This window comes from Narcine bancroftii, chromosome 3 (assembly GCF_036971445.1).
Source record: "Narcine bancroftii isolate sNarBan1 chromosome 3, sNarBan1.hap1, whole genome shotgun sequence".
Classification (NCBI taxonomy): Eukaryota; Metazoa; Chordata; class Chondrichthyes; order Torpediniformes; family Narcinidae; genus Narcine; species Narcine bancroftii.
The window spans coordinates 134,485,477-134,629,655 of record NC_091471.1 but is presented as its reverse complement, the minus strand read 5'-3'; the positions used below and the strand labels follow the sequence as shown (position 1 = coordinate 134,629,655).

Sequence of the window (144,179 nt, the reverse complement as noted above, 5' to 3'; positions counted from 1 at the left end):
GGCCATTGTCGGGGAGACCTTGTACAGCAATGTCCAATGTCCTCCAGTTCCAGGTCTATCACCACGGTCATTTGCCTTCTGGAAGCTCCAGGATCCTTCTTCGAGGTGGCCTCTCTTCTTTATCAGCTTGTTTTTCCTGTTCAAGTTCTTGAAATTTAACAGTCAGTTTATCTTTCTTAAGAGGCATTGAAGGTCTTCTGATAGGTTCCTCTTCTATATTCTTGCAGTCAGTTCAGGCTTCTTAACTCTTTTTAAAAACTTTTTTGGAGAGCAAAGAATTCGAGTCTAGCCCCACATCATCATGTGGCATGCAGCCCCCCCCCCAAGAGAATTATCTTGTCGTAGTTGGGAACAGAGGAAAAAACATCATCAAGTTGGGCATAGAAGTTCATCTTGACTTCATCTTTAGTGTTCAGATTCGGACCATAGGTGCTGATGATGGTGGCATGTTGGTTCTTGATGAACTGGATTTGCAGTCATAAGATGTGCATTAATTCCAGTGGTTGCTCTGTCAACTTCTGAAGTAGGGTATTTCGGATGGCAAAAGCTACTCCATGGATCTTCGGTTGTTCAGGATCAAGACCCTTCCAGATAAAGGTATATTGGCCTTTCTCTTCCTTTAGTTGCCTTCTTCAGCTCTGAGTATCACTCAGAGCAACAAAGTCAAAGTTGAATTTTTGGTGTTCCCGGCCAACAAAGGCAGTTCTCCTCCCTGTTCAGCCTGCGTTTGGATTATCCATCAGAGTTTATATATTCCAGGTTTCAAATTTCATAGTTTCACTTCTCACGTTTTTCGACCACAAGATGGTGATCCCTCTGGACATGGCTTTCCAGACTAGATGGGGTGAAGCAGATGATTTTTAGGGCACCTTTTCCAGCCCCCTCCCAGTTCAGGGTGAGCAGAGTGGATCTTAAATAGGACTGCTTAGATGTGAATACTATTGCTGAACATTTTTCCTGTTTCTGTCCAAAACTTGAGTGACTGAATCAATTATTCACTTCTTACATGCTGATTCTTGGCTAGGAGCTTTCAGCCATCACATTCCTGCTCCCATCACCCTCCCCCAGTCGCTGAAATACTTGAGGAAATGGCCCACAGAGTAAAGGCACCTGTAAGTGTATTTATTTAACGTGTACTTGATGTTGCACTCCAAGAAGCACATGATACTTCACAAATCAACCAATTAGTTCCAATGGCATGGAAACCATGATGATTGGAACTAATGGATTTGTTGCAGCCTTCAACCGCTTTCACAGCCATTGATTTTAGAGTAACTTCGTCTGCTGGTTCCACCATTGAGGTCTTGGTTGGGGACCTCACCCTAGACCTTACCACCATGGGGGACCCTATCAGGACCATAGCTCCAGAAAGCATTACTCTTGGGTTCTCAGGACCACACAAGCTTCTCTGCCATTACAAGGTGTCAATACACGGAGAAGGGAATACAAGGTACCTTTCCTCCAATTTATATGAGACCTTAATATGGCACAACATTAGGCTAATAACAGGCATATCAGTGTGGGAATGGGAAGTGGAATTGAAATGACTCACCACTGGAAGATTCTTGCTGTTGAAGTATGATAAAATGCTCAATAAAGTGATTCCACCAGTCTGCATACCCGATGTAGAAGTAGGCCCAAAAGGAGCACTGGATGCAGTAAGTGGCCCCAACAGATTCACAGGTGAGGTGTGCCTCACTTCGAGAGCTTGTTTGGGGCTCTGAAGATTGGTGAGGAGAGAGTTGTAGATGCAGGTGTAGTATTTGTAAGAATCATAAGTGGACAAGAGTATCGTGGAGAGACCTGTTCTAGTTAGACTTTTAAGCTACTGAGAATGGTAGATAATTCTTGCGCACAAATGATTACTCGAAGCAGAATAATGGCCCACCCGAGGTTCATAATGAAAAGGTACTATTTTTTTCAAGACTTTAGCCCAACCTTGATTAAACAAAGAAAAGAATTTGAAGAATGTAAATGGAATTAATGGAACAGTGAAGAGAAAATGGATCTTGGCCTACATAAAAAAAAAGAAAGGCAGATATAGTTGCAGACATGGAGTAATGGGTGGGTAGAGGAAACAAAAAGAAGGTAATCTAAAAGAGACTAAGAAAGGCTGATGGACATAGTTGTGGTAGAGAAGGAGTAGGAGAGGATACAAATCTAAGGATGTTCATCATGTTGACAGACCAGCGATGTGCTCTGTGGCTGAAAGACGTAGACAAGTGAGTTGTTGGTGGCTTGTGGGTGAGGAACCCACACAGGCTGCAGGCTGCTGGTGACTTTAGGTCAGAGTATTCACTGCGGGCTGCTGGATACTGGCTCATGAGAGTCAAGTCAACTCAACTTTATTTATCATTCATACCATGCTCACACAGTAGGACAAGATAGCATTTCTCCAGAACCATAGAGCATATTTACATAGTTATAAATTAGGAAAGCAGTTAACACATTAAAATATTAAGGTATTAAGACGTATACACTGAAAGTTCACAGCGGACTATGCACATCTGTGCTGGGAGTTCAGGAGCCTGACGGCTTGGAGGAAAAAGCTGTTTCCCCACTCTGGACGTAAAGGCCCAAGTGCTTTGGTACCTCCTGCCAGATGGCAGAAGGGAGAACATTTTACATGTGGGAAGTGTGGAGTCTTTCACAATGTTTATTGGTTTCCGCCTGCATTGAGTGTAGTAGATGTCCTTCACGCTAGGAAGAGGTTCCTCAATGGTCTTTTCTGCTGACTTCACTATCCTCTGCAGGGTCTTGTGGTCCAAGGTGGTACAGGTTCCAAACCAGGCAGTGATACAGTTGCAAAGGATGCTCTCTACATCCTCCGTAGAATGTAGTGAGGATGGAGGATGGGAGATGAACTTTCCTCAGCCTTCGCAGGAAGTAGAAGTGCTGCTGAGCTTTCTTGGCTATGGAGCTGATGTTAAGGGACTAGGTGAGGTTCTCTGCCAGGTGCACTCCAAGGAACTTGATAGTCTTTATGACCTCAATGGTAGAGCCATCAATGATCAGGGGAGCAGGAATTGGAACTGGGATTCAAGAGGATTCTGAGGGCAAGAATCCAAAGGGCCCTAACCACTGAAGGATTTTACATAGTGTTGGAGGTTTGCATGGCTCAGGTTGCCAATGGTGTGAACTGAACTAGACTACAGAGGCTGCGGGAGCACTGGAGGCAAATCCACAGACATTCAGTGACTCTGAGGGGACTTGGTGCTGGCCAATGCTAAAGGCAAACCTTTGTCTGTCTTATGGCAGACTAAAGGCAATTGAGTGAAATGCTACATTTAAGTTTTTTTTCATGACAATAAATAGAATCTGATCTGATCTGCCTGGAGGAAATGAGATGAGTTAAACAATATTAAAACTATGAGAAACCAAACATTGTAGGTAATGTGACAGCATATTTTGAGGTGGCTTGGGAGGAATTGTTAGAGTAGCTTGCCCACACACATTTCAAAACACAGAGTTTTTGCAAGGTGCTTTTTGCAGAAAGGCCACAAAGGTGCAGAATACAGCTGGCCCGGGAGAGCATGTGATCTTTGCAGGCAGACTCAGAACAGTTTTGCTCTCAGAGGGGGGGGGGGGGGTGTAAACAAAGAGAGAAGGAGTCATAGAAATCAGTTCCAGAGGGATAAGCTGGCAAATTTTGGAAGGCTGTCTGGTCGAAAGAGAAGACTGGTGGTTTGAAAGGTGACCTGAAAAAAAGAGGATCATCTGGAGAACCCTAAAGGGGGGAAGTCTCGTCAGCAAGACTGATTGAGAAGGAATCAGTTGTGGATGTCCTGGAAAAGGAATCTTTCTCTGAAAACCAGCAAGAACCCTCCTGAGTGGAAACCATTTGCCTGTTAAGCACCAAAAACTGGTGAACTTTGTTAATGCTAACTTCTGTGCACAGTACAAGAATTGCCTGCAACCAGTGAGATTGGACTGTGATCCAAAGATCTTTTCTAATCTTAAATATACATTACATACACCTGTGCTTAGAATTAGAGGGGGATTAAGTAGTTAGGTAGGTTAAGTAAGTAGGTTAAGTAATAAGTTAAAGTTTAATTCTGTTTTCTTGTTCAAATATAATTAAAAACTACTTTTGTTTAAATAACCCTGTGTTGTGGTGCATATCTATTGCTGCTGGTTTTTGGGGTCCTCTGGACTCCGTAACAGTAATAAAACAACAAAATTAACATTATATGTTAGTGACCTTTCATCAGAAATGTCAAGAAGATGCTCAGCAAGATGATGAGATATACTGAACTCATGTTGGACCCCCTTGGACAGAGTAATAATTCAATATCAGAGATATGAGTCAAATGGCAATTCAAAGTGACAGGCAACTGGATGTACACAGTCATCCTTTCAGTCTAAAGGAGGTGTTCTACAAAGCAGTCTGCTTTGATTTATTTATTGAAGGGGAGACATTATCATTAGCACTGAAATCAATTTCCAAAATTGAAAGAATTATGAGTAAACTTTTTCTCACTGAGAAATTGTTTCAGTGTCAGGATAATGGGAAAGGAAGAGGTAAAAGTGCATGTGACGTATTTTCTGAAATTACATGAGAAAGTTCAATGTGAAGAAGACTAGAAGACTAGACTAGAAGACTAGCTGGTGGAAATGGAAGACTAGAAGACTAGCTGGTGGAAATGGAAGACTAGACGAGAAGACTAGCTGGTGGAAATGGAAGACTAGAAGACTAGCTGGTGGAAATGGAAGACTAGATGAGAAGACTAGCTGGTGGAAATGGAAGACTAGAAGACTAAAAGACTAGCTGTTGGAAATGGAAGACTAGACGAGAAGGCTAGCTGGTGGAAATGGAAGACTAGAAGACTAGCTGGTGGAAATGGAAGACTAGACAAGAAGACTAGCTGGTGGAAATTGAAGACTAGAAAACTAGACTAAAAGACTAGCTGGTGGAAATGGAAGACTAGACGAGAAGACTAGCTGGTGGCAATGGAAGACTAGAAGACTAAAAGACTAGCTGGTGGAAATGGAAGACTAGAAGACTAGCTGGTGGAAATGGAAGACTAGAAGACTAGACTAGAAGACTAGCTGGTGGAAATGGAAGACTAGACAAGAAGACTAGCTAGTGGAAATGGAAGACTAGAAGACTAGCTGGTGGAAATGGAAGATTAGAAGACTAGCTGGTGGAAATGGAAGACTAGAAGACTAGCTGGTGGAAATGGAAGACTAGAAGACTAGTTGTTGGAAATGGAAGACTAGACGAGAAGACTAGCTGGTGGAAATGGAAGACTAGAAGACTAGCTGGTGGAAATGGAAGACTAGAAGACTAGAAGACTAGCTGGTGGAAATGGAAGACTAGAAGACTAGCTGGTGGAAATGGAAGACTAGAAGACTAGCTGGTGGAAATGGAAGAGTAGAAGACTAAAAGACTAGCTGGTGGAAATGGAAGACTAGACGAGAAGACTAGCTGGTGGAAATGGAAGATTAGAAGTCTAGCTGGTGGAAATGGTAGAAGACTAAAAGACTAGCTGGTGGAAATGGAAGAGTAGAAGACTAGCTGGTGGAAATGGAAGACTATAAGACTAGCTGGTGGAAATGGAAGACTAGAAGACTAGCTGTTGGAAATGGAAGACTAGACGAGAAGACTAGCTGGTGGAAATGGAAGACTAGAAGACTAGCTGGTGGAAATGGAAGACTAGACAAGAAGACTAGCTGGTGGAAATTGAAGACTAGAAAACTAGACTAAAAGACTAGCTGGTGGAAATGGAAGACTAGACGAGAAGACTAGCTGGTGGCAATGGAAGACTAGAAGACTAAAAGACTAGCTGGTGGAAATGGAAGACTAGAAGACTAGCTGGTGGAAATGGAAGACTAGAAGACTAGACTAGAAGACTAGCTGGTGGAAATGGAAGACTAGACAAGAAGACTAGCTAGTGGAAATGGAAGACTAGAAGACTAGCTGGTGGAAATGGAAGATTAGAAGACTAGCTGGTGGAAATGGAAGACTAGAAGACTAGCTGGTGGAAATGGAAGACTAGAAGACTAGTTGTTGGAAATGGAAGACTAGACGAGAAGACTAGCTGGTGGAAATGGAAGACTAGAAGACTAGCTGGTGGAAATGGAAGACTAGAAGACTAGCTGGTGGAAATGGAAGACTAGAAGACTAGCTGGTGGAAATGGAAGACTAGAAGACTAGCTGGTGGAAATGGAAGACTAGAAGACTAGCTGGTGGAAATGGAAGACTAGAAGACTAAAAGACTAGCTGGTGGAAATGGAAGAGTAGAAGACTAAAAGACTAGCTGGTGGAAATGGAAGACTAGACGAGAAGACTAGCTGGTGGAAATGGAAGACTAGAAGACTAAAAGACTAGCTGGTGGAAATGGAAGAGTAGAAGACTAAAAGACTAGCTGGTGGAAATGGAAGACTAGACGAGAAGACTAGCTGGTGGAAATTGAAGACTAGAAGACTTAGCTGGTGGAAATGGAAGATTAGACGAGAAGACTAGCTGGTGGAAATTGAAGACTAGAAGACTTAGCTGGTGAAAATTGAAGATTGGAAGACTAGATGGTGGAAATGGAAGACTAGAAGACTAGCTGGTGGAAATGGAAGACTAGAAGACTAGCCTGTGGAAATGGAAGATTAGAAGACTAGCTGGTGGAAATGGAAGACTAGAAGACTAAAAGACTAGCTGGTGGAAATGGAAGACTAGACAAGAAGACTAGCTGGTGGAAATAGAAGACTAGAAGACTAGACTAGAAGACTAGCTGGTAGAAATGGAAGACTAGAAGACTAGCTGGTGGAAATGGAAGACTAGCTGGTGGAAATGGAAGACTAGAAGACTAGCTGGTGGAAATGGAAGACTAGAAGACTAGCTAGTGGAAATGGAAGACTAGAAGACTAGAAGACTAGCTGGTGGAAATGGAAGACTAGAAGACTAGCTGGTGGAAATGGAAGACTAGAAGACTAGCTGTTGGAAATGGAAGACTAGACGAGAAGACTAGCTGGTGGAAATGGAAGACTAGAAGACTAGCTGGTGGAAATGGAAGACTAGAAGACTAGAAGACTAGCTGGTGGAAATGGAAGACTAGAAGACTAGCTGGTGGAAATGGAAGACTAGAAGACTAGCTGGTGGAAATGGAATATTAGAAGACTAGCTGATGGAAATGGAAGACTAAAAGACTAGCTGGTGAAAATGGAAGAGTGAAGCACAGACTCATGAAGTGAAAAACCCTTTCAGTATAATGAAACAGGAGAAGAGAGGATGATAGGGCTACTTCTCTCATGGCCTGTTTAATGTAAACCCTGCAACTCTAGTGGCATTCAAAACAATTAAATAAAAACAAATATTATTTTAAAGTTTTAACCAAATGGTTTGACCACATATACAATTAAATTTATAGTTAACTGGTTACTTTTTTACCTAAAATGACTAATTTTGAGACTTTTCTTATGAAGGTACCAGAGAAGGGTTATGTTTCATCTATGTATGAAATATTACCGGAATGTATGGATAAAAAGGGTTGGGATAGATCTAAAATTAAATGGGAAGCAGATACTGGTTTTATTTTTTTCTGTAGAGGATTGGTTAGATATCTGTTATGATAGTGTAACTAGATTGATAAATGCATGTTATGCAATGATTAATTACAATTTTTTACATCAATTATATTTGACACCTGAAAAATTAAAAAAATATGGTTTAATGAATCAGGTTTGTGTTTTAGATGTGGTGATACGGTTGGAACTTTTTTTCATGCTGTTTGGTTATGTATACATATACAATCTTTTTGGAAGAAAATTCAATCATTTTTAGAATACCTGTATAGGATTAAAATAGTTTTAGATCCAACAGTATTTTTATTGGGTAGTTTGCAACCTCTGAAAGGTTTGGGATTAGATAAATTCCAGCTTGCTTTTGTATATTTAGCTTTATCCGTAGCGAAAAAATGTATTGCTTGTACATGGAAAGATACAAATATGATTGATATTAATAGATCACAGACAACTCCATTAGTGATCACAGACAAAGGAACAGAACCAGGCCACTAGGCCCATCGAGTCTGTTCCATAAATCTACACTAAGCTACTCTACACTAGTTCCAATTTTTGGCCTTTTCCCCATAATCCCTTGATGCCCTCACTAATGAGATATTTGTATTTCTTTTTTAAAGTACTCCCAGTGATCTGGCTTCCACTGCAGTATGCCGCAGTGAGTTCCACAGATCCATGACCCTCTGGCTAAAGAAGTTCTTCCTGATCTCTTTTATATGGATAACCTCTAATTTTCAGTCTATGAATAGTATTTTGCCTGTTTAATATTTCCACTGGTAGACTAGGCTTGTATTATGATATAATGAGATGAAATATTGTTTAATAATGGAAAAATTATATATGTTTCACATGATAATTATAATTTTTTATTAATAAGTGGCTGTTATACTCAGAATATTTACATTTCAATTTATATTGATTAGATTTTAATATGTATATTTAACTTTTTCTTTAATATTCTTTCATTTTTCTTTTTTTATGGCTCTCCTTAGGAGAGTTGGCTGAAGGGGGGGGGGGGTTCTTTTCTTTTCTTTCTTTTCTATATATATAAAAAAGTTCATGTTCATGTTTAATTGCTGTATATGTCATATATTATTTGTTTTTTGAACGAATAAATAAAGTTTTTTAAAAAACTGATTACTTTTAATAGGTTACATGGGTAAACCATTTGATGAGTTGCCTCAAATAAATTGACAACAACTATTCTATGACTTCAATATCAACCTCTCCACTCTACATTTTACACCCTCCCCTTCAACATCCCCTTAATAAACAGGCGCTGGGGTTGAGGAGATGACAAATTGATGAAAGGAATGCAAGCTTAACATGCCAATAGCGTACCTGCTATCTTTGGCAAATGCTACAAATGATTTCCTGGAGTCAAGAATCTCAGCAGAGAAGACAAAGTAGATTTCAGCCTTTTACAGCCCCCAGCTCATGCCTCTCCCCATCCTGATTGAGGGGTTTTCTTTGCATCTCCAGAGCCAGACACCTCCAGTCTCATAAGCACTGAGTTGCATATCCAGAGATCTGTGGCTATGGGATCCAGATCCCTGAAATTCACATTTCAGTGTTACGAGCCCAGAGCAATAGATATTCACCAAGACAAATGGTTACTTAAACAAAATTTGCTTTAAATTATCTTTAAACATGAAAACAGGATTAAACTTTAACTTATCACCATTAACTTAACTAACCTAACTTAACCTCCTTCTAATTCTAAGCGCCCATGTATGTAATTGTGTGTAAGAGTAGAAAAGTTCTTTGATTCACAGTCCAATTTCACTTCTCATTCCTCCAAGTTTACTAGTTGCAGGCAATTCTTATACTGCTCAGGAAGGTTCTTGTCGGTTTTCAGAGAGAGATTTGTTGTTCCTGGACACAAATTGATCCCTTTTAATCAGCCACTTCAGTGTCTTGCTGAAGAAACCTGCCCCATCAGATGATAACCTCTTTCTTTCAGGTCCCCACAGAGTTCCAATTAATGGCTGGTAATTGGGCAGATGCAGAGATCAGACTGCTTCTTAATATCTTGTTTGAGAAAGGCCAGGAAAGGAGTTCACAGGGATAGCGAGGGATGGCCCTACCCTACAACGACTGGCCAGTGCACTTTCAGCACGTGGTCACAACTGTAGTAAAGAGCAGATAGTCACAAAGCTTAAGAGCCTCAGGAAGAGGTTCCACTCTGTGCTGGATCATAACAGGAGGAGTGGCAGCAGACATTTGGACTGGCCGTATTTTGACCAATGTTACAACATCTGGGAGACTAGCTGCTCTGTAACACCACTGAATGTGGTTAGGACATTGGAGAGCCCTGATACCCCAGTGCTCATCTCCGAGTCATCTCAGGTGGCAGGTGGCAACCAGCTGTGCTGATGGTGGAGATCCACCAGGAGCGGAGGGGCTGATCACTTGTGATGTATCTACAGGTGTTGATTTGGACGTCTCCGAATGCAATGACATGATGGCTGAAATCAATGGCTCTGGAAGGGCTGAGGCAGGAATGGCACCTGATGAGACAGGTATATAATCATCAACGTTTCATGTGTGGAGAAGCATGTAATTTCACTATTGATCCCCTTTTCCTGATATGACCAACAGAACCCCATCCAAGACGCAAGCGTCAGAGGTTGATGAAGGCGTAGGTTCTCTCAAAGGAGTTGGAGGCAATGATGATGTCGCAGGACAAGGAGAATAGAGAGGGTGTTCACCTGCATGTTGAGATGCAGCTAGAGGGGAGGTTCCAGCACACCTTGTAGGTGACACAATATACCCCCTCAGAATGTGGCTGATGAAGGGGTTCATACAGCACCATGCACTGGATCTAGGACAGTGAAAATTTAACAAAGCCTTGAGTTCCACAAGGATAGTGGTGGAACATGCCTTTGGCTCTCTGAAAGGCTGATGGCAGTGCCTCTCCCAGCACCTTGATAGTTGTACCGCTTTTGTTCCGGATGTTGTGTTTGCTTTCTGTGTGCTCCACAATATATGTGAGCTCCGATCTTAGGGAGGAGGAGGATACAGCACGCCGGACTGAAGTTGATAGGCAGGTGCAGGTAGTGAATGGCTTGTCATCTGCTCTGCGGGAACTCAGTGCTGCAATGGAAAGGCAGTCCACCATGTTCCACAACATGGTAGCTCAATTTGAGAATGGCTTCTCTCAAAGCTTCCCGCAGCTGTATGGTCCCCCGCATGCCATGTACAAACCCCCTGCCGTCAATGTACCATTTTCTTCCACACAGTACGTTATGGTCATGGCCACATGGAGTCTAGTGAGATGGCTGAATCATTTACAGAATCCCCCCCCTTTCACCTCCTTCCTCCCCTTGCTGGATTGATGTGTAGGTCTGAAATGACTACAGAAGGGTGTTATGTTTATGGTGCTCAGGCATTTGGCACTTTGTATTTAATGTACATATCTTTATGAATTAAACACTGTTGTGTGCAATGCATTGTGCTGTGCACTTTTCAATCGAATAACGCACTCTTGAGTGCGATAACATGCTGGTGGGTCGCGGTGATAGATTTTTGCACTATATATGTTTGTCACTTTGATGGTTTTAAGCTATGACCCTGTCATTGGTCACGATACACATGTGAAATGCACAGGTGATTGAAGAAAGCATTCATGTGTTCCCTTGTCCTGTTATTCATCTAATTTGAATATTTATAACACCATACATGTGCATGGAAAACAATTTTGATTAAACTTCAAAAAGGTCGTAACGTCTCTTGTGTTTCATTTCTTTCACACTGTTTGCTTCAGGAGTTTACAAGAACCGATAGCACACCATGCAGCAGGCTCATGTCACCGCTTTTGGGGATGGTGTGTTTGGTGGGTGGCAGGGACATTTCCTGTTGATACTGATAACTCCCAAGACCCCACTCCCCTTTATATGATGGACACAATTGCCGAACGGATGGCCTGGTGTCCATGTGCCTGCTGATCATTACAATCCTGACTGTTTGGTGCTGGGAGATCTGTCACAACTGACGTCCACTCTGGCTGAAAATTATCCTTGTTGAGCTTACATATATTGTGCAGCACACAGCAAGCAAACACAACATCCGGAACAAAAGCGGTAGAAATATCAAGGTGCACCACTATCATCCTTTTAAATGGCCAAAAGCATGTTCCACCACTGTCCTTGTGGATCTCAGGGATTTGTTAAATATTCTCTGTCCCAGATCCAGTGCGCAGTGCTGCATGAACCCCTTCATCACCCATGTTCTGAGGGGCTATGCTGTGTTGCCCACAAGGTGTGGTGGGAACTCCACTCCATTCACATCTTGGGATATCTGTGGTCACAACAATACAGATATGATGTCAATTCACCTATCAAGGACCACCCTGCTCTCCACGCTGCAGGCTTGTGCATCATGGGATCTGCCAGTGTTACTTCACACCGCATCAGCAGCTGTGCACTGAAAACGCAACAGCCACCTTGGCGAGAGAACTGGAATCTTGAATAATGGGTAGCGCATATGGGTTTGAAGGGAGCACACTCGTGTCACATGGGAAGAGGCATTCACTCTGGTCCTCTGCCTTTCTCTACAGGGAAGAGTTGGCAAGCACTTGTGCATTGTGCATGCGGCCAGGCTACCCCATAAACACAACTGTGAAGCTGTGAAATGGAAATCAGAGTGTAATTATCTACATGGAGACATGTGAAGTGGGAAACAACAAAGGTGTAAACTCACCAGAACTTGTCAACAACCGCTTCCAAAAAAACCGAGTGCCACCCTTTGTGATTGTAGTAGGCCGCAGCGTCCATGACAGGGGAAATAATGGAAATGTGTGACCCATCAATGGCATCAGCACACATAGGTAGCCCCTTTCTACAAAGCCATCAATTGTCTCCTGGAGACAGATTCCACTTGGCAGGAAGATGAAACATTTACCGAGGACCTTCTTCCAATCACCTGCACACAGTGCTGATACCTACGCCAAAAATGGTACTGATGGATTGATACTCACAAGGGCTGGCATACCACCACAGGGCAACAGCTAATCAAAGTCCAGGTTTGAATGGTGGCTGCCAGTTTGTTGTCTGAAGCCTTAGGTGAAGCTCTATGAGTTCCAGAACAAAGTGAAAGTTACTACGCGACATACGAAAAGTGTCTCCTCCATTCTTCATCACCAAATTTGATGGGGACATTATTCCAAAACTCAGCCCCCTGGGATCTGTCTAACCTCCGCAGAGTCCAATTTGTTATCAGAGCTATTTGGCTAACAAGCAGCATTCACCTTTGTCTGTGGCGCCTACTGTCTGCTCTCCTTTCCAGCTCAAATTTCCTCCTGCTTCTTGATAATCTCCGAAGGAATCATTTCCTAATCTCAATGACATGATTCTCAGTCCTCACAGACATCAGAGTTTTAATGGCATTAATAGCCTTACCGAGGATATGTTGGATCTCAATCTGAACACCAAACCCAGGCTGAGAACATTATAAGCATTTGTCTGGCCTGCTTCAGGGCTGCCATGATCCAGTATATAGGGCTCTTCTTCTTTGATGCACTTCAATGAGGTCACATCAGCGGGTGGAGCAATGGCGGCAGTCGGCCCACCTCCATGGGGCTCCAGAAGGCGCTACGAGGTGCCTTTCCTTTGAATGGGAGGCTGAGGTAGCCTTTTAAGGCTGCAGACTGAATGGTAAGTTTCCATTTTTCTATCTGCTCCATAGCCGGCCTCCAGGCGGAGGCCTGATCTGAAATGGCCTTGAGTTGAGGATAATCCTCTTATTTTTCTGATGCTTCTTCCTCTAGCCTAGATTCCTTGTGCACTTCCAGAGCCTGCCCCTAATCTTAACAACATTCATCCCTTTGAGATTCCATCTGGACTGTTGAGTGTGAATAAAATGGTGAATGTCATTTCTGCTGCCTGACCTTGGCAATGAAAATGCCACCATTTAGTCGGTTTCTTTTCTTCGCCTCTCCTTTCACTGACTGGAGTGAATTTTAGAGGACACACGACAGAAAATAAATTTATACAAATTAATTTGTAGTCTTTCCCATCTGTTCCATACAAACTGTGCCTTCACACGATGCCTTTCCTTGGTGTCTCAGCTGAATGTGCTGCCTCCTCAGGTCATTATTGCTGCTCCTTGATCTGTAACTCACTTCCTGGATGGAAAAAGAATGTTTTCTACAATTGGACAGAAACTGGGTTATTTGACAACTCTTCGCATCTCCTAATGTTCTTCATTTGGAGTTCTTGTAATAAAACTAATTCTTCAAGCAACATGCATTTTAGGTGCCACAGAACCTCGAAAAAATACACAAGGTGGAAAAACACAAATTAGCTCGTATCAATGTTGGTGAAAAAAGTGCTGCCCAGCCTAATTTCATTTCCAGCCCTTGATCTGTCGACCTCTGGTCCCAGCTCTTCAAGTGCACATTCAGGCACTCTTTAAATGTGGCAGTGGATTCAAGTTCAAGGTTATTAGCATTTGACAACCAGACAAAACAGCAGTTTTCCAGACTATGGTGAGTACACATACACCCATAATACACATCACATAATATTGACAGTATACATAAAAATGTAATATAAAATCAAGATATATACATATTTGGGAATAATTTACTCATTTCATTTAAAAGGTTGGAGGATATGGATACCATTCAACAATCTCACAGCTTACTCATAGAAGCTATTTCCCAGCTGGACAGTCCTGATTTTGATGCTCATACCTCTTTCCTGATGCTATTAGGTCAAAAATTCAGTGTCTGCCCCTAAAATCCATTCAGAAGTAAATTTACTGTCATACCCATCCTTTCTTCTTACTAACAGATTTTAATTTAAATGCATTTTAATTTTTTTTTGGTTATATCTTATTGTTTTACTAACTGCCAATATTTCAGAAAGTTTTTTAAGCAGATGCATAAATATGGACAACAATGCTGCAAACTAATTTTTCTTTTATGCCTTCAGACTGATTTTTTTTCTTTGTAAGAGGGGTTTGAAACCCAAACTGAATTCTGGAAAACATTCAAATCATCTTGAATTTATTTCCTCAGGTTATTCCAATTTTTCATTTCTTTTCAAATGCAACATTTCACAGTTAGTGTTTGGGTTTTTGGCAGCATCCCAATAAACAGGCTTCCATTTTGTAAACTCTCCCCATGTGCTAAATTTGATTCCATCAAAACCAGACGTGAGGATTCTGATGCACATAGCACTTCGTCTGCATTTCCAACAACAGGTACGAAATTATAGTGCACTACTATTGACAAGTTATATGGTCATCACATGGAGCATCAATTGTGAAGGCATAATTGAAGGGTTGGAACCAATGATTTGGGATTTGAAAGTCAGATTATATATAAAAGGCTGGGTTTTTTTGAGAGGCAGTACAACGTTTTGTTTTTCTTTTACTTATAGTTAAATAGTATAGCTAAGCTGTTATATAGTTACATAATTTTAGTTTTTTATATTCATGGCTACCCGACACTACTGCTTACAGTATTTAAAGTTATTTAGAAATGTATCTACTCACCTCTGGGATGATCTGCGGGACAAGCTACATGACCACAGGCTGCTGCGGAGACTAGGCCTAAAAGCCTCGGGATCACACAGGAGAATGAAGCAATGTACAAGGGGGAGGAAGCACAATAAGCAAGCAGGGGCTCATGTATGCCGGAAGCAAACCCCTGCCACCCGGCTCTCCTGTCAATGCCGATCGCCCACGTCTGTACCCTGATGAACAAAAAGTCCGACTCCAGAGGTCTGCACAATGTGAGGAGGGATTTTGCTGTGCTTTAGTCTTCACTAAACACAGCTAGAACCGTTACATCAAGTTCACTAATGATACAACCATGATGGGCTTTATTAGTAAGAATGAGGAATTAGGAAGAATGAGGAATGTTGGAAACTTGCAGTCAGACGAAGTGAGAGGAAATTTCCAGGCAAACCTCAAAGCAAAGCTCGAGGATGCAATCCGCCTCACGGACTTGTCCCCTGAAACCCTCTGGGATCAACTGAAGACTGCCATACTGCAATCCACTGAAGAGGTACTGGGCTTCTCCTCCAGGAAAAACAAGGAATAGTTCGACGAAAACAACCAAGAAATCCAGGAACTGCTGACAAAGAAGCGAGCTGCCCACCAGGCTCACCTTGCAAAGCCGTCCTGGCCAGAGAAGAAACGAGCCTTCCGTCGCGCATGCAGCCATCTTCAGCGCAAACTCCAGGAGATCCAAAATGAGTGGTGGACTAGCCTCGCCAAACAAACCCAGCTCAGCACGGACATTGGCGACTTCAGGGGTTTTTACGAGGCTCTAAAGGCTGTGTACGGCCCCTCACCCCAAGTCCAAAGCCCGCTGCGCAGCTCAGATGTCAAAGTCCTCCTCAGCGACAAGATCTCCATCCTCAACCAATGGTCAGAACACTTCCAATCTCTTTTCAGTGCCAACTGCTCAGTCCAAGAATCCGCCCTGCTCCAGCTCCCTCAACAGCCCTTAAGGCTAGAGCTGGATGAGGTCCTCACCCAGGAAGAGACATATAAGGCAATTGAACAACTGAAAAGTGGCAAAGCAGCAGGTATGGATGGAATTCCCCCCCAGAGTTCTGGAAGACTGGCGGCAAAACTCTGCATGCCAAACTGCATGAGTTTTTCAAGCTCTGCTGGGACCAAGGAAAGCTGCCTCAGGACCTTCGTGATGCCATCATCATCACCCTGTACAAAAACAATTCAGGCAAGTTTGGAGGAATGAGGCTGTAAAAGTATAAGATACATTCCACATTAAATGAGACCAGAGATTTAAAAGCAAAGGCAGTAAGACAATATTGAAAGATGGGAATTAAATGATTCCTTGAGGTGTGCATTTACTGCTGAAGATGTCAAAGGCAGTAATTAAGTAATGAACTGGTGTAAAAGAGTAAAATGCTCATCTGCCAATCATCCCTGCAAACTCTTGTGGCTTCTTCCATTACCTACCAGCCAATGTCCCTTCCTCCATTAATTCTGCTATCTACTTCCCTCTTCCATTAATTCTGCTATCCACTTCCCTCTTCCTTCTCAATCCTGATATAGGTCTCAACCCAAAAAATAAACGTATATTTTGCCTCCCTGAACCAACTTAACCTAGTGAGATCTTCTAGCAATTTGCTTTTGATTCTGGATTCTAGCATTTTTTCTTGAAGATTAATCTTTAAACAGAGGCTAAATCTCTTTTCAGTGCCAACCGCTCAGTCCAAGATTCCGCCCTGCTCCAGCTCCCTCAACAGCCCCTAAGGCTAGAGCTGGATGAGGTCCTCACCCGGGATGAGACATAAAAGGTAATTGAACAACTGAAAAGTGGCAAAGCAGCAGGTATGGATGGAATCCCCCCAGAAGTCTGGAAGTCTGGCGGCAAAACTCTGCATGTCAAACTGCATGAGTTTTTCAAGCTTTCTTGGGACCAAAGAAAACTGCCTCAGGACCTTCGTGATGCCATCATCATCACCTTGTACAAAAACAAAGGCGAGAAATCAGACTGCTCAAACTACAGGGGAATCACGCTGCTCTCCATTGCAGGCAAAATTTTCGCTAGGATTCTCCTAAATAGAATAATACCTAGTGTCGCCGAAAATGTTCTCCCAGAATCACAGTGCGGCTTTCGCGCAAACAGAGGAACTACTGACATGGTCTTTGCCCTCAGACAGCTCCAAGAAAAGTGCAGAGAACAAAACAAAGGACTCTACATCACCTTTGTTGACCTCACCAAAGCCTTCGACACCGTGAGTAGGAAAGGGCTTTGGCAATTACTAGAGTGCCTCGGATGCCCCCCAAAGTTCCTCAACATGGTTATCCAACCGCGCGAAAACCAAAAAGGTCGGGTCAGATACAGCAATGAGCTCTCTGAATCCTTTTCCATTAACAATGGCGTGAAGCAAGGCTGTGTTCTCGCACCAACCCTCTTTTCAATCTTCTTCAGCATGATGCTGAAACAAGCCATGAAGGACCTCAACAATGAAGACGCTGTTTACATCCGGTACCGCACGGATGGCAGTCTCTTCAATCTGAGGCGCCTGCAAGCTCACATCAAGACACAAGAGAAACTTGTCCGTGAACTACTTTTTGCAGACGATGCCGCTTTAGTTGCCCATTCAGAGCCAGCTCTTCAGCGCTTGATGTCCTGTTTTGCGGAAACTGCCAAAATGTTTGGCCTGGAAGTCAGCCTGAAGAAAACTGAGGTCCTCCATCAGCCAGCTCCCCACCATAACTACCAGCCCCCCCACATCTCCATCGGGCACACAAAACTCAAAACGGTCAACCAGTTTACCTATCTCGGCTGCACCATTTCATCGGATGCAAGGATCGACAACGAGATAGACAAAAGACTCGCCAAGGCAAATAGTGCCTTTGGAAGACTACACAAAAGAGTCTGGAAAAACAACCAACTGAAAAACCTCACAAAGATTAGCATATACAGAGCCGTTGTCATACCCACATTCCTGTTCAGCTCCGAATCATGGGTCCTCTACCGGCATCACCTACGGCTCCTAGAACGCTTCCACCAGCGTTGTATCTGCTCCATCCTCAACATTCATTGGAGTGAGGAGTCACGTGATGGAGTAGTGGCCGGACGGTGAACTCCAGCCCTCTCCAGAAAAGTCGGGAAAAACAAAAGAAAATACAAAGGCACAGAAATAAAAGTTAAAGAAAAGTGAGTATAAAGGTGGAAAGAAGATGGCGACAAAAAAAAAAATCAAAATCAACGGTAAGAAGAGAGGAAGAGAGGACAACGGAGGAAGAAGGAGAAGGCCTTACTTGTTCGAAGAGGCCCGCTGTGGAGAGAGAAGCCCGCTTCCTCAGGTTGGTAGAAATAGGACTACAAAAATGGCTCGCAGAGCCGAGTAAAAGTGCGCAACCGCGCATGAAAAAAAACACACCGACGGGAGGGGGGACCAGCTGGGGAGTCGATCTCCACAGCCGGCAACGACAGCTGCAGAACACCTGCAGCAAGAAGAGACCACAGAAGTCAATAGAAACAAGAAAGAAGAGGAGGAAAGGGCACCAAAGAAACAACAGATGGCCAACCCAGAGGAAGAAGAAGAGGAAGAATACAGTGAAATAGATAAAGGGAAAGGCAAGGTAAAGGATATACTTGCTCTTGTTAGAGGATACATAGAGTCATTTAAAGAATGGCAAACACAGGAATTCAATGATTTAAGAAGAAGAATAAACAACACAGAAGAGAAAATGAATAAAATAGATATGACCTTAACAGAAATTGGAAAGAAAATGGACAAGATGGAAGAGCGGGCAGTAGCAGCAGAAATGGAGGTAGAAGACTTAAAAAAGAAATTGGAGGAATCTAATAAAAAAACTAAAGAGACACAAGAACTACTAGCTCAAAAAATAGATATAATGGAAAATTATAACAGAAGAAATAACATAAAGATAGTGGGCCTTAAGGAAGATGAAGAAGGCAAGAATATGAGGGAGTTTATAAAAGATTGGATCCCTAAGACCCTAGGATGTCCAGAACTACAGCAAGAAATGGAAATAGAAAGGGCACATAGAGCATTGGCCTCTAAACCACAACCACAACAAAAACCAAGATCTATTTTAGTAAAATTCCTAAGATATACTACAAGAGAAAAAGTACTGGAGAAGACAATGGAAAAAGTAAGAGAGGGCAACAAACCACTGGAGTATAAAGGGCAAAAAATCTTCATTTATCCAGATATAAGTTTTGAACTCCTAAAGAAGAGAAAAGAGTTCAATACAGCAAAGGCGATTTTATGGAAGAAAGGGTATAAATTTATACTAAAGCATCCAGCGGTATTGAAAATATTTATTCCAGGACAACAAAACAGACTATTCTCGGATCCAGAAGAAGCACGAAAATTTGCAGAACATTTACAAAAATAGACTGAGGGATGAAGACGGGTAATGAGAGTAAAAATGATCACGATTGATATGTATGCGGGTAAAGAGGTATAAGAGTGAATAGAGACAATGTGCATACGTGAATGTATCTGTACTTAGAGGAAAATATAGATAGTATAGACAAGAATTAATAAGGGAAGGTAATGGAATAGAGAGAATAAGGAGGGAATTAAAAGAGTGACCTTTGTGACATATGAAAAGTGAAACCTTTTCTGGGGGGGGCTGGGTGGGGGGAAATAGCGGTCACTGCAAAATCAGTTGACGCTTGCGAGTGGATTCGCAAACCCAAATGGAGAGGGGAGATGTGGTTGTCCGACAAGGGATAAAGGACAACTCAGGAGGGGAAGGGGAGATTGGGGATAAAGAAGATAGAAATAGGAGAATAAGGAAAATGTTGGATGTTGTAGGAATTTTGTCTTATAAAGAGTTGAAAATAAGAAAACAGAAATGGAAAAGGAGGAAAGGTAATGATGGAAAAACGGAAAGAGAAGATAAACAAAATATAAAATGGCTACGCTGAACTATATGACTTTAAATATTAATGGAATACATAACCAAATTAAAAGGAAGAAACTACTAAATTTACTGAAAAAGGAAAAAATTGATATAGCATTTGTCCAAGAAACACACTTAACTGAATTGGAGCACAAGAAATTAAAGAGAGATTGGGTAGGACATGTAACAGCAGCATCGTATAATTCAAAAGCAAGAGGAGTGGCTATATTAATTAGTAAAAATGTGCCATTTAAAATAGAAGAGGAAATAATAGATCCAGCAGGGAGATATGTTATGATAAAATGTCAGATATATTCGGAGTTTTGGAATCTACTTAATGTATATTCACCTAACGAAGAAGATCAAAAGTTTATGCAAGATATCTTTTTGAAGGTTGCTAATACGCAAGGGAACATACTAATAGGAGGGGATTTCAACCTGAATTTGGATCCAAATATGGATAAAACGGGGAAAAAAATTAACAGGAAGAACAAAGTAACCAAATTTATAATTAAATCAATGCAAGAAATGAAACTTTTAGATATATGGAGGAAACAAAACCCAAAAGAAAAGGAGTACTCATACTACTCGGCTAGACATAAAACATACTCAAGAATAGACCTATTTTTGTTATCAGCTAGTATGCAGGATAGAGCAAGAAAAACAGAATATAAAGTGAGAATGCTATCGGACCATTCACCCTTAATACTGACAGTAAAGCTAGAGGACATCCCTCCAAGAATGTATAGATGGAGATTAAACCCCATGCTACTTAAAAGACAGGATTTTAGAGAATTTATTGAAAAACAATTAACAATGTATTTTGAAGTAAATACGGAATCAGTGGAAGATAAGTTTATACTATGGGACGCAATGAAAGCATTCATTAGAGGGCAAATAATAAGTTATGTAACCAAGATGAAGAAGGACTATAATCAGGAAACAGAGCAGTTGGAAAGGGAAATAGTAAACATAGAAAAAAAATTAGCAATGAAGGAAGATACAACTAAAAGAAGAGAATTGGCGGATAAAAAAATAAATATGAAACATTACAAACATATAAGGTAGAGAAGAATATAATGAAGACAAAACAGAAATATTATGAACTAGGTGAAAAAACGCACAAAATCCTAGCATGGCAGCTTAAGACAGAGCAAGCTAAGAAAATGGTATTGGCATCAAGGAAAAAAGACAAACAAATTACATATAATCCAAAAGAAATTAAGGAAAACTTTAGAGAATGCTATGAACAATTATACCGAACTGAAAACGAAGGGAAAGAAGGGAAAATAGATGAATTTTTGACTAAAATTGAACTACCAAAACTACAAATAGAGGAACAAAATAAATTAACAGAACCATTTGGAACAGTAGAAATACAAGAGATAATAAAAAAATTACCAAATAATAAGACACCAGGAGAAGATGGATTTCCAATAGAATTCTACAAAACATTTAAAGACTTATTAATACCGCCCCTCCTGGATGTAATCTACCAGATTGATGAGACACAAAACTTACCAGATTCATGTAAAACAGCAATAATTACAGTAATACTAAAACAAGGGAAAGATCCACTCTCACCAGCGTCATATAGACCAATATCTTTGCTAAAAACAGATTATAAGATAATAGCTAAACTATTAGCAAACAGATTAGCAGAACAGGTACCGAAAATGGTAAATTTAGACCAAACTGGATTTATCAAAAAAAGACGCACAACAGACAATATTTGTAAATTTATTAACTTAATTCATGCAGTAGGAGGAAATAAAGCACCTACAGTAGCAGTTGCTTTAGACGCAGAGAAGGCCTTCGACAGAGTAGAATTGAATTATTTGTTCAAAGTATTGCAAAAATTCAGTTTACCGGAGAAGTATATTAATTGGATTAAAGCATTATATAAGGGACCATTAGCAAAAGTGACAGTAAATGGACATGTATCAAAGCAATTTAACTTAAGCAGGTCAGCGCGGCAGGGATGCCCACTATCACCTTCATTGTTTGCGCTAGCTATAGAACCACTAGCAGAATTGATAAGAATAGATAATAATATAAAAGGAATAAAAATAAAAGACAGGGAATATAAAATCAGTCTATTTGCGGATGATGTTATAGTGTACTTAACAGAACCAGAACTATCAATAAAAGAATTATATAAGAAATTGAAGGAATATGGAGAAGTGTCGCGTTACAAGATCAACGTAAATAAAAGTGAAGCAATGCCTATGAATAATGCGGATTTCTCAAAATTTAAGAAGGAATCTCCATTCAGATGGCAAATGCAGGCAATAAGATACCTAGGTGTACAAATAAACAAAAATCTAGGCCAATTATATAAACTCAATTACAATCCACTAATGAAAAAATTACAGGACTATTTAGAGCATTGGAAAGATCTACCACTAACACTGATAGGAAGGATAAACTGTATTAAAATGAACATTTTTCCAAGGATATTATACTTATTTCAGGCATTGCCAATACAACTGACAGAAAAATTCTTCAAAGAGTTAAAGAAAATAATAAGGAAATTTTTATGGAGAGGGGGGAAACCGAGGATAGCACTAGATAAATTAACAGAATGGTATAAACAAGGAGGCTTACAATTGCCAAACTTCAAAAATTATTATAGAGCCGCACAATTAAGATACCTATCAGATTTTTATCAAACAAGGGAAAAACCAGACTGGATGAGATTAGAATTAGATAAAATAGGGGAAAAGATACCTGAACACATATTATATAAATGGGACGAAAAATTGGTACAACATAGAACTTCTCCAGTATTACATCATCTCCTCAATATTTGGAAGAAGATTCATGTAGAAAGAAATAAAACAAATTATCAATTACCAAAACTAATATTGACGCAAAATAAGCTACTCTCTTTTACAATAGATAACCTTTCCTTTAGAGAATGGGAAAAAAAAGGGATTAAAAGAATAGAAAATTGTTTTTCAGGAAGTAGATTCTTATCCTTTGAACAAATGAGAGATAAGTACAATATAACTGGAGATACAGCGCTGGCATATTACCAACTGAGATCCTACTTGAAAGATAAATTAGGAAGCAAATTGAGTTTACCAGAGGGAAGTAACCTTGAATATGTGATTACAGATACAATGTTAATCAAAAGATTTATAACAAATATGTATATTAAACTGCAAGAAAAGGAGAATGAGGAAACAAATGGTAAAACTAAACAAAAATGGGAACAAGATTTAAATATAAAGATAAAAAAGGAAACATGGGAGAAATTATGTTCTGGAACGATGAGAAATACAATAAATACGAGGCTACGTATGATACAATATAATTGGTTACACAGACTATACATTACACCGCAAAAGTTAAATAAATGGGACCCAACAGTATCTGATAGATGTTTTCGTTGTAAAAAAGAAATGGGAACAACAATTCATGCAATCTGGACATGTGAGAGAGTAGAAAAATTTTGGGATGATCTCAATCAGATATTAAATAAAATAACAGAAAACAATATACCAAAGAATCCAGAGATCTTTCTCCTAAGTAACATAAAAAACAAAGAATTTGGAATTGATTTGGAGGATGCACAAAAAAGATTTGTTAAGATAGCCCTAGCCGTAGCAAAAAAATGTATTATGTCAACCTGGAAATTGGAAGATATTTTGAAAATACAACAATGGTATATAGAAATGAATAAATGTATTCCATTAGAAAAAATAACATATAGTTTAAGAAATAATATTGAAATATTCCAACAAGTATGGGAGCCTTACGTTAAATACAATAGCGAAAACATACCGGGGACAAACATTATCTAAGTTGGTGGAAGGAGAAGGAAAGAAAAGAATGGACTCAGTAGAATTTCTGGTGTATTTTTGTTGAATGACAACATTGTCTGACTGGTTTAATGCAACCTTTAACCTAAAATGGATGAGGGGGGGGGGGGTGGGGGGGTGGCTTGGGAGGAGGGAGGGGGGGAGAAAAAGTCACTGTATATGTGTGAAAAAGAAAAAGTGTATATCATGGCTAATGTGATTTATGGTGTGAAAAATAAAAAATTTAAAAAAAACAAAAAAAAACATTCATTGGAGTGACTTCATCACCAACATCGAAGTACTCGAGATGGCAGAGGCCGACAGCATCGAATCCACACTGCTGAAGATCCAACTGCGCTGGGTAGGCCACGTCTCCAGAATGGAGGACCATTGCCTTCCCAAGATTGTGTTATATGGCGAGCTCTCCACTGGCCACCGAGACAGAGGTGCACCAAAGAAGAGGTACAAGGACTGCCTAAAAAAATCTCTTGGTGCCTGCCACATTGACCACCACCAGTGGGCTGATATCGCCTCAAACCGTGCATCTTGGGGCCTCACAGTTCAGCGGGCAGCAACCTCCTTTGAAGAAGACTGCAGAGCCCACCTCTCTGACAAAAGACAAAGGAGGAAAAACCCAACACCCAACCCCAGCCAACCAATTTTCCCTTGCAACCGCTGCAACCATGTCTGCCTGTCCCGCATCGGACTTGTCAGCCACAAACGAGCCTGCAGCTGATGTGGACATTACCCCTCCATAAATCTTCGTCCGCGAAGCCAAGCCAAAGAAAAAGAAATGGTACAGAGCCAACAACTTGTGAGTGAACGTTAATAAAACAAGAGATGGTTGTCAACTTCAGGAGGGCCCAGGGAAACCACACTCCTGACCATTGACAGCTCAACCGTTGAGGTCGTCAAGAGTATCAAGTTTCATGGAGTGCACCTGGCAGAAAATCTCATCAGCTCCACAGTCAAGAAAGCCTCTACATCCTGAGAAGACTGTAAAAGGTTCATCTCCATACTCTCCATTCTCACTATATTCTACAAGGGAGGTATTGAAAGCATCCTGTACAACTGCATCACCGCCTGGTTTGGAAGCTGTACCATCTTGTACTGCAAGACCCTGCAGAGGTTAGTGAAGTCAGCCGAAAAGAGGAGAGGTTCTCTTCCTCCCATGAAGGGCATCTACAACACTTGATGCAGATGAAAGGCAATAAACGTTGTGAAGGACTCCACATAGCCCTCATGTAAATTGCTCTCACTTCTGCCATCTGGTAGGAGGTGCTGTAGTACCCAGGTCCTTATGTCCAGATTGGGCAACATTTTTTTTACCCAAGCCATCAGGCCTCTGAGTTCCAAGAACATATATGGATAGTGTACCATGGACTTTTACTGTGTACATTTTAATATTTTTAAAATGTGTTTAACTTCTATTCTAACATATTTATGTAAATATGCTCCGTGGTCCTGGAGAAACACGATCTTGTCTTTACCGTGTGAACATGGTATAAATGATAAGTAAAGGTGACTTGACCTTACGACATGTCATGGAGGTTAGGAGCTATGAATGATAGAAATTTGAACCTTATATTAGTTGGATTTCAATCCAGAATTATGTTATGAAATCACTCAATCTCAGAAGAATCAGGTCTAATTTATCTTGCAGTGCTCTAGAACATGTGTGCACAAGGAGTGATGTCACTTAATGCAAGTCAGATGTAGAAATTTTACAGGATGCACAAGTGCATTTCATGCCTGGAAATGTCCTGGTGAATTTTTGATACTTTGTGAAAATGGTCACTATCACTTTTACTCTCTCTTTCAAGTGAGCAGTACATTTGAATTTCTAGGCCACCATTATGGTGTTGTCTGTTGACGACCATAAGTGTTGGGTACAGCCAATACTAACTGCTTTGCTCAGTCTGAGCATATCAGCAGCATGTTGAAAATTGTCATTAAGAATTTGTGCTTAACTTGTGCTTCTTACTGGGGATTGCACTGTGCCTGAGGCAAGAGCAGACTATTACATTCAGATAATGACACTGGGCTGGAGGCATTGGCTGAGCAGGTAGAAAGGAAGAAAGGTATTTTTTGTCTGCAGGCAGTTACAAAGGCTTTAGTAATTCCCTGCAGATACATAACAAAAAGGCAGCAGGAGCAGATAGATGTGGAAGCTAATCATAACTTTTGTAAGAGGTGAGCGAGACCAATGAATATTCAAAGAAAAATATATTTAATACATTATAGTTATGGGTATTTGTATGGGCCTCCCTCTGATATGCCTGCCTTTTTGTTGAATACTGTATGTGGAGCAATCTATGCTGCAACCAACACTCCTCAATTCTTTCTCCACTGTACCAACTATATTGGTGCTGCCTCCTGCATCCATGAATTTTATCAACTTTGCTGCCAACTTCCATCATGCCCTCAAATTTACTCAGTCCATCTCTGGTAATTCTCGTCCCTTTTTGGATCTCTCTGTCTCCCTTTCAAGAGACAAATTAACTGCAGACAGCTTTTATAAATTGACTGACTTCCATGGTTACCTGACTATATCTCTTTCCTCCCTGTCTGCTGTAACTCTATGAGTTCCTCATCTCTGTCCCTTCTGTCCCAGGATGAGGCATTCTATTCCAACACATCAGAAAATGTGGCTTTCCTTCTGTCATTAATTCAACCTTCACATGCAACCCCGCTATTTCCTGCATATCTCTCCTAGCCTCTTCCCCTACAGATGCAACAGGACAGGTTTTCCTTGTCCTCACCTATCACCCCACCAGACTCTGCATCCAACACATCATTCTTTGCAATTTCCACTAACTACAAAACAATCCCTTCACCAAACACATCTTGCCATGCCCTCCCCTCCACTCTTTCCATAGGGATCACTTTCTCTGTGACTACTTTGTCCACTCACCTTTCACACAAATTGCCTCTGGTATTTACCCCAGTGCACTTACACTCACACCTCCTCCCTCACCACCATTTGGGCCCCAAACAGTCTTTCTGAGAGAAGCAACACCTGTGAATCTGTAGGGGTTTTCTAATTGCATCCAATGTTCCTGATGTGGCCTCTTCTACATTGGGAAGATTGAATGCATGTTGGTGTTTGTTTCATTGAGCATCTTCGCTTTGTCTACTGCAACAGCAAGGACCACCCAGTGTTCAGTCATTTTAATTCCACACTCCATTGCCACGTTGACAAGTCTGCCCATGGCCACAACTGAAATTTCGTCTCAGCAGTCTTAACCAGGAATCAGTACTGACTTCTCATGTTTCTGATAACTCCCTCTCCCAGTTCCCTTGCTTTCCCATATCCCTCTGACTCCTTTTTCCCTACCTATCACCTACACCTTCCTTTCTCCAGCTCTCCTCCATGCTCCTTCCTAATCAGAGCACCTTTCTCAGCCTTACGCCCTGTCTTGGGTAAACTTATACCTCTCATTTTGTTCATTTTAGATTGGTCACAGTGTTTGAGCTACCGAAAGAAAATAGACACACACACCGAGAGCAGTTCAGTTTATACAAAAGTTTATTACTAATTTAAAAGCTGATTTCACACTACAATATGCAAGCCCTTCCCAACTATACTTATCAATGCTTGGACTGGTCCCAACTTCCGAAGCGAGGCAACGACTGCACACTTGTAGTAGGTTGTCAGGGCGCTGGTAGCAGCTTCTCCACCTCCCCCGACCGGGACGTTGCTTGGACTCTGGCTGTTCTTCCTTCTTGACAAGGGGTGTTCCCACCCCTCGGAGAATCTAAACTTCAGCAGCAGGACCACAGGCTTATATACCCCAAAAACAATTAATCATGCGCCTACTCCTTCTAATATTTGTCAGTCAAAATCAAAACTGAACATTACATTCTACAATTTAGAAGATTAATTATTCTGGAACCAGGATGTTATAACTTCCTGGTTTATCTCGTAGATACAAAGACTTATTAAAACTTCTCGAGCAAGACAGGTTGTGACCAATTCGTCAATTTCAGAGTGTTGCATTTGACAACTGCTTTCCCTGGGCCTCACAGTGGAATTCCATTTCAAAGTGTATCTTCAGATAAGTCCCCATGGCTGAGTTTAATTACATCTGCTAGTTCTGAAAGTAAGGTGACCTGCGTGTGGACCCAGTGTCGTCAGTTCCACATAAGCAAAAAGCATCTGGGTACATGGTTTTAATCCTCCATTACACGCCCTCTCCTGCTATCGCTGCTAAGATTCTTTCTCTTCCCCCTCCCACCTTTATCTATCTACCTATTATCTGCTGGGCTGTGTTCCACCCTCTTTCCTTCCCCCACCTTCTTATTCAGGTGCACTGGTCTAAATGTTCGGATGTCTGAAGAAGGGCTCATTGACTACTTATTGTTTTCTCTGTGGTCCGCTGAGCTCCTCCAGCACTTTTCTGTGTAATGTTTAAAATGTAATTTCCGACAGGAGCCACTGGCTTCAGGGATAGAGAACCATAGAATATTACAGCACAGAAACAGGCCCTTCAGTCATTGTAGTCTGTGCCAAACTATTATTCTCCCTAGTTCCACTGAATTCCACCAAAATCATAGCCCTCCATACCATGCCCATCCATGGACCTGTCCAAATTCTTCTTAAATGTTAAAATTGAGCCCGCATTCACCACTTCAGCTGGCATCTCATTCCATACCCCCACCTCTCTCTGTGTGAAGTTCCTCTAATGTTCCCCCTAAACTTTTCCCTTCTCTCGCTTCACCCATATCTTCTGGTTTGTATCTCATCTACTCTCAGTGGAAAAAGCCTACATACATTTTCTTTGTCCATGCCCTAAATAATTTTAAAAGCCTCTATCGAATCTCCCCTCAGTCTTCTACATTCCAGGGAATAAAGTCTGAACATAATAAACTTTTAACCTTTTTCGGAAACTCCGTTCCTGGAGTCTGGGCAATATCCTAGTAAATCTTCTCTGCAGTATTTCAATAGATACTCTAATACTCCAAATTTGGCCTCACCAATGTTTCATACAACCTCACCATAACATCCCAACTCTTACACTCAATACCTTGATTTATGAAGGCCAATATGCCAAAAGCTCTCTTTACGACCTTATCCACCTGTGACACGATTTTCAGGGAACTATGTATCTGTATTCCCAGATCCCTCTGTTCTACCACACTCCTCAGTGCCTTTCCATTTATGGTGTATTGTAGCGTGCTGGTTGCGAGCGAGTGAACAGACTGGAGACACAGACTGTGAGCTCTGATGTTGCAGCACGAATGTTTATTTAAACTTCACGCACTTGCTTTTCAGCAGAGTGGTCGGACTGCACGTACACTCTGCTGTTTGCATCACGCTTAGACAAGCACACATGCCAACCTGTCATGGAGTGGAAGAGATGGAAGAGCGTTGCCATCTTTGCTGTGACTGCCCCGCTGACTGCGCGGAACAAGCGGGGCTGGTTCATCGCAGCAGATTTGTGCGTCACCACAGTATATCCTTTCTAGGTTTGTCTTTCTAAAATGCCACACCTCTCATTTTTCTGCATTAAATTTTATCTGCCATTTTACAGCCCATCTTTCCAGATCCCTCTGCAAGTTTTGAACCCATTTCTTGCTGTCCACATCGACTTCATTCTTTGCATCATCTGAAAACTTGCTGATCCAATTTACCATCCAGATCATTGATTTAGATGACAAACAACAATGGTTCCAGCACTGATCCCTGAGACACACAATTAGTCACAGGCCTCAAATCTGAGAAGCAATCATCCAACACCACTCTATGGCTTCTCCTGTATACCCAATGTTGAATCCAGTTCACTAATTCACCATCAACACACAGTGTCCGAACCTTACTGTGCTGAATGTCTGCCAAGCTGCCTGTCTCCCCTCTGACGAGCCTTGATGTACTAACATTGGCTGTGCATTATCTCTACTGTTAAGGACACTCCCCTTGGATATAACTGTATATGCACTTATTGTCATTCATTATTGTACCATGAGTTTCTGCTAATAAAAACCATGATTATTGTGTGACCACATTGACTTTGTCTATTTCGTCAACTGGCACTTCAATTTTATTAGCAGAAATGGATGGAGCACTCAAGCCAGAGCGACTGACAATCGGCCAGTCTGCCCCGAGGGCCAGAGAAATTTTCAACCACTGGATTGCTTGTTTCGATTACTAAATGGCTTGAAACAATGTGGTCGATGAGGCGATACAGTGGGGACACCTGAATTCTTTGCTGGTAGAGGTCCCTTTTGCCATAACGCAAGGAGCTACCACTCTGGCTATAGCCCGGGAACGTCTGACTGCTTACTATGCGGCTGTGATAGTACAGATCTATCACCAATGTACATAGTGTATATAGTTACAGATTCTAGACTGTGCTTACAGCGATTGGCTGAGAGCTAAGCCACGCCTACTGTCTGGGCCTTAAAGGGTTGTGTCCCTAGCCAGGTCGGATCATTCCGGACTGGTCGGCCACCTGTGAAGAGCTCCTGTCTTTTGCTAATAAAAGCCTTGGTTTGGATCAACAAGTCTTTGATTCTTTCAACGAGCTCTACAATTTTATTAGCAAAAAGAAAAAAGAATTTTTTTTGAAAGGGATGGAGCGTTTGAATCGGCCAGAAAAACTTGATATCGACCCACAGTCAGCTACAGCCTTCAAAGCCTTTAAGTTCTGGCTGCTAACTTTGAAAACTTCCTGAGATTCATTTGGGTGGAGGAGGATAACCAGCGTCTAACAGCATTGCTGTCTATGGTATCCTTGAGAGTCTCCGAGAACATCCAGGATGAGACCACTTACACCGCAGCCATAAAGGTACTGAAATAACTGTATAATCAACCTGTGAACAGAGTTCATGCCCGGCTCGTGCTTGCGTCGAGGAAGCAACAGCCCGGTGAGTCCAGCAGGGCATATTTACAAGTAGTAAAGGCGTTGGGCAAGGACTGTAACTGTGTGGACAAAACTGCTGCTGAGATCACAAACAATCTCGTCTGGGATACCTATGTGGCCGGGCTCCGATCAAACAAAGTGAGGCTGCGCTTGCTCGAGCAAGGGGTATAAAAACTAGAGGACGTGGCCCAGATTGCGATCACAATGGAGGATGCAGCCTTAAAGTCCAACGAGTTCTCTAGGGACTGGACCCCTCGTTCTGATGTGAGTAGAGTGCCCTTCTACCCTACCACCCCCCGAGATACTGACGGCCTGTCGGCTGCTGCTACACTGCCCCCTGCGAACCCAAAATGTTATTTCTGCCGGAGGGACAAGCACAGCAGGTCCCAGTGCCCAGCAAGAAAAGCCAGGTGCCAGAAGTGCCTTAAAAACGGCCACTTTGCTGCAGTCTGTAGGTCTAAAATGGCCACCGGCAAACACAGTGCCTCGTGTGAAGCCCAACCGCCACTATCCCATTCAAACTCTTCTTCCCCAGAGCTCTCGTCCAATGAGAGCGAGGGCTCCCCTGCACCTGACATCACGGAGATGCCGAACCCAGAAGGGGCAGCCCACCCTCGCAACCATGGTGTTGGCCTGCCTCTCGCCCCCGTGCAGAACACTCGACCAGGCCTCGGTCCAGATTGTGGCAACCGCTGCTGCTGCCGCCGCCACAGCCACCCCCGGGGCCGACGCTACCGCTGCCACTGCCTACGTCGCCGGCGGTGCGGCCACCATGACCGACTGGGGACCCGCCGCGGCCAACCAGATACTCACTCTAGCATCCATCGGTGACGACCGCCAGGGCCCAACCGCCGCGACCGACTACCTACCCACTGCCAACCGCGAGCAACTACAAACCCAACTACTTACCTTTCATCCGCCGACGTCGCCACAACAGCACTTCCAGGAGGTCCCCCAACCTGCTCCTCCAGTGCTGACTACGTCTATGACATCATCCCGTTACGTGACGTCATCCCCTCACTAAAGCAATGGAACTGATTAAAGTGCATGGACACTACACCAATTGCTTATTTGACTCTGGGTCAACTGACAGATTTATCTGGCCAGATCTGGCCCTCCGTTGGGGACTTGACATTATCCCCACTACCCAGAGGATCTCATTAGCGACGAGGTCGCATTCGACCGGGATAAAGGGGTATTGTATCGCCATGCTGGAAGTACAGGGCGTAACGGTCACCCACTTCAAATTGTTCGTCCTTCCCCAATTGTGCGCCCCAGTGTTGCTGGGATTAGACTTTCAGTGTCAGTTCCGAACATTGTCCCTACACTTTAGGGGACCCCATGTCCCCCTCTCGGTCTGCTATCGCTCCACCCCCGAAGCACCCGAGCAACCCGCCCCCGTGCCCCGGGGCCAATCCTGCGGCCTTTTCACACTCTGGATTGCCCCGCCAGCACTCTTCGCAAACCTCACCCCTGGTTGGAAGCCTGTGGCCACCAAAAGTCAGCAATATAGTTACGAAAGCAGGCAATTCATTAGGAGTGAGGTGCGTAGATTGCTGGATGAGAGCATCATCGAACCCAGTTCAAGTCCCTGGAGAGCCCAGGTGGTGGTTGTCAAGAATGGGGAAAAGCTACGGATGGGGGTCAACTATAGCCAGACCATTAACCACTTCACGCTCCTGGATGCGTACCCCCTGCCATGCATCACGGATGTGGTGAACCAGATCGCCCAATACCGCATATTCTCCACCATTGACCTACGTTCGGCTTACCACCAGCTCTGAAGCAACCTCGTCCTTCGAAGCGAATGGGCGGCTGTATCAATTTCTCAGGGTATCATTCGGGGTCACGAATGGTGTTGCGGTCTTCCAGCGGGAAATGGACCGGATGGTGGACCAGAACGGGCTAACCGCTACCTTCCCGAATCTGGACAATATCACCATCTGCGGCCACGACACGCAGGACCACGACGCTAACTTAGACAAATTTCTTCAAACTGCCCATCGGCTGAACCTGACTTACAATTTGGACAAGTGTGTCTTCCGGACCCCACGACTCGCAATTCTAGGTTGCGTGGTGGAGAACCGGATAGTCATGCCAGATCCTGACCGCATGCGTCCCCTAATGGACTTACCCACCCCCCCCCCCACCCAGAAAGCGCTCAAACGCTGCCTGGGCCTTTTCTCATATTATACCCAATGGATTCCACACTACGCCGACAAGGCGCGTCCTCTTATCAAGACCACATCCTTTCCCCTCTCGACCAAAGCCAGAGCGGCTTTCGATCAAATCAAATCCGACATCGCCGCTGCAACGCTGCACGTGATCGATGAGTCTGTCCCGTTTCAAGTCGAGAGCGATGCATCCAACTTCGCCCTGGCAGCCACCTTGAACCAGGCTGGTCGGCCTGTAGCCTTCTTCTCCAGAACCCTCCAGGGTCCAGAGAGTAGACACTCCTCGATCGAGAAGGAGGCCCAGGCCATAGTTGAAGCAGTGCGTCGTTGGAGACATTACCTCGCTGGGAGGCACTTTACACTGTTGACTGATCAACGCACGCTCTCCTTCATGTTCTGCAACACCCAGTGTGGTAAGATAAAAAAAAAACGACAAAATCACTAGATGGAGAATCGAACTCTTCACCTTTAACTATGACACCCTGTACCGGCCTGGTAAGCACAACGACCCGCCTGACGCGCTCTCCAGGGGGACGTGCGCCAGCATACAGATGGACAGACTACAGAAACTCCATGAGGTGCTCTGTCATCAGGGGTCACTAGGTTTGCCCACTTTGTGAAGGTGCGCAACCTACCCTACACAGTCGAGGAGATCTGCTCCATGACCCAAGCCTGTTTGGTGTGCGCTGAATGCAAGCCCCACTTCTTCCGTCCGGATAACTCCCACGTTATCAAAGCCACCCGCCCCTTCGAGCGTCTTAGCGTAGACTTTAAGGGGCCCCTACCGTCGACCAACCATAATAACTACATCCTTACGGCCATCGACGAGTACTCCCGCTTCCCGTTCGCTGTGCCCTGCCCAGACACCACTGCCACCTCAGTGATACAGGCCCTTCACAGTATTTTCGCCATTTTCGGGTACCCCAATTCCATCCACAGTGATAGGGGGTCCTCATTCATGAGTGCAGAGCTACAACAGTACCTTCTGGAGTGTGGTATCGCTTCAAGCAGTACCACCAGCTATAACTCACGCGGTAATGGCCAGGTCGAGAGGGAGAATGCCACCATATGGAGAGCGGTTACACTGGCTCTCCGGTCTAAAGGTCTCCCCACCTCTCACTAGCAGTAGGTTCTCACTAGTGCCTTACACTCCATCTGCTCCCTCCTATGTACCACAACAAATGCCACCCACCACGAAAGGATGTTCTTTTTCCCGAGGAAATACGAATCAGGAACCACTGTACCGGCATGGCTCACCGTCCCTGGCCCCATCCTTTTGCGACACCACGTCCGGCACTCAAAGAAAGACCCCTTGGTCGACCGAGTGACTCTACTCCACGCAAACCCGCATTACGCCTACATTGAGTTCCCAGACGGGCGGGAGGACACTGTTTCGGTGCGGGACCTAGCTCAGGACAAGGTAGACTCAGCAAACCCCCCAACCCAACCTTCCCCAACTCTTTATTCCCCATGCCCCATGCCGCAACAGAAGGACCAACAGCACCCCAACGACCCGGGCCACCCTGCTGACAACACGACTGGGGAATTGAGCGAAGGAGCAGTCACACCCGATGAGCTCGCTGGCGACACCACTCCAGCGACCCCAATCCCAGCACCACGGTGGTCACGCCAGATGGTCAGACCCTCTGACTGCTACAGTCCTTAACCTACCCCTTCCTTTCATTCTCTCCCTCGTTTTTTTTTCCAGGGTCAGTTCTCCAAGAAGGAGTGAATGTGATAGTACAGATCTATCACCAATGTATATAGTGTATAGTGTATACAGTATCTAGACTGTGCTTACAGCAATTGGCTGAGAGCTTAGCCACGCCTACTGTCTGGGCTTTAAAGTGTTGTGTCCCTAGCCAGGTCGGATCATTCCAGACTGGTCGGCCACCTGTGAAGAGCTCCTGTCTTTTGCTAATAAAAGCCTTGGTTTGGATTAACAAGTCTTTGATTCTTTCGACGAGCTCTACAGCGGCACCACAGAACGTGGTGCTTGCTTGATACCAGTTGTTGACTAGACGCCAGAAACCCGGGGAAAGTGATGCTGCCTATGCACTGGCCCTCGACTCACTGGCAAACAAATGTGAAATCAGGGCAGTTAATGTGCAACAACACTGCAACGCCTTAAAGCTGAATGCTTTTGTCAATGGGATTGACTCCAGTTACATCTGACAGAGGCTGCTGGAGACGGAGCCCTTAACCTATGACCAGGAACACTCTAGTCAAAACACTGAGAAGTGCCATGCGTTCCAGTGAAATACTAGAAACTGAAAAGGAAACATCCAGGAGTGCTGGAACCCTGAAGGAAAGAAAATGGTGAACTCCTGAAAAATGCTACTTCTGTAATAAGAGCTGGCACCCCAGACAGAAGTGCCCAACTCAATTTGCTACCTGCAGCTATTGTCGGAAACGCGGACACTTCGCTAAAGCGTGTAAGGCAAAAAGTACTCCCACTGATAAGAAGAAGAAGAGAAGCACCAAGAAAATGTATCCTGGAGCTGCAGGAACGGAAGACAACTGTGAAAAGGGGGAATCTTCAGACGAGCAGGCTGAATCGACTTCAAGTGACGGCGATAGGAGATCCCCTGTGATAGCTCAATTGACTGTAAAGCTTGGGGGATGTTACAGACTGGAACGGTCGACTATGAAGGGGGAGGTTAATGGTTAGACTCTTGACTGTCTAATAGACTCAGGGAGTACTGACAGCTACATCCATGAGAAAGTTGCCAGAGCCTTAAATTTGCGGAGATATCCAGTGAACCGAAAGATATTGATGGCTTGTAGTGAACTTACAAAAACTGTACGGGACAAGTGTAAAGTTACTTTAAATTTGCAGGGACATTGCCTTGGTGATGTGTGGCTCTTTATTATGCCGGAGCTCTGCACCCCCCTGTGTTATTGGGGTTAGATATTCAATCTCAGACGAACAGTGTAATGTTAAATCTCGGTGGGCCACTACCCATACTTACCATCCCCCGCGCTAGTTACTGCGGTCTGTCCGCATTAAAGATCAAAGCTCCTTCACTTTTCAGTGATTTATCCCAAGTATCAGCCGATTGCCACTAAGAGCCGTTCTTACAGCAAAGAGGATCGTGAGTTTAAAAAAGCGGAGACCCAGAGACTGCTTAAAGAGGGAGTAATTGAACCGAGTAAGAGTCTGTGGTGCGCCCAAGTGGTAGTCGTGAAAAATCACACTAAGAGTCGACTGGCTATTGACTACAACCAGACAATCAACCGTTAAAGTAACCTGGATGACTACCCCCTGCCATGCATCAATGAAATGATTAATCAGAGTGCGCAATACAAAGTGTACTCCACTATCGATCTCAAAGCAGCTTATCACCAAATCCTCATTAAGAAAAGGGAATGGCCCTATACGGTTTTTGAGGCTGATTGTGGGTTATACCAGTTTAAAAGGGGTCACTAATGGTGTGTCTGTGTTTCAGAGGGAAATGGATAAGATTGTTAGGATGTATGAGTTACAGGGTACGTTTCCCTCTCTGGATAATGTCACTATCTGTGGGAAAACACAGGCTGAGCACATCAACAACTTAAAGAAATTTTTAGCAACAGCTAAAGAACTCAACTTTACATTTAACGAGGGCAAATGTGTGTTCGACATGACAGAGCTCCCCATTCTGGGCTACGTTGTCCGCAAGGACGAAATCCGCCCCGACCTGGAAAGAATGCTCCCCCTTAAGAAGTTACCACCCCCACCTCTCAGCAAAAGCCCTTAAAAGGTGGATGGGATTCTTTTCCTACTACTGCAAATGGGTTCGGGATTACGTACGAAGGCACGCCCTCTGTTTAACACTTAATCTTTTCCCCTCTCTCCAATGGCCTTGAAGGCTTTCGAGAGAATTAAAGCTGATATTGCCAAAGCTGCACTCTCATCCATTGATGAGGATGTCCCATTCCAAGTGGAAACTAATGCCTCAGATTGTGGCTTGGCAGGAACCCTGAATCAAAAGGGCAGACCTTTGGCATTCTTCTCCCGTACGATATGCGGACCTGAACTTAAACATCTTGCCATTGAAAAAGAAGCCCAGGCTATTATTGAAGCTGTTCGCTACTGGAGACACTTTCTAGCCGGCAGAAAATTTACTCTTGTCACTGATCAGAAATCTGTAGCTTACATGTTCAGTACTAAACACAAAAGTAAAATCAAGAATGATAAGATGGCACGCTGGCGAATAGAACACTCAAATTATAATTATGAGATCCAGTACAGACCGGGCAGGGTCTGTGTCAAAGGCCTTTCTAAAGTCCATGTACAGGCTTTCTTTTGTCAACTCTCCTGGTAACCTCCTCAAAAACTCTATAAGATTGGTTAAACATGATCTATCGTGCACAAAGCCATGTTGACTATCCCTAACTGAACTCTGGCTATCCAAATACTCATGTGGCCAATTCTCTTAGAACACCTTCCAATAATTTACCTGCTACTGACATCAGGCTCTCCAGCCTATAATTTGCAAGGTAACTTTTGGAACCTTTTTTAAACAACAAAACATATGAGCCACCCTCCAATCCTCCGGCACCACACCCGTGCATAAGGACATTTTAATTATTTCTGCTAGAATCCCTGCAATTTCTACACCAGCTTCACTCAATGTCTGAGAGGATATCTTCTCAGGCCCTGGGTATTTATATACCCTTATTTGTTTTGAGACCGCAAACGTCGTCCTCTTTATTATGACCTCACTGCTTATTTTTCTACCTCCTCTTGACTATCTGTCAGTTTACTGAGCAAATACTGAGGCAAAACAAAAACATTTAATATCTCCCCCATCTCTTCTGGCTCTATACATAGCCAAACACTTTGATCTTCAAGGGGATCAATTTTGTCCCTTACTATCCTTTTGCTCTTAAAATACCTGTTGAAACCCTTAGGATTTTCCTTCACATTGTTTGCCAAAGCAACCTCATGTCTTCTGTTCACTTTCCTAATTTTGTTCTTGAGGTTTTTCTTGCATTTTCTACACTCCTCAAGTACCTCATTTGCTCCATGTTGCCTATATCTGCTATATACCTTCCGAACTAGATCCCCAATATCCCTCAAAATCCTAGGTTACCTATGCCTGTTAACTTAGCCTTTAATCCTGACAGGAACATACACACTGGACTCTCAGAATGTCGCCTTTGAAGGTCTTCCACTTACCTCCTCATCCTTGCTAGAAAAAAACTTATTCCAATCCACACATTTTAGATCTTTTCTCATTTCTTCAAAATTGGCCTTTCTCCAATTTAGAATCTCAACCTGAGTCCTAGACCTATCCTTTTCCATAATTAATGAATCTAATGGCAATATATAATCTCTGGACCCAAAATGTTCCCCCACACATACCTCTGCCACCTGTCCTGTCTCATTCCCTAATAGGAGATCCAGTTTTGCACTCTCTCTAGTTAGCACCTCTTTCTATTGATTGAGAAAATTTTCTTGAACACATTTGACAAACTCCAAGCCACCCAGCCATTTTACAGTATGGGAGTCCTAATCAATAGGTAGAAAGTTAAAATCCTGCAGCTGTCTGATATCTCTCTACAGATTTGCTTCTCCAATTCTTGCTGACTATTGGATGGTCTATTATACAACCCTATAAGTGTCATCGTACCTTTCACATTCCTCAGTTCCACCCATATAGTCTCAGTAGACAAGCCCTATGGTCTGTCCTGCCTGAGCATAGCTGTGATATTTTCCCTAACGAGCAATGCCACTCCTGCCCCTTTCACTCCCCCTATTCCATCATGTCTGAAGTTACAGAAGTGCAGAACATTGAGCTGCCAGTCCTGCCACTCTAGCAATGAAGTTTCACTAATGGCCACAATGTCATAATTCCACGTGCCAATCCATGATCTAAGCTCGTCTTCCTTCCCTACAATACTCCTTGCATTGAAATAGATGCACGTGAGAAAATTTCACCATGTACAAAATGACAAGGGACCATCAACACTTGCTTTTACATTGGGAGTCACTAGTTTAACTGTAACTGTTAGTGGAAAGATTAGATACCATATCCAGACATCTTACCGAATACCAGAACTAAGAAGGCTACAGCCACAATCACCTATTCTTTCCAGTATGAAAGTGGTGGACAATTCCATCGGTACAACATCCAATTCTTGATGTTAACTCAGGTTATTGGCATTCAAAATCACTGCTTTCATGGCCACTCAATTAACTGATATGTGAGATCACATTTCTATTTAACATGGCTGCAGCTACATGTGCAAAGAGGTTTTAGGATGTCATAGGATCTCACAGGTTGCCTTCAGAATGCAAGGACCTGACTCCATGTTTTCATGAAGGGCCTTTTTGGAGTGTCACCTCAAATTATTCCTTCAAAGCTACGACTGTGAACAATACCTCCTTGCCCCCAATGTCCAAGGTCATTGCCTGAGCACTGCAGGACTTTGTGGGGCCTTCATAGAGGTGCTGCAGGGGCATAGTGTGTGGACCTCGCCGGACGAAAACAAAATCAGCCGAGGCCAGCTCCTTGGGGACGCAGGACGGGCGTCTGCCATGGTGGGACAGTGGTGGGGGCACTAGTGAGGCAAGCTTACCCCATAAGTCTGCCAGTAAGTTCTGACTCTCGGCCGTGGTACCAGTGTTCGGGCCGACAAACTCCCCGGGTAGTGTTAGCGGCATGCCGTAAACAAACTCCATGAATGATACCTGTAGGTCTTCTTTCGGAGCTGCTCCGATGCCAAGCAGGACCCAGGGCATCTTGTCCGTCCAGCTGGGACCAGTGGAAAAACTCCACTAGGCCGTTGGCTTGGGGATGGTATGCAGTGATGTGGTGGAGCTTGATTCCTCAAGAGGTTCGCCAGCTATCACCAGAGGGCGGATGTGAACTGGGCACCCTTGTTGCTCATCATGTGTGCCAAGACCTCAAACCTGGTGATCCAGTGGGCGAGTAGGTTCCTGGCACAGGTCTCGGTGGATGTATCCCTCAGTGGGATGGCTTCCGGCCACCTCGTCACGCGGTCGACCACTGTCAACAGATAGTGGGTGTCCCTGGACACAAGCAGGGGGCCCACAATGTCGACGTGTATGTGCTCGAACTTCTTGGCCGTGGAGTCAAACTGCTGAACCGGGGCCTTTACTTGGTGCTGGACCTTGGAAGTCTGACACTGCATGCAGTTTCTTGCCATCTGAGCTACCTGCTTCTTGAGGCTGTGCCAGACGAACCGTTCTGCCATGATGCAATCCGAGGTCTTGACCGAGGGGTGGGCCAAATCATGGACCACGCTGAAGGCCTGCGTCCTCCATTGCGGTGGAACTAATGGGTGCGGCAAGCCAGTGGAGACGTTGCAGAGCAGCGTGTCAGGGCTGTCAAGCAGCTTGAGGTCCTGGAGCTGTGATGATGGTGCGGAAAGCTTGTGTGTCTGTATCCTTCTTCTGCTCCTGCGCTAGTTGGGCATAGTCCAGGCCGGGGGCGAGGCTGTGGATGGTGGGCCTTGAGAGCGTGTCTGCCACGATATTGTCCTTACCCGCTTGGTGTTGGATGTCGGTGGTGAACTCCGATACATAGGACAGATGTCACTCCTGGCACGCCGACCAGGCATCCTTTCACATAGCGAGGGCCTGAGTGAGCGGTTTGTGGTTGGTGAACATGGTGAATGGCCTGGCCTCCAGGAAGTACTGGAAGTGTTTGATGGCCAGGTACAGGGCCAGGAGTTCCATGTCAAAGGCGCTGTACTTCAGTTCTTTTGGGGCGGAAGCGCCTGCTGTAGAAGGCAAGCAGGCGCCACTTGCCATTGACTGATTGCTCCAGGACGGCCCCAACGGCCGTGGCCGATGCATCCACTGAGAGCGCAGTGTGGGCATCTGGCTGTGGATGGGCTAGTAGGGTGGCACTTGCCAGGGCATCTTTCATCTCAACAAAAGCATTCTCGGCGTCTTCTGTCCATTCCAAAGTTTTGTGCTTCGTGGTGATCAGTGCGAACAATGCCCGTGTGATGCAAGCCGCCCCTGAAATGAACCAGTGATAAAAGTTGACAAATTCCTTTAGGCCCTTGAGGGTGTCGGGGTTCACGAACAGGCGTACGGCTGTGACCTTCTCAGGTGCCATGTTGGGGCATGGCGGAAGTAAACTGCGGCTGCAGGATGGAGGGGAGCTCATCGAGCATGTGTGAATAGTTGTCCTTGGGGGCGCTGATGGAAGTTATCCCCGGGCCGCATGCATATGTGGCGTTGAGGCAGACAGATTGGAAGGTGCAGGCGTATACCAACTGCTTGACTTTGATGTCCACCAACAGGCTGTGCGCCCACAGGAAGTCTGCCCCCAACAACCCTGTGCCCAACGAGGCCAGTACGAAATTCCAGCGGAACTTGTCCTTGCTGATCTGGATCTGTGAGCTGCACATGCCAAAGGTCTTGATGGAGGATCCGTTGGCTGCCCGTACGGTTAGGCCCCGTGTGCGGGTCTCGAGGGTGGTTGGGAGGAGCACGCTAAGTTCGATTCCGGTGTCTATCAGGAAGCGTTGGTCACATGCAGGAGGCTGTTCATGCGGCCAGCGATCGCAGCCATTAACGGCAGCTGACTAGATCGTTTTCATGGAACATACAGGGCTGCCTGCACTTGTGGGCTTGGGCCCCCCAGCATTGATGGTAGAAACACCAGGTGGGGTGGTGTTCTTGGGAGGTGCTTGTGGCTGAATGAGCCCGGGGCAGGCGACCTGACTGAGGGCGGCCTCATTTTCTCGCTTGGTCCGCCAGGGCACATCTGCCTGGGCTGCAGCTCAACGTGGATCTGAGAAATCCTCATCTGTCAGCAGGAGTTGTATGTCCTCAGGCATTTGTTCAAGGAAAATTTGTTCGAAAAGGAAGCAGGGTCTGTGGCCCTCTGCTAGCGCCAACATTTTGTCCATGATGGCAGATGGGGTTTTGTCTCCCAAACCATCCAGGTGTAGGAGCCTGGAGGTGTGCTGCTGAGGGGAGAGGCCAAAGGTGCTGAGGAGGAGGTTTTTGAGAGTGAGGTATTTACCTTCCTCCAGTGGGTTGTGGATGAGGTCATCCACCCTGACCATGGTTTTTTCATTGAGCAGGCTCACGACGTGGTAGAACATCTGATGTGATGTGTCGGAGGTGAAACTGCACTTCTGCCTGCCTGAACCAAGTGCATGGGTGATGCATCCAGAAGGGGGAAGTTCCACCACGACCATATTGATTGCTGCAGAATCCATCTCTGGAGGCCAGAAAACCATCTGGGCTCGCTGGGGTCACCAGTGTAGCAGCTGCTATACAGATTGAAACTCACCACGACCATGTTGGAGGTTTCAATGAACTGATTTATTCAAACTTCGCACGTGTCCCTTTAAGGGCAGCGTGAGCTCCCCCCCCCTCGCATCGGCGGTGATGTCACCACGCTCGCCCGAGGCGCGCACTTTGCCAAAACCCACGCAGCATGGAAGTCCCCCGACGGCGCCATCTTCTTGCGGTTGCCCCGCCGGTGTGGTGGTACAAGCGCAGCCACTTTGCCATGAGGATGTGTGCCACCACAACTCATTGATTAATTGATGCAGGCATAAGAGAGTGAGGCTTGCTTCTCAGCTTTTGATCTACTTTGGATCTGTAGTTGCCATTTTTCTACACAAGGTCCAGAGTTGTGCCAATGAAAAAAGCCATTATGAGGCTGAAAAACAAGAATAAAGCAGTAAGAGAGATCACACAAATCTTAGGATTACCAAAATCAACTGTTTGGAACATCATTAGGAAGAAAGAGCATACTGGTAAAGGAACTGGTAGGCCAAGGAAGACCTCCATGCTGATGAAAGAAGAAAAATCCCCAAACGCCTGTCCGACAGATCAGAAACACTCTTCAGGAGGTAGGTGTGGATGTGCCAAAATGACTACTATCCAAAGAAGACTTCATGAAGAGAACTACAGAAGTTACATTGCAAGATAGAAAACACTAGTTAGCCACAGAAACAGGATGGCCAGATTAGTTTGCCAATAAGTATTTAAAGAATTCTGTAAAAAGGTCTTGTGGACAGATGAGATCAAGATTAACCTGTATCTGAGTGATGGCAAGAGCAAAGTGTGGAAGCGTAAAGGAACTCCCCAAGATCCAAAGCATACTACCTCATCTGTGAAACATGATGGTGAGGGTGTTACGGCCTGGGCATGTATGGCTGTCACAGGCATTAACACACATCTCCATTGATGATGTAATGCTGATGGCAGTAGCAAAATGAATTCTGAGGTGTATAAAAACATCTTATTTGCTCAAGTTCAAGATAAAAGTCTATTTTCCTCCTTGATCTCACTATTCTCAACATAGATTTCTCTGCTATTTTTCTTATTTGTCAAGGTTAGGCATGATTCTCGAGAAAGTCAAATGTGGCATATGGGGTTAACCACAGCCCTAAATGCCAAGCCTTGAAATTTTAAAAATGAAGAACAATGTCAGTATCAAAAATAACTTTAAAATTAGCAATTGAAGATATGGTTGGACTTAACTAAATGTCTCAGAATGGAGTTTGGTGAAAGAGCTATTCAATTAATCCAACTTCTCTTTACTTTTAAAAATAAATTCCATATATGTGGAAATTAGAGTCAGTATAAAGCAAGGCCCTACTGTGATTCAATTCTTGACATCAGCCTTTATTAGTTCCTGTGTTCCAAATACACTTCACATTTTAAAGAACTTTAGACTTGGTACACTGATCTACTAAAAATATTATAAAACTTCTAAGTTTAACAAGTATGTCACGATTATTTGTATGTATTATCTTGCAATGGGAGGGTTCCCAGTAGAAAGCTTGCGTCTATCCTCATGCTTAATAATTAACACAAAGGTTCACATCCACCTGAGGGGCATTTTGTCAAATTCTTGTAATCTCAATGGTGAGATTTTTAATTATATACAGTATATAAAATACAAAGAATCTCCTCAACATTACTGGGCAAGCCTTGTTGGGAAATTTAGGTCTAAGAGCCAAAGTAAATTAATATGTTGAAAGAGGAAGGAAAATCTCCAAGGGCAGAAGATTCAAACATTATATTTATAGTTATAGTTATATTTGGAACAGCCTTCAGAGGATCAAATTCAAAGGTAAACTTTCCTTCTATGACGAAACTGGCACTGAACCCTTGTTTCAACTGAAAAATTTACCTGTCTCCCTATGGCTTTTCCACAATTGCCACATTATCTCTAGGCACACTGGAGACCATAGATGCTGGTAACTGAAGCTAAACATAATCTGCTGGAGGAAGTTGGCTAGCCAAGCAGGATTAGTGGGAGAAAAAGAATGGTTAACATTTCAAGCTGAAACCCTTTATTAAGACTTGGCTATGGAGAAGTTAACGTAAAGAGGACAGGGTACCCCATGAGGGATTGGTGAACCATGTAGACTGAGGCAAGAAAAATAAAGGTGTCAGGTGGATGTCTCATCTTCCGCCACCTGACCACAGTTTACTTGCCTCTCTCTCCCTTTGGTATTTGTTAATCTACTGCCTCTTTCCATCACACTTCACCTCTACCTGGTTCACCAATTCTTGTCCCACCCAACCTCCAGTAAAAACACAATGCTTGGAGAAATGCAGCTGGTGAAACAGTGTACTTCTATGTTGCAAAGATTGATACATATCCAACATTTCAGGCTTGAGCCCTTCAAGGTACAAAAAATGTTGGCAGGCACTCAAACAAAATTGTTGGGGAGAGGGGCAGATGGAAGAGCATAGTCCCAAAGGCAGGAGGTAATATGGATAAGGGAAGGGAGAACACATCAGCAAACAGGAGGAGGAGGAATGGCTCTATGAATGCAGAGGGAAGGGGTGGAGAGCTGGAGGAGTGAAGACAAAGGGAAAGGGAAGGAAGAGAGAAAGGAGAGTAGGTTAACAGAAACTGGAAAAGTTAATATTAATGCCATCTGGTTGGAGAATGCCCAGACGGAAAATCAAGTGTTGTTCCTCCAATTTATGGGTAGTCTTGGTGGGATAGTACATGAGGTCAAGGACAGACATATGAACATGGGAGTGGGGCACAGACTTAAGTTATTGTCCACTGGGAGATTCCTGTTACTGAAGCGGACAGAGTGAAGAGGCTTAGCAAATTGATATCCCAGTCTGTGCCCAGTCTCTATGATGTAGAGAAGGCCACAAAGGGAGCACTGGATGCAGTAGATAACTCCCACAGATAAACAAGTGAAGTGATGCTTCACTTGAAAGGGCTTCATTAGGGCTATAGATGACACTTTCCATGTTCTATTATTTTCCAATTTCAAGACGTGTCATCTTTAAAGAAACGAAAAGATGATATTCCAAATTACATCTTATCACTCCAATTAACCAAATTTTGTAGATACATTTTTACGTAGATTTAATTTGTTGATATAAACAGATAAACATTTTGCATAACTTCACATCAAGATTTTCATAACAATGAATAAACAAAGCATTCGGCTATATTAAAAAACATAACTAAATAAAACAATAACAAGAGATGATAAGAGATGATTAAGCTGAATTCAAAGAAAATATTCCAATGCTTATGTCCCTTTCATGGTTCTCTGAAGAATGATAAAACAAACTCCGAGTCTTCATGTATATTATGACATATGACATCATGGTAACACCACAAACAATACTTATCCTTAAAGGGATAGTCACAAAATTCTGAAGAGGTAAAAACACAAGGTTTTAAACTTTACATTCTGGCCCCTAATTATTATTATAGACATTAATGACTAATACATAATAATTACTATTACAGATACAAAAGTAAATATGGTAAGTATAAGATTAGATATCAAAACTTTCTGCTTCTTGTAAAAGACAGATTTTAGTAATAGGTTGATTTAAATAGCCAGTCTTGGTTTTAATCTGCATTTGCCGAATGAAACCTTTCTTGTCTGAAATTGTATCCACAATTCACCCCAGCAACTAAGAATGTTCTTGGTGCAGAATTGTCCATGATAATTTGCATTTAGCTTTAAACCAATTTTGTCTTTCTTGTAATAATGAAGGATATTCTTTAATTCATCTTTTCCAAAATAAATCCACAATAAATTGCACTTGTCTCCATCTGCATCTTGCATAAATATCTTCTTTCTGAAATGGACACGGAGGCATTAAAGGTTTAGATTTAAGAAGTAAGAGATGATTCGGTTTAACTGCCTCAAAGTCCTTTGAATAGAAAGAAATTTTTGTTATTGGACAACTATTTAAAATATCTTTGATTTCACCCAATATTGTTTGAGGATTGTCATCATTCGGTATTTGACTATTCAAAATGGAATTAAGAATTTTCTTGATTGATCTAATCATTCTTTCCCACACACCACCATGATGTGATCCTGTGGGTGGGTTAAATATCCAACTAATTTCTTTTTGAAGCAATGAATCATGATTTTGATGTTGATTCCAATTTTGAATTGCTTTTTGTAACTCTAATTGAGTTCTGTAAAATTAGATCTATTATCAGAATGCATCTGGTGTTAAAACATCAAAGAACATGGATAAAAGAGTTGGTATCAAGTGATGATGCTACTTCAATATGAATTGCTCTCACAGTCAAACAAGTAAAAATAGCTCTGTATCATTTTTTAACACTCTTCTGTGTTTTACTTACAAAGGACCAAAATAATCATCTCCTATGTGTGTAAATGAAGGTTCACCAGGCGAAACTCTGTCTTGTGACAAATCTGCCATTTGTTGTTGTCTAGGTTTAGCATTTGCATGTTGACAATTAACACATTTTGATATAATTCTTTTTATCAATGTTGAAACACCAAGTATCCAATATTTCTAGGACAATTCTGATAATATGTGAATTACAACCACCATGATCTGTTTTCTCATGTATATATTGAAAAATCAATATTAGTCCATGCTGCTGAAGATCCAGCTGCGCTGGGTGGGTCACGTCTCCAGAATGGAGGACCATCGCCTTCCCAAGATCGTGTTATATGGCGAGCTCTCCACTGGCCACCATGACAGAGGTGCACCAAAGAAAAGGTACAAGGACTGCCTAAAGAAATCTCTTGGTGCCTGCCATATTGACCACCGCCAGTGGGCTGATATCGCCTCAAACCGTGCATCTTGGCGCCTCACAGTTCGGTGGGCAGCAACCTCCTTTGAAGACCGCAGAGCCCACCTCACTGACAAAAGGCAAAGGAGGAAAAACCCAACACCCAACCCCAACCAACTAATTTTCCCCTGCAACCGCTGCATCCGTGTCTGCCTGTCCCGCATCGGACTTGTCAGCCACAAACGAGCCTGCAGCTGACGTGGACATTTACCCCCTCCATAAATCTTCGTCCGCGAAGCCAAGCCAAAGAAAATTAAGTTCCTTAGTTAATATAATTGGATGTTTCACTTCTTCTGCATTATTGCTTTTTCTAATCGTCCTCCTACTCTCAATTCATCATTTACCAGAATAGGATTTATCTTGTAAACACGACTTTCTTTTGTAACATTCGGATTCTTCTTCAATTTTGATATCTCATTATCAAATGCTTTTTTTTTCCCCTGACAAAATGAACGATAATCAATTCAGCATTCACCATTCATCAACTGTTAGGTAACAGCTCTTTTGAGACTTCAGATTTTCTTTTTTGATATGATATAAAAACATAGTTTTTAATCTAAGAATCCATGCTACTGCCTTTTTCAAATTAAACCATGAAGAATAATCAGATCTTTCTCAGTAGATATTTAAATAGTATTCACATTAGTGCTTTGGATTTCTAGATCCTCCTTTAACTCTTCTGGATTTTGAAGCTATTCTTCTTAAGATTGAGAAAGAAATTGAGGACCAAACATCCAAGTGTTAGCTCTTTTCAGAAATGATTGAACTTTTGATCCTCATAAAGCCATGCCAGCTGGATTATCCACTGTTTTAACATATCTCCATTGATTAACATGCAAAACCTTTTCTATTTCATTAATTATATTAGTCACAAAGGTACAAAACCTCATGGTTTTGTTATTAATGTATTTAACCACTGATGTACTAACAGTCCAAAACATAGAAACTGCTAACTCCATTTGTAATTCTTTTCTTAACACAGTGTCCAATAATCATGACAGTCAATTCCATTTGAGGTATGGTGACTGGCTTCAATGGAGCCACTCTGGCTTTTCCCATTACAAATCCACAATGTATTTGCTCTTGGTTAATTCGCAGTATTAAACAACTGACAGTACCAAAACCACCTTCGCTTGAGTCAGCAAATATGGTAATTCCAAAGTCTGTTGGTTTAAAATATCTGTTGACTTCAAAACTTTCTAACATTTTAAGACTCTCAATCCAATTCATCCAATCTTGTGCAATGGAATCTGGTATAGTTTCATCCCATCCAAATTTTCTTCTGCATAATTCTTGTAGAATTTTCTTGGGTATTATACTACTGGTGCCAATATTCCCAAAGGATCATATATTGAACTTATGATTGAAAGAATACCTCTTCTTGTTAAATGGCTGTTCTTTCAAAAATATTTTGAATTTGAAAACACCATTGCACTCCCAGAATTCTTTCAACGGGTAGAATGTCACAATCCAAGTGAAGATGTTTTATCTCCTTTGCTCTTTCTGCCTCAGGAATAATGGCCAACACGTCTCGACTGTTACTAATCCATTTCGTAAGGAAGAAACCTCCTTTATTTCACATCTCTTTTAACTCATGATAAAGATCTATTGCTTCTTTTTCTGAAACCACTGAAGTAAGACAATCATCAATGTAGAAATTAGTTCTGATGACGCTTTCGCTTGAAAACTAAATTTCTCTTATCTTCAGCACATTTCCTGAGAGCAAAATTTGCACAACTTGGTGACGAAGTTGCTCCAAATAAATTAACTATCATTCTGCATTCAATCGTATTTTTACTGTAATCACCATTAGAATTGTAGAAAATCACAACTTTCTGATGGAACTTTCACTTGATGAAACATCACTTCAATATCTACAGCAATTACAATAGGCTCTTTACAAAACCTTATCAAAACACCTATAAAAGTACTGGTTAAGTCTGGACCTTGTAAAAGTTGAGAATTCAATGAAACTGCTCGAAATGATGCTCCACAATCAAAATCTACATGTAGTTTCTCTTTTTATGGATGAATAACTTTATGATGAGGTAAATACCATTTTCTATCATCTTTTCTTTCCAAGATATCTTCTGATACCTTTTCCACATAACCCTTGATTATCATGTCAAACCCTTGATTAGCATGTCAAATTTGACACTGGTATATTCCAAATGAAAGGAAGTATTTCTCTTGAATTTTCTCTACAAATTTAGCATTATTTTATTGTCTGGCATACAAATGTCTCTTTCTTTTAAAGGTAATGCTATACAGTAATGACCATCAACATGTTTAACAGAATTTGAAACTAAATATAGAAACTGATTATCCTCCTTTAAAGGTTCTTGAATATCTGTGAGACATTCAAGAAAATTAATGTTAAACTGTTGTTCTCATAGATCATTAAGTTTGACAACTGAAATTCTGTTGACAATTACATTCAACAGGTCCTGATCATTATTCATTTTTCCTCCTAATGGTCTGCTAATTTTCCATCTGAGCAATGTTCTCATGGCATAAGGTCCATCATTTTGACTCCTTATTACTTCTAGAGGTTTGATAGCTTTTGCTACATCTGATCCAATTAACATCTTGATTTTAGCATCAATCTTGGGTAAGTAAAGATCCTTTAAATGATTCCACTGTTTGCTATCATCCTGATAGGAAATATTCTCCTTATTCACAGGCATAGTCTTCTGAGTATATACACTTGGGAGATTGCAACATTCAAAGTGGTACTTCCTGGATCAAGAAATGCATAGGTCTTCAGTATGAAGCCCCCTTTTTTAGCTTTAACCTAAACAGGAACATCAAGAGAGCTTTGTCACCAGCCCCAGAAAGACTGTTTGTCTGAACTGAAGCTGAAGCATACTCTTTGACTGTGTCTTTAGTCTTGGAGTCAGATTGTTTGACATCCTTCTCTTCACTTTGTTAACTATGCAGTAACTTGGGATGCTTTAAACTGCATGTATCACAACTGAGTCGCTTATCACAAGTTTTGCAACCGAAACATATTTCATTCTTCTTTAAAAAGTTTAATTTCTCATCATACATCTTTTTCTTCAATTGTGAACATTTTTCTAAAGCATATTTATCTTTGCAATACAACAGCTTTTCTGACTCAACAGTTTGATCTTCTTTTTCCATTTTTTCTTTGTTCTTTCTTGTGCTTTATCTGACACAGCAGTAACAAAGGTATTTCCCTTTGGTTTCTGTTGAAACGATGATTTAGACTTCTTTACATCTTTAGGAACTATTGAAGTATCCTTAATGTTTCCAAATGCTGGTGTGGCATAAACATGCACATGACATTCCACAAATTGTACAACATCCTCAAAGGTAGTGCCCATTCCTGGAATCATTTTAAGCTCTGCAACTTTGGTTCTCAACAAGCCCTTCAGTTTGTAAGGTAATAATTGATAATAATTTATAATAATTGATAAATTAGCCTTGGAAATCTACACTACTTCGCACTGCATTACAACATCCTCTCAGAAAGAGTGCAGATGCTTGTAAAGCTGTTGCATCTTCTGATTTTATTGCTGGCCAAGAATCTTGTCTATCTGAGCCCTTGTGATTTTATGCTCATTGCCATAATGATGATGCTGTGGCGGCGCACATCCTCATGGTGAACCGGCCCTGCTTGTATCGCCACATGGCAGGTCAGCCATGGGGAAATGGCGTTGTCAGAGGTTTCTCTCTGACTCCAGCATCCCTTTCAGTACGCACCCTAGGCAGCGATTATGATGTCACAATGCACCAGGTGACTGAGCTCATGCTGCCCTTAAATGGGCGTGCTGAATTTGAATACACATTGTCGTTAATGACCCTCAACATGGTGGCTGTATTTCTTCTACTGCTCACTCCGCCACAGTGGTGACCCCGACGAGCCCAGATGTTTTTCTGGACTCAAAACACCATGGATTCAGCAAAAGTTAACCCTGTCTCCATCAAGCTTCCCCACTTTTGGACCCACCGATCGAGAATGTGGTTCGGGCAGGCGGAAGCACAATTTCAACTCTGCAACATCTCCTCAGACTCCATGATGTTCTATCATGTCGTGAGTGCTCTGGACCAAGATACGGCAGCAAGGGTGAGTGATATCTTCACCACACCCTGGCTACGGGCAAGTGCACTGCCCTCAAAGACCTGGTGCTTGGAACTGTTGGGCTAACTCCCCAGCAACGGGCTTCCAGGCTCCTTCACCTAGATGGGCTTGGGGACCCTAGTCCATCGGCACTGATGGACAAAATGGTAGCCCCAGTGGAAGACCACAAGCCTTGTTTTCTCTTCTGCCAGATATTCCTGGAACAGATGCTGGAGGACATCCAGCTGCTTCTCACAGATGAAGACTTCTCGAACCTGAGGAGAGCAGCAGCCCATGCGGATGCCCTCTGGTGCACGAAGGAGAATGAGGCAGTCTTCAACCAGGTGGCATGACTAGGAGCCAGCCGACCACAAGCCACTCCCAAGACCAAGCCAGAGGAGGGCCAGTAGACCTGGTGTTTCTAAAATCAGCACTGGGGAGCACAAGCCCATAAATGCCACCAGCCCTGTGGGTTTCAAGGAAATGACCAGGCCAGCCACCGTTAATGGCTGCGACAGCTGGCCACACAGACTCCTTCATGTGACAGACATATCCACTGGCTGCCAATTCCTGGTCGACACAGGGGCTGAGCTCAGCATCCTTCCCCCCACAGCATTAGAGACTCGCACCCAATCTCAAGGTCCAACCCTGCGGGCAGCCAATGGCTTCACCATCAGGACCTACAGCACCCGCAGGGCACAGATCAAGATCGGGAAGAAGTTCCACTGGAGGTTCATCCTAGCCTCCTTGGGCACTACGCTGTTATGGGCCAACTTCCTCAGAGCTCACAGCCTACTGGTTGACATGAAAGGCAAAAGGCTGGTTAATGACCGAATGTTCCACTCCACCTGACTGGACAAAGCTCGCAGGCCCGAAATCACCAACATAGCAGCCTCCAGGGATGAGATTGACGAGATCCTCCATAAATTCCCTGCCATCTTAGATCCACAGTTCAATGCTGCCCTGCCCCAGTATGGGGTCTTCCACTATATTGCCACACAGGGCCCCCCGCTGCACACTAGACCCAGACGGCTGCTGCCCGAGAAGCTCCAGCAGGCAAAGGAGGAGTCCTCCAGGCTCCAGGAACTGGAAATTGTCCGGCACTCGGACCACACCTGGGCATTGCTGCTCCATATGGTCCCGAAATCATCCAGGGCCTGGAGACTGTGTGAGGACTACCATCGGTTGAACAATGCAACAACCCCAACAGGTACCTGGTGCCCCACAAACAGGACTTCTTCACCAACCTCTATGGCGCATGGGTCTTCTCCAAAGTGGACCTCAGGCAGAGGGGACCATAAGGTGCACTGCTACAGCGACCGTATGAGGGGCCCATACAAAGTCTTGTACCAGTCCGGCAGAACCTTCACCCTGGAAGTTGGAGGGAGAGAGGAACTTTTATGGTGGACTGCCTGAAGATGGCCCATCTGGACTTATCACAGCCAGTGCAGATGGCCACACCCAAGCGTTGGGGCCGGCCCCCAAAGCAACAGGATGTGTATCTGGTTCTGGGGGTTGTGTGGTGGCGCACATCCTCATGATGAACTGACCCTGCTTGTATTGCCACATGGCAGGGCAGCCATGGGGAAATGGTGTCATCAGAGGTTTCTCTCTGACTCCAGCATCCCATCCAGTGCACACCCTGGGCAGCGATTATGATGTCACAATGCACCAGGTGACTGACCTCATGCTGCCCTTAAATGGGCGTGCTGAATTTGAATAAAACAGTCATTAATGACCCTCAACATGGTGGCTGTGTTTCTTCCACTGCTCACACCGCCACAATGCAATAATTTTTTTTGCACTTTTAAAACCTTGATCTAGATCTATATATTTGGCAGCTTTTGACTAACATCTTCACCTGTCCTCCAGTATATTCTTCCAGGTAATACAGACGATCTTTAGTGTTTTTAGCATTACTTTCAATGTGATGTTCAAAGGATTTCACGAACATCAAATATTGTAATAGATCTAAATTAAAAACTGGAATTTCCTTCTTAGGTAAACCATATGAACCTTGTTACTTCACTAACATAGCAGAAATTTCATTTTGTTTCACTATGAGTGATAATATATTGTCTTGTCCAGCATGGCTTGCGACTGGTTGTCTTGTTGTGAATGGAGCTGGCTGAACTTGAACTGGTGCTGTAAGTGTAGGACCTTGAGTTGTAAGTGATAGTGTTCCTTGGTACATAAGTGATGGCATTGACGGAGTTCCTTGGTATGTAATGATGACATTGGTGGGGTTTCTTGGTGTGTAAGTGGAGGGGTGGTTGTTGGGGTTTCTTGACGTTGCTGGTTCTTCAGCAACACGAAGATACGTCAATGGTTGAGTATGATCAACTTGCATGGTTGAACTTTTTTGAAATACTCTCCTTTTGGGAAGCTTCATGTATTGTGTGCTCAGAGATTGAAAGTTGCTAGCTCTTTCCACAGGATTGGTCCTTGTCATTTGAGCACTGTGGCTCCTTGTTTGAGTATTCTTGTTTATTGTGGTACCCTCTGACCTGCTGGAATGTTAGTTGCTAGCACCTTGGGTATTTCACTTTGAGTGATAGATCTTGCAGAAGCCTGAGTTAATGTTTTTACTCTGGCCATATTCATAGCCTGTTGTTCCTCAAGATCTAGTCTTTTCTTTCCTCTCTTCAATAATATTTTTTGTTCTTCTTGTTAAATCTTCATTTCAGCTTCTTGCCTTATTTGCTGATTTTCATTTCAGCTTCCATATCTTCTAAAGCATGTCTTTTCTCAAACCACTCACATTATGCACCGATAGTAGCCAAGTCTGCTTGTGCCTTAGCATGCACAACTGACAAGCTTGAAGCACACAAAGCTGTACTTTCTCTAGATGCCTTAGAAGACTTTGAAGATCTTCCTATGCTCATAACTATCATCAGGATTCAAATCTGAACATTAAGATATCGCTGAAAGAGTCTCTATCTTCAGCATTTCACTTGGTATAGCACCAGTGGGGCTTTGCAATGTACATTCATCTGTTCCAGTTCCACTAACCTCTACATTGCGAATGAGGTCTGCAGGGCCTTATCTTGGTCCTCTTCTTGTTTGGTAGTTGAAGCTACTTCTTCTACGGTGGCTGGCTCCAATCTCCTGCCAAGCATTTTCAGTCTGCCTTGCTGACTCAACTCATGATCAAACAGTTCTTTGAGAGGAGTTGCTTGCTCAAGGTCTTTAACCTGATGAAATTTCTTCTTCTCCATTTTGGATTCTTCACTCTGCAGCCTTTTTTCTTGCCTGGCTTATCTGGTTCCTCAGAACTGTAAATAAATTTGCATCTTGTGTGATCCCTTTAAGAGGATTTCTCTGGCTAGCTCTATCTCTGTGTTTCTTCACACAACTTTTCTTGTCAGTTGTTTTTTTTACAACTTTTCAAAACATTTCTAGGCTTCCTGCCAATTCTGCAAACCAGAGGACTTTATCTTCTTTCCAAGGTTACAAGTGTCTTTCAGTCATTCTTAGTTTGAATTTTAAACTGCCAATCAGACATACATAGCTGGTAGACATATTCTCACAGAAACTGGACTTTTCATGAAAGCTTGAATGCTTCTTGATTTTAAATCTGGTTGTAAATTCTCTCAGATAAATTTCTACCATTTTTTCTTCAAAACAAAAGTTTACAATTTTACTTTTCTTTGAATAATAATATAGATGACACTTTCCATCTTCTATTATTTTCCAATTTCAAGATGTGTAATCTTCAAAGAAACACAAGGACAATATTCCGAATTACTATCTTATCACTCCAATAAACCAAACTTTGTAGATGCAGTTTTATGTTGCTTTAATTTGTTAATATAACTGGATAAACATTTTGCATAACTTTTGCATCAAGATTTTTATAATGATGAATAAACAAAGCATTTGTCTATATTAAAAATATAACTAAATAAAATGATAATAAGAGATGATTAAGACATTAAGAGATGATTAAGATGAATTCAAAGAAAAGTATTTCGATGCTTACATCCCTTTCATGGTTCTCTGAAGAATGATAAAACAAGCTCCGAGTCTGCGTGGATATTATGACATATGGCATCATAGTAAAGATAGAAACATTACAAAGAAAACTTATCCTTAAAAGATTAGGAACAAAATTACTAAGAAGCAAAAACACAAGGTTTAACCTTTACAAGGATTCAGAATGTGGTAAGCGAGGCACTGTGGGTGCAAGTGTGGCATTTTCTGCAGCCATGCGGAAGGTGCCACAGGGGATTACTGGAGAAGGATGAGTTGATGAGCAGTTCCTGTGGAAGGCAGAGAGGGGAAGATGTGTCTAGCTGTGATTCTGCTGTAAGTGGCAGGAAGTGCGGAGGATAATTTGTTGGATGTGAAGGTTGGTGGGTATTGGATAAGGATAAGCGGGATCCTGTGTTTGTTATGTCTGGGGGCAGAGGGGGCTATGGCAGATGAGTGGGAAATGGAGATGTGGGTAAGGGCTGAGTTGAAGGTGGTGGAGGGGAAGCCACATTTGTGGAAGAAGGCAGGCATTTCAAATGATCTGTACTGGAAAACCTCATCTTGGGTACAGACATGGCAGCGATGGAGAAATTGCAAGAAGGGAATAGAATCCTTGCAGGGGACAGGGTGTGAAGAAGTGTAGTTGAAATAGTAGTGGCAGTTGTAGGGTTTGTAAAATATGCCTGTGGAAAACTTGTTTCCTGAAATGGAGACAGAGAGATCAAGAAAGGGGAGACCAGGTGAATTTGAGATTGGGATAGAAGTTGCCAGCAAAGTTAATGAAGTTGACGAGCTCATTATAGGTGCATGTTGTAGTCCCCATGTAGTTGTCAATATAGCAGAGGTAAAGTTGAGGGGCCTTGCCTGTGTAAGGGTTGCAGCATGGATTGCTCCACAAATCCAACAAACAGGCAGGCATAGCTGGGACCCAACTTTTTTCACCAAATCTGTTCCCAAGATGAGATCTTCCAGTCCAGATTATCTGAAATGTCCATCTTCTTCCACCAATGTGGCTTCCCCTCCACCACCACCAACTCAGCCCTTACCCACATCTCCTCCATTTCCCACTCATCTTCCCTGGTCCCCTTTGCCTCCAGTCATAACACAGGATTCCCCTTGTCCTTACCTACCAGCCCACCAGCCTCCACATCCAATACATTCACCTCCACAATTTTTACCACCTACAGCAGAGTTGCACTAGACTCATCTTCTCTCATCCTGAAGAGCCAGTTGATGAAGTAGACAAAGACGATGTGGTCAAACAATAATCATGGCTTTTATTAGCAGAAACTCATGGTACAAAAATGAAAGACAATAGGTGCATACACAGTTATATCCAAGGGGAGTGTCTTTAACAGTAGAGATAATGCACAGCCAATGTTAGTACAGCAAGGCTCACCAGAGGGGAGACAGGCAGCTTGGCAGACATTCACCACAGTCTCCCCCTGGCAGAAGAAGGGTTAAAATCAAAAAGACAGATGCTTGGAAAGACTGAAGCAAGCGATACATGGATACCATGTTTGGCATTGAGAATACTCTAACAGCCAAAATACGCCAGTATCTAGCAAGCAATCGAAATGTAGTGAGATGTTTTATGAATATGTCAGCCTATCAGGTTGTAATGGAAGATTTAAACTGTTTTTTACTTTGCAGGCTTTGCTTCTGCAAGGCTGAGAACCTGCTTGTTTTTTAGAATCAGCAGACATAATCTAATTTACACCATGAGGCCCAGGATGCATATTTAGTAGACACACCTAAATTCCACCATGGGGCCCAGGATGCAGTTGAATCAGAAGACTTATCTAATTTACACTATGGGGCTCAGGGATGCAGTTGAAATCAGTAGACATTATCCAACTTTCACCATGAGGCCCAGAGATGCAGTTTTCTTTTGTTGGTCGCAGACTGTCAGGAGACCTTGAAGATAATTAAATCATTTGTTCAAAGAGATAAGATCTGAAGTAAACAACTTTTGGGTAATAGCCATGGTCCCACTGCTGAAGTTTGAGATTCTTCAAGAGGTGGCAACATCTCTCAGCAAGAAGAAGAACTTCAAGATTCCAACCAACGTCCCGGTCCGGGGAGGTGGAGAAGCTGCTACCGGTGCCCAAACAACCTAATACAAGTGTGCAGTCGTCGCTTCGCTTTGGCAGTTGGGACCAGTCCAGGCATTGATAAGTATAATTGGGAAGGGCTTGCATATTGTAGTGTGAATTCAGCATTAGATTTAGTAATAAAGACTTGTATAAACTGAACTGCTCTCGTTGTGTGTGTGTGTCTATTTTCTTTCGGTAGCTCAAACACTGTGATCAATCTAAAACGAACAAAATGAGAGGTATAAGTTTACCCAAGACACAGGTTGTTTACGAATTCTGGTGCTTATTCTCAAAACAGGTGGCTCCTTTGCAACCTTGGGTACTGGTATAGTTCCTGGGTCTGTAGTGTGGGAAGGACTGACTTCTGGACCCGCTCCTGAATCGCCAGCGTGAGGCAGTGGAGCCTCAGCATGACCATCTGAAAGCTTACTAGGGGTCACAGGCTGGGGGGGGGGGGGGTGAGCCCAATCTCTCAGGCTCACTCTGAGTAGGGGTGTGAGGAAGGGGTGAACCAGGCGAGGCCAGATCTCTTAGGGATATAGTGTCAGTACTCCTGTCTGGGAATTTAACATGAGTATAGTTGGGGTTGGTATGCAGTAGCTAGGGGGACTAGGGGGTCTGTTTTACGCGCCCGAGCATGGCTCTTCAGCAGCACGGTTCCAGGCTCAGATAAACAGGCTGGCCAGTCCATCACAATTCCTGATTTCCTAGGAAAGGCAAACATACATTCATGAGGTGTTTGATTTGTTGCAGCACACAATAATGACCGAATAGAATGTAGCGCCTCAGGCAGCACCTCCTGCCACCGGATAACTGTGTGTTTTTGAAGCAAGATTAACAGTCTTCTAGACTGTAGCATTAGCCCTTTCAACCTGCCCATTGCCCTGTGGGTTGTAGCTCATGGTTCAGCTAGTGGCAATCCCCTTCCATAGCAGGGCTCGCTGTAGTTCAGCTCTCATGAAAGCTGAGCCCCTATCGGTATGAATGTAATTGGGAAAACCAAAAATGCAGAAAATTCTGTCAAGTGACGTAATGACAGACGCTGATGAGACGTCAGGACAGGGTATCGCAAAGGGAAACCTGGAATATTCATCAATTACAGTAGGAAATATACATTTTTGTTGTTGGAAGGTAACGGTCCTTTAAAATCTAAGCTAATCCTCTCAGAAGGTCAGGTTGCCTTGATGAGAGTGACCTCTGGAGCTTTGAAGTATTGCGGATTGCATTCTGTGTAAACGGGACAGCTTTTAGTCAGTTTCCTGACTTCTTCCAGAGAGTAAGGAAGGTTGTTAGCCCTTATGTAGTGGAATAACCTCGTGACTCCTGGGTAGCACAGTCTGTTATGGATCTCTTTTAGCCCCTCCAGCTGAGCACCAGCAGCAGATTGTGACAATGCGTCAGAGGGATCACTTAACCTGCCCAGTCTGTACTGGATCTCATAATTATAAGTTGAGAGTTCTATTCGCCAGCGTGTAATCTTATCGTTTTTGATTTTACATTTGTGTTTAGTACTGAACATGTAGACTACAGATTTCTGATTAGTGACAAGAGTAAATTTTCTGCCGGCTAGAAAGTGTCTCCAGTAGCAAACAGCTTCAATAATAGCCAGAGCTTCTTTTTCAATGGTAGGATGTTTAAGTTCAGGTCCGCGTAATGTGCAGGAGAAGAAAGCCACAGGTCTGCCCTTTTGATTAAGGGTTCCTGTCAAGGAACAATCTGAGGCATCAGTTTCCACTTTGAATGGGACATCCACGTCAATGGACGAGAGTGCAGCTTTGGCAACATCAGCTTTAATTGTCTCGAAAGCCTTCAAGGCCATTGGAGAGAGGAAAATATTTAGTGTCAGAGGGCGTGCCTTCGTGGCGTAGTTTCGAACCCATTTGCAGTAGTAGGAAAATAATCTCATATACCTTTTAAGGGCTTTTGCTGAGAGGTGGGTGTGTTAACTTCTTAAGGGGGGGTATTCTTTCTGGGTCGGGGCGGATTTTGCCCTTGTGGACAATGTAGCCCAGAATGGGTAGCTCTGTCGTGTTGAACACACATTTGACCTCATTAAATGAAAGGTTGAGTTCTTTAGCTGTTGCTAAAAATTTCTTTAAATTGTTGTCGTACTCAGCCTGTGTTTTCCCACAGATAGTGACATTATCCAGATAGGGAAATATACCCTGAAGGCATACAGGTTAGTGTAACGGTTGATTGTCTGGCTGTAGTCAATAGCTAGTCGTCTCTTAGTGTGATTTTTCACGACTACCACTTGGGCCCGCCACAGACTCTTACTAAGTTCAATTATTCCCTCTTTAAGCAGTCTCTGGGTCTCCACTTTGATAAACTCACGATCCTCTTTGCTGTAAGAACGGCTCTTAGTGGCAATCGGCTGATACTTGGGATAAATCACTGAAAAGTGAAGGAGCTTTGATTTTTAATGCGGACAGACCGCAGTAACTAGTGCGGGGGATGGTAAGTATGGGTAGTGGCTCATCGAAATTTAACACTACACCGTTCATCTGAGATTGAATATCTAACCCTAGTAACACAGGGGCGCAGAGCTCCAGCATAATAAAGAGCCACACATCAGCAAGGCAATGTCCCTGCAAATTTAAAGTAACTTTACACTTGTCCCGTACAATTTTTGTAAGTTCACTACAAGCCATCGATATCTTTCGGTTCACTGGATATCTCCGCAAATTTAAGGCTCTGGCAACTTTCTCGTGGATGTAGCTGTCAGTACTCCCTGAGTCTATTAGACAGTCAAGAGTCTAACCATTAACCTCCCCCTTCATAGTCGATTGTTCCAGTCCGTAACATCCCCAAGCTTTACAGTCAATTGAGCTATCACAGGGGATCTCCTATCACCATCACTTGAAGTCGATTCAGCCTGCTCGTCTGAAGATTCCCCCTTTTCACAGTTGTCTTCCATTCCTGCAGCTCCAGGATGCATTTTCTTGGTACTTCTCTTCTTTTTATCAATGGGAGTACTTCTCACCTTACACGCTTTAGCGAAGTGTCAGTTTCCCACAATAGCTGCAGGTAGCAAATCAAGCCGGGCACTTCTGTCTGGGGTGCCAGCTCTTATTACAGAAGTAGCATTTTTCAGGAGTTCGCCTTTTTCTTTCAGGGTTCCACACTACTGGATGTTTCCTTTTCAGTTTGTAGCATTTCACTGAACCGTATGGTACTTCTCAGTGTTTTGTCTAGAGTGACTGCCTGGTCATAGGTTAAGGGCTCCATCTCCAGCAGCCTCTGTCAGAAGTAACTGGAGTCAATCCCGTTGACATCACATTCGTTTGCCAGCGAGTCGAGGGCCAGTGAATAGGCAGCATCACTTTCCCCAGGTTTCTGGTGTCTAGTCAGCAACTGGTGTCGAGCAAGCACCACATTCTATGGGGCTGCATAGTAAGCAGTCAGACATTCCTGGGCTATAGCCAGAGTGGTAGCTCCTTGCGTTACGGAGAAAGGGATCTCACCCAGCAGAGAGTTCATCAGGTGGCCCCACTGTATCGCCTCATCGACCACATTGTTTCGAACCATGTAGTAATCGAAACAAGCAATCCAGTGGTTGAAAATTTCTCTGGCCCTCGGGGCAGACTGGTCAATTATCAGCTGCTCTGGCTTGAGTGCTGCATCCATTTCTGCTAATAAAATTGAAATGCCAGTTGATGAAGAAGACAAAGACAATGTGGTCAAACACTAATCATTGCTTTTATTAGCAGAAACTCATGGTAAAATAATGAAAGACAATAGGTGCATACACAGTTATACCCAAGGGGAATGTCTTTAACAGTAGAGATAATGCACAGCCAATGTTAGTACAGCAAGGCTTACCAGAGGGGAGACAGGCAGCTTGGCAGACATTCACCACACATCCCCTCTGCCTTCCATAGTGACCCCTCTTTCTGTGACTCCCTTATCCACTCATCCCTCCCCTGCCATCTTCCCCTGTGGCTGGAGGAAATACCACCTTGCACCCACACTTCTTCCCTCACCACTATTTGGGGCCTCAGTCATTTCAAATGAATCAACACTTTTGTGTATCTGCAGGAGTTATTTACTGCATCCAGTGCTCCCTTTTTGGCTTTCTCTACATCAGAGAGACTGGGCGCAGACTGGGAGATCACTTTACTGAGCATCTTCGCTCTGTATGCATCAGTGACAGGGATCTCCCAGTGGCCAACCGCTTCAGTTCCGCGTCCCAATCCCATGCTCATAAATCTGTCCATGCCCTCACGTACTATCCCACCAAGACCACCTGTAAATTGGAGGAACAATTGATTTTCCATCTGGGTGTTCTCCAACCAGATAGAATTAACATTGTTTTGTCCAGTTTCTGCTTGCCTACTTTGTTCTCCCTCCCTTCCTTTTCCCTTTGTCCTTTCCTCCAGCTCTCCAACTCCGTCCCTCTCCATTCAGAGCCATCCTTGCCTCTCTCCTTTATCCACCTATTACCTCCTGCCTTTGGGACTGTGGTCTCCCTCCTGCCCCTCCCACCCTTCCATTGTTCAGACACCTTCTGACATTTTTTCATACCTTAAGGGCTCAAGCCATAAATGTAGGCTATGTATCTTTCTCTTTGCTACATATAGTTTCACCAGCTGTTCTTCCAGCAGTGTTTACTTCAACCAGTGTCTGCAGACTTTCATGCTTTACTTCTTTTCCCACCTAACTTCTTTACACTGCCTGCACCCTTTCCCTCTGGTCTGGCAAGCCTATGGGTGAATGACGCCTATCTGGTGTAGGCTTCATGGTTAAGAACTCCATTGCCTCCAAACTCGAAAACCTCCCGACAGGCCACTCAGACCGGATCATGTCCATGCGACTCCCCCTTCAAAACAAGCATCGCATCACCCTCATCAGTGTCTATGCTCCAACCCTCCAGGCGGAACCAGCAGAAAAGGACAAGTTCTACACTGATCTGCACAACCTCATTCAACGCACCCCTACAGCCGACAAGGTTGTCATCCTTGGCAACTTCAACGCTCACGTCGCCAAAGACTCAGAAACCTGGCCAGGAATCCTGGGCAAGCATGGTGTCGGCAAGTGCAACGACAACGGGCGCCTCCTGTTGGAGCTCTGCGCAGAACAGCGGCTTGTCATCACAAACACCGTTTTTCAGCAGAGGGACAGCCTGAAGACTACCTGGATGCTTCCCCAATCCAAACACTGGCACCTCCTGGACTACGTCCTGGTGCGAGAAAGAGACAAACGAGATGTGCTCCACACCAGGGTCATGCCCAGCGCGGAATGCCACACTGACCACCAGCTTGTTCGCTGCAAGCTCAACCTTCACTTCAAGCCAAAGTCCAGGAACAGTAAAGCCCCCAGAAAGAGGTTCAATGTTGGAAACTTGCAGTCAGACGAAGTGAGAGGAAACTTCCAGGCAAACCTCCAAGCAAAGCTTGAGGATGCAATCCGCCTCACGGACTCATCCCCTGGAACCCTCTGGGATCAGCTGAAGACTGCCATACTGCAATCCACTGAAGAGGTACTGGGCTTCTCCTCCAGGAAAAACAAGGACTGGTTTGATGAAAACAACCAGGAAATCCAGGAGCTGCTGGCAAAGAAACGAGCTGCCCACCAGGCTCACCTTGCAAAGCCGTCCTGGCCAGAGAAGAAACGAGCCTTCCGTTGCGCATGCAGCCATCTTCAGTGCAAACACCGGGAGATCCAAAATGAGTGGTGGACTAGCCTCGCCAAACAAACCCAGCTCAGCACGGACATTGGCGACTTCAGGGGTTTTTATGAGGCTCTAAAGGCTGTGTACGGCCCCTCACCCCAAGTCCAAAGCCCGCTGCGCAGCTCAGATGGCAAAGTCCTCCTCAGCGACAAGATCTCCATCTTCAACCAATGGTCAGAACACTTACAATCTCTTTTCAATGCCAACTGCTCAGTCCAAGAATCTGCCCTGCTCCAGCTCCCTCAACAGCCCTTAAGGCTAGAGCTGGATGAGGTCCTCACCCAGGAAGAGACATATAAGGCAATTGAACAACTGAAAAGTGGCAAAGCAGCAGGTATGGATGGAATTCCCCCCCAGAGGTCTGGAAGGCTGGCGGCAAAACTCTGCATGCCAAACTGCATGAGTTTTTCAAGCTCTATTGGGACAAGGAAAGCTGCCTCAGGACCTTCGTGATGCCATCATCATCACCCTGTACAAAAACAAAGGCGAGAAATCAGACTGCTCAAACTACAGGGGAATCACGCTGCTCACCATTGCAGGCAAAATCTTCGCTAGGATTCTCCTAAATAGAATAATACCTAGTGTCGCCGAAAATGTTCTACCAGAATCACAGTGCGGCTTTCGCGCAAACAGAGAAACTACTGACATGGTCTTTTCCCTCTGACAGCTCCAAGAAAAGTGCAGAGAACAAAACAAAGGACTCTACATCACCTTTGTTGACCTCCTACACCGTGAATAGGAAAGGGCTTTGGCAAATACGAGAGCACCTCGGATGCCCCCCAAAGTTCCTCAACATGGTTATCTAACTGCACGAAAACCAACAAGGTCGGGTCAGATACAGCAATGAGCTCTCTGAACCCTTCTCCATTAACAATGGCGTGAAGCAAGGCTGTGATCTCGCACCAACCCTCTTTTCAATCTTCTTCAGCCTGATGCTGAAACAAGCCATGAAGGACCTCAACAATGAAGACGCTGTTTACATCCAGTACCGCACGGATGGCAGTCTCTTCAATCTGAGGCGCCTGCAAGCTCACACCAAGACACAAGAGCAACTTGTCCGTGAACTACTCTTTGCAGACGATGCCACTTTAGTTGCCCATTCAGAGCCAGCTCTTCAGTGCTTGATGTCCTGTTTTGCGGAAACCTCCAAAATGTTTGGCCTGGAAGTCAGCCTGAAGAAAACTGAGGTCCTCCATCAGCCAGCTCCCCACCATGACTACCAGCCCCCCCACATCTCCATCGGGCACACAAAACTCAAAACGGTCAACCAGTTTACCTATCTCGGCTGCACCATTTCATCGGATGCAAGGATTGACAACGAGATAGACAACAGACTCGCCAAGGCAAATAGCGCCTTTGGAAGACTACACAAAAGAGTCTGGAAAAACAACCAACTGAAAAACTTCACAAAGATTAGCGTATACAAAGTTGTTGTCATACCCACACTCCTGTTCAGCTCCGAATCATGGGTCCTCTACTGGCATCACCTACTGCTCCTAGAACGCTTCCATCAGCGTTGTCTCCGCTCCATCCTCAACATTCATTGGAGCGACTTCATCACCAACATCGAAGTACTCGAGATGGCATAGGCCGACAGCATCGAATCCACGCTGCTGAAGATCCAACTGTGCTGGGTAGGTCACATCTCCAGAATGGAGGACCATTGCCTTCCCAAGATCGTGTTATATGGCGAGCTCTCCACTGGCCACCGAGACAGAGGTGCACCAAAGAAGAGGTACAAGGACTGCCTAAAGAAATCTCTTGGTGCCTGCCACATTGACCACCGCCAGTGGACTGATATCACCTCAAACCGTGCATCTTGGCGCCTCAGAGTTCGGCAGGCAGCAACCCCCTTGGAAGAAGACCACAGAGCCCACCTCACTGACAAAAGACAAAGGAGGAAAAACCCAACACCCAACCCCAACCAACCAATTTTCCCTTGCAACCACTGCAACCGTGTCTGCCTGTCCCGCATCGGACTTGTCAGCCACAAATGAGCCTGTAGCCTACGTGGACATTGCGCCTCAATAAATCTTCGTCCGCGAAACCAAGCCAAAGAAGAACTCCTAACACCCCCTCAGGGAAGACAACAGTATCCATGATGACTTCATCTGTGAGAAATGCATCTAACTCCAGCTCCAATCCCCTGGCTTGGTTTGTCAGGAACTACAGCTGGATGCACTTCTCACAGATGAAGTCATCAGGGAAACTGTTGGCTTCCCTGACTATCCACATTCTGCAAGAGGAGCATGCCCCTGTCTTGGTTTCCATTTCCACTATCTATGAATTAAAGAAGAAAAATAAATAAGATAAATACTTGTGGCTCCCTGCAGAATCCTTTTTGTTCCTTGGTAGGGTTGTCCTCTGAAACCTCTTGAGCTAAAGCCTCAACTCCACATCTAACCCTGGCACGCTCGCATGATGACCGCTCACATGATGGCTGCTCCGCTTCTACCAATCTCCTATTTAAAGCAGCTGACTCTCACGATCTCTGATGTATTCCTGTTCGCGCCAATCTTAAAAAACAACTTTGGCTCAAAACATCGACCATTCTCCTTCTCCCACTAATGCTGCTTGACAAGTTTAACTACATCATCTTTTTCTGTGTGTATTATACAAGCTGTATCTACAATTGACAGTTGATAGTGAGTTTATTGTCATATACATTGTACAATGTACATATGCACCAACATTCTTACTTGCTGCAATTGAACAAGTACTTTTCAAACTACAATAATATACTTAATTGGATTAAAAAGAGACAATACAAAAAAAAATTCAGTTATCAGTACAAAAAATGTGACTGGTTGGTGTAACAAGGGCAGGATCAAAAGCCTGATAGCTGTTGGGAAAAAAACTGTTTTTCAACTCGGAGATGCTGGTCTTTAGGCTTCTGAAACTTCCACCCAAAGACATCAGTGAGAAGAGGTTGTGACCAGTGTGACAGTGATCCTTCATGATGTGGACTGGCTTCTTGATACATTCAATTAATTGAAGGTAAGAGATGTGATGAACCTGGCTATATTTGTTCCCCTCTGGAGTTTTCTGTTTTCATGGTTAGTTGAATTCCCAAACCAGGCTGTGATGCAACTACTTGTTTCCTTTAAACAAACTTTCAAAGGAACATTAGTCTTCTGCAAGTTATCACAGAGTAATACTAGAGTGTATTTTAGAAAATTAATGCTAGCTATCAATATTTTTATTATATCTGACAGCGTACAGTATAATTAAAAGTATAAAGGTTATGGCTACCAAATAACCAAGACAGTTGCTGTAGGTTCAGAGGTTCTAAAACTCCATCTTGGAATAGGGTTCGAAACCTTAACTTAGATTTTGCCAAGCAAGGCTCACTCACATGATGGCCGCTCACATGGCCGCCAAATATCTAATTGGCCCACCCAAAAATTAAGTACATCCCAACAAAAAAACTTTCTGGACAAAGGTCTTGTCCACCTTATCAGCAATGCTCTGTGTGTTGCCTGGATCCTCAGTCAGACAAGGGCAGCACACTGGCAACTCTAGTGACTTCGGGTTCAATCCTGACCACCCGTGCTGTCTGTGAAGAATTTACATGTTCTCCTTTGACGCATAGGTTTGCTCCAAATGTTCTTGTTTCCTCCCACTTCCACAAATGTGTTAGATTATTGGTACCCTGTATAATAAATTGCCATTAGTGTGGTAGAATCTGGAGGGAGTCAATGAGAATGTTAGGAGAATAAAAAAAATAGGATTTGTGCAAATTATTTATTAATGTTCAGCTTGAATCAGAGGGCAGAAGGCCTGATTCCATGCTGTATGACTTATGAATTTATGGCTCTGAACTTGCCTACGCAGCTCCTGAGAAATAAATTCAACTAACTGCAAAGCTGCATTCCCACATCACCATGTGACAAAAGTATGCAGTATTTTCAAAGCTTCTGGTCGTCCATGACATTCAGCAGCATTAAAACATGAAATAATCAATTAAAATAATACTTCAACATTTAATCATTGAAAATACTACTCCATGCCTATGAACTATAGTGACAGATTGACTGGGAGGAACTTGTCAGCAAGTTCAGGAATTGTGCATTTAGATACCCCTACAAAGTCTTGCTTGCATTCAATGCTTAATTCAGAACTTACTTCAAAATATAATATCAATAATACTAGGAAGTACCCATGTTAGACTGATTCTCGCCATTAATCAAGATCCATGGTAAACTGCTTATTCACAGGACATTGTGTTCAAACTGATATCAACGAGTTAATGAAATCAACGTTTCTGGTAGCTGTAGAAGTTTTGGCTTGGCTGCATGTGATGATTTCAGCATCTGCCTGCAACACCAGTAACACTAAATTCAAAGCCCTTCGCCAGGCTTCAAGCTTGATGGTGACATTATCATGGACCTTGTAATTAAGAAAGTCTTCATTTAGACCAATATAATCAGACATGTTTGTTTTAGCAAGATTTACACTGTTTCTTGACATTTCTGAGATAATAGGAAATAATGCAACATCAGTGTGAAGGCACTTCTGTACTTCTGACAAAGCATCCAGTGGTGTTACATACATGCCTGTATTAAACATGGCAGCCACAAGATACTCAGTTAAGCCATCAGCCAAGGACTGTAAGATTTGTGATCTATACAATGTGGTTGTATCTGCAAACCATGAAGAATGATGTGCGTCAACAAAATTCTTTGCTTCTGATATTAGCTGGTTTAGATGACGGAGGCATAAAAGTTCAGTGGCTCCTGCGCCAGGGAAGATTCGTCTCTCACGAAGAGCATGGTTTAAACGGCATACACAAGTCCAGAACTGGTCTTCCATTGTCTGCAGTTTGCAACTTAAAGGGCTACAAAGCATTATTGTAAGTACAGCAGTTTTAACTGTATTTATCTGCACAGCAACTCTATCTTCCAAGTTTGGTGTATTTTTTGTTTTCCAAAAACATAAATGTGCTCCCGTTCCCACACAATTTTCATTTATTTGTGTAATGTAACTTACAGTGATTGCTCCCATCACCTTTGCAAAGTTCTGAATCACAGAGTCTTTCACTTCTTGAATTATCAACATTTTTTCTTGCATACACTTGTCCATTAAATATGGAGATGCTATTCCTTTTACAAGAATTAAATTAATGTGAAATGCACGAAGTCTATCTATTGCTGTATCTAACCATTCTTCTTCTAAACTTTGAGAAACATCCTTTATTGTCTCTGTAACCACAGTAATATTTGAGGCACGACTGTAACCTGGATGATGGTACTTAGCAGTCAAATCTCCATTTATAAATATAGTATGCAGGGGCAAATTTTCCAGCAATTTGACAATCATGGATTGCTCTTCTGAGATGAATGCAACAAAACCTGGACTAACACCAGAACAGTACTCAGGCAGTCCAGGAAAGAAATATGTAACCAGCATCCCAACATCCAATTCGGGAAGAATTCTGCAAGAAGCAGCTTCTACTCCAAAATATTGAGTCTGAATTCTATATGCTTCAACTGCCAACAGCATCATCTGCTCATTACCATGGCTCAAGGATAAAGCCAATGTCATAAAATTGGCATATTCAGTTGTAGACAAAAAGGGGTCCTTTTGAAAACTTGATAAATCCAGTAACATGTCTTCTTGTGGCTTGCTTGCAGTGGCCGCAAAGTGCCGGCTCATCTTTAGTTTAAATTTTGATTGTTTATGCATCGAGTTTTCTCTTCCTTGGTCCAAAGAGACACCAGCAATTATATGACTTGAAAAACATCTCATAGAGGAGGCATTTTCGTTGTTTTTTATGGAACTGCCTTGAATTGATGACTGAGTTGCTCCCTTTACTGTTTCATCCAAATGTATAGTAGAGAAACTCATGGTACATGATTTACTTGTTATTGAATTCTGTTTACAACACAGGCTCTTTAAAATGCTATCAATGGATATCTGATATGACTTTAGTACCTCAAAGCAATTTTCTAGTGCTTCATGTATCACAGTTATGATGTCTGGAATGGGAATATCTTGCTTTATACAATTTTGAACAGCTTTACTCCAAGATCCAGCAAGGAAAAGGAGGGTTGTTGTACCTGATTGGTATTGCTTGTGTTGTGCCTGTACAGCTTCATTCAACAACTGTCCAACTGGACAATCTAGCTGTAAATTCTCCAGAAGTCTGAATGCAGAACAAATTACAGCTGTTTCTCCAGTAGTGTCATCCACAATGAACTTGTAGCACTTTTTGAAGCCAAGCAATGTTCTGCCCGATGCAGCCACTGCTGAGATCTGCTCCAGACCCAAGTGAGATTTTCTGTTTAGTAACCCGCATTGCATTTCAACAGACTGTTAAAAAAGAAAGTCAAAAATATTTCAGTTTTGTAATCATTTTGTAAATTTAATCATCTTTGAAATGAAAATATTTACTGCTAGAATACCAATAAGCTCAGTGAAAATTTACTTAAGAGCTCATTTGTCTACTCTAAGATCATTAATTTCTCCCATTTTCCACTGCTTTGCTCTTCTTAAGTCAATGTTTACTGCCAGATTTGGCTACTCTAATTCACTCATTCCAAAAATCCCTTATTCTATGTTCTGACCTGGTCATCTAAACTCTGGTGTTCAGGTGCTAATAATTCAGTCTTTCTCACCTATGACCTGTGTAATTGATCTAAACGATCATTCTTAAATTTCTTCATGAAATTTCCTGCAATCTTTAAGATACCTATGGTCAATTCTGTAAGCACTGAATTTACATGTTTTGCCTTGTTGAAGGCATTATTGAAATACACATTGTTAAAACTGCTTACACCACTTGTGATGATAGTCTGATCCATCGCTGCACAGAGCTAATGATGTTGCTCTAAAGCGAATTAATTATTCTAGCACAAAAAGCCACAATATTCAAAATTAAATGAGAAACTCAAAGGTGATAATCTGCATTGAGCAACAGGTGCAACAGAGCAACAATGAAATATGACAGCATGGAGACTAAGATATAATACTGTACTATGAAGATTACAAGTTCAACATATTTGATAAAATAGCAAAGGGTCTGAGCTTCTCTACTGAAGATGAAAAAAAAAACAAAATAAGTCAATCTATTAAGTAATTTAACAATCATTGGAGATTTCAGTCATTTAAATGAAACCAGCAAATGACAGGTGCATGGAAAATTACAGTAAATAAATAACTCCTTGCTTATCCAATACATTAAAAGCCTAATTAGATAAAATGGAAACAACTTATATGTAGATTGTTTCAATATGGCAAAACATTCAAATAACCCAAGCACTTAAATGACAAATTAAACTTCTTTATTCTTCTGTCCAATTAGGGAGGGAATTTTTATTTGAATAAAGTCAACCGAGAGCACAGTGACCAAAAAGTAGATACAAATTAGGAACATGGAAGAAGCCAGAACTTGAGAAGTAAATCAAAGGTTTTTGAGATAGGTGGACATTTAAAAAAAGCATTAGTGGAATCTATTTTAAATTATTTAAAAAATAATGCATTGTCAAATCTCTAGCAACAGATGAATATGACAGTGCAAATTAACATGTAGGCACAAAATTTTGAATGAGCACAATTTTAAGTAGCATGGAAAATGAAAAGCTAATCAGGAGAATTTTAGAACAATTACAGAAGTTACAAAACCTCCAGGTACATTAATTGGTTGTGTAAGGTAAAAACATCATGAGTTGGGACCGGAGAAGGAGTCACCCAGTACTAAGGAGTAACAGGATGCAGGTGTGACCTTGTACGCTCAAGCTAAGTGTGGCAATAACAAGCTGATGAGCAGCAGACTAACAGAGAAGGGTAGCAACAGCTTATTCATTGGACAATGTAATGGTATGATAATTTACTAAGTGCGTGTGCTGGGGTATAAAAAAAACACCACTTGCTGATATCGTTAGAATGCGCCTTCTCCAACTAACACTGTTAGTTGCAAGTGTTATAATCCGGTAATAAAGAACCTTGATTTCGACTCAGTCTGGTGTCTGACTCACTCATTCTCGAACAAAGCAGACCAAACAGTTGGCATGGGTTTCATGAGCCTTCTACTATGGTTTATCACTAAAAAAAAACAAGATGAAAATTTTATAAAAAGATACAGGTGATAAATAAAAATAGTGGGCATCTGTGATGGTCCATATATATGGCCTGAAGATCTTTTTAAGATCAAGACTTTAAGTTGCAAATGATGGATTTAAGTTTCAAAGGCCAGGGAATTAAAGTTTGGCCACAAATCAACATCTGGACTGGGATCAAAGCTAATTAATTCTTAACCCTAAAATGGAGGTAACATTTATTTATCCAGTATCAGATATCACCAGCCGAGAGACACAATTGCAAGTAACTCTCTAGTTTAAAAGAAAGAGAATAGAATAATTAAGGAAAATACAACCTAGCTGGATTATGGAAAAGAGGCTTTTTTTTAGATGTGGATGTGATTAATAGCTTTGAAGGGATTCAAAGTTGCATAGGGATGGTTCATCATAGCCAAGGTAACAAAAAAAATCTGTAGCTGGTAATTGATTTTGTTGCAGATGTGGAAACCTGATCAATTACAAATGTACAATTCTGCATGTCATATTTAATAAACAATAATATTCAATAACTTGAAATAAAATAGCAAAGTTTGCAAGGATAAGGGGGTTAAGAATGAGATTTTTCCAAGAGGGCTGATACTTGTCAATTTGTAGTGGGGGGCAAAATACTTGACGAAAGACAACTGGTAATATCTACAAGGAATTAAGAGGGAAAGTAAATGGTGAAATGGCTGCATCAGTCTAGTATGGGAACACCATAGACCTGAGCATAAAGCCGTCCAAAATGTAGTGGGCACAGCCCAGGACATCACAGGCAAAGCTTTCCCTTCCATTGAACACATCTACAGGGAACGCTGCCATTGGAGAGTAGCAGTAATCAAGAATCCACACTAAACAGAACACGCCCTGTTCTCACTGAGAAGGAAAGAGGTATAGGTGTCACAAGATTCACACCACCAGGTTCATGACCAGCAGCTACAGCACCCACACTTAGACCCCTGAATAACAAACTCAATCTGAGATTTATTTAAGGACTCTTACTTTTGTACTTTTTTTTCCTCTCAGTATTGCATAGTCAGCTTGTTTACATTTCTTTATTTATTTACAAGTGTATGTTGTGTTCAGTTTTTTTTTGCTCAACCAATAAATGGTAATTGTGCTTTACCTGCAAGAAAAAAGAATCTCAGGGTTTTATGTATGTCATGTATGTATTCTGACAATAAATCTGAAATGAATAAGGCAAGAGATTAGGTTGAACCATGACAAGAAAATTATTTCAGGGCTAGGGCATTAGAAAATTCAAAGAGAAATCTTACTACACTAGAGGAAAAGGCGTAAACCACATGAATAACTGAATAGATTAAATTGTATGACAAAATCTCATTACCCTCTTCTCTCTTCACTTGTTGAATACACTGGAGATAGACATAATCTGGTTTGTAGTGGAGAAGCAAAACTGGAAATAACTTACTTACATGAAAAATTTAGTGGTGAGCAGTTCTGGCAATGCTTTAAATGATGCAGACAAATCCGAAATAGGATAATTAAATCTATTGTCGGCCATGGATCTGTATTTGAAAGGAGCATAGCTGAGGGATGAAAAAGACATTGCAGAGCAAGGCAGTAATTACTATAAAGGGAATGTAACATTAAAGTGGCAAAGAAAATAATGATTAAGCAAAAAAGATGAAAAAGTTTTATCCAGCATGAGGGACAAAATTTAGAAAGCTCAAAAGCAATTAACTCAAGTAAGATGTCTTTCCAGGTATTAAGTGGGGAGGTTGTTTTTGGCTCTGTTTAAGGAGTCAGAGGGAAAAGGGGAGAGAGAGAGAGAGAGAGGGAAGGAGGCATGGGGGAAAGATGGAGGGGTGGTCTAACAGAAATCTGAGAAGTCGACGATAATGCCATCAAGTTAAAAGGTGCCCAGATGGAATATGAGGTGATGTTCCTCCAATTTGAGGATGCTTTCAGTCTGGCAGTGCATGATATTATGGAAAGTCATGTCAGCAAGGGAATAGGATGGGGAATTGAAATGATTGGTCACTGGGAGATTCCTGCTGTGGTAGAGTAGAGCCGAGGTGCTCAATGAAGTGATCTCCCAGTCTGCGTCCAGTCTCTCAGATGGAGAGGAGACCTCAATGGGAGCACCAGATGCAGTAGATGATCCCTGCAGATCCACAAGTGAAAGTGCTGCTTCACTTCGAAGGACTGTTTGGGGCCCTGAATGGTGGTGAGGGATGAGTTGTGGACACAAGTGGAACCTCTCATGATATTGTGTAAGAGTAACAATCTAAATCTCAATGTGGACAAGACAAAATGATCATGGACTTCAAGAGGACCAGAAATCACTACCCTCCACCACACATCAATAAGTCTGTCATCGAGAGAGAACACCAAGTTCCTTGGAGTCCACCTATTATGGACCTATTATGGACACACATATTCTCACTTGTCAGGAAGGCACAACAGTGACTGCATTCCTCAGAAAACTGAAGCAAGTCACCATCATGTCAACCTTCTCCAGGAGCTCTATCGAGAGTGTCCTGGCTAGCTGCATCAGAATGTGGTATGGTTGTGGCAGAGAAATTGATCAGAGTTCAATCCACAGGACCATAAGAGAGGATCAGTGAAGTCTCCCTCGCCCCCATCGAAGTGATCTACTGGGATCGTTGTCTGAAGAGGCCATCCAAAATCGTTGAGGACCCCTTTTAGGTCACACACATCTTTCAGCTGCTCCCGATGGGAAAGAGATACAGGAGTATCAGAGGCAGTACCACCAAGGTGTCAAACAACTTCTTTCTATGGGCAGTGAGAATGCTGAATGGCCAAAGGAACTGCAGGCACTATCCATGAGACTCTCATATTTACAGAACAATATTTATTTATTTGTATATATGAATACTTGTTCTGCATATATTGTTCATCTGTTTATTTTATATCTGTAAACACACCAAAATGCTGGAGGAACTCAGCTGGTCTTTTCCGCAACTATGAGATAAGATATATTGCCAAAGTTTTGGGCCTGAGGCTATCTTCAAGGAAAAAAAATCAGAAAAGGCAGAAGCAGGATATATCAGAAAGTCTTGGAATTCAAACAATGGGGGAGAAATCCAGACCAACAAAAGGTTGGACATGATAAGGGACTAGGTAGAAATTATCAGGACTGTTCGAAGAGACTGGGAATGGAGAGACTAAGGGAAAAAATGGTGGGGGGGGGGGAAGGGGTTAAATGAAAGCCAGAGAACTCGATATTAATGCCATCCGGATTGGAGGATGCCCAGTCAGAATATGAGGTGTTGTTCCTCCAATTTACGTGTGGTTTCAGTCTGACAGTTGTGAGACTCTGACAGTTGTGAGACCCTGGACAGACATGTCGGCAAGGGAATGGTATGGAGAATTGAAATGAATGGCCTCTGGGAGATCCACGCTTTTGTGGCAGGCAGAGCCTCGGTGCTCAACAAAGCGATCTCCCAGTCTGCGTTGATGCCTGGCTGTGTCTGAATGTTTTGCACTAAGGAGCGGAAAAGCTGTTTCATTCGGTTGTTATTTATGCCATCAGAAGATAAATAAATTGGACTCTCCTGCAGTCACAGAGAAAAGTGCAAGGGAGGAATTGCTGGGGAGGGTGCAGACCCTGCGGACGGGGGGTAAAGAAAGAGATGATGTGTCTGGTGGTGGAGTCACGTCGTAGGTGGCGGAAACGCTCGATTTTGCATCTGTGTGGTCTTATCTGTGATTAGTTCGCTCTTAAAGGGCATTAGGCGGCGCTTCTTAATACGCATTGTGTCTTTCACGGCAACCGGACCAACAAGGAACAAAGTATTTGACTCTCAGCAGAAAGGTAATTCTACCTCCTTCCAGGAAGACGTGCAGACTTGCTTTCCCGCTGACTGGTAGTGCTGACCGGTTACACCGATTAACTAAGACATGCAATCTTAAACCAGGTAAACCCACGCTTTGCCAGGGTGCACGACAGATCCTCCCATCACAACATTACCTGCCTGGGGCTGGCAACCTACTCCGGTTAACACGACGCCGCAAGCAAACGATCAGCCGCCTCAAGAACGGAAATGACGCAAATATTTTCATATTAAATTTCACCGTCAGAGTATTAATTAATAGTAACATATAAAACCGATCCAAATCAAAATCATATCTGTTTTTTGCTAATTTGTTTGTTTTTTAAAAAAATCCTTTCTGCGCTTGCGCACTGATCAGGCGGTAGTTTGAGCGGGTTGCTGCGAGACGGAGAGCGCGCCTCTTGCACAACCAAACATGACGTCGTTCGGAGCCTCGAAACAATTGGTTGAAGGCTGTGCGTCATCTCGGATTTAATGCCGATCTTTATGTCTGGATGGGCAGTTGGAGTGTCAGTTACGTTGACGTCAGAGCGCTGTTGCGTAGTGTGATGATTTGTCTGGGAAACTAAGTGAGAGTTTGTTTACGTTGGAGAAAAGCAGTTGGTAGAAATTACAGCGTTACCGTTTGTTTTAAATAGTTTAATTGTACGCGATGGTAAGTTTTTTTTAAAAATTGAGTTATTTATTTTGAGCGAAGCAGCATGTTTTTATGTTCACGTTACTTGTGGTTTCCTTTTGTATCTGGCGCCACGTCAAATTTCACTTGAATAAAAGAATTCTTCCCAATAAGTGCCCCCATCCCACCTCCTGACTAGGCCAAGGAAGATTCCCCACTCTGATTTTGCCTTTCCTATCTTTGTTTTCGACCAATGGCTGTAATTGTTCTTGCAAAATTTAACACAAAATTGTCGATGCTTGAAATGTAAATGAAATGCAGAAAATGCTGGAACTACTCAACAGACCAAACAGCGTCTGTATAGAGAGAGAGAGAGCGAGAGAGAGAGAGAGAAAAGTCATGGTATACGTTCATTGAAAGGCCACGGACCTAAAACATATGCATTTCTTTTCACAGATGCTGGCTGGTCTGTAGGGTGTTTCCAAACTTTACTGCTTTTATTGAGACTGGGTTATCCCGAATGAGTTGTGTTTCATCTGTCAGACTGGACTACAAGGTTAGGGGGGAGTGGGGGGGGGGGGGGAAGAGGAGAGAGAAAGAGAACATTTTGTATGATGTGCAGTGTGTTGGGATGATTTTTAAAATGTACTCTTAATATTTCTGCATGTACTTTGTTTGAAAGTGTCCAAGTCAACTTAATATTACAACACAGTACAGGCCCTTTGGCCTATGACAACCATATATAACCTATTCAACATCTAAACCTTCCCTACCTCACACCCAAAACGTTCTCTTTTTCTTACAGCATGTGCCTATCTTATGATTCTTAAATGTCCCTATTGAACCAGCCTTTTCCACTACCCCAGCAATGCATTTTTTTAATTAAAAACCCTGACATCTCTCTAAATTTTCCTCCCATCACCTTATACGGATGTCCTCCAGAATTTACTACTGTTGCTCCAGGAAAAAATATGCTGATTGTCCATCCTATCTATTTGTGCCTCTCATAATCGTCTTGACTGTCATTAAGTCACTCTTTAACTTTATTTGCTCTAAAGAGAAAAGCTCTAGCTCTATTAATCTTGCCTTACAAGACATACTCTCCAATTCAGGCAGCATTCTGGTAAATCTGCTCTGCCCTCTCTCCACAGCTTCCATATCCTTTCTATAAGGCAATGAAAGGAATCTTTGAAATTTGTTCCATGTGGTCTAACCAAATTTTTATAGAGCTACAAAATTACCAGTACCTCATTACTCTTGCAACCTTGAGAGATCTATGAATTCAGACCCCAAGGTTCCTTCCATACTGTTAAGAATCCTGCTATTTCTGTCCAACTCTGCATCCTCTTTATCCTGTTGTAAGCTATGACAACCTTCTACACTATCCACAGCACCTCCAACCTTTGTGTCATCTGTGAATACATTAACCTATCCTTTCACTTCATCCAGTTCTTCTATAAAAATCATGAAAAACTGGGATCCCAGAACAGATCCCTGCAGAACTCTACTAGTCACTGCCCGCTAGGCAGAATACTACTCCTTCTGCTCTCTCCAGGCAAACCAATTTTAAGCACACAGCCAAGATTCCAAGGATTCCACGTCTCATGACTTTCTGAATGAGTCTACCATGGAGACTTTGTCAAATGCCTTACACACCACATGTACTGCCCTACTTTCATCAATTTCTTTTGTCACTTAAAAAAAAAACTCAATTAGGCTCGTAAGGCATGACCTGCCCCTCATAAAGCCATGCAAAGACTAACCCTTCTCTAAATTATTATACCACAGCAGTGGGCTGCATCTCTAGTTTGCAGAGGTTTAGAGGTTTATTTGCCAAGATTTGAAAATCTTGGCAAATATCTACAGATGTGTAGTGCAAAGTGTGCTGACTGGCTGCATCTTTCCTATGGGGACACCAATACCTCTGAGCAAGAACCTCTGTGGAAAATAGTGGAAACAGAACCTTACAGGCAAAACTCCCCACCATCGAGGAAAATTTATATAGAATGCTGCTGTCGGAGAGCAGCAGCAATCATCAAGGATCCACACCATCCGGCACATACTCTGATCTCACTGCTGCCATTAGGAAAGAGGTATAGGTGCCCATAACCCTCCATACCCTTTCTGTTCACATAGCTATCCAATTTTTAAAAAAAGATAATATTGTACCTACCTCCACTACTTTCACTGGAAGCTTATTTCACACAGATATTGCTCTCTGAGTAAAGAAGCTCCCTCTTGCGTTACACTTAAACTTTTGCTCCCTAACTCTCAGTTCATGTCCTCTTGTTTGAATATCCCCTATCCTCAATAGAAAAAAGTCTATCCAGAACTACTCCATCTATCCCCCTAAAAATTAAAAAAAAACTATCAAATCTCTCCTCAGCCTTCTACGCTCCAAGGAATAAAGACCTAATTTGTTTAATTTTTCTCTATATCTTAGGTGCTGAAACCCAGGTATCATTCTGATGAATCTTGTCTGCCTCTCTATTTTGTTCACATTCTTCCTATAATTTGATGACCAGAACTGAGCACAATATTCCAAATTTGGCCTCACCAATGACTTGTACAATTTTAACATTGCCTTCCAACTCTTATACTCTGATGTACAAAGGCCAGAATTCTAAAGGCCTTCTTCCCTACCCTACCCATCTCAGGTTCTACCTTCAGGGAACTGTGTACCATTATTTCCAGATCTCTTGTTTAATTGCATTCTTTAATGCCCTACCATTCACTGTGTATGACCTATTTTGATTAGTCCTACCAAAATGTAGGACATTTGTCAGCCTTACACTTCATTTGCCAACTTTCAGCTCACTCTTCTAACATGTCCAGATCTCTCTGCAAGCTTTGAAAACCTTCATTATCCACAACGCCACCTATCTTAGTATCAGCTGCATACTTACTAATCCAATTTATCAAGCCATCATCTCGATCATTAATGTATATAACAAACATCAACAGACACAGTACAGATCCTTAAGCAGCCCTACCTTAATTCTAGTCATTCCTTACTGATGTATAAGTATGCCTTAGGGTTTTCCTTAATCCTACTTGCCAAGGCCTTTTTGTGTCCCTTTCTAGCTTTCCTCAGACCCTTTTTTAAGTTCCTTCATGGCTGCCATATAATTCTCATGAACCCTTTTTGACTTTAGCTTCCTAAACCTTGTGTATATTTCCTTCCTCCACTGAACTAGCTGCCTCAATTCTTTTGTCAACTGCAGTTCCCTTATCCTACCATAGTTTCCCTGTCAGTGGGATAAATGTATCCATAACCCACATAAGTGTTCCCTAAACATCCTCATCTGTGCTTTTTCCTGAACATTGCTTCAAAGAATGATTTTTAAAATATAATATTATATAGTCCAGATAGGAAGACTTCTGAATTTGTATTTACAGACTGAAAAGATCAAGGTGCTTGAAAAATCAAAATTTAGCTAATTCTAAAACTGATTTATAATGCACAAGGAAATAAACAGACTATCAGTTAAATATAAATATCCAGGATATTGAATAAAGGCCCTGTTTTAACAGATCAAATAAGGATGATGGGTGAACCAGATGATATTTAAATTATATGTCCAAAGTCCTTTATGGAAAAAGAAGTGTCCTTTCCTGGTCTGTCCCATGTGTAACTCAAGATTTACTTATATGGTTGACTATTACCTCTTTTCTCCTAATTCAAAACCAACTGGGGATGGATATTAAATACAGGCATTGCCAGTGGTGTCCACTTCTATGAGCAAATGTAAAACATTGGTCTGTTTTAAATTAAACTTGAGTCTTAAAACCATACAAAATTTGTTCAGTGAATCCTAGCTTCAAAATTCTTCAATTTGTTTATGTTCATTTTCACCACAACTCTGTTCAAGTGATTCATCAGTGTTGGGACCATAATGGTTTACAGTTGGTAATTTGTGGCTCTGAATTTTCCACAATGCCATCAACTCGTAATGTCTTCTGGCTTCAGTGCAAGGAACTTTTCTTTCTGCTGATTATTGTGAATACTTCAGTTGCTTGTTGTATACCTCAAAAGCAACAGCTTCTCTAGAAGGACCTAGTTAATATTGGGTATTATGAGAACAAAAGTAAGCCTTTCTGTCCATGTGCTTGCTTCTCCTTGAATAATGTGTCGTCTCTGCAGTGAATTTTTTTTAATTTAAAAAAATTTACATTTATTTGTCATGCTATACCTGGTATAGTGTAAACAATTTTTCTGCAAGCAATCTAATGGGTTAACTCAACATTCATGCAGCCACTTTAAATAGATGAACAAGAATACAGAGTGTAGAATTACGGTGAAGGAAAGAAAAGATTTATTACAAAGAAAGGTTAGTATCATAGGTCTGTTAGTATGTTCAGTCGGTATCTTGATGACCACAAGGAAGAAACTATCTTTAGGCATTTGTGCATGATTTCACACTTTTTTTCCTTCTCTTCCATGGGATGAGATAGAAAAGAATGTGTCCAGATGTGATGAGTGTTTCAGTATGTTGGGTGCCTTTCCAACGCAGTGGGAATTGTAAATGGACTGGACGAAAGGAAGGGAAATTTTGAAATAAAGGTAATTTATGATGCTTTCAAGTAGAAGATCCCATTAGCCTGTACTGATGCCAATATCATGTGGTTGAATATTAATAATAGCTGAATTCCAAGCATAATGTAGAGTGATTGCCCTTGATATTAAATATTATTTAATTATGCTTGTTAAAGTTAGAAGTGGAATTAATTATTGCATTTTTTTAGCATTTCAACGGATAATAAAGTAATTAACTCAAAAGGATTTGGACAGTTCCAAAGGTTGCACACATCTGGCAAGTAAGGTTATATCAATTTCAGGCAGTGATTATCTGCTGGTTATAAGTATCCTTGAGCATGTCCTTGCCCTCGTTATAGATATAGATTTTGGCATTCAGCAAACCTCAAGATTAGTTATCTGGTCATTGATTTTTCCACAGTATGCAAAGTTGTAGAGAAGTATGGTACAATGCAAAAACTGCCCATTGTTCTGTGTTGCAAACTGCTTCATTTTTCTTTACTCTGAGCATCAATGGATATTTGTTTGCTAGGTAAATAATTAAGGATTATATAAAATACCTGTTGCTTATTGAAGAAAATCTTCACCTGCTGATGATCTGGTGCTGTCTACACAGTTATTGAAAGTATGTGAATGCAAGAATAGTAAAAAAACTGCCATTTATTTTGCAAATAAACAATGTATCCTATTTGATTTATACTACTTCATCAGCATAGTGCATGTCCATCACATTGTCATCATTTATATTGAGAAAGCACAGTCCAATCTCACCAATTTAGTTATGGCAGTCAACCACACTGGCTATTCTTGAGCATCTCTGAAAAATGATCAAAGAACTGAATTAAGAAGATTTTAAAACTATATAATTTTAGGAATTAATTGGGGTACTATACAGCAATATGTCATTCCTCAGCAATGTTTGAAGTTGGTGTATCTATCTGTCTGGCCTGCAGTCATTTCATTTGAATTTGCCAAAGTATTCTGTCTCTTGTGCTTGATCTATACAGATTCAAAAGATATCTGTGACCTCCACTGTTGATTTTTAAGGTATTTGCTGCAGTGCGGATGGACATGATTTGTCTGGATGTATGCAAAGCAGCCATTTCATTGGTGAATCTTCAACTGCTTGGCCTCCTTTGGAAGGGATTTCAAAGTCTTGCAAAGCATGGCATTGCAGTGGAGTGGCTTGGAGATGAGAGGGAGAGGTAACCAGAGGTGAAACTAGCAACATTTAAACTGTTCAGAAAGAAAGATTGCTGTAGTCCACGATCCGCCTTCGGAAAGTGAGGGTAAAGCCATGAAGAGACTTTATGGTGCTATCTGCAGAGCCCAGGAGTACCAGCCTTATGGTGCCATGATTGTTGCTGGCGATTTCAATCATGCCAACCTGAAAACACTTGCCATTGCTTTCAACAGCATGTAAGCTTTACCACCTGTGATAGCACAGATCTATCACCAATGTATATAGTGTGTATAGTTACAGTATCTAGACTGTGCTTACAGCGATTGGCTGAGAGCTAAGCCACGCCTACTGTCTGGGCCTTAAAGGATTGTGTCCCTAGCCAGGTCGGATCATTCCGGACTGGTCGGCCACCTGTGAAGAGCTCCTGTCTTTTGCTAATAAAAGCCTTGGTTTGGATCAACAAGTCTTTGATTCTTTCGACAAGCTCTACAATTTTATTAGCAAAAAGATTTTTTTTTTGAAAGGGATGGAGCGTTTAACTCTGCCAGAAAAACTTGATATCGACCCACAGTCAGCTGCAGCCTTCAAAGCCTTTAAGTTCTGGCTGTTGAACTTTGAAAACTTCCTGAGATTCATTCAGGTAGAGGAGGATAACCAGCGTCTAACAGCATTGCTGTCTATGGTGTCCTTGAGAGTCTACGAGAACATCCAGGATGAGACCACTTACACCGCAGCCATAAAGGTACTGAAAGAACTGTATGATCAACCTGTGAACAGAGTTCATGCCCGGCTCGTGCTTGCATCGAAGCAACAGCCCGGCGAGTCCAGCAGGGCATATTTACAAGTATTAAAGGTGTTAGGCAAGGACTGTAACTGTGTGGACAAAACTGCTGCGGAGATCACAAATGATCTCGTCCGGGATTCCTATGTGGCCGGGCTCCGATCGAACGAAGTGAGGCTGCGCTTGCTTGAACAAGGGGAAGAAAAACTAGAGGACGTGGCCCGGATTGCAATCACAATGGAGGATGCAGCCTTAAAATCCAATGAGTTCTCTAGGGACTGGACCCCACGTTCTGATGTGAGTAGAGTGCCCTTCTACCCTACCACCCCCAGAGATACTGACGGCCTGTCGGCTGCTGCTACACTGTCCCCTGCGAACCCAAAATGTTATTTCTGCGGGAGGGACAAGCACAGCAGGTCCCAGTGCCCAGCAAGAAAAGCCAGGTGCCAGAAGTGCCTTAAAAACGGCCACTTTGCTGCAGTCTGTAGATCTAAAATGGCCGCTGGCAAACACAATGCCTCGTGTGAAGCCCAACCGCCACTATCCCATTCAAACTCTTCTTCCCCAGAGCTCTTGTCCAATGAGAGCGAGGGCTCCCCTGCATGGCAACACCTGACGTCATGGAGACGCCGAACCCGGAAGGGGCAGCCCACCCTCGCAACCATGGCGTTGGCCCGCCTCTCACCCCTGTGCGGAACACTTGACCCGGCCTCAGTCCCGACTGTGGCAACCGCTGCTGCTGCCGCCGCCACAGCCACCCCCGTGGCCAACGCTACTGCTGCTGCTGCCCGCTCCCCCTCTGCCGCTGCCAACGCCACCGCCGATGTGGCCACCACGACCGACTGGGGACCCGCTGCGGCCAACCAGGTACTCACCCTAGCGTCCATCACTGACGACCGCCGGCGCCCGACTGCCGCGACCGACGACCTACCCACTGCCAACTGCGAGCAACTACAAACCCCACTACTTACCTTTCATCCGCCGACGCCGCCACAACAGCACTTCCAGGAGGTCCCCCAACCTGCTCTTCCAGCGCTGACTACGTCTATGACGTCATCCCGTTGCGTGACGTCATCACGCGGATCTCCCTTGTCAACTGGATCAGTGGCTGCTTCTATAACACTAAACCAGCAATGCTCTCATCCCCTCACTAAAGCAATGGAACTGATTAAAGTGCATGGACACTACACCAATTGCTTATTTGACTCTGGGTCAACTGACAGTTTTATCCAGCCAGATCTGGCCCTCCGTTGGGGACTTGACATTATCCCCACTACCCAGAGGATCTCATTAGCAACGAGGTCGCACTCGACTGGGATAAAGGAGTATTGCATCGCCACGCTGGAAGTACAGGGTGTAACGGTCACCCACTTCAAATTATTCGTCCTTCCCCAATTGTGCGCCCCAGTGTTGCTGGGATTAGACATTCAGTGTCAGTTCCGAACAGTGTCCCTACACTTTGGGGGACCCCACGCCCCCCTCTCAGTCTGCCATCGCCCCACCCCTGAAGCACCCGAGCAACCCGCCCCCATGCCCCGGGGCCAATTCTGCAGCCTTTCCACACTCCGGATTGCCTCCGCCAGCACTCTTCGCAAACCTCACCCCTGGCTGGAAGCCTGTGTCCACCAAAAGTCGGCAATATAGTCACGAAAACAGGCAATTCATTAGGAGTGAGGTGCATAGATTGGTGGATGAGGGCATCATCGAACCCAGTTCAAGTCCCTGGAGAGCCCAGGTGGTGGATGTCAAGAACGGGGAAAAGCTATGGATGGTGGTCGACTATAGCCAGACCATTAACCGCTTCACACTCCTGGATGCGTACCCCCTGCCACGCATCACGGATGTGGTGAACCAGATCGCCCAATACTGCATATTCTCCACCATTGACCTACGTTCGGCCTAACACCAGCTCACGATCCACTGTGAGGACTGACCATTCACGGCCTTCAAAGCGAATGGGCGGCTGTATCAATTTCTCAGGGTACCATTTGGGGTCACGAATGGTGTCGCGGTCTTCCAGTGGGAAATGGACCGGATGGTGGACCAGAACGGGCTAACTGCTACCTTCCTCTATCTGGACAATATCACCATCTGTGGCCACGACACGCAGGACCATGATGTCAACCTAGACAAATTTTTTCAAACTGCCCGTTGGCTGAACCTGACTTACAATTTGGACAAGTGTGTCTTCCGGACCACACGACTCGTGATTCTAGGTTGCATGGTGGGGAACGGGGTAGTGATGCCAGATCCTGACTGCATGTGTCCCCTAATGGACTCTTTCCCCCCACCCCCCCCCCCCCCCCCCCCATACCCAGAAAGTGCTCAAACGTTGCCTGGGCCTTTTCTCGTATTACGCCCAATGGGTTCCACACTACGCCGACAAGGCGCGTCCTCTTATCAAGACCACCTCCTTTCCCCTCTCGACCGAAGCCGGCTTTCGATCGAATCAAATCTGACATCGCCGCTGCGACGCTGCAGGTCGGTTCATTCCGGACTGGTCGGCCACCTGTGAAGAGCTCCTGTCGTTTGCTAATAAAAGCCTTGGTTTGGATCAACAAGTCTTTGATTCTTTCGACGAGCTCTACACCACCAAAGGAGAAGACACACTGGTTTGGGTGTACACTAAATCCCTGGTGCACACATGGGTTTCTCGAACATAAAGCGCATGTGGCAAGGGATCAAGATAATAATGGATCACGAGTCAACCTTGTGAATTAAGGACAATGACGCCACTTCTGGATAGACTAAACATTTTTTATGCATGGTTTGATGAGTAGAACAGGATGACGCCAAATAAAGATCCATGTCTCCCTGATAAACTAAGCCTCTTGGATAGCTGTGGTTTAAGTGAGGAGAACTCTATCCAAGATGAACCTACACAAGCTGGTGGGACATACTGAAGGACTGCGCAGACCAATTGATGGAGGACTTCACGGGCATCTTCAACATCTCACTGAGTCCATTGTTCCTGTAGGGTTCAAGACCTCTACCATCACGGTACCCAAGAGGGTGACGATAACAGGCCTCAATTGCCTCCGCCTTATGGCACTGATCTCTACCATTATGAAATGCTTTGAGCATCTGTTGATGGAATGCATCAAAACGTACCTCCCAGATATGCTGGATCCATTTCAATTCGCCTATGGAGGAAACCATTCCACAGATGATGCTGTAGCTTTGTCCATTTACTCAGTCCTGATCCACCTGGAAAATGACGCCTTATACACCAGGTTGCTGTTCATTAACTTCGACTTGGCATTTAATACATTAGTTTCCCAGAGGAAGGTGGAGAAGCTGTTCATACTGGAACTGAACACCCCACTCTGTAACTGGATCCTGGACTTCCAAATGGTCTTTCTGGGTCTGTAGCACAGTGTTGAGCCCTGCTGCACCTCAGGGCTGTGTGCTCAGCCCACTTACTAGTCACTCTACTGACCCACGACTGCATCACCAGATGAGCTCCAATAGGGTTATCAGGTTTGCCGATGACACAACACTAGTTGGCCTCATCAGCATCAACGATGAGTCACACTATAGAGAAGAGGTGGAAAATCTCGTAAAATGGTGCGAGAGTAATAACCTGAGTTGCAATGTGGACAAAATGAAGTAGATAATTGTGGATTTCAGGAGAACCATGATCAACCACCTTCTTCTACACATCAATGACTGTAGTAGAGAGAGTGGAGAGCAGCAAGTTCATTGGAGTTAACTAAACTAGTGACCTATCATGGAGATTCAACATCTCCTCACTTGTCAGGAAGGTGTAACAGCACTTCCTTTTTTTTTTGAATATTTTATTTATTAATCATAATGCATATATTGAAACATAAAATTAACGAATAGAACTTAAAAACAATTTAAAAAAATACATACATGATATTTCAATAAACTAACACCCCACCTCCCCTCCCTAACCCACCCACCCAACCGCACCCCCCCCCACCCACTAACCTACCCCAAAGAAAAGAGGAAAGAAAGAAAAAGAAGAGGAGATCAACTATAACAACAAAATTCATCAATTAATTACCATGGATTGGAGGAACACCACTACTGTGTGGCCGGGGTTCAAAAACTCAAACACATATAATCCAAATAAGGGCTCCAAGTTTTACGATTAAAAAAAATTATCACACAAAATACATGCTATCTTCTTCAATGGAATACAAGACTTCAATTTTGTATGCCATCTCTGAATACTCAAATCAGTTTCATTTTTCCAAGCAATTGCCAAACATTTTCTAGCCACAGCTAATGCCAATCACAAAAATGCAATTTGAAATCTATTTAATCTTAATTCTAAACTCAATCTCTTTAATATTAGCTAACAAAAATATTAGAGGATCTAATGAAAATTTCACTTTCTAAATAACTTCTTAAAAATTCCTTAAGTCTATTCCAAAAATGTTTTACTGTTTCACATAGCCAAGTAGAATGTAAAAAGGAACCTACGTCCTTATGACACCTAAAATATAAATCTGAAGAAATAAAATTGTATCTCCTTAATTTTTCTGGAGTTAAATATAATTGAAGAAAATTCTAATGAACCATTCATGGAGATTGGAGCTACCTTACATTTATAATTTTAGCCATAAATTCATCCTGAGGAATAAGTATACCTAAATCTTTTTTCCCATTTCAATCTAGATTTAAACCCAACTTAGGCATTTTATTCTGTAATAAAGCATACATCTCAGTTATAAATCCCTTCTTACCACCATCACTAAGTAAAATTTAAAACTTAGACCATTTAGGTAACTGTAAAGTATGTCCAAAATTATACAACAATAAAACTTTAATTTGATAATAAGAAAAAAAAAGTATTTGAAGATGTATCATATTTCTCTTTCATTCTTTGAAAAGAAATAAAAAGTCCCGTTTGATTCATAACTTCAAAAGCTGATTATTAAGTGTAAAAGGGAAAAGCTTGTTTTTATACAGAGGAGTTTTGCCTGAAATCTTACTTTGAGTACCTACAAATTCATTTTTTTATACCATAAATCCATTAAATGTTTAAAAACCAGTAAATTGTAACTACACAATAACTTGGGATTCCATCTAGAAATAAACTGATCCATCCTCTTCTCACCAATTTGAGATAATTCAATATTGGCCCATATCAAAGGTTTATCCATTTCAAACATCCTATTAATAAATTTCAATTGCGTCACATCATAATAAGCATTTAAATCCTTTAAAAAATTTTGAGGACTCTTACAAGGAATACATTGAAATAAATACTGAATTGGAGGAAAAATGTTCATTTTAATACTATTAACTCTTCCTATTAATGTAATGGTAAATCTTTCCATCAATTCAAATCTGTTTAATTTTACACCATAATGGTAAATAATTTTATTCATATAAATAACTAATTACCATCTACCTTAACACCTAATTACTTAATCTGATCCGACCATTTGAATTTCACAATATGCTTACAAGAAGAGTAATCCATTTCAGCCAATGACATAACCTCACTCTTCTCCCAATTGATTTTATAATCTGATATCTCACCATACTGTTCTAATCTATCATGTAAACACTTCAAAGAATTCTGAGGTTCTGTTAAATATATCATAAACACTTCAAAGAATTCTGAGGTTCTGTTAAATATATCATAAACACTTCAAAGAATTCTGAGGTTCTGTTAAATATATCAAAACGTCATCTGCAAATAAATTTATTTTAAATTCATCAGCTTTCACCTTAATACCTTTAATATTACTATCTGTCTAATCATCTGAGCCAAAGGTTCCATAACTAATGCAAATAGAGCTGGTGACAGCCTTGTCTAGTCAATCTGGTCAATGCAAAAGGTAAATTAATTCCATTTGTTACAACTCTAGCAGTAGGACTTCTATTTAAGGCCTTAATCTAACCAATAAAAATTGGGCCAAACAAATTTCTCTAAAACTTTAAATAAATAAAAAAACTCCACTCAACTTTATCAAAGGCCTTTTCTGCATCCAATAAAATGCATTGGTAGGTTGAATCCCTCCCGAGAAATATTAGTCAAAGAAATCAACTTCACAATATTTATGTGTCAAATAATGATTTTTAATAAAACCCACCTGATCTAAATGAATTAAATCTGGTAAATATTTAGCCAATCTATTAGCTAGAACCTTCATTACAACTTTATAATCAACATTCAGTAATGAAATTGGTGCATAAGACCCAGCTTTCAATGCATCCCTATCTTAAGAATAACTAATAATTGCTTGAGAAAAAGAATCCAGAAAAGAATGAACCCCCGTTGCCTGTTTCAACAATGGAATTAATAAGTCCTGAAATTTTTTTTAATAAAATTCAGAAGTAAAACCATCGTTCCTTGGAGACTTCCCATTTGGCATGGATCGAAGTTTAGCAGCAAAAGGAGTATCCAAATCTTTAACATCCTTATCACCCAAAAAAGGTAAATCCAGATCAGGTAAAAAAAAATATTAAATTTTAACCTCATCCTCCACTACTTCAGAGGTATATAATTTTTCATAAAATTTTCTTAAAATGTTATTAATCTCCTGAGGTTTATATGTAATCATTGAATCATCCCTAACAGTATTTATTGTTCTTAAGACTTGTTCGGTTTTTAACTACCAAGCTAAAACTTTGAGCTCTTTCTCCAATTCATAATACCTTTGTCTAGTTCTCTGTAATAACTTCTCAAATTTAGGTTTGTAATGAATTATATTGTAATTTCATATTAAACAAATTTTCGTAACCTTCATTGAATCACATCTCTATCTCCTTCTCCAATTTAGTTACATCAACTACATGTTTCTTAATTTTAGCAGTAAAACTAATAATCTGTCCCCTCAAATATGCTTTTAAAGCAGCCCATAAAACAAATTTACTGTTAACTGAATCCATATTTATTTTTAAAAACAACTGTATTTGACCTCTTATAAAATTACAAAATTCTACATTTTTCAACAACAAAGAATTAAATCTCCATTGATATATTATCAATTCTCTCTGAACCTGTACATGTTATTAATAACAAAGAATGGTCAGACAAAATTCTACTCTTATATTCAGCCTTCAATACACAACCTTGTAATTGTGCTAATACCAAAACTAAATCTATTCTAGAATAAGAATCATGTCGAAATGAATAAAACTAAAAATCTTTCTCTTTAGGATTTAATCTCCTCCATATAGCTACTAAATTCATATCTTTCATTAATGCTATCAACTGTTTAGCCATTTTAGTCCTAACTACTGCTTTTGGAGAGTTATCTAGTAATGGATCCAAACAACAATTAAAATCACCTCCTACCATATTTTTTTTCATATGCTTGATTTAAATTAAGAAAAGAATCCAACATAAATTTCTCATCCTCTATATGAGGAGCATAAATATTCATTAAAGACCAAGATTCAGAAAAAAATACAATTAACAACTAAAAGTCTACCAACTGACTCAATAACTGATTCCAATTTAAAATATAACTTTTTTATTAATCAAAATAGCTACACCTCTTGCTTTCAAATTAAACAAAGACGCTATAGCTTGACCAACCCAATCTCTTTTTAATTTCTGATGTTCCCTCTCAGTCAAATATTTCTTGCAAAAAAGCAACATCAACCTTCCAAGTTTTCAATATACGCTAATACTCTTTTTCTCTTAATCGGATTATTAAGACTATTAACATTAAAAGTAGCAAAATTTAAATTAGCCATATTCCAATTCCTTTCAAAAACTACATCACTTCACATGATGGAATGCTTCTCCATGGCAACCACACAAAAAACCTATAAAATCTCAAAAGAAAAAAAAAAACCCCCAAAAATATTGTACTTTTACTGGACAATCCCTCAATTATCTGGGATTGTCCAGTGCCACAAAGTGGCTAACAACTTCAGAAGAGTCAGTAGTCAAACCTCACCCGAATAGAACAAAAAATTAATAATCAACAAGTCATTTCAAGTATGATATGCTTTCTCCAGATATCTATTGATCATCATCGATATCAATTTCAACCAACTACTGAGATTTCTTCTCTCACCCTCCATTCTTCTTCTCCTTCTGGACTGTTGCAGGGTGTTGAAAAAAAACTTTTCTGACTTTTCATCTATTTATTATCCGGTAAAGAATTAGCAAATGTGAGAGCTTCAGCATAATCACTAAAGAACTGAGATTGAAAGTCTCTATAAAAAAAACCTTAAGGACAGCAGGATACCAAAAAGCAAATTTATATCCTTTCTTCCACAAAACAGCTTTGGCAGAATTATATTCTTTACATCATTTAATAACAACTTGACTCAAATCAGCATAAAAGAAAATTCTATTATTCTTAACTACAAGGGGCCTTGATTACTTCTCACATTTTGAACTGCAACTCTTAAAATCAATTCTCTATCTTGGTAGCGTAAACATTTTATGCAGGGTAAAGCGTGGAACTTGACCTAAAAGAGGTTTCCTTCTTATTGCTCTATGAGCTCTATCCATTTCCAGACCATTTGGAAAGTATTCTTTCCTCAAAACTTCAGGAATCCACTTCTGGAAAAATTGAACCAGGTCTGGACCCTCAAAATCTTCCAGAAGACCAACAATCTTAACATTATTCCTTCGACTAACACGTCAATTTTCTTCAATAAATCATTTCTATGAATTTCCGAATGAATAAATCTTCCATCTGACCCATCTTTTCTTTGCATTGTTTCACATTATCCTTAGTCATGAAAATCTTCAAGTTTCTTGAATTTATCTTGTACTTTATCCACCAATTTTACACACTTTGCCACATTCATCTTAATAGATGATATCTCTCCTTTCTTATCAGTAAGTTGTTCCTTCATAGATGAAAAACCTTGACCCATCTGTCTTGCCAAATCTTCTATCCGTTTGGATCTATCAATTTGACTTGCTGGGTCTGAATAGTGAGGGTCAGATTTAAACTTCATTGAAACTGTTTAGATATGGGCCTACCTTAATATTACAGTTTTTTCCTCCTCCGTACCTGGATAAATATCTTCTTCCTCCAGTCCCCCTCCAATGTCGCCACCTTCCTCCTCCGTGGAGGCAGATGGCATTTCAGTCCAACTGTGGGTTCGGATCCCCCCTTATGTCAGTTCAGCATCTCTGGGCCAAGAGAAGTTGGGTCCTCCCACAGTTTGGGCCGAGCTCAGTATAGCATGCATGTGTGAAGTATCGTGCATGCGCAGTTACTCCTTATAATCTGGAGGAGGACATCTTCGGACTCTGGTGCCATCTTCTGTGGTGCTGCGTGGAGTTGACACTGGAGTCAAATGAGTCTTACCCAGGGACTGCCGTTGCAGTTTTGGGTGAGCAAGAATCGACTCTGCAGGCTCCATTTCAAAGGTAGGCCCAAGTTCTTCCATACATGATAACTGTTTAGAAGTTGTCTTTGTTTTTTTTTTTTACCTCTTGTGCTTTTGTTTTCTTTATAGTTGTTTTCCAGAGTATATTCAATATTTTCTAAAAAGTTATAAAAACTTTAAAAGTCAGGCTTTTAATAGTTCTACCGAGGGAGGTGTCTTTCCATGTCTTCTCCCTACGCCATCACGCCACGACCATTATGTCAACCTTCTATAGGAGATCTATAAAGAGCATCCTTGCCAGCTGCATCAGTGTGTGATAAGGTTGCTGCAGAGAAATGGATCTGAAGTCAATCCACAGGACCATAAGAGTGACAGAAAGAATCACTGGAGTCTTCTCCACTGCTTCCCCCCTCCCCTCCTGTTGGGGAAGAGATACAGGAGTAGTATCAGAGCCAGCACCACCAGGTGCTTGTGAGAATACTGAACGACCAAAGGAACTGTTCACACTAACATTCATGAAACAATGTTTATTTACTTAATCTGCATGAGTATTATTTGTAAGTGTGTTATATCTGGTTGTATGTCTGTGTGTTGCACCAAGGACCAGAGCACACTGTTGTCTGGTTGACTTGTACAATCAGATGACAATAAACTTGACTTGAAAGTCTGAATTGACATCTTTTGTAGTTCCTTGTTGCAAATGGAAAAATGTTCAGGGCAGCATGGTTGGTGTAGCCATTAGCACAGCACCATTACAGCACAGCAGTCAGGACTAGGGTTTGAATTCTGCGCTGTCTGAGAGGAGTTGGTACGTTCTCCCCATGTTATGCCGGTTTTTCCCTGGAGGCTTTGGTTTCCTCCCATCATTTGAAACGAACTGGGTTGAGATGGCCTGTTGCTGTATGTCGAAATTTAAATATTACTGAAATTTTCCTCACACTATTGCAGTGCATAACCATCTTGTCCTCCAAAAATCTGGTGGTAGTTTAATTGAGAAAAATTCTCTACCTCAAGGCTGGTTTACTGACCTTAATATGGATTTCACTTATCACTTGAGGACAAACACACATCGAGAGGACATTGGCATTTCCCCTGTTATAATTACCTTCGTTGTCATGGCTATCCCTCGTAGTTGAGGATGATGGCCTTTGTTCTGTTGATCCACAGAGCGAAGATGCCTGTACGTGTATTTGTGTAATGTGTATTGATGTTGCACTCCAAGAAACACAAGGTACTTCACAAATCAACTAATTCCATTGGAATGAAAACCATGATGATTGGAGCTAATGGATTTGTTGCAGTCTTTGTCCGTCTTCACAGCCATTGAGTTCAGAGTAACTGTCCACCTGTTCCACCATTGAGGACTTGGACTTTTCTTTGTCAGGGACTTCACCCATTACCTTACTGCCATGGGTGACCCTACTGGGGATATAGCTCCTGATGGCATCACTGTCAGAATCACAAGACCACACAAGCTTCTCAACCACAACAAGGTACAATGCATGGAGAAGTAATTACCGAAATAAAAACAGAAATGTCAGAGTAACTCAGCGGGTCTCACAGCATCCTTGGGAGATAAAAAAAAAATCTAAAAATTAATGTTTTGGGCCTGTTTCATCTCTCATCTAGCTCTGCCTCTCTTTCCTTTGCCCTGTCTCCTTTCTTCCAGCCCTGTGTTCACCTGATCATCTTTCCTCTCCTATCCATGTCTAATTATCACCTTTTGTCTATTAGTCTTTGCTGCACCTCTGCTCTTTCTTTCCTTGTCCCTATGTTTTTAATTCAGGTGCCTGCATTTTTTCTTTTTACGCACGCCTTGATGAAGGGCTCAGACCTGAAACGTTGCTTATATATCTTTATCTCCTATGGATGCTGCGAGATCTGGTGAGTTCCTCCAGCATCTTTGTTTTTTTTTAGTACAATCAAAGTACCTGCAGACTTTGATGTTTCACTTCATTACAATTGCCATGGCAATTTTGATTGAAATTTCAACAACGTTACCCATTACAAAAGTTCATCCACATCCTCCACCTTACCCACTCCTCTCAGTTAATAATTATAAAAAATAGCAATATATACAATATATGCTAATATTGAATATATAAATTTAGGCATTCTTTCTATCTTTTGAGGGGTTGGGGAGAAAATAGAAAAAATTTGTATTTTTTTGTTGCAAGCTATTATTTCATTGAATTAATGTTCTGTATTGATGCAAATGATAATTTTTAAAAAATTGTTTGATTTCTAACTTTATTTTCCATTTCTAGTGAAAGTCATTGCCTTGAAAGATTAGCTCTGATTCTCATATGATGCGTGACTGCTAATTTATTTCTAATATTTTGTTTTTAATTTCATATTTTGTACATGTGCATATGTTGTTGTAGTAAACATGTTTGAAATCAAAGGACAACGTTCCGACTGAAAATGTCACTTTCGAAGCAAATATTAACCATATACTATATTACATGATAAAAACAAAAGGGGTGGTGAACTCTGGAGTTGCTTCAGCTGGAACAGAGAAGATTAAGGGTAATTTTAAGATGTATTTTAAAATTTATGAAAAGTTTATATAGAATAAATAGGAAAGACTGTAGTGAATTGATAGTGAAGAATCTAGCAATTTAATACTAATATTGAGAATGAAGGTAAATTATCATAAATGCTGTTACAGAGTGATTGAATCATGGAATGCTTTGAGGTGAAGTGTATTTTAGGTACAAATTACTTTCAATGAAAAATGGATACCAACTTGAGAATTGAGAAAAACTTAGATTTTATGGAAGCCATAAAACTGTTATTATGGTTCCTGTAGTTTTCTATTGATTTAGCAAAGAGCCAATAGAGATATAATGAGTAGAATAATCTTCATTGTAATCCTTGAAGGTTCCACTAAAAAAATCTGATCAGAAGTGTTTAGTGCACAAATGCCCTTAACTGTTTAAAATAAATATAAATTTTTTTTTTAGGCTTCTAATTTTAGAAAAACTGTAGGATCCGCACAACGCAAAAAATCTGGGCCGAAACCTGAACTCACAGAAGAACAAAAGCAAGAAATTAGAGAAGCTTTTGATTTGTTTGACACTGATGGCACTGGAACTATTGATGTAAAAGAAATCAAGGTACTTTTAAATAATTCTAACACCAATGTAATGTTAAATTACATGCTTCAGTTTGCAGGTTTTAATTCTTAGAAGTAGGTAAAGATTCCATTATTGTCACGTAATATTACATTTAGGATGTAACATTAAATTCTTTAATTTTGTCTATCATAAAGAAGACAGAATTGGCAATTGTCCAGCACCCCTCACAGAAATGAGGCCCAAGCAAGGATCAAACTCACAACCCCTAGTTTACAAGACTAGTGCTCTAACCACTAAGTTATCAGAGCCTCATGTTATAAGATCCTTGGGGGGGGGGGGGGGGGGAGATGTTTCAACAGTAAATAAAGCAACATTTCTATTGCATCTTAATACACTTCAAAGCTCAACACAAGAAAATTTGCTAGTTGGCAAAAATGTTAGCTATGTGATCAAATGCCGCAAACAAAAAATAATATTCTGCTATTTTTGGCTGTTGAAGTTGAAAAGTTGACTTTTAAAATGCTTTATTGCACTATCTACCTACATTTTATAGTTGTCTAGAAAAATGTGTTGTGCAGATTAAAGTGCATTAACTTGTCATTAACCAATTTTGTGCAAGCTCCTGGAAGGATGAACAGCATTTATCAGTGGTGTACAAATATTTTGGTACAAGATTTTTGTGCACCCTACCAATCTTTCTCTAGTTTCCAACTTGTGAAAATTATATCAATAGAAATGCAACAGCCAGAATTTGTTCTTCCTTTCAACTACTCCATGTACATGTGAATATACAAATTCAAGAAAAGATCAGCACTCTCCCAACCCTGTTCTGTTTGTAACCTGAACTCCACATTAAAGTTTACCCCTTGCTTATCAGGCTTCCTTCCACCAACCATTTTTTCAAAATACTCTGCTACTGCCATCTTTTAAGGAAGAGTATCCCAAAGACTCCCATCCCTTGGGGAAAGAAAGAAAATAGCCTTGTCTGTTTTTTTCATGACCCTACTTCTAGATTCAACCATGGAAGTTCAAAGTTCAGATTTGTTGTCAGAGTGCATGCATGGGATGACATACAACCCTTTTTTTTGAAGCTCGGTAGTATTACAGAAGGCCAGGCAGAATATCTACTTGTCTGTAGTGCAAAAAAAAAACTCAATAAAAGATGCATATACAAATGAAAGAAATATAAACAAACTTAGCAATTTAAAAAAAAAAAATGTTCAGTAATAAATAATGTGCAAAGCAAGAATGCTTAAATAAGTCTGAGTTTGTTGTTTAGGAGTCTGATGGTGAAAGGGTAGCAACTGTTCCTGAACCTGGTGGAATGAGTCTTATGGCATCAGTCAGAACAGATGTCATTGGGTTATGTGGATTTTTGATGATTGCTGCTGGTCTTCAACAGTAGTGCCCCATGTAGATGTTCCCGATTGTAGGGAGAGTTTTTGCCTGGGCTGTGACCACAACCTATTGTGGAGCTTTCTGCTCTGAGGTATTGGTACTCCCATACCAGACAGTGATGCAGCCAGTCATCAGACTTTCAATTACACATCTGTAGAAGTTTCCCAAGGTTTTCTATGTCATATCGAACCTCTGGAAATCCTGAGGAAGTACAGGTGCTGATGTGCTTTCTTCATGATGACATTCATGTGTTGGCTCCAGGAAAGGTCCTCCAAGATAGTATTCCCAGGAATTTAAATTTGCTCACCTTTTCCAATTGATTCCCCCAATTTTAACTGGATCGTACACTTCTGTTTTTTCCTTCCAAAAGTCCACAAAAGCTCCTTGGTTTTGTGACGATGAGTGAGAGGTAGTTGTTGACGAAATGTCATCTTCACATTCATCCTGCCTGGACCACTTAGGATTAATCAAGTAACTTCAAGAGTGCTGGTTGTATTGTGAGGTAACATTCAGGACTACAAAAAGTTAGAACTGCAAAGAGATGTGCTACAAAAAAGAAAACACATTCTAATGCCTGTTGTTTTTGAAACTAGGTAGTATTGCAGAAGGAAGATCAATATTTTCTTTTAATAGAGTATTTTAAAGCATCATTCGAAATAGTGTAACAGTGCTTTAGCACAACAGTCTCCTTAAGTTCAAAATGAGTTTTTAGATCCAAGGCTGGAGATGAAACTTTAGACTAATTTTGCATATTGCACTGCTGTTGGAATTTTATTGTTGTATCTGATGGAATTTTATCTCAGACGAATGTCCCTTTGGGAAGAGTAGAATTTTACAAAATGACTACAGTGTCCAGTTACGGTGCCCTCCATAATGTTTGGGACAAAGACACTTTTTTTCTTTTATTTGCCCCTGTGCTCCACAGATTTAAATGTGTGACCTGCCCCTCACAAAGCCATGTTGACTGTCCTTGGTTTTCTCCACTCTCCATTGCCAAGCTGCATGACTTCCTTTCTGATGGATTACAGCTAATCTACAGGAGTATTAGAAAACTATTCTATCTATGGCAACCCTACTATGGCATCTCTATCTCCCAGAACAAAGTTCATCCCAAGATTAGTAATTGAAGAGTGTAACATACAAAACATTTGCATTTGCACCTGTTCAGAGGCTGCTTCCAAGTTCTCATCATCTCTTTACTCCAATGAGAGTATGGTCCTTACCCTTAACGTTCACATGAGAAGGGGATTGGAGCAACCTACCTCCACTGCATAACACTATCTTCTGACAATATATATCCTAGCAAGACCCAGGATATAGCCAATCACTTCTGTATCTCAAGAGCTACTTCTCATAAAGGCAGAAATTGATGACAAACTAACTTCACCATGAGACTGCCCAATGGTCAAAGGATGAAAAAGATTTTTCAAGACCAACACCACAAACTTTGCGCAAAATTAATTGTCTGTTAGGCAACCCTTATTCCTGTTGTCCTTTGTGCTTCTGAGACTCATAACTTGCAGTAGGTGCTGGACGTGAACAGTTAATGGTATATTTGCAGAATACCCCAAATCCCCTGAAAAGATGAGGGATTCGCATTCGTGTCCTTTCCCAGACCAATATCTCCAGTATTAAGGTCCTAATTACACTCGGCCACTATTCATGAAGTGTAGGAGACAGCAGAAAGGAAATTGTAGACTGGTGAGCCTGATGTCAGAGGCTGGGAAGACGTTGGAGTTGATTGTCAAGGATGAGGTTCTTTCTTTTCTTTGGCTTGGCTTCGCGGACGAAGATTTATGGAGGGGGTAAAACATCCACGTCAGCTGCAGGCTCGTTGGTGGCTGACAAGTCCGATGCGGGACAGGCAGACACGGTTGCAGGGGAAAATTGGTTGGTTGGGGTTGGGTGTTGGGTTTTTCCTCCTTTGCCTTTTGTTAGTGAGGTGGGCTCTGCGGTCTTCTTCAAAGGAGGTTGCTGCCCGCCAAACTGTGAGGCGCCAAGATGCACGGTTTGAGGCGATATCAGCCCACTGGCGGTGGTCAATGTGGCAGGCACCAAGAGATTTCTTTAGGCAGTCCTTGTACCTTTTCTTTGGTGAACCTCTGTCACGGTGGCCAGTGGAGAGCTCGCCATATAACACGATCTTGGGAAGGCGATGGTCCTCCATTCTGGAGACGTGACCCACCCAGCGCAGCTGGATCTTCAGCAGCGTGGACTCGATGCTGTCGACCTCTGCCATCTCGAGTACTTCGACGTTAGGGATGAAAGCGCTCCAGTGAATGTTGAGGATGGAGCAGAGACAACGCTGGTGGAAGCGTTCTAGGAGCCGTAGGTGATGCCGGTAGAGGACCCATGATTCGGAGCCGAACAGGAGTGTGGGTATGACAACGGCTCTGTATACGCTTATCTTTGTGAGGTTTTTCAGTTGGTTGTTTTTCCAGACTCTTTTGTGTAGTCTTCCAAAGGCGCTATTTGCCTTGGCGAGTCTGTTGTCTATCTCGTTGTCGATCCTTGCATCTGATGAAATGGTGCAGCCGAGATAGGTAAACTGGTTGACCGTTTTGAGTTTTGTGTGCCCGATGGAGATGTGGGGGGGGCTGGTAGTCATGGTGGGGAGCTGGCTGATGGAGGACCTCAGTTTTCATGATGCTGAACCAAGCCATGAAAGACCTCAACAATGAAGACGCTGTTTACATCCGGTACCGCACGGATGGCAATCTCTTCAATCTGAGGCGCCTGCAAGCTCACACCAAGACACAAGAGCAACTTGTGAACTACTCTTTGCAGACGATGCCGCTTTAGTTGCCCATTCAGAGCCAGCTCTTCAGCGCTTGACGTCCTGTTTTGCGGAAACTGCCAAAATGTTTGGCCTGGAAGTCAAGGATGAGGTTACGGAGTACTTAAAGGCACATGTCAAAGCCAGCATGGCTCCTTGGGGAAGCCCTTGGTTCATGGGAGTATCTCAGAGAATCTTTCCTGGACCCAACACACCAATGGCATTACGAAGAATGCAAATCAGTGTCTCTACTCCTCGAGAGTTTGCCAAGGTTTGGTATGACACAAGAAACCCTAGCAAATTTCTATAGAGGTGTGGTGGAAAGTGTGCTGATCAGCTGCATCATGGTCTGGTATGGGAACAGCAATACCCCTGAGCATAAAGTCCTCCAAAAGGTAGTGGGCACAATCCAGGACATCACAGGCAACACTCTCCCCACTATTGAGTACATCTACAGGGAACGCTGCCATCGGAGGGCAGCAGCAATCATCAAAGACCAACACCACCCAGCTCTATTCTTGCTGCTGCCATCAGAAAAGAGGTCTAGGTGCCACAAGACTCAGGTTCAGGGAGCAGCTGCTCCCCCTCAATCATCGAGACTCCTCCACAACAAACTCAATTAGAGACTCATTTAAGGACTGTGCACTTTATTGATTTTCTTTTTATTCTCTCTGTATTGCAGTCAGTTGTTTACAATCATGATCTCTTTACAGTTCTATTTGTTTACATGTTTAAAACTGTGTACAGTTTATTGTTTTGCACCTACCAAAGATGCATAACTAGCATTTATGATTCTTCTCCAGCACTTTTTGTTTATTATCATTGATCCTGAGGGATCACTTAAGGATTTAAAAGAAATCCTATCTATGTATCTTCTGATCAACCAAATAAAAAAAAAAACTAAAGACACTATTATGGAATTGCACATACAACAGTACTCTAATTATATCATAGTAGATATAAATCACATTGGCTATATGAACAGAGAAATATTGAATCTATATGATCCAATTATTATTTTAAAGCAAAGTTTCCTTCTAGTTTTATCTTAGCCTAACTAATTTGGATAAGCATAACTGGTCAGTTGTATTCATAATGACTAAACAACATTATATGTTGACTTTTTAGGTCGCCATGCGCGCCTTGGGGTTTGAACCCAAAAAGGAAGAAATTAGAAAGATGATTTCTGACATTGATAAGGAAGGATCTGGTAGCATTGATTTCAATGACTTCCTAGCTATGATGGCTCAGAAAATGGTGAGATGCCATCTGAACCTTTGCAAAATGAATAAACTTCTTTGTGATATTGAGAAGTATTGATAATGATACCGCTTTATTAATTTTATCTCAAGAGTGAGAAAGATTCTAAAGAAGAAATTTTGAAGGCCTTTCGGTTATTTGATGATGATGGCACAGGCAAGATATCATTCAAAAACCTGAAAAGGGTTGCTAAAGAATTAGGGGAAAATCTGACAGATGAAGAATTGCAGGTGATTTTTTTTCTCCCTTATTGAACTTGCATTGTTTAACCACTTGTCTTTGTCATTTCCTAAATCCCATCTGTAGGCTGCCTCTGAGCAATTTCAGCCAAATGTACAATTTCCAATTAAGTGCTAATAACAAAAACAACTCTTATCTCACTACTATCTTTCAGCCCCTCCGCTGTCTCTAAATTGTCAAACTGTTTGTCTATCTAAATATTGGGAAGTCTAAAGTCATCATCTTCATTTCCTGTTGCAGACATGCAGTTCCTCAGCTGGAAGTTGTCTTAAACTGCTGATGAGTTTTGCTGTGTTATCTATGGCATCATTAAGAGTGTCTATTTCCATCTCTGTTAGATTGGCATCTCTGCCCATGCTTGCAACCCTCATCCTATTTCTTTGTTGTTTCAGACTTGATTAATCCAGTACCTCCTTGTTTTCTTCTTTTGCTCACCTTAAATTTGAGATGATCAAAAAAACTGTAAGCACATCCTAACTTCCACTATCTGACTGACCTAATCTTAATCGGCTCCACTTAAAACCCTATCTTACTTCACCCTTATAATCTCAACTCAGCCTAGAACCTTTCAAGGTATCTACACTTATCTAATTATGTCTTTTGAAGTGCCAAATATTAATTTGAAAATAAATGTTATGGAGACTTCATGTACCAGCTACTGCTATTTTTTTCTTGGTGATTAAAAGTTACAGGTTTGAGGAAGTGCCATTGGAGCATAGTAGGTGAGTAATTGTAGTGCAGTTTCTAGATAGTATTCACTGAATTATAGTTCAACGGCAATGGTGGAGGGAATGTATGTTTACAGTGGTGGATGGTTGCCAATTGATTTGTCATGAATAGGGTTAAGCTTTCTGGGTATTTATGAAGCTGAATTCTTAAACATGGCTGGAAAAAAATTAGCATAATGACCCACAATTCTAAATACAGATAGTCCTCAACTTATGACCATGTTCTGTTCTGACCGACCGATCGTATCTTGAAATTAATGTAGGTCAGAAATTTATTGTATCCATTTCATCGTTCATCAAATACAACATGGCGGCCACCAAAGCCACATCTCGAGAGGTTGGCCACCCCTCCCACAGGCACTATTTTCCAAAGGTAGCCTCCTACTTTCACCACAAAAGTGTAATTTATATATTTACATTTAAATTTTTTAAAAAATTTATACAATTTTTTTGGTCATATGTACGGATTTGGTCAGAAGTTCTATAGGTCATAAGTTGGGGACTACCTGAACAGATGGAGGCCACAGACCCTCCCCACCCCCCCCAACCCCAAGCATATTTTGCCTCTTGTGAAGATCTGATCTATATTCTCAATGTTCCAGTTTGGTATGTTTAATCCTTGATTTCACAATATAGATATGTCTTTGGGAGATAAATTGGGGCAGGTTTTTTTAGTGTAGGTCACATACAAACACTTTAAAACAGATCTTATTTAAAATACTGGAGCTCTGCTCATGCTAGACACATTGGGGCCAACAGTCTTTACAAAAGCTTTGGAGAGTGCCCAAGAAACTTCACTAATGGATTGTTGTTTACAAAAATGCAACAGATGAAAGAGCTTGTTGGAGCTGCAGATTGTCTGGAGAGGAACTTGCTAAGAGGGTCCTGTAGTTTTGCAAACAGTGAGAGAGAGAGAGAGAGAGAGAGAGAGAGAGACTCACACACACACAGATCAGTTTGACAATTTTACAGTCAGCAGCAGCAACTGGAACAGGACAAGCTGGCAAGCTTGTGGAAAACCCCATTTGGAAGACGGGTTGTGAGTGCTTGATTCAGTCTGGTCAAAGCCCTTGTGGTTCATGCAAGAAGAGAGGACTGAATGTCTAATGTTTCACTTGGAATAAGAAAAACAAAAAGGCACTCTGTGGTGACCTGAAAGAAAGAGGTTATCATCTGGAGAACCCTGAGGGGGCAAGTTTCTTCAGCAAAACACTGAAGTGGCTGATTAAAAAGGAATCAGTTGTGGGTGTCCAGTGAACAACAAGTATCTCTCTGAAAACCAACAAGAGCCTTCCTGAGCGGAAACCATTTACCTTTCAAGCACCAAAGCCTGGTGAACTTTATAAATGTTAAATTCTGCGCATAGAATAAAAATTGCCTACAAATAGTGAACTTGGAGGAATGAGAAATGAACCAAGGAACTTTTCTGAACTTACACACACATATTACATACACGTGTGCTTAGAATTAGAAGGGGGTTAAGTTAAGTTTGTTAAGTCAATAGTGATAAGTTAAAGTGTGATTCTGCTTTCATGTTTAAAGATAATTAAAAGCAACTTTTGTTTATCATGTTTAAAGATAATTAAAAGCAACTTTTGTTTAAGTAACCATTTGTCTTGGTGAGTATCTATTGCTGCTGGGTTTTGGGGTCCTCTGGGCTCGTAACAATATTTAACATTACTTTTAATGTCTTTAGATGCCCCTTCTTTTCCATGCTCTCTGCCATATATTCTTTCCTCTTCCTCTCAGACTTCACTTCTCTTATTTGTGCCTAATTTCAACCTTGTCTTCCTTGTTTCCTATTTCCTTTTATCATTTTTTAGTTCTAGCTTTTTACTTGTTGTTATCTCTCCTTTTTCTACTCCCTCTTTCTATTCTTAATTTTAATTTATCCTTATTTCAGTCTTTGTTTCATTTTGTTTTAACTTTTGCCTTCCTTTATACAATATTGATTCTTTTTTTGGTAAGCAATTTTCCTGTTGTGATTGAAAATCAGTAAAACTACAGATTCTAAAAATATTCTGAGACAGAAACAAAAATGCTAGAAACCTTTAGCAGATATGACACCATCTGTTTCAGGTTGAAGCTCTATCAAATATTGAAATTGAGAAATTAAATATTAAGTTGTGGCGGCTTACTGCAAGGCAGGTGAACCGGCCCCACTTGTAAGCCACGTGGCGGGACAGCCGGCCAAAATGGCGCCGTCGGGGGTTTCCCTTCCTTCCAGCTCAGGACTCAGAAACCCACGCTTGGGGACAACATGATGCCCGGATGATGTCAACGCCCTCCAGTGCGGTTCTCAGCCAGGTCCGGGCTGGGGGTATAAATGCAGCCCAGCAGCCTGCAATAAACTACTCTCCTCACTGAGCTCAACCCGTCTGATTGCGTGTGTTATTGCTGGAGCAGTGTAGCCGCCGCTACAAAGTCTCTATGGAGAGAGAGAGAACGTGTGAGTTTTAGATGGATAAACTTGCAGCAAAACTGTTAAATCAATATCGAGTACAAAAGTCTGAAAGGAGCTCAAACGGAAATGAGATGCTGCATTTACATTCATGCTTGTTGGAACAATGTAAGAGACCACAGGCTATGCAGGAGGCAACTGCAAAAGATTTAACACTTGTTCTTTTATCTTGTCCCTTTTCACCATCCACATTCAAGAAACTAAAGGAAGGGGAAATCTAAGTTCCAGTTGACTTGAAATTTTAATTCTCTATTTCATTGCTATTCTGAATTACGAGTCTTTGATCTGGTATGTGTTCCAATGCAGCCCAACATAAACTTGAGAAATAACACTTCATCCTCTGCCTGGTTTTCTATAGATTTTGGGAGTCTATAAAATTCAGTTAGCTTTCTTTTTTTGGTTTGATGTTAGCAAAGTTAGAAATCTGCATTTTTAACTCTTGTGCATTCATTGCCTGATGTTCTCTCTCTCCAGCCCATTTTACACCGAGCTTGAAAGCCAGGTTTTATCCTCCTTTCAAGTGCTGTGTGAAAGAACCACAAGGTGGATTGGGGGGGTGGTCTAGACTTGCCTGTAGGTAGTCTTAGTGGTGGAGCATATTTGACTCACAGAGCTGGCTTTTTTCGGTTCTATGTGAACATTCAAGCCAGCTTCCTAATACAGGTCATGTTTACAGTAATAGCATGACTTTGCAGTATAAAAAGGGCTTCTGTCTCTTCCCTTCCCTCCTCATTAATCTATAACCAAACGACTCTGAAAATATTTGAATTGTTTGGGAAATTATGGACAAGCAAATTTGCTAATCAGAGATTTTTTCTTTTGTCGAATCGATCTCTTCCTAATTTGTTTACTCAATTTTCCAGGCTGACAATATCCAGCATTTTTTTTTGTTTTTGTTTTTAGTTCCCATCTTAATTCTCTCACTGAGTCTCACTTTATCATTGCTCTTTTGATGTGTCTTTTTAAACTCTGTTTCTCTCCAATCATGGTTAGAGAATGTAATTAATGAATTCTCAGCTTCTACTTCATTTTTTCAGGTCCTGCCTGCTCCTACAATTGCATTAGGTGGCGATATTTACTTTCTTAAACTACTTTTCACTATGCCACCAAAAACCCTGCCCCCTTCCCAACCAAACTCTCCCCGCTACACCCCAATTCCACAACTATTATTTGTTGTAGTTTGCAACTATTGAGCTAAAGTTCACTACTTGGTGAATTGTGGTTGACAAGCCACATCCTGTCATTTCATGAGCAATGTACCATAATTCCACATCAGCTTTGTGTTTTGTACTCAATGTTTCTAATTGTATCTTCATAGAAATGGAGACTAGTAGATCAAAGAAAAAGGCTGTTACACTCATGAAATCTGCTCCAATTCTTCTAAAGAGCAATCCAGTTAACTCCACATCCAACTATTTTTTTAAATCCTCTCTTTTTCACCAATATTTTCTTCTGTGTAAAGTGTGTAAAGCTTTTCTCATCTAAAATTTGATTAAAAACTGTAGCCAAGAACCAGCTTTGCCTGGCAATAATATAATGGATTTCACAATATGTGAAATGGGGGGTGGGGGGGGGTGGTCTTGGGGCTTGGGGTTTGAATTTCTAGGCCCTAAGTACTTAATATTCTTAGCTTTTTATTTACATACAAAACCCAGGATACATCATTGTTTTTTAACTGTTTTGTTAATTTGCTACATTCAATGATTTACCCACACTCAAGTCCTTATCTTCTTGAAGCCTGGTTTCTGTTTACATGGGTTTTTTGAGCATGCATCTTGCAGTAATTAAAGTGAGTTATTGAATAAAGTACGATAAGTCAATCATTGCCTTCAAGATGAAACCGGGAAATAAAATACATTATCTCCATTGGGTATTGAACTGACAAGTTAATATCAAGCTCTGAAATTTTCCAGTAGTACCATCTGGAAGTATGCTGCTCATAAAAGAAAGGCTTGCATTTCTACACCACCTTTCATGGTCTAGTTGAAAATGTACTTAATCTCGTGCCTGCCATTCTATCTGCTGAAATATCGAAGACAAATTTGCTAAGCATGACCACTCCATTATCCTTATGGAGATTAAATAATCTTGCAGGACCTTACTGTGAAGGATTAGATTCTGTTCTCTTCATAAAGAAGAACATGTAAGAATCAGCAGTTAAATATGAATGTGTGAAGATATGGAATAGACATTCTGCATTGTCGAAGTGGCATACCATGGGTAGAAGCAAATGGATCCTTAATCAATATAAGGATAAAGCTTTGCACATTTTGAAATAAATATTGGAGGAACATGGTGTACACTTCATTCTTGATGACAGAGTGGGAAGACAAGGATGAAATATTTTCACCTTTTCATTCTGAAGTGCAAAATGCTCGATTCAACCAGCAGCACAGTTGGTGTAGCAGTTAGTACAATGCCTTTACAGTGCCAGTGATGGGACCAGACCCAAGGTTTGAATCCCGCACTATCTGTAAGGAGTTTGTACATTCTTTCCATGTCTGTGTGGATTTTCTCTGGGGGCTCCGGTTTCCTCCCACCATTCAAAATGTATTGGAGTGTAGATTAAATGGGGGCAAATTGGGTGGCGTGGACTTGTGGGCCGAAATGGCCTGTAAATGCTGAATGTCTAAACTTTTTGTTAAAAAAACTTTGCCTCTTCCTGATGTCCACACTGATACAGTATTCATCCCATTTGTTTCACTCCATGAGATGTCAAGCACACAGCACTGAACTTGCAAAGGTTATTGGATGAGAAAATATTCCATTTCAACTACCATCATTCAGGGCAAGCTATTCTAGTACATCCACCTGAGAATATACTTGTGTATTGTCACCAAAATAACACAAATTTGTTTAATTGGAAGGGGTTTGTTGACAGTGCTATCAAGTGGCATTCGCTCTCCAATAATTTGTATATTTCTGCTTCCCTGAACCATTTTTTCCCAGTCCCTTCCCACCTACTTCAGGGATGCCTCACATGCTCTCCATCACTTCCACAGCTTTCAGTTCCCTGGGCAGACTGCCTCATTTTCATCATGAATGAACAGTCCCTATACACTTCCATTCCCCAATAAAGGTCTCCAGACTCTGCTTTTTTTCTTGATATCATACCTAACTAGAACCTCTCCATCACCACTCTCTTCCATCTGACAGACTCTGCCTCAATGAATTCTCCTTTGGCTCATTCCACTTTCTCCAAGTTAAAGGTATAGCCATGGGTCCTAGTTATGCCTATGTGGAGCAATCTATATTGCAAGCCTTCACAGGTACTTCCTTCATTACATTGATTATTACATTGGTCCTGCCTCCTGCACCCATGAAGAGCTTGTTAACCTTATCCACTTTACAGCCAGCTTCCACCATAACCTCAAATTTACTTGGTCCATCTTGTCATGTTGGGTTCAAACATGCTTGTAATAAAAACTACCTTGAGCCTGGAGTTGCATTCATAACTTGCTTTATTTTAACATTCCCTTGGTGAATATCTATACACGCAGGTATCGCCTGCTGCTCCCGAGCCCGCCAAACGCATAACTCTCCCGGATGCGGAAGCCCTGCCCTGTGATGTCATCAGCCTGCTCGATGTCCCGCCAATAATGTTACACCACATCCCCTTGCTTTGCATTCGAAGGTCCCTTTTCTGTGGCTTTTCCCGCTACAGTTACATTTACACATTCAGGTACAAATATACATAAAACATTTACAATAGACAAGTCTTTGTTGACTCTGGGTGTTTTACAGTCTCTACAGATTCAATCTCTGCATGTCTTCTCAGCCTGACCTCTTTTTTAATGCCAGGCGAACTCTGTGTTTCAGTTGGCAGAGTCTCTGGACCTGCCTTTGCAGGAATGTACATTTCCAGCCGGTGGTTTTGTCGCTTTTCACCTTGAGACTCTGGTATGGGCACGAGATGTTGGCGATTCCGTCTCAGTGTCCCTTGTGGTCCGCTAACCATGTACGACCATGGGCTGTGATACACAGAAGTTACTGTACCTTGCTGTCTTGCATGGGAGATCCACGCATTGTCTCTTGGTGCTAGCTTTTCCAGGCCGCTTGTGCTATGTCTCTTGTTATGCCACTACACATATGTACACCTCTTCTCCCTCTCCTTGTTCTGGAGTTGTAGCAGATATGGAAGTTCCACCTGAAACCTCTCTGGAAGGGTTAGTAGAGTCGGTCAAAGGTGACGTCCTATTAGCAACTTGGCTGGACTGTAGCCGTTGCTTGGTGGTGTGGCTCTTTATGCCAATAGTGCATGGTAAGGGACTTTTGACTTCTTGAGCAGATTCTTCACTGTTTGTACTACTTGTTCTGCCTCGCCATTGCTTTGTGGATACTTGGGGCTACTGGTCACATGCTCGAACCCGTAATCTGCTGCAAAGGTTTTCATGTTTTGTCTAGAGAATTGTGGACCATTATCGCTTACTAATGTCTCTGGAATGCCATGCCGTGCAGTCATTGATTTTAAGTGAACAATTACATTGATAGCTCATGTCAGGTTTGTCACATTTGTGGCCCGAAATGTGAAGTTAATAACACTAATAAAGACATCTCCGTGTCTTTATTCTCCAGCTTTCATTGTTCCTCCATTTCGCGCTCTTCTCTCTCTCTCATACCACGTGACTTCCGGTCAGGTGAATACATCTCATGCATATTCATTATCATGACATCCCTCCTTTTACCAGAAATAAACTTTACACCTCAATATTGAAATGTAAACACCGTCACCTTATCAATATCCCTCGGAACCAACAAACAATGTCCAACAAACAAACAAATTCAAACTAATACAATAACTCAACTAACTAAAATGTACTACATACAGCACTCATACACGCACTTTGATATATGATTAAATCACTGTCCCAATGTTCTTTTATCAATCCAACTGTCACAAACTTAGAAATACGGCACAAAGTCTTCGTATCGTTTAGGCGCTTTCCTGTCTCGTTTTGGCCTTCCTGCGACACTATCGTGGCTACTCGATTGTTCGCTCTCGGCGTCGGAAACGCTGCTCGCCACGGCCTCGAGTGCTTCTGGCCCTCTAGTCACTTCATCAGGAATGCTGGTAACCGCCTCGGGAACATCATCTGGTCTCTCAGGTTGAGCATCTCGTATTGGACTTTCAACCTCCTCGCTCGATGTCTCTCTGGACTGGTACCTTTTTACACCTGACACATTTCTTTTGTACAGGACTCCAGCCGGAGACTTGACTGTTACCATACTGCCACTTCTGGATACGACAGTGTAGGGTTGATGGTAATAAGGTGTGTCTAGCTTACCACCATTCTCATGCCTCACCAGAACATTATCTCCGGGCATGATGTCTGAGTACCTGGCTCCACGTCTCGAGTCTGTGTACAGCTTTGCTGCTCCTTTCTTTTCAGCATCGTGGTCCCTCATCTCCTGGTCGTCCCAGATTTCCTTTATTTCAGGCATTTTTGTGTGGATTTTTCTCTCAAAAAATGCTTCTGCAGGACTTCTTCCTGTGGTTGCATGGGGCGTTGCCCGATAGACAGCCACATAAGATAGCAATGCTTCTCGCCAATTTTGTCCTTCTGCGGGAGCAATCCGTAATCGTTTTTCAATGGACTGATTTTGTCTCTCTACTTCCCCGTTGGCTTGCGGCCATTTCGGACTTACTTTATGATGGTGGATACCTGTGGTCCTCATGTATTCAGCAAATGTCTCTGAAATGAATTGTGGACCATTGTCAGAGTATAGCGTAACAGGCAATCCATATCTTGCGAAGATCTCTGCTAATGCTTGTATTGTTTTTTCTGTGGTCGTGGACCTCATCACAACGTATTCATAGTATCTGCTGTAGTAATCTATCACTACCATGATTGATTCACCAGTCGGTAAAGGTCCAAGAAAATCAACGGCTACGTCGATCCACGGTCCTGTCGGGAGTTGCGTACTCCGGATCGGCTCTGGAGGATTACTCCTACTTGTGATTTGACATCCATGGAAAGTTTTGACGAATTTCTCTGCGTCTTTATCACAACCTGGCCACCATACTTTACTCCTGAGGTTTTGCTTGGTACCAACAATACCTAGGTGTCCTTCATGAGCTAAGGATACAATCTTCGGTCTCAACCTCTGTGGTATCACCAATCTACAACCTCTCAATACACACTGTCCGATGCAACAAAATTCGTCTCTAATGGGAATGTAAGCCTTGTGAGTACACTTGTCCCATTGTCCACTCTGGATACATTTTCTCACTTCCATGAGTTCTGGGTCATGTTCGAACTCTCTCTCGACTTCCTTCGTGGTCACAGCTTTCGGTGTCGACTGAATAGCTATGAAGCGTACAAAGCTCTCTGCTTCTGTCCCCAATTCTGACTTGGATTGTGGGCCTCCATCCTTCACTAATCTGGACAGCGGATCAGCAATGTTTGCTTTGCCAGCAATGTGAACTACTTTGTACTTGTAGGGTTGGAGTCGGAGTACCCATCGCTCTATTCTGGCACACGGTTTGGATCTAGCGGCATAGATCACCTCTAATGGTTTATGATCTGTGATGAGTTCAAATTCAATGCCATACAAATATGCATGGAACCTCTCACAGGCCCATACAAGTCCGAGTGCTTCTTTCTCTGTCTGAGAATATCTTCTTTCCACATCTGACAACGATCTGCTGGCGTAGGCAATGATTCTTGGTCCTACCTCATGTATCTGTACCAACACGGCTCCTAAACCAACAGGACTAGCATCCGCTATGACTTTGGTTGGTGCAGCCGGATCATAATATCCAAGAGTATCAGCATCTGTCAGACTTTGCTTCAGCGTTGTGAACGCTTTTTTCTGCTCCGATCCAAAATGAAATGGTACACCTTTCCTGGTTAGTTTCCTTAGTGGTTCTGCCACTGTAGCAAAATTAGGGATGAACGTTGCGCAATAATTGACCAATCCTAGGAAACTCCTCACCTCCGTTGCGTTCTGGGGTGCACGTGCATCTGCAATAGCCTTCACCTTGGTCTCTGCTGGGTTTAGTCCTTCCCGTGTAAGTTTGTGTCCCATGAAGTTCATTTCTGACACACCGAACTGGCACTTGTTTCCATTCACGGTAAGGCCTGCCTCCTGTAGTCTAGATAGTACACGCCTCAACCGTCCGTCATGCTCCTCCTTGGTGGGTGCCTGGACTATGATGTCGTCAGAAATGTTGGCAACTTCAGGAATGCCTTGAATCACTCGATGGATTTCATATTGGTAGATCTCAGAAGCTGCATTAATGCCGAACGATAGTCTTTTGTATCGGTACAATCCACAGTGAGTCACGAGTCACAAATGTTGTTACGTCTCGGGATTCTGGGTCCAGCTCTAATTGATGATAGCCCCATTTTAAATCAATTTTTGAGAATACCTTGCTGGTAGTTAGTTCTTGAAGTATTTCCTCCACTGTTGGTATAGGGTGTCGTTCTCGAATTATAGCTTCATTGGCCATTCTCATATCAACACAGTCTTGTGTCACCATTTGGTTTGGGCACAATCACTACTGGGCTAACCCATTGCGTCGAATGTTCCACAGGTTCAATAATGTCTTGCTCTATCAACTCTTTAATTTTGGCTTCGACTTTCCCACGAAGTCCAAACGGAGTTCTGCGCACTGGTTGCGCCTTGGGTTTGACCGTTTTGTCCACCGCTAGCTTTAGTTGTCGACCTTTCAGCTTTCCTACTCCTTGGAAGACTGCGGGGAATTCTTGCTTCATATCCTCGTATGAACTGAATTGACACGAGCTCCAATATGAAGTATTGCCAGGTCTTGCGCTGTGCGTCTACTCAGCAATGGTTCTCCCCTCTCGTCGATGACAACAAACTGCTTCGGTATACTTATCACCAGCTTCAACAGTTGCAGTAAAAACATCCAATGGTCTGTATATGGATACAGTTTCTTGGAGCACTTCCTTGAGGTACAGATGATCTTTTTCCTTTTCAATTTCTCCCACAAATGTCGATCAATTACATTACTGTCACTGCCTGAGTCTACAATGACCTGAACTGTCACACCACCAATGATCACTGGGACCTTCTCATGATGTACATCATTCAATGTAAATTGATAATATCTCTGTCCATCCTGGTTATCATCATCATCGTCACTTTCTGGGTCACTGTCTATATGGCGGATAGTGTCTTTCTTTCCAGGATACTTTCCTTTCCCCCAAGCTTTGTCTTTGGAAGCTGTGCTCTTCCCCTTCTGGTCTGCATTGGGCTTGCTTTTGCACTTCTTTGCAAAGTGGTCTTTACCTCCGCACTTTCTGCAAACTTTGCCTTTTGCTGGGCAGCATGGGTCTTTTCCAAAATGACCTCTGTTTCCACATCGATAACACTCCACGTCATGTATATCTTGGCTGGTTATGCGATTGCCTCTTAACTTGCTGGCTTGAGTTTTCCTTCAGGGTCATGGTATGAAATTGCCCCTCAACAGCCTCTAATGCAGCAGCAATGGCTAAAGCATCAGTGAGGTTCAACTCACTCCCTTTTTCCAGCAGACGTCTCCTGAGCTTGTCTGATCTGCAGTGCTGCACGACTTGATCCAATAATTGGTTGTCCAAATCAGCTGCCATGTAATTGCATCCAACAGCCAGCTGGCGAAATCTCGTCACGTACTGAGCAATTGTTTGTCCATCTTGTTTCGTTCTCCGAAACAAATGGCGTTGAAATGTAGCTTTCGGTGTCACTACATAGTGTGCATTCAATGCATTGACCGCTTTCCGGTATTCATCCTTCCTTCCTGTATTCAAAAGTGTCTTAAAAGTTTCCCGAACTGCGGGTCCTGCGGTGAAAAGAAGTAACGCCCTTCTCTGCGCTTTTTGTTCCACCGTACTGCTATCGAGAAATAGGCCACGACTGTCGGCGTAGGCTTCAAATTCTTCCAACCATGCCTTCCACTTCACACTTGCAGTGCTTGCATCACCAGTCGGGTCAAAATGAGGAACACCTCGAAGTGTTAAAAAATTAGCCTCTGTGCCTGCCATGAGGAAACTTTTTTCAGCCCAAAGCCACCGAATCAAAAATCAAAATTCTTATCACATTTAAGTTCCAAAATGTTGTTGTTTTAATCCTCGTCGCCATTGTGGCCCGAAATGTGAAGTTAATAACACTAATAAAGACATCTCCGTGTCTTTATTCTCCAGCTTTCATTGTTCCTCCATTTTGCGCTCTTCTCTCTCTCTCATACCACGTGACTTCCGGTCAGGTGAATACTTCTCATGCATATTCATTATCATGACAAGGCTGAGTTATGCTAGCTCTATGAATCTTGAGAAATAGTCGTCCACCTCTAATAAATGTATTCTCCAAGAGTGAATAAGTGCATGCCAAGTTTTTGCCATGGCATATCAGGGAATTTACTTGGCATCAGTGCTTCTCTTACATATGTCCTTTCGAGGATGCACTCTCTACACCTTAAGACAATCTCACCTATTTGATTACTCAGACCTGGCCACCACACTGTTTGACTTGCACATTTCTGACACTTTACAACCCCCTGGTGGCTGTTGCGTATTTTCTCGAGTACCTCGTTCCACACGTTAGCCAGAATAGCTAATTTCGTACCACACAGGAGTAGTCCGTTATGCACACTCGGAATGGCCCTCTCTTGCCAGTAGCATTTGACTGGTCCCTGTAACACATTTCTGTCTGGCCAGCCTTCAATGCAGTATTTTATGACCTGGACACACACTGTCAACACATAGTTGGTCTTGGAGCTCTGTTAGTTAACTGTCGCTCGTTGGGGAATTTTCCATCACTGTCTCGATATAAATATTAGCGTCCTCCATGAGGTCTTTGTCAGCACTCACATTTCAGTCTTGTAGTGGGGAGCGAGAGAGTGTATCCTCAGTTGTGAGGTTCTCCCCAGGTGTATGTGAGATCATGTATAAGTGCCTCATTCTGAGCCTCTGTATCTGTGGTGGCAGCGAATCCAGCACTTGCCCACCTCTCAAGTGGTTTGTGGTCTGTCTCCAACTCGAAATATAGTCCCAAAAAAAAACTTTGAACCTCTTGCAAGCCCAAGTCAGTGCCAATGCCTTTTTTTCAGCTGTGCGTACCGTTGTTCTTTTTGTGTTATCGATGTGGAAGCATAAGCGTCTGGTAACCAATTGTCTCCATCCTTCTGTAGTAATACTGCTCCCAGTCCATATGATGAAGCCTTAGCTGATATTCTCAGTTGCCTACATGGATTATACAACTGAAGTTCCGGTGTGGATGATAACTCACACTTGAGGTTACAACATGACCTCTGTTGCTCATGTCCCCAGCTCCACTGGTTTTTCTTGGACAACAGGTCTCTGAGGTTTGTTCTTTTCAGCTAGGTTTGGTATGAACTTCCCTAGTTGGCTCACCATACTGAGCTCACTAATATTTGTCGGCTCCTTCATGTCGTGCACAACTCTTGTCCTGACTGGGTCTGGTCTCGTGCCGTCTGCTGAGATGATGTACCCTAGAAAATTCACCTGCCTTCTTCCAAACTCACACTTTGCCATGTTGAGAGTGACCCCTGTCTTTTCTGCTTGTTCTAGAACTGCACGGACCCTTGTATCGTGTTTGTCCTTCGTGATCCCCCAGATGAGGATATGTCCATGTGGTAGAGAACTCCTTCCAGGCCTGCGGTAACCTCGGTCACCATTCTGTTCTGGAAGTGTTCAGGTACAGAGGAGATACCAAAGGATAGACGGTGGAAATAGTAATGCCCAAATGGAGTGATAAATGTCATGTAGAGAGCTGATTCTTTGGACAAAGGAATTTGCCAAAGTCCCATGTTCGCTTCCAGCTTAGTAAAATATTGTCCACTCTCTCGGTCTAGGGTGTCCACTCTGGCCACTAGCTAGAGTCTCACCAAAGCTGATCTCAATAGCTCCACTTGTAAGTCTCTCACCATGAACACTTCTTCTCTGTTGCTCCTCTCTCTGTATGAGAAAGATTCTTTTGCCTATCCCAGGACCATCAATTTCACTCCTCCAGGACCATAGCGTGGCTTCTGTGCTTTTCCTAGCTTACCGTCTCTGGGTATAATTCTTTTGAACACTTGGTCGGGAATGGCTGTAACATTGGCCCCTATGTGATTTTGAAGGTAACTTTGGTGCCTCCTACGTTAATGTCGGCCATCCTAGGGTTCCTCGCTAGATGCTATTTCTCCAGGGAACAATCCGTCCATGTTCATTCACCATGCAAGTTGACCCACAGACTTTTCCATAGTGTCCTCGTTTGCTACAGTTGTGGCATTCTGCACTCCTGGCTGGGCATTGAAATGTGGAGTGGAACGGTAGTTTTTCGCACTTGGGGCATGTCTTGCACTCTACTTTGCTCTGAGTCATCGTCTTAACTTTTTGCTGCCCTGGCATCTGCCCTTTGCCTCAAAACTTTCTGTCTTCCTCTCAAGTTACACTGTGTCTACTGCCAGTTTGCTTGCAAACATTTCTTGCAAGTCAGTTTGCAGCTGCTTTATTGCCTTTGACTGTCTAGCCATTGTGACTACTTTCATGAGGGTGAAGTCTTTGTCCAGTTGCATCCTCTCCGACAGTGACGAATCTCTTAGACCCACTACTAGTCTGTCTTGTAAAAGTTCATCATGCAGATCCCCATATTCACAATTCTCTGCCGGTGCATTTAAGGCTGTAATGAATGTGTCTACTGTATCTACAGGCTGCTGCACTCTCTTGTTAAATTTCACCCGTTTGTAAATTACATTCTTCTTGGGCATGAGATAATAATTGAATCCTCTCCATACTGCATCGTACTGCTGCCGCTGCATACCTGTTCAATCTAGGCTTCGTACTTCGTAGTACGTCATCAGCCTCATTCCCCCTTGCACTATATCAGCATATTCACCTGGTTAGCTTCAGAGAAATTATTTAAATTACTTTCCAGTCTGAAGCACTCAAATCTTCTTGTCCACTTCTCCCACTCCTTTGGTTTTGAGAAGTCGAAGGGTTCTGGAAGTTTTATCAAACAAAGTTGCTGTTGGAGGTGCCACCACTTCCAATTGGAGTGCCTCCATGTGTTCAAGCCCATTCTCCATCTTAGCTTGTCTCTTTCACTTTTACCCCTTCACAGTCTGTCCTTCTCTCAGTGGCTCAAAGCTTCACTTCTGACACCATGTTGTGTTGGGTTCCAGCACTCTTGTAATAAAAACTACCTTGAGCCCAGAGTTGCGTTCATAACTTGCTTTATTCTAACATCCCCTTGGTGAATATCTACATGAGCAGACATTGCCTGCTGCTCACGAGCCAGCCAGATGCATAACTCCTGGATGCAGGTCCCACCCTGTGATGTCATCAGCCTGCCAATAGTGTTACATTACATGTCTCTAGGAACTCTTCTTCCCCCTTCTCAATCTCTCTCTGCCTCTATTTCTGGATACAAGGTATCCATAGGCATCTTTTATAAACCTACTAACTCTCATATTTACCATGACTACACCTCTTCTCATCCTGTAAGGATTCTGTTCCTTTCAATTCCTGTCACATCTGCTCCCAGGATAAGGCCTTCCATTATAGGACACCAGAGAGGTCTCCTTCAGAAAATTTGGTTTCCCCTCTTCTACCATTATTCAGCCCTCACCAGCATCTCTTCTATTTCCTGCAAATCTGCCTGGACACCCTTCCTCACCCTCAACCCAGAAGTAACAAGTTTTCCCTTCTCCTTACCTACCAACCCACCAGCCTCCTACAATGAAATCCCATCTTCCCCCTCCCTTTCCACTTTTAGCAGGGATTGTTACTGCCGCAATTCCCTCGGTTGCTCATGTATTCCTCCCAATCGCCCACTTGGTACCTACCCCTGTAACCACAAGAAGTACTACACTTCCACCTCCACCCATGCCTCTGTTCGGGGCCCCCAAACAACCATTTCAAGTGAAATAGCAGTTATGAATCTGTAGTGGTCATTTACAGCATCCAATGCAGTGTCCTCTGCATCAGGGAGATTGTTGTCATTAATGTTCTGAAGGCTGTTATTGATGAAAGATGTAAAATATTGTGTCCACTGAAAGTATGAGATAATATCCCAAGACTGCATATGCTATACATGTGTGAAATCAAATGTACCTATCCTCTACTAAAGAAGTTTGGGTCCAACAACTTTATTTCAGGTGCCTGCCTACATTTTGTTCATTCCTTGATGAAGGGCTCTAGTTTGAAATGTTGGTAAAGTACACTTTTTGACCTGCTGAGTTTCTCTTGCATTTTTTACTTCAATTACGGTGTCTGCAGACTTTTGTTTTACTTTAGTAGAACTAAATGTTCAGAGCAGATTATAATATTATATTGAATGTTTATAGACAAGTCAACAAGGATTAATTTCTATCCTTTTGTATTTTTTGTTAAGATGCTTTTCTTTTGGTTTTTTTTTGTAGCGATACTTTCCTCTTGATTCTCCAAACACTTCCTTAATGCTACTTTAATTCATCCTATGAAATAAGTTTGGAAAAATACAGTGAACAAATTCAGAAACAGTAATTAAATTTGATGTCACAGTTGATGAAAAGCACGGGTAAATGTAGGTTACTGGATGGAAGCCAAACTTGCTAAGATCAAAGAGAACTAATCCAAGTTTATTGGAAGTCAAGGTTGTATTTAAAATCTTAAAACAGGAATAGATTCCTTCAAGATCAAGATGAGTACAGCAAGAGTCACTGTACATGCATAGATATTTAAATGAAGAAAAAGAGGCATATTTCAATTTTAAGACTAATAAAAAGCATAAAATCAAAATGAATTTAGCATTATTATTTAATTATGTGAACCATGTACTTTTAGAAAATACAAGGGAAACAATGGATGTTAAGGTTTTCAAGCAAAAATATTTTAATAAATACTGTTACTTTGCGTTCATTTGACCTTTCATTCAAATTCATTCACTTCCATTTCTTTCTGTACATGATTTGACTTCAATTAATGTATTTTTATTTACCTTTTAACTTTTTTCATCTTCAAATCTCATTTGGTTAAGAAAACATTATATTGTGGTGACGCACATTTGTAGCAGCGAACCGGCCCCGCTTGTCACGTGCGGTCAGCAGGGCAGCTGTGGCCAAGATGGTGTCACAGGATCGTCTCTTCCAGTCCACACAGGAAGGGCGCGTGCACGCTTGCATCATGATGCAAATGTCAGAATGCAGAGGGTGGGACCAGAGACGGGCTTAAAGGCACAGAATTCAAATTAAAGCAGTTGTGATTCTTGAGCTCTCGGGCTGTTGTCTGTCTTTTCGCTGCGCTCGCTGACAACTCGCTACATTGATGACCCCAACGAGTCTCCATGTTCTGGAGACTCGACACCATGGAACCTGGAGCCGTAGGTACCATCACATTGAAGCTGCCAACATTCTGGACGAACAAGCCCGCTCTTGGTTTCCAGATCAAACAGATAACCTCTGATTCGATGAGCTACTTCTGTGTCATCAGCTCGCTCAACCAGGAAGCCACCTTGTGAGTCTATGACCTCGTCCAGGCACCGCCGGAGGAAGGTAAATAGATGGCTCTTAAAAACCTCATTAGCACATGCAGCCTCTCATGATGCAAGAAGGTCGCCAGGCTCCTTCACTTGGATGGCCTAAGCGATAGGATCCCCTCTGCCTTTATGGACAAGACGGTCATACTGGCCGAAGGGCACAAGCCCTGCCTCATGTTTGAGCAGGCATTCCTCAAACAGATGACCGAAGACATCATACTCCTTTTGGCTGACGTGGATTTCGGTGACCCACGCAAGATTGTGGCACAAGCTGACGTTCTCTACCGTTCCGAACGTGAAGCTATAGACTCAATCAGCTCTGTTACCTGGCCGCTGCCAAGGACAATACCCAAGTCAAGTCCACCATGTGAGCCGGCCCTGCCCCGCCAGAGAACAGAAAGGCCTGATCCCAAATGGCACTTCTACCATCAGCTTTGGGGTGCATCAGCATGCAGGTGCTGCCAGCTGGCCAAGCGAACACCCTTCTCCGCATCAGCATGCAGGTGCTGCCAGCTGGCCAACCGAACAGCCTTCTCCAGGTCTGGGACAGGATCTCAGGCTGCAGGTTCCTCATGGACATGGGGGCGGAGATAAACATCATACCCCCAATGGTGCTCGAGATGCACACGAAAACCAATTGTCCATCCCTGTGCACTGCTAACAAAACTGCCATTAAAATCTTTGGTAAGAGATGGATTCCTATGCATTTTGATGACACCACCTTCAATTGGTCTTTCATGCTGGCTTCACTGGACAAACCTCTATTGGGTGCAAATTTCCTATGGAGACACTCCCTACTCGTGGACCTCTAGTGCAGACGACTAGTCCATGCTGAGACTTTCCAAACCGTGTCCCTCGGCATGTCCAATGAGCTGTCAACAACCCAGCTTGCTTCTGTAAAGACTCTTCCATTCTGCAACTCCAGTTCACTGTCACCATGCCGATCACAACCACTGGCCCAACATTGCATTCATGGGCCCACCGCTTGGCCCCGGACAAACTCAACCTTGCCATTCCAATAGCCCGTGGGCCTCACCCCTCCACTTGGTGCCAAACTCCAATGGCAGCTGGAGACCCTGTGGGGACTACAGATGCTTCAATGATGCCTGACCGCTACCCAATTCCCCATATCCAGGAGTTTGCAGTGAACCTACATGGCACAAGACTGTTCTCTAAAGACTACCTGATCCATGGATACCACCAGATCCCCATGCACCTGTATGATGTCCAGAAGATGGGTATCATCACTCCTTTCAGCCTGTTAGAGACCTTCACATGCCATTTGGGTTGAAAAATGCAGAGCAGCATTCCAGCACCTATGGACGCAGTCGTCAGAGACTTGCATTTCCTTTTCATCTACCTCAACGACATTCTGGTAGCCAGCAGCATGTCAGCCTCACACAGTTCGGCTTCCCAATTAACCCAGAGAAGTGACAGTTCGGTCTCGCAGAAGTAGACTTTCTGGGCCACTAAATTACCAAAGATGGTGCCACCCCCTACCTGACAAAGTGGAAGACATATGACAGTTTGCCAGCTGATGACACTAAAGGGCCTTCAAGAGTTCGTGGGCATGGTGAATTTTTACAACAGGTTCATCCCTGCGGTAGCTGAGGTTATATGCCCTCTTCACTCTGATGTCAGATTCCAAGAAGGGGCTTCCATGGATGGAAGAGGCTTACAACACTTCTGAGGAGACCAAAGAGCCCCTAACCCATACAACAATGCTGTCCACCCATGAATGGATGTACCAATGGCCCTTAGTCGATGTGGCAAACACAGCATTGGGTGCTGTCCTGGAACAGCTAGTTGACGATTCATGCAGACCTCTCGCCTTTTTCAGTTGCCACCTGCGACCACCTGAACTGAAGTACAGCGCATTTGACAGTGAGCTTCTGGCCCTCTACCTGGTCGTCTGCCATTTCTGCTACTTTCTGGAAGGGTGTCCGTTCACTGTCTACACGGATCACAAGCCGCTTACTTTTGCCTTCTCAAAGTCCTCCTCCATGGTTCGCCCAACAGCAGAGGCACTTATCCTACTTCTCTGAATTCACCAACAATATTCAACTTAAAAGCAGAAAAAATAAGTATAGGAGTAGGCCATTTGGCCCTTCAAGCCTACATTACCATTCATTATGATCATGGTTGATCAGTACCGGTCTATACCCTCTGATCCCCTTAGCCACAAGGGCCAAATCTAACCTCCTCTTAAATATTGATAAGGAACTGGCCTCAACTACTTCCTGTGGCAAAGAATTCCACAGATTTACCACTCTCTGATCGAAGATTTTTTTTTCTCATCTCAGTCCTAAAAGACTTCCTGCTTATCCTTAAACCATGACCCTTTGTCCTGGTTTTTCCCAGCATCGGAAACAAAATTCTTGCATCTAGTCTGCCTAATCCTTTAAGAATTTTATGTTTCTGTAAGATCCCCCCTCAATCTTCTAAATTCCAGTGAATACAAGCCTAGATGGTCCAACCTTTCTTCATATGCAAGTCCTTCCATTCCTGGTATTAATCTAGTGAACCTTCTCTGCACCTCCTCCATGGCGAGAATGTTCTTCTTCAGGTAAGGAGACCAAAACTGAACACAGTATTCCAAGTGTGGTCTCACCAAAGTCCTGTACAGCTGCGGTAGGACCTCTCTACTCCTGTACTCGAATCCTCTTGCTATGAATGCCAACATACCATTTGCCTTCCTCACTGCCTGTATGCCCACTTTCAATGCTCAGCGACACCCAAATTTTACTGCATTTCCCCTTTTCCTAAACAGATACCATTTAGATAATAATCCTCTTTCCTGTTCTTACCTCCAAAGTGGATAACCACACATTTATCCACATTATATTGCATCTGCCACTTCTTGGCCCACTCGTCTAACTTGTCCAAGTCACCCAGCACCCTCCTTGAATCCTCAACCCTGCTACCTAACTTCGTGTCGTCTGATATATATAGTAAATAACTGTGGCCCCAGCACGGAACTCTGCAGTACCCCACGAGTCACTGGCTGCCATTCTGAAAAGAACCCATTTATTCCTACTCTTTGCTTCCCGTCCATCAACCAATTCTCTATCCACCTTAATACCATACCTCCTATACCGTGCTCAGTTTGTACACTAGTCTCCTGTGGGGAATCTTATCAAATGCCTTTTTAAAGTCCAGATATACCACACCCACTGGTTCTCCCTTATCCATTCTAGTGGTTACATCCTCAAAAAATTCTAGTAGATTCGTCAGACATGATTTTCTCTTCACAAAACCATGCTGACTCTGTCCAATGAATCACTACTTTCAAAATGTGCTACAGTCATATCTTTAATAACTGATTATAGCATTTTCCCTACTACAGATGTCAGGCTAACTGGTCTGTAGTTTCCTGGTTTTCTTTTTTTTTGTTTGCTTTCTCTCTTTCTTTTTCTCTCCCTTCCTCCCTTCTTAAAGAGTGGGGTTATGTTGGCCACCCTCCAATCCTCAGGAACTAATCCAGTATTAAAGAGTTTTGAAAAATTATCACCTATGTATCCACTATTTTCTGGGCTACTACCTTAAGCACTCTTGGATGCAAGCTATCTGACCCTGGGGATTTATCTGCCTTTAATTCCTTCAATTTAACTAACACAACCTCTTGACTGACAATTATTTCCTTCAGTCTCTTCCTCACATGAGATCCACGATCCCTTACAATTTCCTGAAGGTTAGTTATGTCTTCCTTAATGAACTTCCTCTGCCGAACTGGTCTAGGGCAAGGCCGTAGCAGTCTCTGGCGAATTCCTCCCTCCAGCAACCACAGTCATCCTCGAGCTCACGGGACAAACTGGGCTCCCTTGCATTACCACCGCCATCGCGACAGTCAGCCACCTCCGGACTTGTCCTCCTGTGAGTATGTATTTGTGCAAAGGGGCACACACAGGACTCCCCTTCAGCGACCTTGGGAAGGACCATGCAAGGTGCTGCAAAGAAATGTGTCCATGTTTACTCTTGACAATGGGGGCAAGGATGAGTTATCCACACTGGACTGTTTGAAACCAGCCCATTTGGACGTCCCTACCAGTACAGCCCCCCCCCCCCCCCCCCCCACCAGCACGAAGGGGTAAGCCGCCGAAACAGCACACCTCACCCTTGACGCATCGCAAAACCATTAGTGATGGTTCTGGTGGGGTGGGGGGGGGGTGGTGTGTGGGGTGGTTTGTGTGGTGACGCACATTTGTAGTGGCAAACTAGCCCCACTTGTCACTTGTGGTCAGCGGGGAAGCCACGGCAAAGATGACATCATGAGATCGTCTCTTCCCACCTAGACTGGAAGGCTGCGTGATGCAAGTGCTGGAACGCAGGGGGCAGGTCCAAAGATGGACTTAAAGGCAGCAGTGTGGAATTCAAATTAAAGCAGTTGTGATTCTCGAGCTCACAGCCTGTTGTTTCAGTCTTTTTGCTACCCTCGCTCACAACTCACAACATTATCCCATTACTTGCCTGGTCGCCAGATGTCTCATGTTTTATTTAACTACTTCCAGCAAGAATTGGACATGAACATTTGAGTTAAAAGGTACACAAAATTAGTTAAAAGCATATACTGTGGAAATCCCCCCGCTCCCAAGAATATCTGGCCTGTTTTAAGCAAATCAGTGTCAATATTTGTGTGTGTGTGCTATTCTTAAAATATTCCACAATTAAATTTATTTTTTTTATCACGGTGTGTTATTGTTTCTGATAATGATTAAAACATTCCTTTTCCTTCTTAAACAGGAAATGATAGATGAAGCTGACCGGGATGGTGATGGTGAGATAAATGAACAGGAATTTTTGCGGATTATGAAAAAGACAAGCCTCTATTAATTTCTATAATATTGTTCTAGTGTCTTGAATTAGAGTTAGTTTTGTTTTTATTTAAGTAATAAAGAATGAAAAAAATTCTTTGAGGCATGTTATATTTTTGTGTTCAGTATCATTTATTTAATATAAACCCCAAAAATATAAATTCAAGCAATTGAAACTTGTTATCCTTCATTTATATCAATATGTCCATCATTGGACATATACTTCATGTTGTTGACTATAAAACTGTTTGATGTCTCCCTGATACAAATTTGAGAGGTAAACATAAAGCATAATATTTGTTTGCTGTTTGTAGAGCCTCTTGGGTCACAGCAGGACATAGAAACATAGAAAATAGGTGTAGGTGTAGGCCATTTGGCCCTTCCCTGCCAAAGAAAGAAATTTCATCTTCATTTTCTGCGGTCCCTGGGGAAATAAATAATTTTGTTGCTATTTCAGAATTTAAGTGGTTAGAATTCTGTAGAAATCATAACTTTACAGTTACATTCCTATTTGTTGTATTCAATTTCTATTTGTAAAACATGTAATTTGAGATGCTGGAAATTAATAGTTCAATTAAAATTTACAATGAAAATGAAATACTATGATACAACAGTTCAGTATTTAAGATCAATGTGTATTATATCTGGATAAACCTGATGACAGTTAATATTTGTAAACATTTGAAATCACTTGTTTTCTAGTGGTATGTTCACTCCTGTTCCTTAAATCTTTATTGTTCACTGTGGGCTGGGTACAATTTTATTTAAAAGACCACATATCCCACATTCAGCATTTTCTATAGAATTTCGTGGTAATTTTGGAGTAATTAACTTTTATTGGCGGTGTTTTTGCTGAAAAACAGATGGTGTCAAATCTTTTTTGTTTACTAATAAAATGATATGAAATTGCATCTGAATAGGCTTCAAGGCATTTTTTTTAAAAGTCCATCAGATTCATCTTGATTGCTTTTTTTTATATTTCCCACCATTGAAATAAAATGAAATTCCTCCTTTTAAATTAAATTTCAGTCATTCATGCCTAAAAAATTATATTGCATATGATTAGGGTACCTCAGATCTGCTAGCTGTTATTTCTGCCAATCAGAACATTTCACCAGGACTTCCAATTTCGATTGTTATCATATCTAACATTTTTCCATCATTGGACATATACTTCATGTTGTTGACTATAAAACTGTTTGATGTCTCCCTGATACAAATTTGAGAGGTAAACATAAAGCATAATATTTGTTTGCTGTTTGTAGAGCCTCTTGGGTCACAGCAGGACATAGAAACATAGAAAATAGGTGTAGGTGTAGGCCATTTGGCCCTTCAAGCCGACACTGCCATTCATTATGATCATGGCTGATCAGTACCCAGTTCCTGCCTTCTCCCCATACTCCCTAATCCCCTTGGTCACAAGGGCCAAATCTAACCTACATTTAAATATTGACAGGGAACTGGCCTCAACTACTTCCTGTGGCAAAGAATTCCACACATTTACCACTCTCTGAGAGAAGAAATTTTTCCTCATCTCAGTCCTCCTTAACTTCCCCCTTATCCTTAAACTATGGCCCCTGGCTCTGGTTTTTCCCAACATTGGAAACAACCTTCCTGTGTCTAGTCTGTCTAAACCCTTAAGAATTTTAAGTTTCTATAAGATCCCCCCTCAATCTTCTAAATTCCAGAGAATACAAGCCTAGTCTATCCAACCTTTCTTCATATGCATCCCTGATATCAGCCTCGTGAACTTTCTCTGCACCCCCTCCAAGGCAAGGATATCCTTCCTAAGATAAGACGACCAAAACTGCACGCAATGTTCCAGGTGTGGTCTCACCAAGGCCCTGTACAACTGCAGCATGATCTCCCTATTCCTGTTCTCAAATCCTCTCGCTATGAACGCCAACATACCATTCGTCCTCCTCACCCCCTGCTGCACCTGCACACCCACTTTCAATGACTGATGCACAGCAACACCCAAGTCTCGCTGCACCTCCCCTTTTCCTAAATAGATACCATTTAAATAATAATCCTCTTTCCTGTTCTTACCTCCAAAGTGGATAACCTCACATTTATCCACATTATACTGCATCTGCCATGTCCTGGCCCACTCGCCTAACTTGTCCAAATCACCCTGCACTCTCCTAGCATCCTCCATACAGCTAACCCTGCCACCCAACTTCGTATCGTCTGCAAATTTCGAGATACTGCTATCTATTCCTACATCTAAGTCATTGATATATATCATAAACAACTACAGCCCCAGCACTGAGCCCTGCGCTACCCCACTAGTCACTGGCTGCCATTCTGAAAGAACCCATTTATTCCTACTCTTTGCTTCCTGTTCTTCAACCAATTTTCTATCCACCTTAATACCATACCTCCTATAAGTTTATACGCTAGTCTTCTGTGCGGAACCGTATCAAACGTCTTACTGAAGTCCAGATATATCACATCCACTGATTCTCCCCTATCTACTCTTCTGGTTACATCCGCAAAAAACTCTATTAGATTCATCAGACATGATTTCCCCTTCACAAAACCATGCTGACTCTGTGCAATGATGCCACTACTTTCTAAATGTACTGCAATTGCATCTTTAATAACCGATTCTAGCACCTTCCCTACTACCGATTTCAGGCTATCTGGTCTGAAGTTTCCTGATTTCTCTCTCCCACTCTTCTTAAAGAGTGGGGTTATGTTGGCCACCCTCCAATCCTCAGGAACTAATCCAGTATCCAAAGAGGTTTGAAACATTATCACCAATGCATCCACTTTTTGCTGGGTTACTTCCTTCAGTACTCTTGGATGCAGACTACCTGGCCCCAGGGATTTATCCGCCTTTAATCCCTGCAATTTAACTAATACAACTTCTTGACTTACATTTATTTCCTTTAGTCCCTCCGTCACAATAGATCCCGATCCTCAATAATTTCCTGTAGATTAGTTATGTCTTCCTTGGTGAAGACAGAACTAAAATAGTCATTCAAACAATCTGCCATACTCTTGTTCCCCATGATTAACTTACCCGTTTCTGTCTGCAACAGACCCACATTTGTCCTAACTAACCTCTTCCCTCTTAACGTATCTATAAAAGCTTCCTCTATATGCCAGCTTCCTCTCATAATCCTTTTAACCTTTCTTAATTAATCCTTTTGTCCTCCTCTGCAGAACTCTGAATTTCTCCCAATCATCAGGGATATTATTCTTTTTGGCTAATTTGTAAGCTCCTTCTTTGGATTTGACACTCTCTCGGATCTCCCTTGTTAGCCACGGAAGCGCTACCCTCCTCGATTTATTCTTCGTACAAACTGGGATATACATTTTCTGCACTTGCTCCAAGCTCTTCTTAAATGATTGCCATTGCATTTCTACAGTTGGTCCTTTAAGTACCATTTGCCAATCTATTTTAGCCAATTCACATCTCATACTATCAAAGTAACCCCTCTTCAAGTTCAGAACCTTTGTATCTGAATCAACTCTGTCACATTCCATTCCAATGAAGAATTCCATCATATTGTGGTCACTCTTGCCCAAGGGGTTCCTCACAACAAGATTGCTAATTAACCCTTCTCTATTACTCAATACCCAGTCTAGAATGGCTTGTTCCCTCGTCGGTTCCTCGACATGCTGATTTATAAAACAATATCGCATACATTCTAAGAATTCCTCTTCAACCTTACCAATTTGGTTCACCCAATCTACATGTAGATTAAAGTTACCCATTGCAACTGCCGTCCCTTTGTTGGACGCATTACCAATTTCCTTGATGACTCCACTAACCTCACTGCTACTGTTCGGCAGCCTGTACACTACTCCCACTAACATCTTCTGCCCCTTCGTGTTTCATAGCTCTACCCATATGGATTCCACATTCTCTACATTGATGTCCTTCCTTTCTATGGCATTCTCCTTCCCTAACCAACAGGGGTACCCCACCTCCTTTTCCATTCTGTAACACAATAGCTCCAAAATTAATTGGAGACTGTTGACACCACCTACATTGAGCTCGAAAATGCAGAGTACACTTTGCTGAACTGAATTACCAAACTTGTTTAATGGACACCTCTGTAGATCAAGTGCAAATATGAAGGACAACCCTACAAGCTGGTGAGGTGCTGCACCTAAGATTTCCTCCTCTAGTTCATTTGATCTCCCTCCTATGCTGTCGATTTCTGTCTGACAATGAAGTAAATAAACTTTGTTATTGGTTTGTTATGGAAGGAAATGAGGATCTGAAGGTTGTGTATATCTATCTGTTAGCATTAAAATAAAAGTTTTGATTGACTTATCTTGCTTCTCCAGCATTGTTTTGATTGCATATAGGAGCTCCCTCCAGGCACATATCCTATTCTCGAATTGTCACACTTCCAGAAGGATGTACTCTCTCTGCTCCATGGCAGCTGTAATGTCTGCTGCCACAGTCCAGCTGTCATAGGAATGCATTTTCAAGATTGCCATTGAGTGCTTCTCTCAAGGTCTACACAAGTCGCAGTTTAACACATTTTTTGGTGAATCATGCACAAGTTGATCAACTTCACAATGTCTATGGGGGTGGGTTGCAAATTGCAATAGTGCTACATGCACAAGAAAATGAAATCTAATCTCTAAGCACTTGTATCCACCCCACATCACCTTGCTTTGGCATTATTTAAGTGCCTTTTCTGACTAGTGTGATGAACTTCCTTTGACAACTATTGCATTTAACGGGATTTGTGCCAATAGGATCTCAGTTAAAAATTCATTTTATACAGAACTTAAACTAAGATCAAAGATACAATGGCTTCCTAATTCACTGTCACCTAGTTTTATGGTCATTATCTTATAGTCTGTATAAATATTACGTCCTGTTTGTATTTGAATAAGAATTTATTCTTGCCCCTAGACGTGGGTAAGAAAATTGATTTTATTCTGATTAATATCAGAATTTTTAAACATTAAATAAGAATAGATGGATTGCTGCTGTTTTGCTTTCTCACTGCTTCAATATTTTTTTTAAAAAGTAATCAGTAGTAAAGTAAAATGCTGTGGCGACAGGAAAAGAGAAATTGTTGGAAGTACTCAGCTAGTTAGGAACATCTTTGGAGTAAGAGACATGGTTAATATTTCAGGATAAGTTAGAGAGAAACCATACTGAAAATCTTGACAAAGTGGAAAGGAATTGGTGGGGGAAAAAAAGAATTGTCTCCATCAAGGATAATGCTAAGAGGTGGGGTCTTAAGAAAGCAGCCTCCATCTCAAGCATCCCCACTACCCAGGCCATGCCCTCTTCACACTGCTGCCATTGGGAAGGAGGTAGAGGAGCCTGAAGACGAACACACAGCAGCACAATGACAGCTTCCCCAATGTCATCAGATTTCTGAATAGACAATGAATCACAGACACCACCTCATTTTCTCTTTTGCATTAAAGCATATATTTTAACGTAGTAATATTTGGACTGTCATGCAGCCACAAAGCAATTAATTTTGTGACATGTCCATGACAATAAATTCTGATCTTGAAAAAAGTTTTGATTCTGAAAAAATAAGATACTGTATGTGAGAGAATTGATTATCAGAAAAAAATTTGAGTATAAAGGATTGTGCTAAATGTAGGAGCGATAATAGAATAATTCAAATCCTTATCTGTAAGTATTTTTTTAAAAAGTACTGAGGATGCTGAAAAACCTTTTGTAAAAGTGCAGAATTGGGATGGAAGGTTGATTTGGTATTGAATGAAGAAATGGAGAATTGTTGGGAGTGTCATCAGTACCTATCAAACTTTAAAGGATGTATCAATCCAGAATAATAATACTGACATGGATCTTGTGACGTACACAGAATAAGGTCGAGTGCTTGAAATAATGCCAAAGATGCCTCAAACAGTTGGCTCTGATCCCCATCTACATAGCAAAGAACCAGAACTAATTTCAGGGAAGTGAGCTACCTGCACTGAAATCTACATCTTTTTATTGATAAGTTGTGTGAAGTTCGGAAGTTGTACCGAGGAGTAGAATTTCTAAGTGAAGGACTTTACAATAGTCAACATGAATTGGAGGAGTAAATCTATAGAAGGATAGCAAGTCCCATTCCAAGTGGAAACTGATGCCTCAGATTGTGCTTTAGCAGGAACATTTAATCAAAAGGGCAGATCAGTGGCATTTTTCTCCCGCACACTATGCGGACCTGAACTTACACATCCGATCATTGAAAAAGAAGCCCAGGCTATCATTGAAGCTGATCGCTACTGGAGACACTTTCTAGCTGGCAGAAAATTCACCCTGATCACTGAACAGAAATCTGTAGCCTACATGTTTAGTACTAAACACAAAAGTAAAATTAAAAACAATAAGATGGCATGCAATTATGAGATCCTGTACAAACCTGGCAAGTTAAATGATCCCTGAGACACACTGTCATGAGCTGCTGCCGGTGCTCAGCTTGAAGGACTAAAGGAGATCCGTAGCAGACTGCCACCCAGGGGTCACAAGATTCTTCCACTATTATAAGAGCCAATAACCTTCCTTAGTCCCTCGAAGAAATCAGAAAACTGACTAAAAGCTGCCCTGTTTGTGCAGAATGTAAACCGCAGTATTTTAAAGCTCCGGGGGCCACTCTCATCAAAGCGACCCGACCTTTTGAGAGGATCAGTTTAGATTTTAAAGGGCCGTTACCTTCTAACAACAAAAATGTACTTTTCCTTAAGGTAATCGATGAATATTCAAGATTTCCCTTCACGATACCCTGCCCTGACGTCTCAACGACATCTGTCATTAAGGCACTTGACAGAATCTTCAGTATTTTTGGTTTTCCCAGTTACCTTCATATAGACAGAGGCTCAGCATTCATGAGCGCACAACTGCACCAAGCTCTGTTACACAAGGGGATTGGCACCAGCCTCACCATGAGCTACAACCCCCAGGGCATGGGCAGGTCGAAAAGGCTAATGCCACACTCTGGAAGACTGTTAACCTCGTGTTAAAGACACATGATTACCCTGTCACTCGGTGGCAGGAGGTACTGCCTGAGGCGCTACATTCTATTCGGTCCCTAATATGTTCAGCAACAAATCAAAACCTCATGAACATATGTTTACTTTCCCTAGGAAATCAGGAACCGTGATGGACTGGCCAGCCTGTATATCTGAGCCTGGAATCATACTGCTGAAGAGACACGCTCGGACGCATAAAACGGACCCTCAAGTACAGACAGTTCAACTACTGCACACTAATCCCAATTATGCCCACGTTAAATTTCCAGATGGGAGCACGGACACTGTACCCCTAAGAGATCTTGCTCTGCCTAGTTCACCCATTCCGCACGCCCCTACTTGGAGTGATCCGGAGATGTTGGACACACCACCCCAGCCTGTGACCCCTAGTAAGCATTCAGAGGACCATGCTGAGGCCCCACTGGTGATTCTGGAGCGGGTCCAGAAGTCCTGCCATCTCACACTACAGACCAGGGAACTATATAAACACTGCCAGTTCCCAAGGTTGTCCCTCCTGCAAAACCATTTGCAAACAACCCGAGAGGCTCCACTATTCATAAACATCTCATTCTGATTGCTCTGATAGTTACTAGCCTTGTTTTGGCTATGTCAATAAAGTCTCAATGCCATTTATTTTACTGTTGTATTATGCTTACAGTAGATCTGCTTGCCTGTTTGAATATTATTCTAGAAGCTGTTCTTTTAATTTTAACCCTACTTCTGCTGGGGGAGACTGGTGAATCTGTGTCATGCTGTCAGTCTCTCGCTGTGCTTAATCTGCTTTACTGACATTGGACATGTATTATCTCTACCACTAAAGACACTCCCCTTGGATATAACTGTGTATGCACCCAGTCACTCATTATTGTACCACTAGTTTCTGCTAATAAAATTGATGTGCCAGTTAATGAAGAAGATGAAGGCTGTGTAGTTAACCAGGAATCATGGCTTTTATTAGCAGAAACTAGTGGTACAGGATAATCTCAGATTTTGTCTCATTAAGTTGGAGGAAGTTGCAGGCTATCCAGCCATTTATGTCTTCCACACAGTTAGTGAGGTTGGTGATTTTTGACTGGTCATCCAGTTTTAGGGGGAGGTGGAGCTAGGTGTCATCAGTGTAACAGTGGTAGGAGATGCCTGATATAGCCAAGGGTGAGAAAAGAATGGGGTCAAGGATGGATCCTTGCGGAACCCTGCAGGAGAGGGTGGCTGAGGCAGATGTGTAGTTGCCCATGTTGACCGTGAAAGCCCTCTTAGTGAGGTAAGATTTGAACCAGCTCAGGGCCATGCCATTGATGCTGACCTCCTGCTGGAGACAGTCTATCAGAATAGCATGATCGACGGTGTCGAATGCTGCGTTGAGGTTGGGAGTATTAGAACGGTGGCACTGCCCAAGTCTGTGGTAAAGAGTAGGTCATTGTATACCCGCAATAAGGCTTTGTATCCTGACTGAAACTTTTCCATTATTTTAATTTGATGAAGGTAGGAAGATGGTTGGTTAAATTACTTTTTCAAGGATTTTGGAGAGAAAAGGAAATTTTGAAACAGGTCTGTAATTTTTGGGGATAGTGAGGTCAAGGTTAGGATTTTTCAGGAGGTGTTGAATCACTGCAAGTTTGAAGCAGGTTGGTACAGAGCCAATGGCTAGGGAGTTGTTAATGATGGAGAGGACGGTCTGATCAGCAATGTCAAAGACCTCCTTCAGGATGGTGGTAGGGATAATGTCAAGGGTGGTTTCACAGTCTTCCTGAGGTGGGTCGTGTGATGGGACTGAAGCCGTCCAGGTTATGTGGACAGAGCCGTGGTCCAGTAAGGTTATGGGTGGTGGGGGAAGGGATGTGTTTCCTAATGTTCTCAACTTTGTCGATGAAGAATTTTAAAAATTCTTCACATTTGATGGGGGATGTGTCCCAATTTGTAGTGGGTGGAGGCCTACAACAGAGTTTATGGTGCTAAGGAGGACTCTGGGGTTATGGGCTATTGGCAATTAGATAGGTAAGGTATTTTGTTCTCTCGGCCTTCACTGCATCCTGATTATGGGTTCAGGTTGCATTTTAGGATCCCGAGGAAGACATGGAGTTTGTATCACTTCTACCTTCATTCGACTTTCCTGCATTCTCTCCTTAGGGCCCTGGCCACATTGTTAAGCCAAGGCACCGTCTTGGGCTTGGGATTTTTCAATTTGAGTGGAACCACAGCATCCAGGATTGAAGAGCAGGTTGCATTGAACAGGAAAGTGACCTCCTCAGTGTTGAGCTGTGGAAGGGTGGCCTCAATGGTGGGCGTACATGGAGCAGTGATGAGGGCTCTTGCGAACTCCCCTGAAGTCTGAGAGGTAATACATCAGGAGTAGTGACTTGTGTGGGGGTGGAGCGGGATTTGTTTGGGGGGGGGGACAGGGCAGGGAAAGGTCAAAGGTGATTGATAGCAATGTCAGTTGGTGATGATTAGGTCAGGTGGCAGGACTAGATCGAATGTGTGGCCTAGGTTGTAGGTGGGTCGATTAGGCAATAGATCTAAATTGAAGGATTCCAGTATGATTATAAACTTGTTACCAGGGATTTAGATGGGCAACAAACATGAATATTGAAGTCTCCAAGAATCAGAACTCGGTCAGTTTTGCATGATGTTAAAGAGGAAATCGATGAATTGGGTAATGAAGTCCTTGTATAGTTTTGGTGGACAGTAGAGGAGAACAATGAAGAAGGGATTGACCAGACCCACATTAATTAGTTTGACCTCAAAGGCAGAGAATATCCCTGGGTTTACTATGCAGCAGTTGAATCAGTCTTTAAATACAACAGCTAGACCCCGCCCCATTTGGAGGGCCTAGGAGTGCTGAGGAAGTTTAAACTTCTGCGGACAGAGCTCATGTAGAGGGCCAGTCTTGCCTGTGTGACCCAGGTTTCAGTCAATAGTGGAAAGTCGAGACCTTGGGCAATGAAGAAATAGTTAAGGATGAACGTCTTGTTTGCTAAGGACCTGATGTTGAATAGAGCCATTTTTATTGGGACTGTGTTTTGATCCGATGTCGAGTGAATTTCAGCGTGCAGAGATTATGGGAGAATACTCCACTGTGCTTCACGGATGAGCTGGCGGGGAGTCTGCGGGATAGTGAGTTGTGTTGGTATTCGTAGCTGGGCTTACCAAACGGAAAGAGGTGTACTTGGGCTCAAGGGATCGCTGGTGAATAAAGCGATGAGATTGACTGAATCCGCATCCAGCTTGTCGAACTGTGTAGACTCAGTGTAGAGCTGGAGTGAGTGAGATCCCTCAGCCAGGCCACAATGCCTACCCGTTTACTCTGTCCTCTGAGTTGTGTTCAATGTTGAGAGACAAGGTGAAGTGGTCACAGCTGAGTGGGACAGCACTTGCATGGGACATGTGGTTCAGTATAGCAGGTCAAGCGTCATCGGGAGGTGAGCCATTGAGTGGATCGGTTCAAGATTTGTTGGGTGGTGGATGCCCGGTCCATTTCTGTGTGGGGGGGGGGGTGCAAGTAAGATGAGTGACTTTGCACCTGCTTCGTTCGGTGTTAGGCCAGGGTGCTCGAGTTTAACTCGTTCAGTTGTTGGGTTGCAGGCCGTTAAGAGTAAAAGGGGAAAAGTTTAGGGGGAACATGAGAGGGAACTTTCACACAGAGAGTGGCGGGAGAGTGGAATGAGCTGCAAGCTGAAGTGGTGAACGCGTGCTCAATGTTAACATTTAAGAAGAATTTGGACAGGTACATGGATGGGAGAGGTATGGAGGGCTTAGGACTGGGTGCAGGTCAGTGGAACTCAGCAAAAAAAATGGTTTAGTGCAGTCTAGAAGGGCTGAAAGGGCCTGTTTCTGTACTGTAATGATCTATGGTTCTAATGCCAATGTAAAATTAATTCAGCAATTTTTAATAATAGCACTGCAAACTAACCAGTTTTAAAGAACAGAAATGTGGAGAATGACATTTGCAGACTAATACAATTTGAGCATTTTATTGCATTATGACGCAAAACAAAAACTCAATTTACAGCTTTTCTTGAGTTTTGTGTGGTAGGTGGTTGGGGGATTTTTTTTGAGGTCAGGTTTTTTTTTGGAACTAAAATGCTCATTTTTTATTAAGAACTGTTGGTATGGAAGTTTCATAAAAGAAACTGCATCAGAGAAAAATTAAATTTGCCCAGCTGATTGTCCTGATTTTAAGGAACTTCCTTTTGAGCTGTGAAATCCATGACTGATTAAGCACGAAAAATGAACTTTGAACACTGATCATGTGCAGTTGGTTAATTGTGGGAAATATTTGCAATTTTTCCAGTTATAAAATTCCTTAAAATTCAGTTGCGTTCTGGTTAATGACTACTTTAAGGCTATCGTGAATCCTATTTCAAGATTACCAAGTTGCCTTGTCATGTCTTTCCTTTACAATTATGCAAACGTATGTTAAAATATATGGACTCTTGTGAAGTCTTAAAGTTATTTTAAAATCTCCCGAGTCCAGAAATTGATGGGAAAATACTGACAAGTTCCAGGTACTAGGCGTCATTAATTTTTTAAAAATGCATCAATTGGGAGCATAGAAAAATGGTTCATGGCATGAAAATTCAATTGCAAGATGATATTTTTCAGATTATGCAATTGAAAGTAGATTTTTTCCCCCAGAGTTAAATATAACAACCATTTCTACATATTTGCATCAGTTTGATGATTCACATGTCCTCTGCTTGCCATCACTTTTTCTAACCTGATGATATTTTGAGGTCAGGACTATATGCAACCATTTTGATGCATCCTCTACATTCCTAATTATTTGAAATTGAGCTTGGTTGGCTTCTGTGTTATAGGTACCAATTTGCTCCATGAATTGCAAGTGGGAAATTTTTTGAATAGCTCATACCACTTTGCATACTTGGCATATACTTTACATAGGAACACCAGAAAATAGCTGCAGGAGTAGGCAACCAGGTCCTCTCAGGCCTTCCCTGCCAACAATGTGATCATGGCTAACCAATGCAAGTCTCAACTCTTCTATGCCAGTTCCCCATTACCTTCATTTCCTGCATCTTTTAAATATTCATCCATCTCCACCAAATTATCTATTGATCTGACCTCCGCCTCTGGGAGCAGATAATTCCAGAGATTCACTACCCAGTGACAGGGTATGCCAGAAATATTAAGGCACTTCATTACATAACCTTGACACAGTGCTGATTGGACAAATCACTGACAAATTGAAGCATGATGCCAGTGGCTTAAGGCAGCAAACCTACAATTTAGGCACAGAAGGACCAACGTGTGATAGAATTGTCATTGATCCCGAACAATGGAGTATTTATAAGCCCTGAGTAGAGGTCGTGGTATCTAGTTGTGGCTCTTCCATACTTACAATTGAAGGCTGGTGTTTGAATTAAAGTTCTAATCTTTAGCTTGAACAGAGTGTGAGAGCAGTGTTCAGGGAGTATGGTCACCTAGACAGGAATAAAAAAGATAACAAAGGTAGGATGGAGATTAGGGTAGAAGGTAAAAAAGAGAATATATGTGAGGGTCATTCTCTGAGATGCATATATTTTAATGCAAGAAGCATAGTGAACAAGGTAGATGAGCTGAGAGCATGGATAGATACTTGGTGTCACGATATTGTGGCAATTAGTGAGACCTGGCTACAGGAGGGGCAGGACTGGCAACTTAATATTCCAGGATACATTTGTTTTAGATGTGATAGATCAGGGGGTAAAAAAGGAGGAGGAGTTGCTCTGCTTGTTAAGGAGGACATTACTGCCGTGAGGTGGCAGGATGGTATGGAGGGATCGACCAGTGAGGCTTTTTGGGTGGAATTGAGGGGTGGAGGAGGCAAGAGGGTGCTAATAGGGGTGTATTACAGACCACCAAATGGGCCAAGAAAATTAGAGGAACAAATTTGTAGGGAGATAACGTATATGTGTGAAAATCATAAGGTAGTGATCATGGGAGATTTTAACTTCCCACACATTGATTGGGATACCCATACGGTTAGAGGGCTGGATGGGCTGGAGTTCGTTAAATGTGTTCAAGATTGTTTCTAAATCAGTTAGTAGAATAACCGAATCGGGACGGTGTAATACTGGATCTCCTGTTAGGGAACGAGCTAGGTCAGGTAGCGGACATTAATGTTGGAGAACCAATTGGGTCTAGTGATCATAATTCTGTTAGTTTTAGGGTAGTTTTAGGGAAGAGCAAGGAGAGGCCTAAAGTTGAGGTTCTGGATTGGAAAAGAGCAAATTTCGAAGGAATAAGAAGGGATTTGGGGAGTATTGAGTGGGACAGGATATTTTCAGGTAAGGATGTTAATGAAAAATGGAGGATATTCAAAAAATAAATTTTGAGGGTACAGAGTAGTTATGTCCTAGTGTGGATCAAAGGAAAGGGTGGAAGTCATAGGGAGGCTTGGTTTTCAAGGAATATTGGAAATTTGGTTAGGAGTAAAAGGGAGGTGTACAAGAGGTATAAAGAGCAGGGAGCTGAGAAGTTGAAGGAGGACTACAAGGAGTGTAGAAGGAATCTTAAGAAAGAAATTAGAAAGGCCAAAAAAGGCATGAAGAGGCTTTGGCTGACAGAGTAAAAATAAATCCAAAGGGTTTCTATAAGTACATTAAAAGTAAAAGATTAGTGAGAGATAAAATTGGACCCCTTGTAGATAGCGAGGGTAGGCTGAGTGAGAAGTCTGAGGAAATGGGGGAAATTTTGAATGATTTCTTTGCCTCGGTATTCACTAGGGAAAAAAATGTTGAACCAGTTTCTTTCTTTGGCTTGGCTTCGCGGACGAAGATTTATGGAGGGGGTAAAAGTCCACGTCAGCTGCAGGCTCGTTTGTGGCTGACAAGTCCGATGCGGGACAGGCAGACACGGTTGCAGCGGCTGCAGGGGAAAATTGGTTGGTTGGGGTTGGGTGTTGGGAAGTAAAGAAAAATAGGGGGGAGGTCATGAAGCATATAAGGATAACCGAGGAGGTAGTGATGGTTGTGTTAAAAAAGATAAAGGTGGATAAATCTCCCGGACCGGACAAAATATTCCCTAGGACATTCAGGGAGGCTAGTGGACAGTTAGTGGGGCCATTAACAGAGATATTTAGGATGTCACTAGCCACGGGGGTGGTACCAAAGGATTGGAGGGTGGCGCATGTGGTACCTCTGTTTAAGAAAGGGTCCAAATGCAAACCTGGGAATTATAGGCCTGTAAGTCTGACGTCTGTGGTGGGCAAGTTGATGGAAAGTGTTCTGAGGGATGCTATTTACAAATTTTTGGAGGTACAGGAATTGATAGGGAGTAATCAGCATGGTTTTGTCAGGGGTAGATCATGCTTGACAAACCTGATTGAGTTCTTCGAGGGGATTACAAAAAAGGTTGATGAAGGGAAAGCTGTGGATGTTGTCTATTTGGACTTTAGTAAAGCTTTTGACAAAGTTCCCCACAGGAGGTTAGGAAAAAAGGTGGAGGCATTAGGTATAAACAAAGAGGTAGTGAAATGGATTCAGCAGTGGTTGGATGGGAGGTGTCAGAGAGTAGTGGTAGAAAATTGTTTGTCCAATTGGAGGCCGGTGACTAGTGGAGTTCCTCAGGGTTCGGTCCTGGGTCCACTATTATTTGTTATATATATTAACGATCTGGATGTAGGGGTGGAGAATTGGATAAGCAAGTTTGTGGATGACACAAAGATTGGTGGTGTTGTGGACAGTGAGGTAGATTACCGTAGATTAAAAGGTGATTTAGGAAGGCTGGAGGTGTGGGCTGAGAAATGGCTGATGGAATTTAATACAGATAAATGTGAGGTGTTACATTTTGGAAAGGCAAATTTAAATAGGTCATATACATTGAATGGTAGACAAGTGAGGAGTGCAGAGCAACAAAGGGATTTAGGAGTTATGGTAAATAGTACCCTCAAGGCTGATAGGTAGATGGTGTGGTGAAGAAGGCACTTGGAATGTTGGCCTTCATAAATCGAAGTATTGAATTCAAGAGTAGGGAGGTTATGATGAAATTGTACAAGGCATCGGTGAGGCCAAATTTGGAGAACTGTGTACAGTTTTGGTCACCAAATTATAGGAAAGATATAAACAAAATAGAGAGTGCAGAGAAGGTTCACGAGAATGTTGACAGGATTTCAGGGTCTGAGTTGCAGGGAAAGGTTGTGCAGACTGGGGCTTTTTTCTCTGGAGTGTAGAAGATTGAGAGGGGACTTGATAGAGGAGTTTAAGATTTTAAAAGGGACAGAGAGTAAATGTGGATAGGCTTTTTCAATTAAGAAAGGGGGAGATTCAAACTAGAGGACATGGTTTAAGATTGAAGGGGGAAAATTATAAGGGGAACATGAGGGGAAATTTCTTTACGCAGAGGGTGGTGGGGATGTGGAATGAACTTCTGGTAGACGTGGTCGAGGTGGGATCATTGGTTACATTTAAGGAAAGACTGGATCGTTACATAGATAGGAGGGGACTAGTGGGGTATGGACTGGGTGCTGGTCAGTGGGACTAGGAGGGTGGGGATTTGCTATGGCATGGACTAGTAGGGCCGAACTGGCCTGTTCTGTGCTATAAGTGGTTATATGGTTATATGGTTATATGGTTTAGAAAGATCTATGTTGTTTCACTGTAGTGAGGAGATATACATGATGCTAACGCTGGGGTGGGTTGCTTCGTTGGAACACATATTTGCTTTTTATGCGATATTAAAGAGGCCCACAGTGTGATCTGGCAGAGGGATAGTGCAAAGCAAACCAAACAAAACAGAGGTAGAATAGAGCTCTGGCCAGGAGAATCAAACCAGCTGCAGTCTTCATGCTGTTATGTGCACCTGTCTGAGGATTGTAAGGTAAAAACATCATGAGATGGGACCGGAGAAGGAGTCACCCAGTACTAAGGAGTAACAGAATGCAGATGTGACCTTGTACACTCAAGATAAGCTTTGCACTAACAAGAATGATGTGCAGCAGACTAACAGAGAAGGGTAGCAACAGTTTATTTATTGGACAATGTAATGGTATGATAATTTACTAAGTACGTATCCTAAGGTATATAAAAAACACCATTTTCTGATAACGGCAGAATGCGCCTTCTCCAACTAACACTGTTAGTTGCAAGTGTTACAATCCGGCAATAAAGAACAAAGAACCTTGATTTCGACTCAGTCTGGTGTTTGACTCACTCATTCATGAACAAAGCAGACCTAACAGGATCAATGCCTTTGATTCACCAAGGAATTGAAACTACGCCCTGCCTTGACTACTCTGGATAAGACCAAAGTGCTCCTAATTCTTTTTCTTAATCTCAGGATTATTGGAGACTAATGCTGGAGATTATAGCAATTGATATGTTGGCACTACTGCATCAGGAATGTTACAGAAGGATCTCCAATCAAGGCAAACCAAGTTCTTGAGTGAAGAGCACCAGTGTGTGAAGGATTTTGCAAAATGTTGTGGGCTTTCTTTCAAAGTTCCTGATAATGCAGGAGATGATTGATTCCACCACATCATCTTAAGTCTTAATTGCACAAAATGGAACAATACTGGAATTGAAACACCTGGAATATGTGAGTTATTTTTGACCAAAAAAAGCCCAGAATATTCTTATCTGAGTGCCACAAACCTGGAAAGTCATATGACACATTAATTTGTGCTATCATCCATTCCCAAGATATTCCTGTCATTATGCTAGATGGTTGCTAGGGTACAAAATTTATCGCTTTACGAATGGCTCTTGAGTCAAACTTCACATAAGAGCAAGAAATGTGCTGCTATCCACAAAACTGCTGAGTTGCATCAATTCTGTGGTCTACTCTGCTGGAACATTATTATGTGCATTTCTGGTCCCCTCGCAACAGAAAGGATGTTGTTAAGATGGAAAGAGTGCAGAACAGATTCACATGGACGTTACCAAGACTGAAGAACTTGAGTTTTATAAAAAGAGTGCACGGCTGGGACTTTTTTCCCCCTGTAGCATGGGAGGCCGAGGGGTGACATTATAGAAGTATACAAAATCATGAGAGGCTCAGATAAGGGAAATGATCACAGTTTTTTTTCCCCCGCAGGGTATGGGAGTCTGAAAATAGAGGGCATAGATTTAAGTTGAGAGAGTAAAGATTTAAAAAGACACAAGAGGCATTGCAGATCCTGGAATAAGCAGTAAACTACAAGTTGTTGGAGGAACTCAGTGGGTCAGGCAACATTTGTTGAGTGAAATGGGCAGTTGATGTTTCAGGTTGAGATCATTCAAGATTTATTGAAAATCTGAGAGAACTTTTCCACACAGAGGGTGGTGGATATATGGATGTCTTCTTTGGCTTGGCTTCGTGGACGAAGATTTATGGAGGGGGTAAATGTCCACGTCAGCTGCAGGCTCGTTTGTGGCTGACAAGTCCGATGCGGGACAGGCAGACACGGTTGCAGCGGTTGCAGGGGAAAATTGGTTGGTTGGGGTTGGGTGTTGGGTTTTTCCTCCTTTGCCTTTTGTCAGTGAGGTACAGCCAGAGGAAATGGTAGAGGTAAGTCACAGTTACAGTGCAAAAACATAAAAAATGGTGGAGGAACTCAGCAGGTCTCACAGCTTCCATAGGAGATAAAGATATATAACTGACATTTCGCGACTGAGCCCTTCGTCAAAGTATGTGTTTAAAAGATATTTAGACAGAAACATGGTTTGGAAAGGTTTGGAGGGATATGGCCAAATGCAGGCAAATGGGACTAGCTCAGGTAGACATCTTCATCAGCAATTACAAGTTGGGTCAAAGGTACTTTTCTGTGCTGTAAAAGTCTTATGATACCATGACAGAAAAGATCTTTCACTTTGCTGTGCCTGCTGTGTCCTTTGCAACTTGGCCATTTTGCAGTTGTAAAACCTGTCTAATTCTCCATAGTACGAGGAGAGGGAAGAGGAGCATGAGAAGAAGGCTCTGATGGATGCAAATTCTTTCTTTGTTGAGTCAAAAAGAAATTACTTGTGAAGCAAAAGATAATGCAGATACTCAAATCTTGAGCAAACAAAGAGAAACTGAAGGGAGCCAGAACCAGGCAGCACCCAAAGAGGAAAATAGACAGCCAATGTTTCAGATTGGGACCCTTTAGTGAGGATTTTGACCCTAAATTTCTGACAGACCATCTCTCTCTATGGATGCTGTCAGACTGGTTGAGTCCCTTCAGCTTCTCTTCGTTTGCAACATTCTCATTATATTGAAGTTCCAGTTGGAGCTGAGATCCCCAAAGTACTGCGTATGGCACAGGCCATGTTGCATGAAGCAAGACCAAAACAAAATTCCAGTTTTGACTGCTCAAACACAAGCACTAGACACGAGAAGAAATGGCCATCTGAAAAAGGACAAAGTTGAATCATCTCCATTTGAGCTATGGCAGGATTACATTAAGGAGTAATATCTTCAGCATTATACAAATTCTGGAGATTAACGTTGAGCAGGAACTTGCCTCAAACAGACATAATTACTGCATCATAAATGTACTGTGCAGCCAAGTCTTCATATTCTTAACCAAGGGACTCAAATCCTAGCTTCACAAAGCCTTTCTGCAATTTACAAAGGTTACAATAATAGAATGCCTTTCCCTGTACAAGTCCACCTCCAACAACCATAATCCAGGGCAAAGAGATCCCAAAACTAGGGATCCCAAAGCATTCCTCTGGCTCCATGTATGCAGTTGGTAAAGGTAATAAAATGCATGTTTGTAACAGCAAATTTTTTGGCAGCTGACAGCACCTTGGGTAGAAACGCTCTGTCAACATTTCAGGTCTGGACTCTTTTTCAAGTACCCTAATAACCTCCCTGCTTTTATGTCATGTGGCAGCTTTTGAAGGCAAATATATTCCTTCTTTCCCACTTATCTACTAGCTTCAGGGATGTCTGATACCCTATGGGGAAGCACTATGGTCAGGAAGTGCTGAACTGTAGTAAAGAATGGGGCCCAGTCTTAAACATTTGTGCAATTGTGGAGCCAAATTCTTCAATGCTCCTTTGGACCCATGTGCAGATCACGAGATCTACCTTCTATGACTGTCAATGTGCTGAGCTGCATCTTTGCTGGGCTTTTGGTGATTCCTGTTATGTGCTCTCTTCTCTACAGGGAAAAAGGAGTTTATGAGCGTATTCCCCAGATTATTCTTCTGTTCTAGTTGAATAGCTGGAGCTGTGTGCAAGTGGTTGAAGGTGGACTGGAGGAGGACTGGCAAGTGAAGTATATGATTGTTAGGATGGAACCCTGGTTAATAGAAAGTTTTGTTAGGTGGGTGATAGGGATACGATCAAGGTACTGTTTATGGCACAGGCCATACCATATATGGGGGGGGGGGTGAGAAATGATCTACCAGAGACAAGTTGGAGTGGTCACATCGCTGGCACCGAGTCTAGCCCCTTTGCTCAGAAGAGAAAGGGGGAGAAGAGTAGTGATTGGGGATTTGTTGGTTAAGCAAACAAATAGAAGGTTCTGTGAACAAGATTTAGGGTCTCGGATCGTATGTTGCTACCAATGTGCCAGGGTCAGGGATGGCTCAGATGGAGAGCATTTTCAGGCAGGAAGGTAACCAATGGCGTAGATAGGAATAGGAATGAGGTCCTGAAGCGAGAATATAAGGATTTGGAAAAGAAGTTGAAAAGCAGGGCTTCAAGGGTAGTAATCTCATAATTTATACCTATGCCATGCACCAGTGAAGACAGGAATAGGAAGTTGTGGTAGATGAATGTGTGGATGAAGAGTTGGTACAGGGTGCAGGGATTTGTAGAATATTGAGATCTCTTCTGGGGAAGGTCTGGCCTGTACAAAAAAGATGGGCTGCACCTGAACTGGAAAGGGACCAATATCCTAGTGGAGAGGTTTGTTAGAACTATTGGGGAGGTTTTAAACTAGTTTGGCAGAGGGGTGGGAACCAGAATGTGAGTGCAGAGAGTAGGGCAGAAGATCGAAAGCATGATGCAATGTGTTCTGGGTTTGTGAGGAAAGATAGGCATGCGAGGAAGCATAAATTTAGTCAATTAGAGGGGATGGGATGCTTCTATTTCAATACTATGTGAATTAGGAATAAAGGAGATGAACTTTGAGCGTAGATCAGTACATGGAACTATTATGTTGTGGCCGTTACAAGAGATTTGGCTGGAGGAAGGGCAGGATTGGTGGATGAAGGTAATGAAGTTTAGATGTTTTAAAAGGGATAGGATGGGATGTAAGAGAGGGAGAAGGGGGAGTAGTGGTTAAGGATAGTATCATGACTATAGAAAGAGAGGACGCTGCAGAAGGATTGTCTACTGAGTTGGTGTGGGTGAATGTTAGAAATAGGAGGGAACAATCACTGTACTGGGAGTAGTCTGCAGGCTCCCAAATTGCCCTCAGGGCACCGAGGAACAGAAAAGCATGCAGATTTTGTAATAATACTGAAATTACAGGGTTGTTTTTACGGGAGACTTCAACTTCCCTAATATTGAGTGGCATATCCTGGCTGCAAGAGGGATAAATGAGGCTGAATTTGTCAGGTGTATTGAAGAAGGACTCCTGACACAGCTGACGAGCGGAGCTGCCATACTGGATCTAATACTGGGTAATGAACCTGGTCAGGTGGCGTACCTCTCAGTGGGGGGGCATTTTGGTGAGAGTGACCACAACTCTCTGTGCATTAGCAGAGCTACGGATAAGGATAAAAGCTGACAAAATGGGAAAGTGTTTAATTGCCAAAGGGCTAATTATGATTGGATGAGCCAGGAACTAGCGAGAGTAAATTGGAAGCAGATGTTCAAGGTGAAAACACAGAACTAATGTGGAGGAAGTTTAGGAACCACTTGTGCTGGGTTCAGGATAGGTTTGCCCCACTGGGTCAGGGAAAAGGGGGTAGGAAAAGGGAACTGTGGTTGATAAAACAGATGAGGCAGCTAGTTAAGAGGAAAAAGGAAGCATACAATAGATATAGGAACAGAAAAGGCACTTGAGAAGTATATAGTAGCCAGGAAGGAGCTTAAGAAAGGACTTAGGAGAGTTTGAAGGGGGTGTGAGAAGGTCTTGGCAAGTAGGATTAAGGAGAATCCTAAGGCATTCTTTGGATATGTGATGAACAGAAGGTTGACGAGAATGAAGGTGGGGCCGCTAAAGGATAAAGGAGGCAACACCTGCCTGGAGGTGGAAGAGGTTGGCAGAGGTCCTCACTCTTGATCAGGGTGAGGTCAGAATAGAACAGGCTTATGTACTGGATGATGTTGAGATTAAGGAAGAGGAAGTGTGGGATCTTCTTAAAAACTTTAAGATTGATAAATCCCTGGGGCCGAATGTGATATACCCAGGTTGCTGTGGGAAGTGAGGGAAGAAATAGCTGGGGCAGTAGCTATGATCTTTGAATCAATCCTCTGGCCGCAGGGAAGGTGCCAGAGGATTGGGAAATGACAAATGTGGTTCCCTTGTTTGTAAAAGGTAATAGGGAGAATCCTGGGAATTATAGGCTGGTGAGTCTTATGTCAATGGTGTCCAAATTATTAGAGAGGATTCTTAAGTTTAGGATCTATGAGCATTTGGAGAAGTACAATCTGCTCAAGGATAGTCAGCTTGGATTTGTGGAAAGAGGGTCATGCCTCACAAGCCTAATTGAGTATTTTTGAGAAGATAATAAAATAAATTGATGAGGTTAGGCTGGTAGATGTGGTCTATATGAATTTTAGTAAGACATTTGGCAAGGTTCCCCATGAGAGACTTATTCACAAAGTCGTGAGGCATGGGATCCATGGAACCTTGGCTGTGTAGACAAATAAAAATTGACTTGCGTGTTGAAAGCAGTGTAGTCGTGGAAGGAAAGTGCTGTAACTGTGCCCAAAATGTTTGGGCTACACACGTAGCTGAGGAATCTAACTCCCACTTTGAGTTTACTCAGAGAATTAACGACAGACACAGAGTTTCACCAAACCACATCCAAACTCTCTTTACTTCTTTTTTTTTCCAAAAATGGAGTGAGCTAATTATAGAAATTTACACAAGCTTGACTTCAAGGCACAAGACAGTCTCATGACCCATTCGGTTGATTGATGGGTCCAGTGGTAATGGCCACTCCTGGCGATTGTGGGTCACTCTGATTAGGGCATCCTACAGTCATCAGATGTGGGCGTCCTAGCAGAAAGTATTCTGGCTGGAGATCAGTGGCTA

General features: G+C 42.3%; 2 protein-coding genes across 21 annotated transcripts; one reads left to right on the top strand and one right to left on the bottom strand.

The window, feature by feature from the left end:
• Positions 1–60,601: 60,601 nt before the first annotated feature.
• On the bottom strand, positions 60,602–75,047 carry bbs12 (Bardet-Biedl syndrome 12). Of its 4 annotated transcripts, none has more exons than XR_011353715.1 (3): positions 74,608–75,047; positions 66,752–68,904; positions 60,602–65,704 (listed from the first exon to the last, which is right to left on the bottom strand). XR_011353715.1 is itself a non-coding variant. In XM_069925196.1 (3 exons), exon 3 carries the CDS (start codon positions 68,893–68,895, stop codon positions 66,820–66,822), a length of 2,076 nt encoding a protein of 691 aa, XP_069781297.1. In that variant the 5' UTR covers positions 68,896–68,904; positions 72,086–72,199; positions 74,608–75,047; the 3' UTR covers positions 60,602–66,819. The 4 variants fall into 4 exon arrangements, 3 of the variants coding, with proteins under 3 accessions (XP_069781297.1, XP_069781296.1, XP_069781298.1); XM_069925196.1 differs by adding an exon at positions 72,086–72,199 and having other exon boundaries at positions 60,602–68,904; XM_069925195.1 differs by having other exon boundaries at positions 60,602–68,904.
• On the top strand, positions 67,351–129,600 carry LOC138757591 (uncharacterized). Of its 17 annotated transcripts, XM_069925209.1 has the most exons (8): positions 74,878–75,125; positions 79,833–79,904; positions 93,260–93,404; positions 93,842–93,994; positions 99,258–99,386; positions 99,482–99,619; positions 121,017–121,151; positions 122,019–126,381. In XM_069925209.1, exons 5-8 carry the CDS (start codon positions 99,264–99,266, stop codon positions 122,106–122,108), a joined length of 486 nt encoding a protein of 161 aa, XP_069781310.1. In that variant the 5' UTR covers positions 74,878–75,125; positions 79,833–79,904; positions 93,260–93,404; positions 93,842–93,994; positions 99,258–99,263; the 3' UTR covers positions 122,109–126,381. The 17 variants fall into 17 exon arrangements, 16 of the variants coding, with proteins under 16 accessions (XP_069781315.1, XP_069781299.1, XP_069781310.1 ...); XM_069925198.1 differs by lacking the exons at positions 79,833–79,904; positions 93,260–93,404 and adding an exon at positions 79,342–79,417 and having other exon boundaries at positions 74,877–75,125; XM_069925208.1 differs by lacking the exon at positions 79,833–79,904.
• The last annotated feature ends 14,579 nt before the right edge of the window (positions 129,601–144,179 follow it).

Coding starts and splice junctions, on each gene's coding strand:
- LOC138757591 (XM_069925198.1), top strand. CDS start 79,355: ATGAACAAGAATACAGAGTGTAGAATTACGGTGAAGGAAAGAAAAGAT. Junction 93,995..99,257: donor TTGATGTAAAAGAAATCAAG/GTACTTTTAAAT, acceptor TTGACTTTTTAG/GTCGCCATGCGCGCCTTGGG. Junction 99,620..121,016: donor TGACAGATGAAGAATTGCAG/GTGATTTTTTTT, acceptor GAACTGGTCTAG/GGCAAGGCCGTAGCAGTCTC.
- bbs12 (XM_069925196.1), bottom strand. CDS start 68,895: ATGCAATGCGGGTTACTAAACAGAAAATCTCACTTGGGTCTGGAGCAG.